Source organism: Balearica regulorum, chromosome 8 (genome assembly GCF_011004875.1).
Source record: "Balearica regulorum gibbericeps isolate bBalReg1 chromosome 8, bBalReg1.pri, whole genome shotgun sequence".
NCBI lineage: Eukaryota > Metazoa > Chordata > Aves > Gruiformes > Gruidae > Balearica > Balearica regulorum.
Window position 1 is genome coordinate 3,046,425 of NC_046191.1, and position 143,383 is coordinate 3,189,807.

At 42.3% G+C, this 143,383-nt stretch overlaps 5 protein-coding genes across 17 annotated transcripts; 1 reads left to right on the forward strand and 4 right to left on the reverse strand.

Annotated features, from left to right (window-relative positions):
* Positions 1-467: 467 nt before the first annotated feature.
* On the reverse strand, positions 468-27,520 carry PGM1 (phosphoglucomutase 1). 3 transcript variants are annotated; one of them, XM_075759221.1, is made up of 12 exons: positions 27,226-27,515; positions 12,618-12,780; positions 12,189-12,335; positions 10,930-11,055; positions 9,775-9,965; positions 9,202-9,356; positions 8,483-8,598; positions 5,146-5,281; positions 3,539-3,722; positions 2,338-2,472; positions 1,537-1,671; positions 468-916 (listed from the first exon to the last, which is right to left on the reverse strand). In XM_075759221.1, the coding sequence occupies exons 1-11, from the start codon at positions 27,469-27,471 to the stop codon at positions 1,582-1,584; spliced, it is 1,689 nt and encodes a 562-aa protein (XP_075615336.1). In that variant the 5' UTR covers positions 27,472-27,515; the 3' UTR covers positions 468-916; positions 1,537-1,581. The 3 variants fall into 3 exon arrangements, with proteins under 3 accessions (XP_075615336.1, XP_075615337.1, XP_010298673.2); XM_075759222.1 differs by having other exon boundaries at positions 496-720; XM_010300371.2 differs by lacking the exon at positions 468-916 and having other exon boundaries at positions 959-1,671; positions 27,226-27,520.
* Positions 27,521-29,231: 1,711 nt separating this feature from the next.
* Positions 29,232-57,760, reverse strand: EFCAB7 (EF-hand calcium binding domain 7). Of its 3 annotated transcripts, XM_075759223.1 has the most exons (15): positions 57,475-57,760; positions 57,096-57,196; positions 54,585-54,772; positions 50,190-50,401; positions 47,674-47,760; positions 47,117-47,312; positions 45,897-46,021; positions 40,032-40,173; positions 39,345-39,454; positions 38,180-38,337; positions 37,843-37,976; positions 35,897-36,045; positions 33,821-34,030; positions 31,116-31,223; positions 29,232-30,028 (listed from the first exon to the last, which is right to left on the reverse strand). In XM_075759223.1, exons 3-15 carry the CDS (start codon positions 54,769-54,771, stop codon positions 29,954-29,956), a joined length of 1,893 nt encoding a protein of 630 aa, XP_075615338.1. In that variant the 5' UTR covers position 54,772; positions 57,096-57,196; positions 57,475-57,760; the 3' UTR covers positions 29,232-29,953. The 3 variants fall into 3 exon arrangements, with proteins under 3 accessions (XP_075615338.1, XP_010307753.2, XP_075615339.1); XM_010309451.2 differs by lacking the exons at positions 57,096-57,196; positions 57,475-57,760 and adding an exon at positions 55,134-55,211; XM_075759224.1 differs by lacking the exons at positions 47,674-47,760; positions 57,475-57,760 and having other exon boundaries at positions 57,096-57,367.
* ITGB3BP (integrin subunit beta 3 binding protein) lies at positions 57,561-90,758 on the forward strand. 8 transcript variants are annotated; one of them, XM_075759250.1, is made up of 10 exons: positions 57,582-57,690; positions 58,375-58,479; positions 61,692-61,734; positions 67,016-67,154; positions 73,709-73,781; positions 77,186-77,264; positions 78,405-78,498; positions 80,413-80,472; positions 88,713-88,786; positions 89,073-89,612. In XM_075759250.1, the coding sequence occupies exons 4-10, from the start codon at positions 67,091-67,093 to the stop codon at positions 89,142-89,144; spliced, it is 516 nt and encodes a 171-aa protein (XP_075615365.1). In that variant the 5' UTR covers positions 57,582-57,690; positions 58,375-58,479; positions 61,692-61,734; positions 67,016-67,090; the 3' UTR covers positions 89,145-89,612. The 8 variants fall into 8 exon arrangements, with proteins under 8 accessions (XP_075615362.1, XP_075615364.1, XP_075615361.1 ...); XM_075759252.1 differs by having other exon boundaries at positions 57,587-57,690; positions 58,436-58,479; XM_075759251.1 differs by lacking the exon at positions 57,582-57,690 and adding an exon at positions 57,810-57,936.
* A 3,135-nt stretch (positions 90,759-93,893) lies between these two features.
* On the reverse strand, positions 93,894-117,619 carry ALG6 (ALG6 alpha-1,3-glucosyltransferase). 2 transcript variants are annotated; one of them, XM_075759226.1, is made up of 15 exons: positions 117,521-117,619; positions 114,296-114,407; positions 110,636-110,720; positions 107,097-107,186; positions 106,093-106,181; positions 103,717-103,799; positions 102,945-103,009; positions 100,504-100,689; positions 99,874-100,009; positions 97,753-97,838; positions 97,083-97,167; positions 95,943-96,013; positions 94,997-95,065; positions 94,651-94,849; positions 93,894-94,379 (listed from the first exon to the last, which is right to left on the reverse strand). In XM_075759226.1, the coding sequence occupies exons 2-15, from the start codon at positions 114,375-114,377 to the stop codon at positions 94,182-94,184; spliced, it is 1,524 nt and encodes a 507-aa protein (XP_075615341.1). In that variant the 5' UTR covers positions 114,378-114,407; positions 117,521-117,619; the 3' UTR covers positions 93,894-94,181. The 2 variants fall into 2 exon arrangements, with proteins under 2 accessions (XP_075615341.1, XP_075615340.1); XM_075759225.1 differs by lacking the exon at positions 117,521-117,619 and adding an exon at positions 117,357-117,484.
* An 8,185-nt stretch (positions 117,620-125,804) lies between these two features.
* On the reverse strand, positions 125,805-128,150 carry FOXD3 (forkhead box D3). Its single transcript, XM_075760593.1, has one exon. It carries the CDS (start codon positions 127,539-127,541, stop codon positions 126,312-126,314), a length of 1,230 nt encoding a protein of 409 aa, XP_075616708.1. The 5' UTR covers positions 127,542-128,150; the 3' UTR covers positions 125,805-126,311.
* Positions 128,151-143,383: the final 15,233 nt, after the last annotated feature.

A 143,383-nucleotide genomic window follows, 5' to 3' on the forward strand; every position in this document is an offset into this window, starting at 1 on the left:
TCCCCCGTGGGTAGGGCTGGCCAGCGAGGACAGGAGCTCTGCCCCACCGACCCGGCGACATCCCGCAGCAGGGTGCAGGCCCTGAGGTTTTCTGGTTTTTAATACGCTCCACGCCGAAGCAGCTCTGCCAGCAAAACTCTTAGTGTGGATCGAGAGAAGTCTGTCTGCCAGAGGAGACACCTCACCTCTGTGAGGAAGAGGAGATAAAGAACCTTTGTCAGCACATCTGCATCTACCTCAGAAGCGTGGCTGGCAGCATCCTGGTTAGGGCCAGGGTGGAATGTTTCACATTCCTGGAGAACAGAGCTGCTCCCTCAGACCCAGCCCGAACCTCAGCGGCACAGGCAGTACCGCCACGGGCAGGCCCCGCGCCGCCGAGCCCAGCCAGGGCAGACGGCGAGACCAGGCACGAGTGCGCGGGGATTTGGGGAAGCGAACCAGAAGGGGGAAAAAGTCACCTAAACTCATTCCCACTAACGCAATTACTTTTATTAACGCAGCTCAAGCCGTAACACTCTGGAGATGGAGGGAATAAACCAACACAACCTTGTGGATTTACCCAGGGCTATTTTCCAGGGTCCCTCCCGTTGCTGGAGGGCGTCACCTCCACGGACGAGGGGCATTAAGTCAGTGGCACGAGTGTGTCTAGTCCTCTCCAGGGCAAAGGCAGGCGATCGGGCCGGGAGCAGGAACGCGGCTCAGCTCCGAGGGGATGGCTTCCTGCAAAAGGGTAGGAAGGTGCAACCGCAGGGCGTTAGCATCGGAAAGCTACTGCCACTTTCAAAGTGACCCTCTCTGTGCCCTTGGATAAGATTTTGCATATTAATGCCCGTAAATCTGATTATTCCAAGGATCTTCCATCCACCTTCAACCAACCGAGCTCATCAGAACAATCTTTTATTCTTCCAAGGGGAGCCTATCAGGGTGTAAGAAAATAAAAGAGCAGCGACCAGTAATCGTAGCTCACATCACTTTAATATCCTGCAATGTTTGTTATTGCTCATTCTGTGTGGAGGGTTTGTTGTGGGTTTTTTCTTATACAGATGGCAAATGGCGATCAATTTACATAATTCGTTTTTGAGAGGGAAAAATCCACATAAGTGAAAATTACTCAGCCTTAATACACAGCCATTGCTTATTCAGAGACATCACAGTTAAAAGACTATGTATTAACAAGGATAAAGTATTTGTGCTGCTTTTTCCAGGAAGGTTTCCAAGATAGAAAAAACCCTCTGTGTTATTGAATAATTTTTTCTCTTAGTTATTTCTAGAGCCTTTTGTTGGGGGGGGGGGGGGGAGAGGGGGAGGAAGTACAGACACTAAACCAAAAGGCCGTGCTAACGAGCACCATACACCAATTGCCAGCAGTGCTGTGTGACGCAGAAAAGCGGCACAGCAACGTGCACACACAGTGTTGACAGGGGCTGGGGTTTATTGTCTATCCTTAGCGGTTCAATAGTGTTCTTAAATACAGAGATAAAATTAATATTCCTCTTTTAGAGACAGATTTGACAATAAAAGGGGAGACAGGCCGACTTCCTTCACTCGGTGTGCACTCCAGCACGGCGTCTGATCAAGCTTTTATGTTATGACGGTCGGACCGGTGCGGCCGGTTCTTTCATGAAGCTGTGAAAGTTTCAGTGCAATAGAAATAAGAGGTGCCAACATGACCTGCAGAAAGGAGAGAGATGGCTCAGAACGGCGGAGCAGAGCAGCACGCACAGCTACATACGCTGTGTCCAGGTTTGGAGAGGAAACCCGGGCACAGCTCTGGTGGCGCTGCCGCCACCCTTACTGTGCCGTACTCCAAACGCCATTGCACCACCAGCACAGGACAGTTAAATCGTAAGTACATATCATCTATTAAATTTAGTATAGAACAGGTCAGTGTCATCTTACAGACGACTGCAGCCTTTTACCCCCGTTTATTTGTTTTGAATAAGTATTTCCCAAATTCAGAATGAGCTCATTATATGAATAAGTATTTCCCAAATTCAGTGTAAGAATGAGCTCATTATATCCCCAGTGATGCAACATTTCAACTCAAAGGTCGGTTCAGGACTGAAACAGTGTCCTCCTGCACCTGCATCCAGCCACAGATGTAACAAACAGGAAAACTAACATGCAATTGCAGGAGCAGCTCTGAGGGATTCTGAACAAGTAACCCTTGTTCCACACAGAGCTTTTTTTTTTAAATAAATCTATTTGTACTGCGATTAATGACACCAAAACCCTAGCACCTCCACGTAGCTCCAAACAAAGCAGCGCTGAGCAAAAATTTAAGTTTTTTAAGAAGGTCAGGAGCTAGTGGTGCCATGACTGAGATGCAATACTTACCTGTGGGTCTTCATGTATCTTCTGAGCATCCTTCTCATAGCTGTCAATGTACAGCCGCACAGTTGCTCCAGCACTGCCAGTACCGCTTAGTCTGAAGATAATGCGGGAGCCATCGGAGAAGATGAGCCGCAAGCCCTGGTCAGAGAGAAGGGGAGGAGAAGAGCCCCTCAGCTACGCGCTTCTTGGGTCCCAAGGTATTTTCCACGAGACCCAGGGTGGCCGTGCCTGGCCTGCACAACCCCAGAGCTCCTACCCTTCGGGGAGCCGCAGAAGGCTCCTGTTATCCTCTCCCCACACGCAGAGGAGCTAGCGTCCCTCCTAACCCACCCTGGAGAACTCGCTAGAGCTCCGGTACATGAAGCACATTGCTGCCGTAAGGTCCCTCATCCCAGCGCTTGCTTGGACGCAAGAGGCAGGGACAATTCTCTGCCAGGCACAGCATTACAAACCCATCACTCTTCCACAAAAATAGGATGTAAAGAAAATGCTCCCATCATCCCACAGACAAGGCAACCGTTCCTGCAGGATTTCTCCATTACTCCTTCCCACTTAACTATGTTTCCACATTCTGCTGTCAAACCAATCCATGGACAGGACATTTGTATTTCAATAATCTCTGGTGACAGGTTACTCATCTCACATGTACCCCCGTGACTTCTGGAGCCAGGAACTCAATCCCCCATTACAGCTGCTCCGTGCTGCTGCCTGCCCTCTTGGGGACGAGCGCACGAGGAGTGCCATCAGCCCAGGGACAAATAAATTCATCCAGGGAAGATTTGCTTGCAGCAACCTGGCGGTCTGGTGCTAGAGACAAGACAATGCCTGAACGGGAGGGTTTGTGCCTCGTGCTGCAGGGGATTTTCAGCCCTTCGTTCAGCACAATCCATTTCTCAGCTCGCCCAAAGGATCCCCCTCAACTCAGCTCCTTCACTCCTGGGTGGCTGTAGGGAAGCTCCGCTACCGCTCTGGGCCCTGCTGGGGCTGGAGCAGCCTCTGGACCCTTCCCCCTCCAAGGCAGCAGTTTCCCTCGCGCAGGGCAGGATCCCACCAGCAAACACAGAGCAGAAAAAAATTTCCCAAGGGACAAATGCAATGTTTGGCTTCAAAGCAGGTGCAAATGCAATGGACTAAGATTAAGCCCAAAATACACAGCGCAGCATCCTTCTGAGGTCACGTTCAGCCTGGGCGAGGCGATGCCCACCTGGTTTCTGGAGACGCTTCCATCCACGGGATCGTTGTACTCAAAATTATCAGCTTTCTCAACTGTGTAGACTTTGTCACCACATGATAACTGCTTCCCCACAAAGGAGCGGTCAAACATCACAGTCTCCAAATCCTTCATCATTTTGTTAGCTGCATCTGCATCCACCTCTTCATAGTCATATCTACAACCAGTCACCACAAAACAAAGATTAGGAAGGGGAGGCTGTAGTGAGTAGCAGTGTTTTGGGATGCCCTTGTTTAAACACTGCGGCCTGCCCTGTACATGTCATCTGCTCCCTTGCTGGAGGAGAGGACAGGAAGAAAAGAGAGAAGGATCTGTGCAGCAACGTAGCTACGATCCAATACAAATCCGTGGGATGAATTGCAACACATCATGGGCACAAATTGTGCTGTCTTGCGCTAGGCATATCGAAGGCAGAGGGCTAGAATCCAGCAATGCTGACTGCAAAGAATTTATTCTAATTCTGCCGATAGGATCTCAGCAGGTTCCTCACGATAACAATTTTGCCTTAACACCCTCATGCATGTCCCCACAGCAAAATGCAGGTGTGATCGCAGCACAGGATAACATACCAGTGCCAGCTTTCATCTCATTAACCAGGGTAAGAAAGGCAGCAGAGGGCGGCTGAAGCACACGTCGGGATCCGAGACTTTGTACTCTGATTGCCAGTGTGATTTGTGCCGCTTTTACTTGCCCGGCTGGCTAGATGGAGCACGCACGGGCTTGCTAACCTGCCTACCGCTGCACTTAGCTTGCTGTGCAGACATACCTCTGGTGCTACAAGACTGCCTTTTTATTCTAGGTTTTTGGCATTTTTTCCACAGGTTTAAATGCCTCGGATGTATGCTGGCTTTGTGGGGTAGGGAGGGGAGAAAAAAAGAAGGGGGGGGACACACGTCAAGATCTTTCATTTGGCAATTTGAGACAGAATTTTCATGTAGATCTTCCAAGCTGAAAGATTTCTGCCTAATGCTTTCACTCCAGGTGGTATTCCCACCTCTGCTTATGTGCAGGTTGGTTCTCACTCCTTCCCTTTTCATCTTCCATGTCTACTGCAGTTTAAATTAGAGTATCTTGGGGCTCAACAGAAACTCAACCAGGTAAATAACGGCCTAGGAGCTGGGCATCCATTCAATAAGACATTGCCATCACTGAAGACATCATTACAAATTAATTTGTGATTTGCGGTCTCAAGAAACATGTTGTTCCAATGGCAAAAGACTCTTGCAAGAAAAAAAAAACCTCCATTAAAAGAAAAAAGATACCGTGCATATATAAAATGTACAGCCTTTGCAGACTTTGATACTTACAAGCTTTATGTTTAGAGTAACAAATCCTAAACTGGACATCGTGAAAGGTTAAGGTGAGTCCCCACTGTTTTATTTAACCCAGATACATCGCATACTGCAGCAAACTGCTCAGGCAGTTTTAAATTACTGCAACAGGACAGAACAGCACGCGTAGCGAGGCAGGAACAGCACTGCGGTAGCACATGCTGGTGCCATCAGTGCTCGGGGCTCTGACCTCAGAGGGTCGAACACAGGACAGAGGTAAGCGTGAGGCGTCAGGAGCGCCTTCCCCACCTGGTGAAGAAGTTCCTGCCGTATTTCTGCCAGTGATCCTTCATGATGTCCTCCACGCTCTGCTTGCGGGTGGCTAGGATGGACAGCCAAGCCAGGACAGCCCACAGCCCGTCCTTCTCACGGATGTGGTCGGAGCCTGCAGAGAGCCACAGCAGAAACACGTTTCCCACCTCCTTTCATGTGAGAGTCTGTGCTATGGCCCTACCTTGTCTTCTCTCCTCCATGCAACTGGCAGCCATACAAACTCACAAATGGAAGGCATTTCATGAGCTCGATCCCTGCTGTATTGTTAAAACGGTTCAAGATATCATCTGCTTTTAGCTATAGCCCAAATAAAACATTCGGCCCCTTTTAACACACACACACTCTCATTGTTCGCAGATCCTTAATTCTGTTCCCAAGGAAGTAATGAGGAATGCACAGTAAAAAGGTCATCAAAAAAAAAGAAAAAAAGAAAAAAAAAAAAAGGCAAATGCAAAGGAACAGCTCAGGAAGGACTAACTTCAACCTCTTCAAAGCAGCTGTCACACACCGTCTGCCAAATCAGCATACTCTGATCAGCACATATTCTGGCTGAGCACCAAGAAAAATGTCAGCCCTCGCTGAGGAAGCCAAACCCTAATGACTCCAAAATTACGCTGCAACGGAGAGAAAGAAGAGCAGCTTGTTGGACGGCAAACAGCAGTGCGAGGAGGGACTTCATCCACGTGCAGAAACCAGCAGAGCACCTCGTGCCTGCTCTCCCTCCCACACGCCAGGCGCCGAAGGCTGTGAAAGACCCCGCTTTGGCTAGGAGAGGATTCCTCCAAAGCATGCATTGCACAGAGACTAGGAGGCTGGAGGCCAGCCCAGCCTTGCCCTGCGAGCACACCAGACAGGGGCTGCCAGCGGCGCGGCACGGACTGCACAGCACCCAGGTCCTTGGGAAACCCAAGAGGGTGTTGCAATTTAGACAGCACCCTGAGCACCGAAATTAAAACGACGGATCAGATGGCAGCCCAGAATACATCCAACCCAGCCTCCGTGCTTCTCGCTTGTGAGCTCGGTGCTGCGCCCCAGATGCACAACTTCTGAGTTTTTTCCTTTGAGCTCTGGAAAACCTCCAAACAGGTATTAATGAAATCCCAAAGAGGCAGGGTAAGCCTGCTAATGCAGAGAGCACTCCAGAGCTGCCATTTTACCCTCTCAAGAATTGCCAGAGTGGGCAATCGTCTGGGGAAAAAGGCTGGAGGTTGGGGCACGGGTTATGTGGCGCTTTACACAAATCCCACTATTGTGGACGCAGCGATAAATTATCCTCGTGGTCCTTTACAGCAGAGAGAGCTGTACAGAGGTGATGGAGAGGAATGCTAAATAAACAGAAGTCCCATGTGATGTATCAACTTATTGCTGGAATAAAATACCCAAGAAAGCAAGCAGGAATTCTGTCATGTCACATTACTCTAATTGCTCCTGGACTCCAGTCCCACCGGGTCACAGTTTGTTTCAATTTTTACTGGGTCTATTTGGCTGCTCTTTCACCTCTCTCCCCTTCAGCACTCACATTCTGTCCGGCTCCAAACAATTCCTCATTAACTTACTATCAAGCAACCTTCCTCACCCACGTTTTATTCGTTGAAGTGCATTTGCCAGATGGACAAACCCCTTTTGCATTGTGGGGGGGCATCCAACGCTCCTGGGCCCTTTCTTAATCCGTCCTCCCCAAAACTGCCTCAGTTCCTGGCCACCGGGACGTGACGCCGCATGGCCAAAATCTCGAAACTCTCTCTCAGCCCCTGCTGCAAAAGGAATCAGTCACTTTTATTTGTAACGTAGAGTCATTTACCTGTTGGGGGATGGAGACAAACTATGAGCTCATTGCTCATACAATAAAAGATGGAAACAATTTTAGAGCGCTGCTCATTAGAGACCATCTCCTATCAGCAGCTCCATGAATCATTTGCTGCTTTTTGTTTTTATTTATTTACTGCAATGCCAGTGCCCTCTCATCAGCCAAAGTCCAGAACATAAACTTTACACATGCTGAAATCATTCAGGGCAAAACTCCAAAATCTTTCTTTACTCAGGATTTACTTCAAGATTTCTTTACAGAGATACCACATTTTCTGAAACTCCCCTTTCCTTCCCCACCTGAGGCCAAATCCTGTGTATCGAAATAGCATTTGATTGCTAAAATATTGCCACTGAAGACTGCTCCAGCCCCCAAGCAAACTGCTTTCAACCAGTCTGATGCCGTTCCCTCAGCTACAGAAACACTGGAGTAATCCTTTCACGTCAAGCTGTGCACCCCAGTTCCACAAAGCATTTAATTTCAGGCATTTGGGGATTTAAGGCCATCCCTGCTCAGTGAGACACCCAAGTGCAGGCTAAAATGTTTTTCTGAAATATGGGGTGGTGGAATGAAAACACACACGGTTGGAGCCTGAAATCATCCAACCTAACTTCCCCCAAGACTTTGTGCCTCGTGTATACTACCAACTGCCCTCAGTCTTCAGAGGTCTTTAAAAAAATAGGAAAAACAAGATCTCAGAGAGAATTCAAGACCAGATAAAACTCAGCCTGTGTGCACGAAATAGGTGCTGATCTCCTGCATGCAGGCAAGGTCCCATTTCCGCAGTCAGGATGTTAAAACCACGTTGTAGGTGCCACAGGAGAACTCAGAAACTGCCGAGGCCTCCTGGGAACACTGCGCGTTTTGAGCACGCTGCTCTGACATGGAGCGAAATCGGCTCGCTTTAACTTCCCTGCACAAATAATAGTTTTGTGTCACGTGCACGCCCCTAGTAAATTCCTTAAGATGTTCACTTTGTTTCTCAGTAACCTAATAACTTGCTTAGACTGTTCAAAGGCAAGTGTTAATTTAAACTTTATAAATCATACCTTGTTTTTAGAAGAGGAAAATGAGGGCCCTATTAAGCTCAGAGATTTAATAGTGACCTGAAACCTTCCCTAATAAAACTGCATGCTCCAAACCATATTTCTTTCCAGAAATGAAAACATTTAGAAGGTTTTCCTGGCCACCAAGAGTTGAAAAATACATTTAACACTGCACTTAATCCCCATAGACTCAATGACCGGGCTAGTAAAGAGGCCCTTAAACTTCCTGCGTATCTACTTATGCCTTCCTAAATAACTGAAAGGAGAACTAGCTCTTGCCTGACAAAACTTTTAGCATTGTGTTTGTTTCCACCAGTGATTCCTGCAAGCTTTTTTAAATTTTATTATTTTCAAGCATTAACAATTACACATGAAGGATAAATCCCAAACTATCCAGCACAATAAAGAACTAAGAGGAGGAGTAACACCATCATCGGTGAAATCAGGAATGCTGACTTACCAGTACCAAAACTTTCCTCTCCACACAGAGACAGTTTGTTTGCATCCATCAAGTTTCCAAAGAACTTCCAGCCAGTTGGAGTCTCATACAAAGCAATCTTTGTAGCATGGGCCACCCTTCAAAAGGTAAGAAGGCTGAGTCACATCACAGCTGGACTCTTAGTGCTCCCATGTGAAATACTGCAGCAGGAGCTTCAGTTGCTACCAAGCATCTCTTTTGGGGTAACACTGAAGGCAGGTCATGCCGTTGTTTTGGGTTTTCACAATGAACAATTTTTTGTACAGCAATCCTCTATTTTATCCCGGTGTAAAGTTTGGGAAATGGGTGTGATGTGCAACTAAAGAGTAAACATAAACACGTAGTTCTTCTAAAGCAATTTTAAGTTGTAGATCTCAAAGCTTTTAACAAAGAAAGTACCACTATCAAATTAAAAAAAAAAAAAAAAAAGGGTGGAGAGATTCATTTGTTCGGGCTTATCTGTAGAGAAGAGCCAAGGCTGGAGCCCAGCTCAGCCATGTCCCAAACAGGATTTAATTCATTAAACTTCACTGCCTCCCCTGGCAGCCAGCCCGCAGCAGCCCTGGCACTGCTTCACCCTTCAGGCGGACCATGCACTCACTCCCCTCTACAGACACGTGTTAAATCACAAGAAAAGGACAGTCCCTCTCCTCGGCAGGGCTCCCCTCCCCTCCGCAACCGTGCACGGAGGTAGATGCTACCTGTCAAGAGCCCCACTGGTGGGCATGCTCCGGGCAAAGCCACGGACTCCGGTCTGCTGGAAATAAGGGATACTGAAAATATTGGCAGCGATGACGGCAACGGAGTCGGAGGGGTTCACAAAGAAGCCGTGTTTCCCAAGAATCATGTTGCGATCCTGGCGAAGACAAGAGAGAAACAGCTCTCATCCCCGCTTAGCACAAAAAGGCTGCAGTGGCAAAAGTTGTTCTACTTGGCAGGCGCAGCCTATAAACCCCACAACTCACAGAGATTTTTTGACTGCACTGAAACAAATACAGAGTTTTGAAAGTTAAAGAGCAACACCTGTATAGTATTTCACCTTCCTGCTGATTTTTCACAGCCTTTAAAGCTATTTAAATACAGTTTGGACTTCATTATTAACACAGTAGCCAACTATTGCTGTGGTCGCAAACTGCAGCAAGTGGTTCACTTCCATTCACAACTACAGAAGGGAGAAGGGGAGAAAAAAAGCTCTTTGCTTAAAAGCAGATGAGCAGTCAGTCCCCCACAGCTGACCAGAGGGCAAAAAGGTGAATATAGAACAGCCCATTTACCCCGTCTCCATCAAAGGCAGCTCCAAAGTCGTATTCTCCCGTCTTCATGGTCTGGACCAGGTCAGCAGCGTAGGTTAAGTTGGGGTCAGGATGGTGGCCACCGAAGTCCTCTAACGGGGTGCAGTTCACAGCTGAATTTGCTGGGGCTCCAAGCTCCTCACACAAGATCTTTTTTACGTAAGGGCCCACAACTGTCATGGCAAAACACGGAGAGGAAACAAGTCAGCTTCTGCCCTCAGGCAGCTCTGCACCAGCCCCGTAACCACCCAGGCCCCTGGTCTGCTCAGTCTGGGTCGGTGTATATGATTGATGGTACTAAAGCACAGACGTCCACATCAAACACCCCAAGCAGCACATAGGTGTGCTTAAGCCTGATCCATCCAGGCACACAAGCTCTTGCCAAAGCAAGTTTTTTCAGCTGAGGGGTTGGCTCACTAAATAAGTGAGACCACTTGTGGGTTTAGAAGTGAGGATGAACCTATGCCAGGGGCTCAGCGCATGAGCCAGGACCCCACTGTGAAGGGTTTGTGCACCGAGGTATTCATACGGCAGCCCCAAATGCACATGTGATTCACAGATAGCCAGCAGTACAAAAGGATTTACTGCTCTCAAACGCTAATAAAAAAATAAATGAGCATAGGAATGGGAATGGTCTGGAAACAAGAGAAACAAGATCCTAAGAAAGTTAGGGTGCTCCCGAAAATGTCTATTGAAAGAGACTCACAAGCTTGGCTTATTTATATAAAACAGTCTAATCGTCCCATTTTTGTACTCAAGTATCTAGGGGCAGATCTTTGCTTAACTGCTGCGACGTCCATGTGACACTGCCTGATGTAAAGGCTACCAGGGCATCAGCGCTGACCTCCTCTGTCTCTCAAGTGTGGATTGATGTGTGAGCCACAGAGCATCCCCCTGAACCCCACCGATATCTCTGCCCTAGGGCAATTCCTGAGTCCAAACATTTGACAAAAGAAAATAATGTAAAGCCATAAAAAGTTTGCCTGCAAAAGGAAAAATGCAATATGTTACAAAACAAAAAACAAATTTACAAGTGATGGATATAAATTCCAGAAAAAAAACTTTCTCTGAAGTAGGTGGCAGAACCCTGGGGACACCCGGCCCCCCACAATACCCCAAAACCAAGTCCACCCATACCTCCGTGCATAGCATCTATGCGAATCTTGAGGTGGTTCTTCCCCGAAAGCAGATCCTTTAACGCACTGAAGTCAAAGATGTTCCTCAGCATATTCGCATAAGCTTCTACCGAGTCCACAATTTCCACTGGAAATAAAAGTAGATACAGACCAACTCTCACAGTCTGAAATCTTCACAGAAAAGTAACTTTGCTACACGTGGCACTGTGCTGAGAGTTCTTAGTGCAAAGGGCCAGGGCTCAGCATAAAGCCTTTAAACATCCCACAGAATTATTTCATAAAGACAGTAATAATGGTCCTATATTAAGAATTTAATTACAGGCTGTCACTGCTAATTGGGTTACAGACCAAACGGACCAACAAAATCCCTAAGACAAACACTTCCACTTCCGTTCCCAGCTACGGCTCCCTGGACTTGCTTCAAGAGGGCTCAGTCCCACTCCACTTACCTGGAGAGTGGGATTAAAGGAAAAGGGAAAAAAAATATATATATAAAAACAGATCTCCAATTTCCACCAACTGGAACTGTGCACCTAATAGTTTGAAAAAGTTGCACCTTTGCAACTAACAGGCAATATAAAAACAGAGTCATGAAAACTCCATTAACATAAAAATCCCACTATACAGAAATGGGGACTGAGAGAAATACAAATTTTTATACTCTTTTAACTTTTTTTTTTAAAAATTACAAGCACAGGTCACCAGGAGATGGTAAAAAAATACTTGCAGTAAGTGTTTTTCAAAAGTTTTTTTAATGCATTTTCTTATTTCACTGCTGACAAAAGTCACGTATGAAATGTAATGGCTTTCCCACTCAGAGAGACAGCTTTTATACATGAAACCATAGAAAAAAAAAATCAGTTACAAAGATTAAACACTAACACTATAATTTTTAATCAGGAAAATGCACTATTGTCTGTACCGCATGTTAATGGTAGCCTTACAGACAAAACAGTTTCTGATTTAGTGAAGTTGATGGATCAGATTTACCTACTGAAGTACAACCTTTTGTAGGACAGATAGGATATAATTAAAGGACCTACACAAGGTAAGATGCAGGCCAAAATACAAAAGAAAAAATAAATAAATGCTGGGATGACCAGGAGCCATGTCCCTTGCTTGGCTTATCCAACAGATAAGGAGAGGTCACAACGGCCACATCTGTCCTTCAGAAACCCCAAATGTCCTTGCTCGTTCACAGCAGGTCCACGCTAACTCCATCTGAAAGGAAACTTTCTGAGAGGAAGAACAGTTGTTTACCTGTAAATGGTTTGAATTTGTTCTCCAAGTCAAACTGTTGCTTCCCAATGGTGCTCAGGTCCACCTGGAGATCTGGGCAGATTGCATACTCTTCAATTTTCTTGCTGATTTGGAAAATTTTATCCGTGATACCTTCAGGAGCAGGACCTGCAAGATAAAATGGGCAAGGGGGGATGTTAAAGAATCAGACTGCAAGAGGAGCGTGCTTCGGAATTTCAGCAACAGACCTGGGGCCAGGAATACCTCCCTAGGAGAGGAATATCAGAGTATGAGGCGAGCAGATCAATTACTTGCTCTCTTTAGGGAACCCCACTGCTCAGGGCACTGAATCTCTGTGATATTAGGACACTTAAATTAGGTTCCTTGGGGTCAACACAAGAAACAGCCAAACAGAAACAAAGCAAAGCAAAATGAACCAAGTGACCTCACCTCCATTGGCAATATTGAATTTAATGCCAAAATCTCCATTGGGCCCACCAGGGTTGTGGCTGGCTGTCAGAATGATGCCACCGATGGCTTTGATTTTCCTGATGATGCAGGACACCGCTGGGGTGGAGAGAATGCCGTTCTGCCCGATGACCAAGCGGCCGATCTGCAAATTAGAGAGCAAAACAAACTACTGTGAGTCCCAAATCCTACAACGAGCAAAACCATCAAACCCCCAAACACCGGTGACAGGTAAACCAGAGCCTCCAGGAGAGGTGCTGCTTCTCTGCCAGCAAACAGCTCATTCCTGGGGGGCTGCCGAAGCTCTCTGCTGCGTGCAGTAAAGGTCAGCATCTGACCCCAGTCTGTTGTGCCTTTTTAGCATTTTCCTTTATTGCACTGAAGACCTGAGCTTTCCAGAAGCATCTAAACAACAAGCAAAAAAACCCCAAAACACCCAACCCCAAAACCACAACCTCTTTGGCTATGGTCTTGAACTTTGCTTTCAAAAGACACAATGGGACTGAGAGAAGCCAAAACAAACAAACAAACAAAATCGATCATCACTACTCCCATGGAACCAGCTGTAGATTCTTACTCGCAAGTAACACAACTCCTTCCCATAAATATAGTAATATCACCGAGATTAAATCCAGACCAATGCGCTAAGCAATACAAGGTAATCAGGATCCGGTTGCTGGAGTTCACGTAATAAAACAGAAGATGAATATTTTTCTGGAAGAACATGCTCCTTACCCTAGCCCCCAAATGAGGTGACAGAGATTTAAAAAAATACCAGACCACTCTCCATCAACCGAGATTAGACCCCGTATACGACTGAGAAAAGAGAAGGAATTTCATTCAAACACGAGATAAACCAGAAAACAAAAGGCAGCGTTCCCAGACTGAAGGTCCACGTTTGGTGCTAAGCCGAGGGCACTGGATGACTGCGATTCCTCTCCCGCAGCACTGCCTGGTGCTAAGCTCCGGCTTCGCTGCCGATCGGTTATTGCATGCTACAGCTGTCACAGACTGGCTGGGCGAGCGAGGCGCCGCTGGAAGAACTGCACCTCTAGCAAACAACGAGCACAAATGTGAAATAGCAGTTTATAAACCCAAAGTGAATGCCCTTCTTTCAGCTAGTCATAGTAGCTAATATTACAGCCCTCCCAGCGCCTGTCTACCAGGCCGATCACACTAGTTTATTACACACCATATATTTAATTTCAAGTAACCCAGTCTACACGGGTTTTGCTTTTTTCCTCATTCTCAGTCCAAGCCAGCACACCTTGTCTCATGTTTTTATTCCAGCCTCCAAGTCTTGCTCCTTCATTTCACCAAGAATTAATGCAGTCTCCAGGAAGCTCCTCTCTAAAACTTCATCTTTTGTTTCTCAGCTTCCGTTTGAGGGTCACATCCAGCCGCAACGCCCCGCTGCATCGGTGCTCTGCCAGGCCTCACGTGCAGCTCAAGGGATGCTGCGGAGGACTGGCAGAACACGGGATTTTCTCTCCCAAACGATGCAGCAGCTGCAGGAGAGGTGGGTGAACACATCAAATCCGTTGTCCTTAGCCAGCTCATCCTCCCTGCACACCTGAGTGGCGGCTTTTGCTGCTCCCGCAGCAAGGAAGGAAAAGCAGCAAAAACTTGTCTCCACACAAACTGCTCTCTGATTTGGGGTCCTCCTTGGCTTTCAGCTGTCGTTCCCCACCCAGCCCATGCTAAATCCTTTGTGGTAACCACTGGAAAAGGTTGCTCAGTGTAGCAGCGTGCTGAGCAATTTACATTTAATCTTTTTTCATTTTCTGGAATGTCTTACAGGAAAAAATCTAAGGATGTAACGATGCAGAAATACCTTTCACAGAATGCTCCAGACAGACCTGCAGACCCACTTTGTGCAGCGATTTTGGGTTACAGCACTTCAAAGTAATCCAGGTAGCACTTCCACTACTGAAAGCCCCACTAAGATACACACAGGCAATAAAGGAGACCTCCTGCAGTCCCCCTCCTTCCCCCAGTAACGCAGGCTGATGCTTTCGCACTGAAAACATGTCTTCCAGGCCAAGGAAGCTGGCGTCTACAGCTCCATCGCGTCATCAGCACGCCCTTCCAGTCCTCTTTCTGTACAAGGGATGTCTCACAAGATGCACCAATCCTATATCCTGTGCCACAGTTACAGGCTCTGAACAGAGACACTTCTATTTACGCAAGTCAGGTTCAGTGGACAAACTATCTTGGTCATTTCCTTTAACCAAAAAATCATCATTTAAAACATACAATGTGATGCTACCGACATAGCAAGTGCGCTTGGCGCAATTTAGAAATCCTGCTGGTGCCACATTCGTAGAGGTAACGGTACCTGTCTCTGCCACACCCCGACAAAGAGATTTCGCACGCTCCAAACAGAATATGCATGTCCTCCTCCTGGTTTTTTACAGTTGAAAACATCCTTGGACTGATCCCTTCTATAAAGCACGATGAGCACAATGCTGATAGTCACAGATAGCCAGACTATATAAAAACAATCAATGAAAACTACCAAAACCAGCAGTGAAACGAGATTTTAGCCAGACAAGGGCCACGCTGCTGGAACGATGTGCATGAGGAAAGCCTCAGCTGGTGAAGATCAGTCTGATCTCATCAGTACCAGCAGAAGATCTGTCCTAGTGTCAAGCAGTCCAAGCAGCAGGCCTGGCTCTTTGTGCACAATTTCCAGCTCTTCTGCTCAGCCCATACACTGACTTGAGGAATACATTAATTTGCGTTGCCAAAGGATTTTTTTTTTTTTCCCAAAACAGAAAATATGTAGATTTAAATAAATAAATAAATCTCACCTCCTATGTGCCTGTTCATTACAAATTACCCTGTTGTAATCAGATGTTTTTCTGTCAAACAAATTCCTAAGGGGCAGGTCTCTTAGTGTAAAGTTTTGCTTTGCACTAAGAGATCCAGCACAGAAAGCAGAGTCTTTTCTTCTTAAAAAGCAAAAGGAAACCCCAAAGCCCAGAGTCTTTTACTGCATGAACCATGCTCTGCTGCAAGCAGACAAGCCTTCAGTTCTGCTTCCAAAATGCAGATTTCCAGCACAGAGATCACTGTAAAAGTTGCCGTTCACTTGTTAACTCTCATCTTATTTCAATTTTCAAAGGCTCCCAGAGTACTTATCACATAGCCACAACTTGTACTTGTTGAGAACAAAAAAACACCCACCCTGTGTTTTGCCTTGCTGAGCAGCTCAGAGCAAAGCTGAAAGCTTCTGCTGAGCTGCCATGGAACAGCAAGCCATGGCTCTTCCAGTTACTTCACTTCTGAACAATATCAGGGTTTTATGATCTGATGGAGCGACTATGAAATCCACAGGTGCCAATAACTTGTGGCACGTCAAAACACAAAACAAGAACACACAAAAACCAAGCAGTATTTATTTTCTTTGCTGCATGTGTATTCCCACAAACTTCTATCCAACTGCACCACTTAAAAGTGAAAAAACAGCAATTTCTGTACTACCAAACTGATTTTCCATTAAAAAGTTAACTATTAGCAGTTGAATAAAGTCTTTGGGGAAATTAAATCTCGTAGTGACTAATTTATTATGGTTTTCTGCATTTATCAGCTACACAACTACAGGAATCTAGTCATTTAACATTTACCAACCCCATTGGCAGCTGCCATTTGGACTATCAGTTCCACTGCAGACTTATTAAGGTATCTCCCATCACCTCCAACTACCATAGAAGATCCTTGTCGATCTCTTAAGTCTATGGAAAAAAATATACTCTGGATAAAATTCTGCAAATAGTTCATCTTGGATTCAAAATAAAAGGTCTTCTTCCGTAATCCACTGGTTCCTGGTTTCTGGTCGTTGTAAGGAGCTGTTGGCATGGTCAAGAGAGGCAGAGGAGCGTCTTCCATGTTCTTTTTTCATACAAATGCATTTAAAAAGTAAATTATACCAAAATACAAAAAATCAATCTTGATACCAGCAATGGCCCACCTATTAGACAGAAGTTCAGTGAAGTTGTTGAGCACCCAAAAATAGGTCCTTGAACCTCGAGCTGAATGTGGTTTCTGTAACTGAAGACGTTTCCTTGCACTTGCTGTGGAGGATCAATGTCACAGAGAATCCACAATTCCACACTGCCGTCCCTCACTGAAACAGCTGGGAAAAGGGGATTTTTGCTGTCTTTATCATCTTCTGTTCTCCACAGGCACAGCTCTTTGCCATTCTGTGCTATCACCCACCGGAGCCCAACACCATCAATCGATCCGGTTCCCCCGTAGGGCAGGGGCAACTGGGGAGGCGGTGAGCAGCTGCTCGGACGCACCGACGCACTGCCCCGGCACGGAGCCCAGCGTTTGCACCAGCCAAGCAGATCTGCACGGCAGCACCAGGCCGCTGGCGGCCATCACGCCGCTCCCCGGGGCGGCGGGTCCCTGGGAGGTAAGGCTCCAGCGGTCACGGCAGCGCTCCGCTGGAGTTATTTTGCAAAGTCTGGTGAGTTAAAGGTCACTCTTAAAATGGAAGGCAGCAGATCTGTTACCTACAGTTTGCTCATAGGACTTCTGCTCTGAAAACCTGACTACTCCACGGGCTCCCTCTCAAACACAGGGACATCATCCACGATGAACAGTGGGTCAACCTTTGCTTGACTGAGAGAAATCCAGAGTAGCTAAAAAGCCACAAGAACAATGGTTTCAACTGAATACCCACACAAGTCTCACCAAGGGCAGCGTATGCACCCAGAGTTATTAGAAACACAAAAAAATACCAAATATTTTAGAAAACTGCATCTGATAAAGCTCTTCATTTTGTAGCACCTTAAAACACACACAGAGGAGATTCGGATACCAAGAAACTTTTATGAACCATCATCTTCCTGAACGTGGGGAAGGTAATTTTGAATGCTAGATTGAAATCAGAGTTTCCTCCCAACCTCTTCAAAAACACTCGGAGTCCTCCGTCCAAGCTGCTGGAAACAATTTATAGATACTACTGGAGCAATTAAAGAATATACACTTTGTAATGACTCAGTTTGTCCCATTATTAAAAAGGGGTGGGGGGGGGAGATGTGTTCACAGCTGAATTGTGACAATTTATGACAGCACTCATGGGACTGTTTCCTGACGTGGTGATTCTCTTGTTGCTCCAAAAACTGACAGATTTTCTTGCAAGGGGTAAAGAGATACTGTTATATTCATTAGCACATTAAAATCAAGGTGGATAATTTGTATGAGACTAAGGGGAAACCTCATGACTGAAGGTAGAAAAACACCTTTGGAGAGAAAGTCTCTACCTGACCTTCTGCAAAGGCATCAGGCAGGTCCCCCGAAGGAGCCAAGGAGCCAGGCAAACTCTCATCTCTACTCCCTAGGGAGGGAATTTAATTCCCAAGGAAGAGGAATTTAATTCAGGTTTGCTCTCAGAAATAAAAACTATTTCAGCCTTCTGTGGGAAACCCAAAGGCTGCTACCCCCCACAGCTGCCTAGCCAGGCTGGCCCAAGGGGCAAGCACTGGCTTAGGCAAGAGCCAGGATGTTGCAGGGCGCTGGCTTGAACACCACCGCACATGAACTGAGCTGCCTGATCCACCCAGAGCCCTCCTGTCTCAGCGCCCCAGAAGCATTTTATTTTGCATGGACTCAGAATTTGATTCCTTAATTCCTCTTTTCTCCCCACCAAACCACACTGCGGCATGTGTACTGCAGAACTAGGACAACACATATTTTACACTAACAGCAAGATTTCCTGGGATAAGCAGCTAGAAACAACTCCCCAGGGACATGGTGGGGTACCCATCACTGGAGGTTTTCAAGATGTGATTGGACAGGCTGCTAGGTAATCTCATCTAGGCTTCCTTTCCCACAAAAGGTTGGACCAGATGATCTTCTGAGGTCCCTTCCAACCTGGGTTGTTCTATGATTCTATGTTACTTCAGCATCCTGCAGCTGAGACACATTTTCATGCAAAGGCACAGGTTTCCCTCTAGTGGCACAGAAAACAAAAGCCACCTCCCAAAATGAGCTACCAGGAGCCTCACACTGGACAGTCCCTTGGCAGGAAAAGGCCTAAGCAAGCTCTTTCTCTTCTTATTCCAGGCAAGATAAACTTACTGCCCTGCAAAATGCCGTGGCATTAAGTGACAGGAGGAGGGCACAGGCCACCTACCAGCTCCGGCAGCTGCACGGAAGAGATGCATGTGGACTTACCGGCAGGGAAAAGGCCTATAGAGGGTTAGGAATTTGTGCGTGTAATTAAGTGCACGTGTACCAGACAGAGGAATCAGACTAAATTAAGCTGGGGAGGAAGGTGTTGGTCATTAGCGCCATGCTTATGTACATAAAATGAGACACACACTATCAAACAAAATATAAAATTCAGTGATGAGCTAGTGCATGTAAAGCATAGGGACAAGAACAGCATATCCATCAACCCCACCTTTGGGGCACCCACCTCGTCCCAGGGCTTTCCTGCAACATGTGCATCGCTATTTGGGATAAACTAAATCACCAGTAATTGCCCAACCAGGATTGGAATAGAGGTCAGTGATCGCATGGCTGCCAGAAGATTGAGAGGTGAAAAAAAGCTCACCAAAGATAGATCCTGTCCACCTCAAGGACTGGAGCAGAGACTGGGGAACAAGCATTTGATCTGTGATCTGGGAGCCTTTGCTTGAATGGCTGTGATCATTACAGATCACTTGCAGGCTGGAAAGGAATTCAGCAAGTCATCTGCTCCCTCCCCAGAACTGGTACAGGATCAAATACAGGGCATCCTCCAGTAACTTGTTCTTGAAACCTTTCTCTCCAGGTAAGCCGTGCCAGTGCACAATTAGCCTTGCAGTTAGAAGCGTTTTCCTACATCTTCTTTGCTGTAGTTTACGTCCTCCTGAGCTGACACAGAAAACAAATTGATCATAATCCTCTTCCTGACAACTCTGTACACATTAAAAAAATCCTTCAGCATACAGACTCTGAGTGCCCTCTCTTTGCTGCAGTAAACAACCCCACTGTCCTTAACCTTCCTTGTGGTCATATTTCCTACATCTCTTATTCCTCGTGGCAGTCAGAGGCTGGTGAGGGTGTTTCACCCTCCAAACAGCGGATCTGCCGCACGCAGGGTCATTTGCTAGCTGAGGCCCTCTTTTACTGTCATGCATTTCAGTCATGCACGAACAGTTAAAACTATGAACTAACTGTTGACTTTGGTTAATGATAAAAAGACAAGACTATTTTGAGGGGACTGAAACTTCAGCAAAGCATTGCAGAGCACACATGCAGTTCCTCCCTTGGCTCGATACCATCGGACCCTGCCCTGTCCCCTCTCTCCCTGTGAGGGCTCTGCCACCGTTCCTCATGCCACCCACCCGGGGCTGCGGCTGTCTGAAGCCTTCCCCAGGCCTGGAACCAGGCAGCCGGGCTCTCCCAATCTCCCACTCTCACACTAATCCCTTCTCAGCACAGCCCTCTTCCTAGCTACAGTCTCATATTTTGACATTCAGGCAAGCAAAATAGTTGGGGAATGGAAAACCCACCGTGCAAAGGCCAGACTGAACAGTAATTCTCTTTTCTCAATCCCCTGCAAACACCCTTGGGTCAGGTTTCTCCAAGGTACAGGATGCCCTCTCCTGCATGAGCAGCCTCTCTCCTCTCCTTTCAGCTTCTTCCCATTCCTCCATCTCGCACTTCTCTCTCCTCATTCAGTGGGTATTACCCTTATGCTCTTTTTCTGCGATTAGCCAAAAAGTTACACTGCATGAAACCCCAGGGAACAGAGTCAAATCACTTATTCTGTGACTTTCCTTTAAGACAGAAATTACATTTCCCCTAACTCTTGCCCACAGAAAAGTTCTAGTCCCTGCACTGCTGCCTGCACACTCACCGTAAGAGGGTGCCAAGAGCCCTGAACAACCCCGCTGTTCAGCTGCCAAAACCATGCACTTTCTGCCTGACTATAACTCTGGTCCAGGCAGCCACTGCTGTGTGTGACATTTGGCAATGCCAAGACAAATGGAGCCAAAGTAAAATAAATAGACTAACTGCAAGCCTATTAGCCACACAAGGAGTGCTGCTCCAAGTGCAAAACTCTTCGTTACTGTAAGAATTAATTAAAAATCTAGATTTTGAAGCTGCTGTAGAATTCCAGAGAGGCAAAATATCTGGCACCGCCTCGATAGCACAAGTGCGCATAGATGCAACCACGTACATATGAGTCGCTCCAGAATTAAGACACGTCATTCTGTACTTACATTGCACCCCGGTTAAAATTAAGAGATGAACTAGATGGGTGGCAGAGAAAGGACTCTGCTGGGCTGGGGATGAAACCACCATCTGCACAGCTGCTACAGATACCGTGATGGGCTCCAGGTTTGTCACACCAGTAGGGGCTGATCCTCCCTTTGCCAGGAGAGAAGTATGCACTAACGACCAAGATTGAGAAACTTTCTGTTCAAAGGTCAGCTCTTCAAAGCACACCCAAAGATTACCTTGAACTGCCCCGGTGTTTGCTGTCCTGCCCCGGTGTTTGCTGTCCTGCCCCTGCACTGGGGGATGGGAGAGGGATTCCAGCTGGTTTACCTCCCAGCAGACCCAGGAATGCTCCAGGATTTCTGGCCCCAGCCCGCTGAGAGATAGCCCCTGTCCCCAGATCCTCTTAGAAACCAGCACCTGAACCCAAAAAATCCAGAATTACAAAATGCAGACAACGCTGTGGAGCAAAGGGAGGGCACTGGCTGGCTCTCCTAGTGTGAGGAGCAGAGACCCATCTGGTTAAACCTTGCAGGATCAGGGGCAGAAGCTCTGGTCTGAGGTGTACAGAGGCAAACTGTACAAGCAAGCCAGTAACCCACAGTACGTATACGTGATGGCGAGGTGGCAATACATAGCAGGGAATAGCACAGATAGAAGGAGAGAGGGGCAGACATACACGGGCGTTTTCTCACAGACTTGCTAGGATGTGCTAGAGAAGCTTCATCTGCGGGCCCAGGGGTAAAAACCTGCTGAAGAACAGCAGCAGCAAATAGGGCCGAAGGGCCGTGGAGAAGTCACCTACCTTACCAAAACCATTCTCATTAGAGGTTTTCCCAGGCAGAGATTCAATGACCTTCGCAGGCAATGCACTCCCTTCATTAGCCTTAAGCTTCCAAAATGCTTTCTAACATCTAACCTAAACCTCCACTGTTGCAATTTTAATTCTTGCCCTATTCCCAGCAGGCCAGAGAACAATTTGTTACCGTCCTCCTGCAGCATCGTTGCAGACACTTGCAGACAGCCAGCACACTTACCCATCTCTAGGCCAAGTTCATTCCTTCCTCACCAGCTCTGTCTGCCCAACCTCAGGTCATTCCTTGGGGGGAGTCTCCCCCAAGCAGACTGCATCCCCTCTGAGCGGGTGGTTCCCCCAGGCCAGGACTTACCTTCCTGGTGTGACTTTATTTCCTGGGTTTCACTTACAACAACCACCTTATCTAAAAATCTAGAAACGACGTTTGGTTTTCTGGATAACTGGATGATACTGCCAACAGTCTTTGTGGTCTCCTCATCAGATCTGCTGCTTAGCATGTTACTCTGCAACTTGTACTATGATTATAATGTACATATTACATTCATATTTTATTACTTCTGCCTACACATCCTTCTTTGCACTTCTTACTGATATCCTATGTTATTTCTGTTTATTTCTAAGATATGTTCCAGTTCATCATTTGAAACTTTAATCAATGTATTGGCTAGCTCAGAGAGAACCACGACAGGATGGCAAGGCCCCACCACAGTGCATTTCTTGATCCTGATGCAGCTCAGTCTTGGCACAAGACATATGGGCAGCAGCTCTTCAGTCCAGCTCAACTATCGCAAGCTTTGCGTTGACAAAGAGAAGGCATTAGACTCCGTTCCGCGTCCCTACCAGCACAGCCAGAGCTAAGGTTCCTGGTTATACAGAGTCATTGTTCCAGGAGATTACAGTTAAACCCCTGTTAGTATGAATTTCAACTCTGTCTGCTGGATTTACAGAGATTAACTGCAAAGCACCTTAGCTCTTCCTTTGACCTGGAGTTTCGTTATTGTAGAGTTTAAAATTCCAAAAAGGCACTGAAACTGGACCACCCGACCAGTGCCTTAATAACCTTCAACTGTAAACTGATATAAGCCAATTAACTTTACAGGCAAAGAGAAGCTAAGCTTCCTGCACGGGAATGCTCATGGCCCAACTGGAATCTATTTCCTTATTTCAGATATCACATCTCAATTTCCTCTTCTGCTTCTGAGAAAAACAGTAATGTAAGAAAAAACAGAAATTGAGGTTTTTCTTAATGGCCTGTAGAATCTAGCATCTGATTTTGGTACACGCGGATTTCTTTTTGGAAGAACTTTCTTTATGATCCCTTCAGTTTGATATTTTTAATACCAGGAGCTTTTACTTAAAGTGAAGATCTGACCCTGAGGACTGAGGGAATCTGTTCTTCAGGATAACAATGCCAATTGCCGAATGGATGAAGGTCTGTAAACCAACAAGGCTAAGGCTGATTGCACAGTGTTGTGCAGAGACAGGAACAAGCAGAAGAGACCTCAGTAACAGGTTTCTAAAACACTAGGCAAGAAAAACAAGTGAGGCTGAGATAGGGGTGAGCAATAACTAACGCTTCCCATCAACAGAGCCAAAGCAGATCACAGACATGCCAGTCCCACTATGCCCCTTCCACAGCTGGGATGCTGGGGCTGGGAATGTGGGCACACTCTAGCCAGGGCCAGAACGTGGCTCTCCAAGCCTGCACCGCACTGTATTGCTTATTCTGGGCTCAGCCGCACCGTCAGAAAGGGAACCAGTCTGGAGGCTATGACAGAACAGCACAAAGAAAAAGGGAGCAGAGCTAAAAAAGTAGAGCAGTGGCAGATAAAGAGCTGCTGAGCAGCGCAACAGAGTTTAAACACTTGGTTTTCCTGGGATAACTGAGTGGGGAAAAAAGTTAATAGCAGCCAGGAAACCAAACTTTCTAGGGTAGAGAGCAGTATTTCTAATAAAAGCACTGTTTGTCCTGCAGCAGTAAAACAAAACCAGGCTAGCATTTAACATGCAAAGCACTGCCTGGCATTCAAAACACCTTCAAGCAATTTACTTTTTACTATAGCTACTTTGCAGCACTTTGAAATTTGTTTATTTAAGAAGGAACCAGGAGTACAGTAAATTTGTTGAATAGCGGTTGACAATGTTAGTGAACCAAGCTGGTGCTAGCTATGTGATCAGATCTAGATTTATAGCTTCAATTCTGAAATTTTTGCATGCCTTTGACATAAAGTTATTGTACAGCCACAATTCTACTCTGACAGGTGATGCTGTGACAGGAGCTTTTAAGCTTTTATCCATGTAATTAAAGAGCCAGACTCACTAACTATGTGGGAATAACATCAAGGAAACCTGGCACGACAGACCAAAACAAACCAGGTAGGCTACACTGGATGCTGACTGAGACTGGCAAAACCAACAATCTCTATTTTAGTTTACTTTTATAAATACAAAGTTATAAATAGAATAAACACTCCTTAATCGCACAACTACAAATTGAGTTCTTACTAGTCAAATATGAGTACTTAATTATATACTAATCATTCCAGATGAAGACAAAACTAAAACTCACTTTAGCATCCTTTCCTTTTACGTTGTAAAACTAACAATCATAATCTGTGGCCCTCAGGTTTCTCCTGCGGCTCGAGAGGACCGCTCAACCAGACCTTAACATCACATGATTTTAAATTACTCATCCAAACACCTCTTACTCCGTAGGACCAGATATACAGTTTTCCAGCACTTGCTTTGGGATAGGTGGCAGGCCGGCTGACTTCAGACGAGTGAATAAACCTGGTATAACATACCTTGGCAATCAAGCAATCAGAAAAGCTAAAACTTTTTGCTTTTCACCACATTCTTACTATACCTATGCACCAGTCCCCCTTACATACATTGTAATAAGCATTTTTCTACAGACAAAAAAGCACTGTCAGTTCAGGTGTGCAGAGAGGGCAGTGCAGCCACCTCTGGAGTTTTCTCTATATTACTCAGTATTTCTCAGCATGAGATGACCAAATCTTTCTCTGCGACCTGGCTGCTGGAATCAGGAAACCTCCACAAAGAACCTCAGCACTCAAACAAAATCACAGTCTCCAGGAACAAGTTACCATGTGGTCCCTGTTCTGCAGTACACTTTCCTACCAGCTAACAGAAGTAATTCACTCTTCTCTTTGAAGGGTAGGCGACTTCCAGTTACTTCACATTTATTATGAAGAAACAAGATTTTCATAGGCTCTTACTCAACTACACCGTGGTAACCATCAGGGAACTAATACTTGCAATTACAGAGAAAAGCCATGAAGCAAGCATCCCCTAACCGTTTCAAAATAGGAAAGCAAATACACAAAAATCTATTAAAAACTAGCATTTCGCATTTGCTAAACTTTCTATTTTTAGTTCACCTCATTTCTTGGGACCAGATGGTTTTGCCATTCTTGAGTTTGGCAACGCAGTATTTGTACTGTCTTACTTAGGCCAGTGCCACTCACACTTAGCTAGCAATTGTGTATCAAGCTTCCAATGGCTCTGTATTCTGTACCTCCTTCTGGTTACTTATTCAGGCTTTTACCTGCTGTTCATTTATTAAAGAATTTGGGGGATATTTTGCTCTTCTCTTCAATGCTCCCTTATGAAGTCTTTTTCCTCCTCTTTTTTAAATGGGATATTTAGATCTATGATTTTGCAGTGCTTTTGACCTGCCAGTCCTCTTTGAATCTCTGGGGGGGAAATGGGGTAATTTCATGACACTCTACAGCACTAGCAAGCCTATACCACTACCTCTGTTCTGCTACAACAAAGGTAGAGAAAGCCTGGGTCAGCAGATGACTGACAATGCTGTTATATTACCAAATTTTGGCTTGAAATAAATAGTCTAACATTTTGTCTCAGGCCACAGCTGTTATCATGTTTCATAAATTAATGATTCAGAATGAAAAGCTTTTAAAGTAAAAAGTCTGACTTCATATACTAGCATCTTGGCTCTTAACCCATATACTTTTCCACCTGTTTTCATCCTCTACCTCCTGTTTCCTTTCTTGCCTTTCCAAAACATTTTTCTGACTTTAAAACCAATTCTATCTTAGCACTTTGAATTCACACGGACAAAATACTACGAAACAAATGTCCATTAGCAAGCGCACCCCTTGGGACCTGCTTCTGCAACTCTAGCAGAAAGCTCAGCACTGTAATGCCGCATGTACACGAGTGTCTGCACGATCAGGGTGGAGGATTCGAGCAGCGACTGGCCCTCAATCCCCTCCTAAGATGACACCTAATCAGGTCCTAGCATGGTTTTACCTTCAGGCCCTTGATTACTTCTGGGATCGAGCTGAGGTGCAGATGATGGAGAACTCCTCGGTGCCTGGAAGGCTGCCACATCCCACCAGGCCCTGGGTACAGATCCAAGAACCTGCACAAACGAAGGCTTTATCCCAAGGAACAAGTCTCCCAGTCTGCTTATTCATAGGGATCCAAGGTGCTGTCTATGCGTGCAATCAAGCATGAACACTGTACATTTCAACTCCAACCCCTTCTTAGAACAAATAAATAAACCAGTGTCTGCTCCTTTTCCCATCAGGGAAGGCCGCGCTATCCATCACTTCCACAGGTGCACACAGCAAGGCCGGTGCTGTGAAGGGATGCTGGGACATGGACTAAAAATTGAACAGCTACCACAAACCACGAAAGACAAATTTCTATGTGGCTTAAAAAGAAAGTTATTTGCTTCTTTGCCTAAGAAGGCAGTGATCTCAAATTAATTTTATTTTTTTCTTAAGAAGCCAGACATTTAAAGCACTGAGGCACCTGATTGGCACTGGGAAGCCAAAAGTCTAAGGTTTTACCCTAATGTGTGACCCTAACCACCAAGCATCCTCAGCTCACTCTCCATGTTGGTCCACGAGGCAGAAAGTTTGCTGCTGACGAAGAGTCAGGTGTCCCAGGAGAAGGGGATAGCTTTCATTTCAAAAAGACCACATGCAGGGAAAAGCCTCCCTTTGCAAATTCAGCTTCAACGCAGCTGTCTCTACATCACATTCCTTGCTGAGCTTCTCTTGGGTTGACCAAGTGACCAAGACGAATCAACGGGGATGAAGTCTCCAGCAGCGAGACACCATCCAGCATGGAACAAAACGTTGCTCGCCACCCAGCGCACCTCACCACCAGTACCTTGTGCCAACGGTTTGTGCTGCTAGCTGCCAAAACCAACTATCGCCCAAAGCAAGAAAAAGCAGTAACAGGAAAGCTATGCTTACTTCCCCACCTCCCCAAAGCAGATGTCCAATTGCTCCTACACGTATCAACGAGAGGTAAAACCACCAGGAAATTTTGACTGCTGTCCCCACGCTGAGCCTCCCCAGCTCATGTGTCATTCACCGATTTACTTCCACGCCACGGACACGCAAAGCACCAGCGATTTCCTGCAGCCCTGTCAGCTGGCCTCTCCCGCCGGCCCGGCCCGGCCCGCCCCACTCCCCCCAAAACGGGACCAGCCTCGGTCCCCGCCCGGGGCGATACGTCTTCCCCACCGAGAGGTGAAGGTAAATGTCCTACCCCGTTGGCGGCGGCGATGCGGACGATGAGCTGGATGGCGTCCCTCATGTAGAAGCGGCCGTCCCCTCCCACCACCAGCGTGGCCTCTTGCCGCTCGGCCGGCGGCACGGTGGCCAGGATGCTCTGGATGAAGTTCTCGGTGTAGTGGGCATTGCTCTGGAAGACCGTCACCCGCTTGCGCAGCCCGCTGGTACCGGGTTTCTGGTCGCCGTACGGCTTGGTCTTCACCGTCACGATCTGCACCATGGCCGGTCGCCCCTGCGAGTTCCGGGCGGCCGCGGCAGGGGCGGGGGGAGCCACAGGCAGAGCCGGCCCCGCCGCCCGCCCCTTAAAGGCACCGCCGGGCGCAGGAGGCGGGGGATCCCTCCCGCCCTCCCTTCCCTGCCTCGTACCGGCGGTAAGGTGGATGCGACACGACGACAGCCTTCCCGTCGAGCTGCGGATCACCGCACCGTGAGCTGCCGGAGGATGCGGATGCTGCGCTGCCGGGCGCTGCGTGGGGAGAGGGGGAGTGAGGTGCTCGGTCCTGGCGTGGTCTGCACAGCACCCAGCACCTCCGCAGCCTGGCGCTTTGCAGGGGCTGGGCCCCGTGTCCCTGTGGCCAGCAGCAGGATGTCACCACGGGCCCTCATGGGCCTTGAGTGACTGCCCGACACAAGCAGGAGACCCAGCCGATGCCCCCAGAAGGGTGGTTTGGGCAGGCCAGTGTTGGCAAAGCCACAAAGAAGATGCATTTTGTTATTATAGCTCTAGTTCTCAAAAGAAAAATAACATTCCAGAAATTTGGATTACAGCTGTTATAGACCCTTTTTCTCCCAAGTGTCTCCCACTGAAGAAAACAGGCTAGTAGCTGACACCTGTGTTCAGCCTTAAAAAGAGAAGCTGGAATGTTTTTCTACCTTGGTGGTACATGGACTTAGAGCAAACTGGAAAAGACTCTGCAGATACAAGTGAGATGTCTGTTCTCATTTCCTCCTGGGCAGGAAAGGTACAACCTACCATGGAGAGCTAGCCTCTGTTCCCACCTAAAAAACTGGCTAATCAAACTCTTCTAGCAGCAAGAGGATCAGCAAAGAAAAAAAAGTTCCACTGTCTTTTTGTGTCATGTTTAACTAGACCCTACCTGCAGCAAAAGCAAGTCTTGTCACGTGCAATGATTTCTCAGCTAAATACTTCTTTCAGTTTAAACCATTCCTTTCCTAAAAAGCAGAAAGAGTACCATGTGGATTCCCGCCACATCTTACAAGACTGAGTTTCTAAACAAAAGAAATGCAAATAATGGAGTGCTTGCTTTGTACTGTCTCCTGTACACATAGAGCATCTCCTTATTTCCCAGCTCCTCCTTAGAGATGTAGCTAGCAACTTCTCATGGACCCACACATTGCCTGAGGCAGCATTTACAGAGCTCAGTCTTGTTTGCTAGAAACTACCAATATTTGTGGGGCCTCTTAATACAACTTCTACTAGTTTTAGACAATTCTGAAAATGAAAATAGTATCTGCTGTACTTGCTAAGACCAAAAAAAAAAAACCCAAACCTAAAAGATCACCAGTAAACCTGCCTGAGCACCAATTGCTGAAGCGTGTAAATCCCAGCCAGCCTCTAGCAGAGCTCTCATTTTGTAACTGACATTTACTTGCCCAGTGTATGGTTACAGCAGAGTAACAGCAGAGCACAAGAGTTGCTGGTAGATAAATATAGCTTTTCAAGACTACTTGCTGCCCTTGCAGATGAGGTCACATACATTTAATGTCTATTTTAAACTCAGACACTTTTCAAGCATCCAGTGGCCAGGGTCATCATTTTTTTTCCACATTAACAGATATTTAGAGGAACCAGAAAAATGTAATAGGCTGAATATTTTTAGTACCTCAAAGGTGGTTTTCATTGCTATTGCAGCCTAAGCTTGGTGGACTTCAGTCTCTGTATTTCAGCTACCCTAGAAATAATTAATTGCTGTTAACAGTCAAGAGCCCAAGACAAACTTTCATTTTCCTCAAATAATGTTATTTCTTTATCACATATAAAAAGGCAGACTTTATTTTATATAAAAGAGTACAAAACCAGTCAGTAATTACTCAGAACTGTGTGAGATGAGTATTATCATCAAATAACAAAAAAAAAAAAATTTAAAAAGGGAAAGAACCAAATCCTTTATCAGGTGGCAAAGTAAAATCATGAACCCCACCCCTTTATACTTCTCACATCAAAACCACAGGAATGTTGAATTAGGAATCCATCAGATCCATTTAACAAAGTACATTTCTCTTCAGTGAAGCAGTCCCAGCATGTGATGGCACTACGTTACATGTTACAGGAAACAAGAGCAGATTTCTGGAAACTAGCCTTTATAAAACACAATTACATTATGACTGTCTGCTATATTACTGAACAGCACTAATTATTATAGTGTCTCAATGTTTTTGTGCCGATGTATTTCATTAGACTGTATGTGATGAATACTCTGCCAGTGGATTTTATATACTTACAGTTACTCCGTCCCTAAGCTATCACTATACATGTTTCTTAAAAGCCCTTAACAGAAGCATGATACCAGAAATAAGTAAGTACTTAGGTGATTCACTGGCTTTAACAAATCAAACTCAGCAAAGTATAAATGTATGCCAGCTTTTTGAGGAGGACAAGACTATAAATTCTCTAGAAGTTGCCAAAAAAATTCCTGGTTTAATCTGAATGCTACCAAGAAGCAGCTCTCTAACTAGAATGTTTAACGTAAGAGGGAATGCACACAATTATAAAGCCATTCTTCCTGCTCGTTCAGCGGCATCACATGCTGAGAAACCTGTATACAAGAGAGAAAACAGAAGTGAAAACAGTTGTTTATTGAAGAACCACATGTATGTTACCTAAAGTGCTGTGTAAGCAAAATGAACTGTTTCAGTACTTGTATCACTAACGTTAAATGACAAACATTCAGCATCTATGACGAGAGCTGGTATTCAGAACTTACTATTAAATTTAATTGCATGACAGCAAAATAACCAGAAGGGGCACTGAGCCTACAGTTTGTAGTGAATAAAGCTGAAATTAAAATTAATAAAACACCTTACAGGATCAGGCTATAGATAGCTAAAGTGTCAGCAGCAATATCAGAATAGGCCCCAACCCTGCCCATGTCATGGGACTGTGTCTGCTTACAATGGGTTTGAATGCATCCACACCAGAAAGCTGTGAGATATAAAATAGTTTGGATGCCTCTTCTTTTAAAGAAAGGGACCATACTTTTAGAATAATAAAACCTGGATTTTCTTCATAAATGAAGAAAAATATCGTCTGCATTTGTAATGCATTTTCAGTCTCATTCTATCCCTTAGAACCCTCATTAGAATTTTCACTAAAGACCACTAAAGCAGTGGAATAGGGATCAGCAGATGAAATTGCCTTGTGGCTAAACATGATCCATAAGCCAAGTTTAGCAAAAATTAGCCACCTGCAAATCACACTGTGCATAAAGAGTGCAAGACATGTATTTTTGTTTCTGACTAGCACATGCTTGGTCTGTTTCTCACAGGCGTCTATATATCTGATTAAAATTTGCTAAGTAAAAAAAAGAAAATACAGCCTTAGAAAAGAATATTAAAATATTAGTAAATGGTACATGTATTGAATGGACAACAAACAGGCACACGTGAAAAGCTGAACAGCTATGGACTTTTACAGCATTCTGCACAGGGAAAGGTGGATACATCAAGTACATGCTCAGCTTTGAATTATCAAGAACTATAGCTGATCTGCACTGGTGATGAAGATGCCATTATCCACATGCTCATTACCACGACAGAAGACCTGCTAAAGGAAACTGTAAAGATGCCACATGATTTTTTTCATTTTGCTTAGATTTTAAGTTGGTTAAAGAATAAAAATCTTACCATCATGGATTTTGGTGCCACTTCCACAGCAAAAATAGGAAGTCCCCTATTGCTGAGGCAGTTCTTACTCTGCTCATTGTTGACATGAATAATCACTTTGTTTTCAGACTGCAAGTGAAAAAAACATGAAGGAACCCATTAGTCTTCATGGTTAAGTGGCTGCTCTTTATTGTAACAACTACACATTCCTTACTTCCTCTGACTTTGCTGTTTTATAGGATAGAAACTTTTTAAGGATGCTGATGTCTATTCTCTTTGAAGAGTAACAATTTCAAATGTACCTTGGCATCATCAGAGCCCAGATCCATTGTCAAAAGTCATTTAAGACTCCTTGAAATAACTGAAGCACTTATGAAGATGCAACTTGGGAACACCGTGTAGTGAGACAACTATTTGCCACAGAACATTAAAGATTCTAACAGCTTACATACTTTCAAAAGGTGACTGGACAAATTCATATTAGATTTTAAGTACAAAGAAAATATTTCTGTCTCAACTAGTACTTGAACTGCAAATCACTAGAGGTGAGGACAGTGATCTGGAGAAGCGTCACAGGATGCTTGCCCAATTTTTGTATTTGCAACATCCCCTACAGGCCATTTCTGAAGGCTTCATTAATAGGAATTTAAAAAAAATATTTGACAAAATCAATATGAGTATAATCACTTAGAGAACAGATGTTCTTGCTAAAGCTATTCAAGAAGGATTCAATATACAAAACTGAAAGTTTGGGTAACATAAAATTCTTTAACCACCAGTTTATCCCAGGCAATATTCAGACACAAGACCTAAGGACATACTGTCATACCCAGCTATTCACTTGTCTCTAGATAAATCTCAATTTGAGAGAGATGCTGGGAAATGTTTGGTTCTTAGACAGTGCTATCCAACAATCTCTCTGTATTGAGAAATGGAATAGAAACACAGTGACTTTACACTAGCAGCCTTACGCAGCAAAGAAGATACTAATAGACTGGTAAAAAAAACCCTATATCTGATGCTCACAGTACAAAGGGTTTGTGGACAGAGTGTAAATATGGTAATTCTTGAAATATGGTTTTGTTGCAGAAGTGTAAACACAATCTAGTGTTAAGCTGCTTATTACTTTGATCTAGCTGCTCTGGCATCCCTTTGGTGAAGTACTCATTTCTACATGGCAGTGAGATAAAGGCAAACAAAAGAATTCTCTATACAGGGAGATGCTTATGGCAACAGGAACAAGGTCACAGACATTTACCTATCACAGAGGATACGTTATAGTAAGTTTGTGCTTTGGATGACAGGAAGTGCCTCATTAACTATTTATTTTGGCACATAAACAAGCAGACAATAGCCTTGGTACTTAGTCCCTAAGAAATTTGAGGCTTGTATGCAAGGTCTTTTCATCTCCCCAGCTCACACCCTGACTAGGGAAGGTTAGAAGACTGACACCTTTCTCTACCCAGTGATTAAATACATATGCAAGACTAAAATGGCATCCCTCAGGAACTATCATTCCCTTAATTTAATTACAGAAATAACAAAGAAACAGTTATTTTCATTGAAATAATCAGTACAATAACAGAAGATATAATCAGACTGCTTGCACTGTGGGAAGCTTAGAAGACAGATGAATAAAACTGCATTTTTATTATTTCTTTCCAGGCATTCACAATACAAAAAAGCCTTCAGTCTACAAATTCTAATGAGATTTTCAGGGAAGTGCAACAACTTGCTTTAAGGCAGAACTGAGGTATTTATGGAACCAAATGGTATAAATGGCAGTGGTCAGTGATTTTAATCAGACAGCATCCAGTTGCCTCAGTACAGACCTCATCTCCTTCTCTGACATATCCCCAAACATATAAATAACTCCAGTATATCTACCCTAAAGGGCGAAGTGCAGATCTAAACCTGTAGTTCCAAGGAGCCTCAGCATTCAGTCCTAATATTAGTCCACCAACCCACCCCCTTTTGCATGTTTGTCCATTTAAAAATAAACTTCTTGCTGTGATCTTTAAAGATTTAAAGCATCTTAAGTTTAGCATTTTACTGCACTGTATTTATTTACTCAGAGTTCCTGGTATAAATTAAACTGAGAATGAACAGCACATTCATTAGGATCTACGCAAAAAGGTTTAAAATCTCTGCTTCTCACCAATCACTTTTTGCTTGGATTTACAATTTTAGCCTGGATTAGTAATAAAGCAGACCTGTAAAACTAGCCAGTTAACAATTCATCCATAATAAACTTCTAAAACCACAATCAATGCAAATCACTGCTCTTTTACTTTCCTATACACACTGAAAAGATTAAATAATGCTGTAGTCATTGCTCTTTCTGTAATTTTTATTTCCTGTTCTTAGTATTTGTTTTCTGGTATTACAAACATAATATGTCTCCAATAATTATCAAAATATTGAAAAATTGGAATGTGAACACAAACAAATATTTGGATTGTATGTGATATTAAAAACTGCTGGCCTCATTATAATAAGCTGTCCCTTCTAAGAGCACTGATCCAGACTTTTTTGAAGTCTGAGTCATATGTCAAAAAGAGATTTACATCAGGCACTTTTTTTTATTATTATATTAAATGAACTAGATTAGATACAGAAACGATATCAGAAAGAACATGTAATTCTCAAAAATGATGCAAGGAGGGAAGAACAACAATAATAATAGAAATTAACACAAAGTACCTTACAGAAGTCTCATGCCATACCTTATTTTCAATAACAGAAGTGATTCTCCTGCCTGCTTTGTAGGTATAGATGATTATGTTTTCACAGCCATCCATTACTTTGGCCTCTCCTTTATTAACAACAGACTTGCAAATAGCCCTGTTGAGTTGCCAGCTGCCTGCCTCTAGATATATGGCTTTAATTCTCGGTTTGCATTTTTCTGCATAGATGTCAATGACAAAGGGGCATGCCTGCAATGGAGAAAAGGAATTTTATCATCACTTTATCTGTAGTTTTTCCGCTCCAATTTTTATCTACAGCTCCTAAGTATTTTCATATATGCTCTGAAGTTGAATTATCCAAATACAGGTATGTCACTGAATACTAAATATCCAAAACCTGAGAGCTGTGGCAATCTTTTAAACCATATGAAAGCTCAGTACAAATGAATGTTTTCATGCCATTCACAGTACACTTGGATATGCAGTTTGGCACATTTGGGTCCAACATAGCAAACCCTTCCTTGGATAGCAAAACATACAGGAATTAAGATGAAGCCTGAATGTATTTCAGTGTCTGAAATAAACCTCTCTCCTTTACCTGTCACACTCTTGCTGTTTGTGCCACTTCATACAGATTTAAAATATCTGCAATGTTGCATTAAGCACTCTGCTCTTAACAGCATCTTGGCTAAGATCAGTACATGTAACAACCAGGAGTTTGCATTTTCTTAGACTCAGTAATAGCACCTCAGTTTCTTTCAAATGGCTATTGGAATCCACTAGGATTTCTCAGTTCTGCCTTTAATTTGTTAGAGGCTCAATGCTCCTGAAATATCAATCCCTGAAATCGCCTGACATTGAGGAATTAAAGGGTTAAGTTACAGACACAAGTTAAATAGATATACATTTTTAGAAGAACAACTAAAGCATTTGGAGAGCTATGTTGTCCTTTGGAAAGGAAAGACTACAGCCATAAACCACAGCCAGGAGAAGGCACAAAATACCTATAAGAAATTTCCAATTTGATAAAAACCTCCCCAAAATTCTTCTTTCCTAGAGGATAGCTCCCTCTTGCGTCTGAAACGCAGAAAGACAGTTTTGTAGTTGCTCTGCTAACTGTACTCGCAGGAAAAGGAGAAAGTGCTACTCATTAAGAAATCATTCACCATGATCTCAATATTTTCACTGAGAGACAACTGAAGTCTGTCTACCATAATAAGTATTTTTGGTTCTGTATATTTGTTTCACACACATGTATTTTTATACGGCGATTAAACTGGTCCAATTTAGTTTAACCAAAGTTAAAGAAATAATATAATCAGATTAAGACCCCCTCAAAAAAATAATCGGCTTTCCCTGGAAAAGTTCAATTATGAAGTTATCTGCATATTTAATGTTTGCTTTAATTTTTCATAATTTCTTTTCTATTCATTAAAGATATTATCTTTCTTTAGTGAGAACTGTTAACACCAGCACCAATACTGTTTCTGGAAAAAAAAAAAGTAAAAAAAAAAATCTATAAGCACACAGAAACATCAGAGAAATAATCCTTGGTCCTGTCAAGTACCCAGTGTGCAACCAGAAGCCCTTTCATTAAAATTTTATGTTGAACGCTTTCAGACACTGTTGTGAAAGTCGACAGAAATAGCTGTCTGAAAAATTATGAATTCTGAATCATGTTATCTTCTCCTTATCCACTTCTGTTGTGTTCTTGGGCCAGGAAAGTGACTTTTTTAAGCAGAGCAAGTCCTGCATTTTGTAGGTTTGCTGACAGGTCACAGTTTACCACCACTGTCTTCTTATCACTTCCCACCAGCAAGGTGCGTGAATTCTTTCAATGGGTATAACCCAAGATTCCTTCCTCTACAACCCTACAAAATACTGGCTTTCTCTAAAGCAAAAGGCAAATTTCCTCCTTCAACAATGTCAGCATTATCCTAAGAAACAGGATACCATGATGACTGAAAGTCATAGTGTAAACCTTGTATTAACAGTGTTTGGACTGCATCACTGACCTGCTGAAATCAATTTATGACAGACAGAAACAGTACTGCAATTAAACATGTGCAGCAAGTTGTATGTGAAGCAGTTATTCTTCCTATACGGCTATCATACCTCTGTCATTTCTAATGCTTTATTGTAGCCCAGAGACAATAAAGTGACCCAAAGGTCACTAGGATCCCCTTCACGGTCATTGGCTTCCATGAGATTCAAATCCATAAATCCTTGTCTTGTTAGTTCATTCTTCTTCATATCAAAATTCTCTGTTTAAAAAGAAATTTAAGGTAGCACTTAAACATCTGTTCTCTCTACAAACACCCCTTATCCTTCCAAAGTCAAACTCCCAGTTATGTTAACAAGGTTTAAAAGATGGAGCCATCTTGCAGCCTCAGGCTCTCCAAATATTATTTGGGAAAGAATGGTCTTGACCAGGTATGTGCTCTTTGCAGAGCTTCCCTGTGGATTTGAGATAATGACTGGAAACAGCTGGCCCTTTGTATAACCCAAAAGAGGGTGAGATTTCAAAACAGAAAGAGTCCATATTGATTCGTCTTTTTTCTTTTTGCTAGCAGTATTTGTTGCCGTTGAGATTTGCACTATGGGATATATTAAGAATGGGAAATGAAAGTCTGCTGGGGCCAGCACCCTTAGTGCTTGAGGTCCTTGATATAGAAGTGATTTACTTAGTTCCTAAAAAGCAATAAAATGCCACTAATCCTAACACCCCTCTCTTGATAGAATATCACAGATCGACCATTCTAATGTCAGCAAACACATAATTGAAATGTCCTTGTGTCAGAGATTTTTAAAAATGGTTTTCTCATCTTCATAACAATGCTAAATCTTTACTATATATTATTAAAAAGGGATTACCAATTTAATAAATCTATCTAAGGGTACAGATGCTATAATAAATGGTTTGAACTTTGGTGTCAAGATTTATGATATTCGTCTGAACCCTTCAACTGATTAATGACCTGGTAAAACATTCACCATATTCTCTTCTTTCCTCTTACACACTTCACACACACATACACCGCTCCTACTCATGCTAATACAAGCGCACAGAGGCATAACACCGACAAAGTCATAAAGTGCGGAACTGCATGCACAGGCAGGAGAGGGACAAGAAACTCATATATAGGAAAGTATTTTTGTCCAATATCTTAGAGTGTTTTGGGGAAAATTAATTAGCAGGACTTGCCAGATCTAAAGTATTTTGGCCCAAATTAAGCAATGTGTCATTGCCTACAAAGGAATTATATGAAACATGACATGGGCTAGCATACAATGATAAGCCATATTGGCATGTCAGACATGAGTGCAGAAAAAAACATATTTCTTATAGAAACTTCTAGTTTTCATACAATGGCTTCTAAATTTCCAGTTTGTTCACTCACTGCAGCTGAACTGCTGATGCTTTGCAACCACTGCTTTCATGCGCTGTATTATTAGAGCAGCCTACAGTCACTGGCGGTTGTGTTCTCCTAGCCCCGTTATGAGGTAAATATGTGCATTCTCAAGGCCTTTGCAAGCTTAAAGCAATGCCACAGAATTCCTTTTTTTTTTTTTTTAATTGACATTTGTGGCCCAACACTGCTCCTGCAAGCTGGCAAGATGTCCCCTAACATTGAGGAGATGTATCAGCAGACAGAAACCAAAGCACAGCTGAAAGAGTCTGAACTATCTGTCAGCTTCCTCCTCTCACTGACAGAAGTCTCAGAATCTCACAGCTGTCATATAGCACAATATGGACAAACTGATACACCATACGTGAACCTTCAAAAGACAGATTTTTAATGAAAAACTGCTTACATCTGAAAAAAATATATAGTTACAGTAGGCGTTTTCTAAACAATCATCATAAGCTCTAGATGCCATTTTTAAAGCATTGTATACACACTAATTAAATGTCTCTCTCAACACTTCACGTGTTCTTGGTATAGCCTACAAAATATTCAGTTCTTCTATACTATATACATAGTAGGATGCTATAAACAACAGCTTGCAAGTAGATTGATAGCCCTAATTAGTTGTATCAAGCACAGTAATAAACTTACCCTTACATACAGCCCATGCTTCCTCATCGCATTTCTCACCACTAGTTCTCAGTTCAAAGAAATTGTATTCCTCCAAACTCAGAAGGCCATTTCCATCCAAATCAATTGTTTCAAATATATCCAATAAAGCAGCTCTAAAAGAGGAAAAAGGCAAAACTATTTCCTAATGCTTCTGGTTCCTTTACTGTCTCATAATATTGTCGATAACTATTCAGTCTATTTGAGAATATTCTATGCAAACAGTATTTTAGTAACATACAGCTTTTAAGAATCTAGATGTTATTTGGAGCATACACTTTTGCAATAGTTACCATGCCTATTTGGGAATATGACTCACCGGAACTCTTTGGTCAGAGCCAGTTCTCCATCTTCACCTCTATACACCAGTTTTGCTTCTGCAGTAATTTGTGGTTTTACTTTCTTCAACCTACAGCCTGTTGTGAATGGGAGTAGCCAGTAAACTCCCGATCCAAGCTCCCCTTTCCATCCAAACATCTACTCTTAAAGGAAGACAGACAAGCCTGTAAGTTACTTCTCAAATGACACCTTTCTTTATTACTAGTAATATTCATACAAAAGTGATTCATTACTTGAAAACACTGGTAAAGCTAGGTTCTTTCCTTAAAGAAAACATGTCTACAGTGAGATGCTGTGTGATGCCATTTTAAAGACACAAAAACTAGTGAATCTCTTAGTTATGATAAAAGTTAGAAAAACATACAGAATAAGAGATGCGGGGAGAATAGTCATTACTGGAAATGTCTAATAGCAGTCCTACCATTTTTCAGATTTGTAACATGCTTTAATTGTTGAACGTTAAAACAAAAGCAGACAGAAGCAGGCTGACAAAACCTACCAAGTTTTTCATTTCCTCCCTGATTTATCAGCTTTGTTCAAACTAGCAACAAAAACTTCCTATGTAAAAAGTCGCAAGTGAATTAGGGTTTAAGAAGCAAGCCAAGTTCCCTGTGGCTTGGAAGGGAAAGTAACTTAATGCTGCCGTTTCTCCTCCCTTACTTCTGCCACAGGATAAGCACATTCTGTGCGCTGTGAAGTTCAAAATCCTATATATGGCAAGCAGAAAGAAAATTAAAGGAAATTTTAACAAATATTAACTTTGAATTTTTGGTTTTGAAGATGCAGAAATACAAGTGAGTTTCCACAGAGCAGATACAGATTACCAGCAGGTCAGCAATACTCAGCAACACTTGCCAACACACCGCATGATAGTATGGTCCTCCCAGGAATTTCGTTAAATTTCCGTATGAGTAGCTTGCAATTTGACCCATCCAAAGGGCATAACTAAGAGAGCATTAACTTAACTCACACAAGTTCTGTCAATTTTGAAAGAGAACATGCACAGAACAAGTGGTGTTCTCTCCTCTAGTCTGATTAGGTGCAGTTTGAATTCCTTTCAAACACATGGGAACTCACCCATGCAGCATTAACACATACACTAAAGATTTAACAATTAAAACAGGAATACAACAGAAATATCTAACCTCTTTGTTTTGTTGTTCAGTAAAGCTCACAAGCTGTAGATTTTCTTGGGTTTCATTTTCCTTCAGAATATACAAAGCTGTATCCACTGACAAGCAATGACAAGATTTTCCTAAAAAGAAAAACATTCCCAACACAAATGCTTAATAATGGGAGAAAATTGTGCTTTTTTGAACCCCAAAGTAAGTATTTCCATGGTATTTATAATACTGATCCCTGTTAACGTAAGATGGAAAAAAAGAATCCATTATATGCAATCAGGACTTCCTTCCTATATAGGCCGATCAGATAAATTGTTCCAAGTCTTGTGATTGTCTTACAGATGATGATTGCTATTACTAGTTCTAATATTAAAACCTTTTAGCACTGCAAATAGTGCTAAGATTGGAATTTTGAAACAAGAAACTTCACAAATCTATGGCCAAAAATAATCTAAGGAGTTGGCTGACTAAAGAGAAAGATAATGGACTTAAGCTGATTTTCATTGCCCAGGCAGTGAGCACAAAATGACTAAGCAGAAAATATGGTGTGACAAGTTAAGTTATATTTTTAATAGGAGTCTGTCAACAGAGAAAAGTATTGCTATATTGCAAAGTATTGCAAGTGAGAAAGGGACAGATGTATCAGCAGGAGAAGAGAAAATATTTTTAATAGAGGAAAATTCTCCAAAGAAATACAAATACACTTACCTTCTACCTGACGAACGTTTAAAGGCTTAATGGTAATGCATACTGTAGACCTTTGAGGTAAGTGCAACTTGTACTTGTGACTAATGATTTCACCATCTTCTTCTAAGTAGAAGCATCCTTTGGATTGTGCACATTGCCATTCCTGGAAATCAAGCAAATATTGGAAGTTGCCTTAATTTTTGATCAAGATAAAAGCACCTTCTCTGAAATATATTAATTTGATGATTTAATAAATTCTGCATAAAATACACCACAAGATACAGCACTGATCATCTACCTTTTTTTAAAATTAATTTTCTCAAATAGTTCTTTTTGTAGTCAATTTTTGCAGAGCAGTTAGTAACATTGCTTCACTTGTGAAAATACTTGAAAAACATACAGATTATCGCAATGCTCAAGTGGCTGAAATGAAATTTGAATTGCCATGAAGAATCAAACTGAATTCATTAAATTGTCTGAACCGTGTGATTTACCACTGAAACATTGAAATTTTTCTACATAGGTTCCATCAGGCCAATCAAGAAAAGAACCTAATTGATTAGCTGAACAATGAGGAGTTATTTGCTGACACAAATCACAAACACAAGTACTGATCAAATTCAGTGATTCTTCTTGACTTCTGTCAAAGGTAATGGAAAGACATAAACTGAGAACTGCTGTGTTTGTGAATAATATGGTTTCTAGAGAAGCCATGATTTTGCTGAGATGCTAAAAGCTACGTGTTGGTGTTTTTTTAAACAGCAGGTCTCAATTTTCAATTTCAAGTATCATGTGAAAGATATTTCTTTAGCAAAAGAAAAATAAAGTCCTTCTAGACATATTGTATGCCTTGAGGAACAGAAGACATTCTTGATTTGAGTGCCACATTTCATTTCTCCTCTTAAAGAACCAGTGCATTCGCACTCAGCTGATGGTACCTTACAGTCAATGACCTAAAGGTGTCAGGCAAGAACTGGACTTTGCTGGTGCACGTAGACCGAGAAGGCCAAGTATCACACTTAATACGCACAGCTCTGATCCTGAATTTAGATTTCTCTATTCAGAGCTCTACATTTCTTAAGAATATAATTTACTTGAGGACTCATGGATTTAAAAGCCTTCAGTCCTGTGCCATAGTTTTGCCACTGATTTCTGTGGGATCAGGATCAACTCCTCTATGCTTAACATTTCTCATTCAAACATTACCAAATTCATCTTCATTATGCTCCTTTGTGCTTTAAGAACGTTTACAGATTAATCAAAACAAAGACAGATGTAGTGTGAGCAAACCCACCAGCTGCATTGGCATAGAAAGACTGCAGAATCTAGTACTATCTCTCTGCCTCCGAATCACTCTTATTTTATCAGTTTCACCCAAATAGCATAAACTCAGCTATGAAAAGAATCTTCACACTAAAGGAATAAAAATATATCATCCTCAAAACATTAATGTGTATAAATACTGAGGATTCCAAATTTTACATACCTGGAAACTATCTTAATCTCAAATTACTTCTTATTATGGTAAGACTACCCTGTCCTATCCAAGATGTTCATCTAAAAGCAACAACTATTTCATCCTGAGTACCCCAATAGTTCTGGTAGCATAATGCATCATACCAATTTTAGATGTCAAATTCTGCTGATTATATTTGCATACAGCTGACAATATGGAGTACTTTTAAGTACAAATACTATATTCTTTGCAACTCACTTTGTGCTGTTCTTTGGAGGTTTGGGATTTTTAAAGAAAATTCAGACTTTGCTAAAGAACTTCTAAGAGACTTAAAAGTAAACACACTTCTTCAGAGCACAAGCTATCAAAACCACAAAGATCAATTAAGCTATATAAAAGAAAGTGGGACATCCAATCTCTGATGAAAACTAATATCCAAGTCCCTCCCCTCCCATAACTTTTCCAGTTAAGGTAACATACTGGATCTGGGACCTTTGTGGAAACCCATCTTCTCTGCCATCAGAGACGCAGAGGAAACAGCATGCTGTTAGAGGAACAACAATCTCATCTCACCAGGTACATCTACACCATGAAATAAAGGATGGCAAGAAGCAAGGTGAAGCATTCAACACCCCATCATCCATACTGCTTAGCTGTTAGCTCATTCCATGGCTCTGTTTCAGATGACAACAACTAGCGCTCTTCAAGAAAATGCGTTCAAAGTATTTTTCACTTCAGGCACCACTTTCAAAAAGGAATATTGATGTAACTACACTGGATGTGGCTTTCTGTGACCTACACAGTCAACATCATCCCATCAGGTTTTACAACCTTGCACACTCCATGCCGTGACCTACCCCATGGCTTGTAACATGCACTCTTGGTTGGGATGAAGAGACATAAGGTTATGAATGGCATCGGAAAATATAATTTCTAAAACCCACACCACTGCCATGTGGGTTCTAGGAAAAAAAAGCAAGCCAAGTGCCATTTAAAGTGGACACAATCTGCCTGAGAGGGTGCTAGGCCTAAGTCTTGTGGACATGAAGCTGCCTGTGATACCTGGTCCACAGAGTCAGAGATTAGTCCCTGGCTACCTTTTACATAGTGGTACAGACCTAATTAACAAGGTCATCTAAAAATTTTATACTGATTTTATCAAAGAGACTATAGATTTCTAGTGACAGGATAAGCAAAAGAGGTCCAATCACAAAGAATAATTAGCAAAGAAGTCAGAGACAAAAGTTACTGGGGCTTAATGGTGAGAGTTAAATGTTAAGCAAGAGATAGGGTTCTCTCAGTCAAACAAGTGGATAATGGGAGTTGATATTAACATTAGAGTCAACATAAACCAGTGCTAGAATTCAAATATGTAGGGTTTTTTCTGTTAAATCATTCTAGTACTATTCCATTCTCTGTTTATTGCAATACTTGTATGACTCCTAACTTCATTTTAAGTCCGTATGTAGTAGGTTGAGATTTTTCCTTAAAACTTGACACAGCTGAGGTAACTGGTTGTTAGCTCACTTAGTCTCTAAGCCTAATACCTTACAAAACTGTTTGAAAAATTAATGACATTTCAAAAAGATCAAAGTCAAAAAGTCTGCTAATGAAGCAACGTATCTGTTCTGAGACATAAAACATAATTTAAACAGCAGTCCAGCTGTGCTATAACTATTCAAAAAGGTCTGGTGACAACTTTCATGTACAAAAATTACTCTAACAACTACATCCTACTCTCCCTTTCTCACTATGGCAGTGGTCTTCATACCATCATCTCACAGATGGAGAGTAGCATTGTCCTGTTTGTTCACCTTCCATTTTTCTGGCTGTTATTTCAGATGAAAGACTACCTTTTTTTGCAGTTTTGCATTCAGACAGACATTGTTACAACAGGGACATCAAACAATCCAAGAACACAGGGAAAATATCTCAAGAAACCATGTCTAGGTTAAGATGTGAGCAACAGTAAGCAAAAGTTTGACCATGCTTTGGGAATCAAATACTAAACTGTTATTCTTGCAGAGAGCGTAAGGTGGTGCTATATTCTCTAAATTATCCATGTCAAATTACAAACAGGTAGGTAAATGTGGGAAGCTAAAAGATTGTTTTCTGTTTTGATTTTAGTATGTCACTTCAGAGCATAACAAAAGCTGTCAAATAATAGCTGACATAGTGGGAAATATTTGTATTAGAAATGTTAATCATGAAGAAGTGTTAGGGACTACCTGCTGCTGCCAGTGCTGGTCACTGCCCAAATCACACATTCCACTGCTATTGCAATTTAGTTACTATTGAAATTTTCCACACACTCGTGCATAATTCCAAATAAAAAGCAATGTTTGTGAGAGGAATTGTTCCTACAATTAAAGCAAAGAGCTTCAGTTCAGTACTTTGTCTTGTACAAACCTGTTCCATATGCACAGAAAAAAGCTTGTAGTTCAACTGCATGAGGCTACTTCATGGACACAAGTGGGACCATGTAACTGTTTCTTTGGGGAAAAAAGACTTGTCTCAGGTATATCTTTTGCTACCCACTGTGTGTACAGGTCTTCCACTGACATCAGTAGAGCAGAATGCAAAGGAGAGAATCCTTCGCAGGGATAATTTAGCTACCCATTGCAGAGAGAAGATTTTAGAACATGATATATTGCTTTCTTTTTTTGTTCATGTCCTTCAATCTTGACTAAGACCAACAAGAAGGGTATTTTGCAGAAATTTAAGATCTCCATTAGCCATGTTTTAATTAATTGTGATTCAACTTCAGTTGAAGCCCAACAGGTCACCATGTTGGTTATGCACATCTGTAGCACTTCTGTAACTGACCATTTTTTTTCTCCCCGAAGTTATTTACATGGCTTTGAACATGTCACAAAATTCCACAGACAAAAAAAAACACATGGAAGAATGTACTATGAACACGTTCCATGTTTTCTAAGGGTTTTTAAATTTAGCTATTCACCATGTTTTGACTTCCACGGTTTTCTTCTGTCAGAAATTTAAAGTTGGCATTGGTCCAACTTCATGATGGCAATATTTTCTTACTGTCCCAAAAAGACAGGTGAACTGCAGAAAAAAAAATTTAAAATTCCAAAGAGAAGATAAATAAGAAAAATCATGGGGTGCTAGATTCTGATCTGCAGCCCAAATGAATCACTGTGTATGTATTCATTATTTTTGACAGAGTTTGCATTGTGCCCTTAATAGTTAGGCTTAAAAAAAATTAGTAGTTCTACTTGCACCTTCTCATGTTTATTGACTGATTTCAGTTTTTATGTGATGCTAATCAATAGTAATCGATATCTGCAGCTGGTTTTTTTCAATCAGTTCTTACTGGCTTGTACAAAGAAAGAAGAATCCAATATCAGGAAACTGTGCAATGGTTTTATATACTACATATCATGTTTGAACAAGGTGAAATTGCAGGTTAAATTGCATGGAGGTCCAGATACCTAAACAGACTGCAAAAAATTCCTTTGAGATTATGTTTTTAAATTTTAATATAGAACAAATGTCACTGTATAGCAATGTCGAAGATATAAAGGACTTCAGAGTTCAATAACAAATACAGAGTTGTTATTTGAAACAAAAATGTAACTCATGAGAACAATCAGTTCAGTTTTCTAGCAGCAGTTACACTATGTGGTCATAACCATTTTTTCCCTTTTATACAGGAGTCTCAAGGTGCACATTTTTAATGTATCCTAGCAGTTTCCAGTTAATGTTTTATATTTCTACAGCTATTATTTTCTGTTGAAAGAAAACTAGTAAAGGTTCAGTCAAGAAAGGGAAAACAAAGGAAAAAGATCAATATTAACACTCTACAAACATTGACTTAGCAAAGTGACTTTGTTGTCTTTCTCCCACAGGAATTTATATTGAATGAGTGATTTATTTAAAAGAAAATACTGATAGAACATATTAGTCTAACAAAAAAAAAAAATCAATATTTTCAGGCTATAGCATGTATTTACAAATTAATGCCCAACAAACTGGATATGCTCACAGATCTGTTATTTATTTCCAATTACCTTTCATATAAAGGTTTATGATACACAATCTTTCAGACTACTTAAGCATTTAAAGTTCTCACCAACCTAATAAATTATTAAATTTTAAATTTCTCAAAAAGTCATTAAACATTTTATCCAACAGTGGTTTCATTTATAAAAAACACACTTTGTTCTATTAAACCTTCACACCTGAAAAATTATTTTCAATAACTAGATGTCAGCAAAACCAACAGTATATAAAAATGTTAATAATAACATGTATGAAGAAACCTCTCAGTAGTTTATAGCTGCCCTTGACAAACTATTAATAAAACATAAGCTAAAAATCAGAGAAAAACGGTTTCTTATTTAAAATGCAATAACATATGTGCCTAGCGGAAAACAGAATAATTTCGATAGGACTAGCTTACAGGATACCTTCATCGTGTCTGGCTCAATTAGCTTTGTGTTTCTGTTGCTACTGGCACCCATGCTGACAGTAGTAGAAAGGGATGCTTTGCAACTTTGAGACGATGAAGGTCTTGAAGGAGTTCTGCTATCACCTATAAACATAGATATTTAGTTACAATTACATTATTTCAACCCACTCCTAGTGCTATTTATCATAAAGCCTCACATTTTTAGGCACACAGAGAAAAACTGGATGATGAAAACTTCAATCAGATAAGCTGACTTCCCTTATACTTATTTAAAATGTAATAATTCACTAGCCAAACATCTTTATTTCCCTGACTGTACATCCCAGGTGAACAGGCATACGAATGGCAGAACCTTGGAACCAAATCTGCTTGAAGGACAAGAAATTGTTGCTACATGATTCCATTTACCTTGAAATCAAGGTAAATCTGTCCTAAGTGGATAGGTTTAACCTGCTTCTAATTTAAAGTTCTTTCTTTTCAGGACAATGTAGTTTCCTTGCCAGATAGCACATCACTTATGCACAGCTGCCCAATGCAATCACTTCCAAGCCTTTAATTTTGGGTTCCTTATGTTGGGGCAACTTTGCTGGTACAATAGTTGATTTAGCTACATAAACTCAGTCTGTCACTGTTCTGTCATTTTTGCACCTCTTCAGTATTGCCTAGAAGCGAAGCAACTCGAAGCAAAGAGTGCACACTACACGCAAATATTTCATACATGGTACCTCTGCAGTCTGTTAGCCTGTGATCTTTTTCCAGTTTGGGAAGGTTCCTAAGTATCTTTGTAACTTCAGGAAGAACATTAAACTCTCATATTGATTGTGCTTGAAAAGTGGCCTCAATAATTGAAACAAACAGACTGCTTATTGATAAATGCTTAAGGTTTCATCTCTGATCGGGGAACAAAATAAATAACTTGCCTATGTTGCAACATCTGAACATTCATTTTCTCTCTTTCCTTTGGACTGCATCACATGAGAGTCAACGAAATTCACCCATAAGAATTTGACAGCTTCAGATCATAGATGCAGCCAAAATCCATTTGAATATAGGGATCAGATACTCTACCGAGACATTTATGTGATTGCCACAGTGGAAATTAGTATTAGTCAATACCATCCTCACTAATCTGAGAAAAATTAAACAAATACTCAACTATTCATTGACCCAGAGCATGATCTCCAACAGAATGAAAACTCCTAGTCGGAAAAGTCCTACCTTTTGTTGGTGCTAGTTTGTGATCAGTTTTCCTCAAGATTCTTGGTGATGGTTTCAACACTGGCAGTGTGATCCCTTCAGAGGAAGTTTCGGCTTGACTTCCAAACTGCTGTTGCCTCAATCGACTATCAACTTCCAGTTTCTCCCGTGCAGTCTTGCAGCACTGCTCATTGGTTGTTATGTATAAGTCACAAAACTTTAGACAAAGAAAAGTAATCCACTAAGTGAAACATTCTTTCTCACAGCTTTAAGGATTAAAATGTAACATTAGTAAGGAAAGGACAGGTCAGTAGATGCAATGCATTTTCTCCTAAAGCACAACATTAAGTTCACTTGCAGGAAGTGACCTTTTCAAGGATAGTAGCCAGATAAAGTGAATGAAACAGAAATATACTCCAGCCCACGTTCCGGTACACAGGCAGTTGGGGAGGGCTGGGGCAAGGTCATCAACGGACCAACACATGGAGATGGTACGTATTCCATTTGATGATGCTAATACTGTTGATAACGCCAAGTCAATAATACAAGAGCAAAGAGTACCATTCTGTTTGCCATACCTTGTTGTAGTCAAGTTTGCCACTGCAGTTAAAATCAGCTTGTTTAATAATGGCACTCACTTCATCCCGAGTCATTTTTTCACCTCTCTGCAATAAAAAGTTTGGGTTCCTAATCAAGAATGCTGTTCAGCACACATTTAATAAAAACACAAAGAAAGATTCTTCTAATACCCTTTCATGGAATCTTACATTGCAATACATTTAAATGGATTTTGATTTGAATCATCAAAGTAGAGGTCAACACTGTAAAAAATAATGTCCCTACAATGATACTAAATACCGAACAGACGAATTGCATCAGTTTATGCAATTTTGTGGTGTCTTCTGGAAACCTACTGTAAGTGACACTTATATCGATTTCAGAAAATCTTCCATAAACTGGGGAATCTCAGCTCTCAGTCATTCTTACTTACACTGTAGCATGCTAACAACCAAGAGCTAACTTCGTAATAGTTAGTTTCACTTATTTACTTGAGCTATCCTATTATACTTACTACAGGCCAGTCTACATCTGCAATTTAGTTCACCAGAAGGGTTATTCTAGGCATGGAATCATCTCTACTTGGAATCATTAGTGTGAAGCCAAAGCAATTTCTGTCCTTTTGGAACCAAGTCTGAAGTTGCATGTCAGAATACCATCTCGAGTGCCCCACTTGCAAAGTGAACGCAAGGTGCATCTCTCAAAGAAAGTATGTCTTCCACAAGGTCCTCCAGCAATCTTCTCTACACAATTTCACAGGGCTGGTTGCAATCACACAGCAGTATGCAATTGCTGTACAGAAATCTACTTCACATCACTTTTCAACTATAGATGATCTTCATTGTTGGTAAAGATGTGATGTGGACACATGATCCCGGAGCCATAGTGGATTGCAACAAATCAAATTCTGTTCCTCCCCTCTTTGAACAGCACCCGTTGCTACTGCAGGCACATCTAGTAAGTTCTTCAGTCTGGGTCTACATAAAGCAGTGCCCTGACTTTATGTAACAATACAGAGTTTATAGCTCTTCATGGCATAACTGCAGTAGCACGCAACATCTGCTACTTCTATCTTCCATTACATAAATAATATTTGCTTACTGTTGCAACTGTATATTTTTGTTCATACAGACTGAGGACTGAAGGTTCTGCCACAATGTTTGAAGTAAACAAACAGTTTTTATTGAGTCAACCACAACAAATACACTATGTAAATTGTTTGTTCCTTCTGTCCCAGTTCACTCTCCCCTATATTTCCTTAAAATTGTTTTATTCTCAGTTTTGGAGCACTCCACTAGAATTCTACCACTAGTCCATTTTTAGTTGTTACTGCTCCCTAGTGTTTGTGTTGTACAAGATGATTGGATTTTACGATGAAGGAGGATTTTTTGGCTGTACATAGCAAAAAACTTGACAGAACAGAGAAAGAAAATCATTGTAATTATCTGTGATGTACATCTATGTAGTTTAAAGTCAGAGTCTCAGCTCTGCACTAACTTGGAAGACTGCTCTGTTTTAGAGGCTTTGTTTGCTTGCTTTGCAGATCCTCTGAGGACCTGCATTTTAATCTTGTCAACACTTGTCATTCTAACATACTCTTGCTAATGTTTTCTTTAAAGTTCTATCTCCTACAATTTCATATTATCATAAAAATCTCAGCTGCTATTTTTAAAAGGTTCTTCTCTGTCCTTTCAGATTATACAATGAAACCTAAAAATACGGTGGCAGCTCAGCAGCTAAATCAGAAGTTCCAAATATTGTTTTAATGTCATTATTTTAAGCCATATTAATGACATGTACAGGTAAGCCTTATGATATTTGTGTGCTTTGGGTTGATAATGCATAATCTCTAACCAAAGTATAGACCTACCCTAGCACAGTTTACTTTAAGACCCCAGTGAACTAACTATAAGATCCAGTGAAGTCACTGGTGTGACAGAACATCATAGCTGTGATAAAACTAAAGCACTGACCTTAATATTTTATGTATAACATAAAAATATTATTTTTTAACTTTGTATCTGGACATATATAGACAACAACTTGTGAGAGGAGAACAACAAAGATATGTTATTATAATTCTCTTTGTAAAAGTTCATAACCCCAAAGGTCTGCAGAGCAGCTCTGTAGAGAACAGGGGGATTTGCACTAACTGAACCAAGGGAGAGACATGTGCTTCTCTTTCTGTTGCTACATTGCAGTATAGATGGGGTTCCAACAAAGTATTCTGTGAAAGTATGAAAAATATTTTTTCTGCCAACTTCCACCTTCCAGGCACAATTGCTGAAAGGGACAGACAGGTTATCAACTGCAAGACTTTAAGAGGAAAAAATGGAAGAAAGATCAGCTAACCACAGAAAATGGGACAAAATGAGGGGGACCACAACCAACAAAACCCGAAAACAATCCCCCATGAATCAGTTATTGATTCTTTTGATCAGGAATATGTGTTTTCATATTCAGAATAGTTTTACCATCTAATTTCCAAAATTCTCTACTAATGGTTAAAGATGGATAATTTTCTACTGATACTTACTGTTGTAAGAATTTTATAAAGTTCATCATGTAAAATATATCCAGTGTTATCTGTGTCTATTTTTCCAAATGCTTCGAGCAGTTCAGGTTTTGTAGCTGGTTTTTCTTTTTTTAAAATAGTACAAAAATCATCAAAATTCAATGTGGTCGTTTGTGAAGTCCAATATTTATTAACTGTCTTCTGAGATGGATTTCTTCCAGCCTGTTGAAGTACTGAAAAATAAAACACAATATTAACGATATATTCCAGCTGTCAGTAAAGGAGTTTTCAAAACATCTTTTAATCACTTTCCATGTTCAGAATTCTTTTTTTAAGCCCAATCAATCCAAAGGAAAAGCGGGTCTGAAGGACAGTTTTGCTTATAGTCTCAATCCAGTACTCTGCTGATACAGACTGACTGTGGCCTTCCCTGGCCTTGAATTCCGTGGTTTGTACCAGAGAGGTTCAAGCAGCCTGAGGTGCAGATGAGCTCACTCGCATATTCTTTTGAAAGGAGTCAACAAACAGGCAGTACCTGGCATCCTAGATCATCCCTCGCTAATTATGATCTAGCACAGGTGACATATGCCACACTGCTGAGAATCACACCCAGTTTCTTCTACAGAAAAAGGAAGAAACCAGAGAGCAGTCTGTGACTTTTTATAAGACAACAATACCACAGGAATTATTTTGCTTAAAGGCTCTGATCTGCGGCTTCCACTTACTCATGTGCACTGTTCTACTAAACTCAATGGGATGCCTTCCTTAAAGTTAGTTAATGGGTTCAAACCATTAATTAAGCAAAATATCCATTAATTCAAAGACTGTCTCCTCGAGTGACAAGTGTAAATTTCAGCCCAGAGACTATATCCGTTGTCTTAATATCAAGAACCTATTATTTGTAAGCTTGTACATTATTAGATCCTATTTCTACTGAGATCCATGTCTTTCCACTGAGATCTCATGTAGAATTTATCTTAAACAATATTTTATGTCACATCTACACATTCAAACTTATCAATTCACATTATGCATCCTGAATTTCGAATGTAAAGGAAAAATTATACCAACAGACATACATTGTTAAGGCCAACAGCCAATACCATACATGCAACCAGTCCCACTGCTCCTACACCTGGCATTCTTCAAAATAAATTTGCTGTATCTAGTTCCCCTCTTAAAAGTCTTTACTAAAAACATCTTTTCATCAGTTTCCAGTCTGAACAAGGTATTATCTTCAATTGAAATTAAATGATAATGCACAGTCTGTCTGAAACTGGAGGGATGCTTTTATATCTTCCCATATAATCAAGGTTTTTAGGGAAACACAAAAGATCTTTCATCTCTACCTAGGCTGACAGTTTGATTTTTAGCCAGCTGACCAATGACCAAGTCTATACTGGCTGAGAGCAGTTCAGAAGCATCTGTGAAATGAGGTGGTGGCATCATTACAATTCTCAGCAGGCAACTGTGTCACCATAAAAACAAACAAACAAAACCAGACACCTTTGCTGCTAATCTCAGATTGAATGCCAAGGACTAAATAAAGATTTCTGCCCTGTCACCTCTACAAGTGGAACCAGGAGAATACAGCAAAGCTTACATCTTTATCCACGCAACGCTTGAGCACATAGCAATTGTTTAAGGATTTCAATGTCAAGGTCAGCCAAGGAAGGGCAGTTACTCTGTGTGTTTGTTTACATGGATAGCCAAGTTCCCTGGAATGTCAATATAGCACAGTATTCACTTACATTTAACAGAGTATCCTTCAAATATATGACAATTCTGTATTTTTATATATCCTGAGAGATCAGCACTTGCCATACCTTACATGCATCCCAAGTTTCTATTTTTGAAAGTTCAATTACACTGCGCCTTTTATTTATACTTCTTTACACACTGATTCTGCTAAATACCTTAAGTAATATTACACCATAGGAAATTAATTTACTATCCATGAATATGTAAAACTCCTATGAATAAAACTTTCCAGGGCCAATCTCTAAGTGAATATTTCACAGTTTAGAATATTAGCCAAACATCACATAGCAAAAGATGCTTAAACACTGGCACCGCTCCTTTTATAAGTGCTAAAATTTACTTAAGATACAACGTAAGTCTATAATTACTCTCAATGCTTACAAATTTTCAAATAAGTTCTTACATATCTCTGAAAAGACTAGGACCCTGAGCCACTAATTGCCCTTTCTGAGTTGACCTTGAAACCAAAATGCCCAAACACTTGCTATGTAGCAAAGTGCCATATGGACAGAGATGAAAGCCAAAGCATATATAAAAGACATGACATTTGTTCACACCACTCCTATCTTAAAATCCAGATTATCCCATAATAACCAGGTAGTTATCCTGGTATAACTACCATCAGGATGTTATAACGGCATTTTTATTACAGCTGAGAAAGCCTGGATAACACTAAGTCACATGCTGAAAGAATGTGCTTGCTAATGGGTAGAATTTCATGTAGAATTTCCCTTTCATAGGGAAAGAAGCTACAAGCAATCAGTGCAACAGAGAAATACACTCAGCTTTTATGGTGGTGGATTCCACATGGAGATCTCATGTATTTTAGGCACAGGCAATGCAGCCATTAGTGATAAATTTATTTCCTCACATATGCAGAAAAAAATAAGGTCACTAGAATTATAGCTAAATTATTTGCTAGCATAGCATGGTTTTGCCTTTAGCTGTTGTTTGGGTTTTTTATTACCAACAACTGCAATGCCATAATACACATACCTTTTTACTGGCATCATAATCTATGAGGAGGACTTGAGAAAGCCACCTGTACTACCACCAATCCCAAGTGCAGTCTGAGCTGTACCCCAAACCCCATAAAATAAAAAGCATTTTTTTAAAAATACATTTTGGTTCTCTTTATCTAACTGAAGGTTTATGTTCTCGTGCTGTCTTTGTCAACCACGTGAGCTGGAAACATTTTTTCCAATAGAGTAAGCTAAGATTTTCACATCATGGAACTCCAGGTTTAAAATAGGACTGAAAGACACTTTCATGAGTTTCCTAACACAATCCCATGCTATTACATACAACCACAAATAAACCTTTTCACAAAAGGACAAAAATGCTCTAAGAAAGAAAAAAAACAAACCACCAAAAAGTCCTCAAATCATGGTAAGACATAGTACGCAATCCTACAACTCCAAGAGATAGCAAAGCTGGTATTATATTTGCTTTAAAAATTTTATCTGGGATAGCAAAACCTATTTTACAACTGAAACAGGTTATTACTCAGTCTTATCTTACTCCTTCCTTATCTACTCAGTCACTAAGATATATCATAAAGAAATCAATAATCTATACACAGCCCTAACTACGATTTTTCAGGTAAACTTTTGTAACTTTCCTAATAATTCCATGCAAGAAACTTTGAAATTCCATAGGTTTTCAAATCAAATGTTGTTAAACTCCACAGCTTTCACTATCTACCAACGTCTTTAGTATAGCTGAAGCATTCAGGGATATTTTTTCCTGTTGTGCTGCTGACAGCAATACCACTTATATACAAATCTAATATGGATAAAAAAATGAAAACTTTTGATTTTAGTCTATGAAAACATTGGAATTAAGTAGGAGTTTAAATAAGAGTAAGAACTCTTATGAAACACCAGTGTCCAAAACAGTCCATTTGATCACAGAAAGTTGGTAGAGGAAAGGCAATATTTTCACATATTACTCAGACAAAGTAGCTTAGAACTGATCTGTGAGACTATCTTTAGGAGTAAATTACTATATCTATGCCTCCAGTAACAACCTCTCCTATGAATGTGCAAACCTCTGTGCCAATTAATGCCAGTTATCATGGCAATTTTCTGTGCCAGGGCAATTGTCCACTATAAACTGAACTTAATCATTTGTCAGGGATAGAAAAAAGTTTATTGCAGAAATGTCACAATCAAAAAGCAGTACCCGGGCCCACTTCCAGTAAGAACAATGCTACCATCAACTTTGGTGGTGTTAAACAACTCACTTAGGTCCCCTGTAAGCTGTCAGCTAATATTGACTTTTCCCATTCATACCGGTGATTTACAGATGAAAAGCTCTGTATACTATTCCCACTTCCACAAGTCATCCAACACCTAGCAACAAAGATTAAGGATTTGAGGAAAATGAAAAACTTTGAGGAATGGTAGTTTCTAGAAATTTTGAAATATCACTATGTGACATTTTATAACAGGTAAGTGATGAAAATGTCTTCAAAGATACAGCCACCAACATTTGAAATCTGAACTCTATCTAAAACTACTGTAAATTCCTTAAAACAATTACTGAGTTTATGCATTGGGATATTCTTACTACTGAATTGCTGACTGCTGTTTGTAAACTACCCACTGTAACCATCACACACAATAGTTATGGGGAAAAATATCTAATAATTACCTAAACTGAGTTGTTCTTTTGATTTAATATTTTCTAAACTGCTTTTTAAAACAGTAAGATAAGCTGCTCGGCAGTTCATGTAAAAGATTGCTTCTTCTGCATGCTGGGACTTCTTCGCTTGGGAACTTTCTGAGCGTGTGACTTTCTGAACGGAGAGGGATGTGTTATTCTCAGGACTGCTGGCCATTCTGTGAAGAATACAATTACAGTTAGAATTTGTTACTGTCTTGCCTGCTTAATAATGCCTCTGCTTTGTCCTCTGAAATGCAGACTAGCACAAATTATGCTAACATCCAGATCATATGTTTTCCATTGTCTAAATCCAGGATGGGAATACTTATCAATGCTTGTAGGTAAGCATGATGAGATCCACAAACAAAAATAGCTTGAACTCTACTTATTATTCACAATTTATTCTTTATTGGCAGTAAAAAGTTTCATTTCATTGTATTTTATTTTAATTTTAGACATTTGATAGCACAATGATTACATAGTCATAGTATTTGAAATCACAAAAAATAAATTTTCAAGTTATCTGTGATACATAACCATTGCTATCCATGTTTAGAAATAAACCACTAGGACTTGTCCTTACTACACACTTCCACTAGAATTTCTACTCTTGCCACATTAGATAAATTCTCCTAATGACAGAAACAATGGGAGAATTTGTACAGAAGCGCACTTGTTGGCTCTGATGACTTTACTACCACTGCCTATGCCTAGCATGATTTGTCCCAATGGTAAATTAATGAACATACCATACCTACCACTGTTTTGCTCCCAGTGCCACTCTCAGTTAATCAGCAGTAGCATAGGTAAAGCGTTTTTAGAGGAAAAAAAAGAGCCATTTAAGCATGGCCACAGGTATGAGAGGCATAGAATTATTTAAAAGATTTTTTTCACCAAACAACAATTACAAACTAAATATTATCAAGAATGGATGCAGCACTTATCTCATTGGAGAGAGCTCTGTGGCTGCATGATCACAACCAACTCATGCCATGTTGGATTCTCCATTATATTTCTTGCTGATAACAGCAGAGTAAAAGCCCCCTTTGTCCTCCAGTTAAAACTACATGTGAGCATGTTTATGTTGAACTGCGTATTTGTCAGGATTTCCTCCCTCACTCAAAAGTTGACTTTCATTTTTCCAAAACTGATTTAGCTGCAAAACTGAGTAGCTTTACACACCTTCAGCAGAGACTCTGTGTAATGTCATAAACACCATATAATATTTGGTGCTATAAAAGCAATATACTAGTTATTAAATTGATTAAATGCTTTTTTTCTGGTGCCAGTCCATACCAGAATGGGTTTTTGTTTTCTGTTTTTACAGTTATAACTCAATAAAACATATGGCTAATAGTAAAATTGGTCAAAACTGTAACACTTGATCCTTAAGTATGTGAAGTTAAGCACACAATTCTACTTTTAAGACTTATCTAAATATAGTTAATAGAAATAAATAAGTCTGAAGCTAAGAATGTGCATAAAACTTTGTGCAACTTAAGCCTTTTAAGTACAAGAACACTATCCATATAATTGTAAAGGAAAAAATATGAAATGCTTTTTTTTTCTAAATTATTAAAATGATTCAAAGCAGTAACTAATACTATTTGCTCACAAATGGCCAGTAAACTTGAACAGCAGCTTTCTGTTTTACCAAGGGTGATTAAGGATTTTAGAAGGCCATCACAGAGGGACACTAAATCGTGTTGTACTGTTGGTCTAACAGCCTCTCGTATTATTTTTCCCAATGTTGACTTCAGAAAATATATTCCAGTATAATAAATTGAATATCTCAAGTTCAGCAACAAGACAACGACATCATAGGGTCCCCTTCAGGACTCATTGGATTTTTACTCAGGAGGCCTAAATCACTCGCACCTTGTTGAGTTATATAGGTCTTTTACACTTGGGAAAGAAAGATAATAATCGCTTATCATGGATGAAGTACCCTATTTATAATACACAGACCGCCTGCCTGACACTTTAATATTACACTGGCATTAGAAGGACCCCATAGGGACACTGTGATACAGTCTGGTTACCGCAAACGGGTGTCACTATAATTAAGCACCAGTGTTACACACACAAAATGGAAGTGGGTTAAAGTCAAGGAGGAAAAGAAGAATAAATGTTAATTTTCCAGTAACTAGTTTATAAAATGTGAACTCTCGTTTATACTCCTTAGACTTCCCCTTACTGAGATATTTCTTACATGGGCCACAGTTCTGCCAAGAAGTGCTGCCAAGACATTGCTCAGAAATCCAGTGAGCAATAGCTTAGTGACAGCACTGCCAGCAGCCCCATGGCTTAGGTTGTTACATTTTGACTGGACAAATGACACTTTAGACAAAACAGACGGAGGGGAGCAATCTGGCCTTGGCTGAAGCAGGAGGATGACACCGCCTAACTACTATTTTCAATTTGAGTTGTTATGATTCTAACAAATAAAAACCATCTTCCAACCAGGAATTAAGTCATTCCCTTGTTGGCAATACTGACCTTTCCAGCCACAGGTCCGAGGCCGAGGTTCACCTCCATCCACAGCGAACACACACTGGCGGGAAGCTTCACACCGCTGCAAGCCCTCAGGCCTCGCTCACCTGGAATGAGGAAACTCTTTTACCACAGGAAACTCTTTTACATTACATCCCTCTCGGGTGGGCGCAGGGCTTTTCTTGGGTAAAATTTACCATCCACCCTCGCACAAAAGACATGATAATCCCCTTCCCTCAGCCCGTCACAGGGGAACCGACTCTCCCTCCCCGCCCGGCGTCCCCAGCAGCTCTGAGGGGCCGGGCTGGCCACACTCACCCTCCACCCAAGCTGGCCTGGCACAAACCTTCCCCAGCGGGAAAACCGCCACTGGCCCGGCTCCTACCGTTGCACAGCACCGAGGGCGGGGGCAGCGGGGCTCGACGAGCCGGCGCCCGCCCCGCAGGCCTGAGGGGCGCGGGCTCCACCGCCTCCAGCCCGCCCCGCCGAGGCCGCGTCCCGCCCTCTCAGCGCAGTTTCCAGCCGGCGGCGTTTGGCCGGTGCACGGCAGCGGCGGGAGATCTGCAACGGCGGCGGGAGCGGCTTCAGGCGTCGCAATGTCGTAGGTATCGGGGCACAGGCGGGCGAACTCGGCTCTAGGCGCCGCTCTCCACCTCTTTCCCGCTGGCCGCAGCGCCGGGAGCCGTTGGAGCGGGGCAGGTGGCCACTGGAGCGAGGGCCCGTGTGGGACGCTGTGAGGAGAAGCGCTTCTTCCTGGCGGCCTGCGGGCTTCCTATACGGCGGCGAGCTTATTCCCTGAGGAGAAGTGTGCTGCCTAGGTTATCCCGCAGAGGGGAGGAGCACGGCGGTGCGTGGGAAAGGGCGGGTTTTGTTTCGAGCTCTGTCTTGTAGTTGTTGGATGGGATCGGGAAATATTTAAGATGGTGGCTCCTTGGGGGCAGAGCCTTTATCCGGGCGGATGCCCACTGGTATGGGCAATAGTTTCTGTATGTTATATATCTGTTTCCGGCTTCCCCAGCCGAGGGGGAGTTTGTTTATCTCTGTAGCCCCCATGGATAAAGCCTGTGAGGCTGTGTGGTAGGGGGTGGAAGAGTGACAGGAGCCATGTCATGGGTGGGTTGTGCTGAGTTTGACACCTGGGTGTTGTTGAAAGGTATTGCAGGCCTGTGGTGGTAAGGGCATGACATGTTCCATGTCTGTCTTCCATCAGGCTGTATGTCCTCATATTATCTCCAATAGGAATAAATCCTGTTCATATCTCTCCTATTCTTTGCAATTTATCAAGGAATAGTCGTGTAAATCTGATGCTATTCTTGTGTATCTCTGCTAATTGTGGGCTTCTGAAGAACAATAAAGAAAATATGTAGGATGTAACTTCAACAGCAGTAAGGTGAGGCCATTAAACTTATGCTGTCTATATATAGGCTTGGGATATTGTCCCATTTTACAGCTCCTGATGTGATTTCAAAGGTAACTTATGTTAGAGCTAACATAGCTTCCAAGTCCAGCCAGTCTTTCTCTTGACCACTGGAAGTTGAAGTAATCATGTCACAGTAGTAATTCAAAGGAAATACCAATACACAAACTTTGATTTTTTTTGGTGATAGGTCTGTTTCTCACTGGTTGCATACTGAGTTTAACTACTATGTAAGCTGAACATAGAAAATGTTCATGTATTCTTTATGCTTTTCCAATTAACGAGACAGGTTTGTTGGCAGGTTTTGAAGATGAAGCAACATGTAAATAGCATAGAGATGTGAGGTTTTTTCCCCAGGGAAAGCAGAAATTTAAGAGGACGCTAACTGAAATGGCCTCAAAATGCACTGCAATACTCTCTAGCATATTTTTAATTAAATAATATAATCAAGTCCCTGGTTCTGTATCTTCTTTTTTTGTGCATTAAATCTGCATGTGATTGTTACCATTGCATTCATTCATGAATGAATTGTGAAGGAAAGTTATGTGTACGTGGCATTAAAAACAGTATAAAAAATCTATTTCTTTACTGAAAGTTAAATTGCATACCCAGACTCTCACTGCTAAGCAGTTTCTGTTAGGGAGGCAAGTGGTTTCATCAAAGCACTATTCAAATGAGTAAAGGTCTCCCAGTATTAGCAAGGAACTGACAATATGACCTGGAATCATAGATGAACAATGTGCTGTAGAAGTAATATGTAGTTCTTTAATCTGATAAATATTATGGGCAAAATAATCATTGCAAGTTGTACATGTGCCATCATACTCTGCATAGTTAAGAAAATAAAATAAGCCCTGTCAGGGAATTTTGAATCAATTCCAGGGTAGGAAATTCAGGTAAATAAGTTGTTGTGTACTGCCATCACATTGCGTCATCTTTCTATCTCCTTTTCTTGTTCACATTCTGATGATACTCCATAGCCATAGCAAGGTTTTTCCAGCCATATTAAAAAGATAAACCAAACTAAAGCTGATGCTGTTCCTTTAAAATACTTTAGGAATTTTGTTTGCACCTAGATGCACCTATTGGTTTTTTTCCATGTTCATATTTTGAAAGATGTGTGAGAAGACACTTTGGCCAACTGAGTCTTCATGTTAGGTGTCTGGATGAATTTTGTTTCAGTGGTCCTAGCCAGGGACTGCGTGTAGACTTAAGAGCACAAATTTTACCTTATTTTGAGTAAAGGTCTCCCTTTACAGTTGCCAGAGATTTACCTTCTCATATTATGGCATCAGAAAGACAATGACTAAAAAGCCCACAAGCAAACTAGGCTGCTGGGTAGGATGGATTGGGAAAAGCGAGGCAATGTTAACCTCCTGAAGCCAAAATTGTATCCATGCAGCTCATTCCAACGTTGAAGCACTCACCTGGAATGAGGTTGCCTCTTTGCCGCCACAGCTCAGGGTGTTTGCAGGGGTTTTGCAGGCCAGCAGAGAGAAATTTGGGCTGTCTGCAACTCTATTCCTGTGCACAGTTCTTAACAGACTTTAAAGAACATAGTCTTGACCAGTCTACAACTTTCTCCCTAAGAAATTTTCTAAATGTTTATAACTTAGTGGGATTTTCATGTAGTTTCTCATTTATCTTCATCCTACAGCTATGTTGAGTCCAGATTCTGCTTTGCTTTGGCTTCCAGCTTCTTTTGAAGTCCATCATAAAAACTTCCATCATAACATGCCTTAGTATAACATGCAAATGCATTGCCCCCTAGAGCATCCTTTCAAAGTAGATGTATTAATAAATATAATGTTTCTCTGCTGCCACTGGGGTGGAAGATGTAATGGAGTCTGCATTCCTTAAGCGATATGGGTTTCTATTTAAAAAGGAAATACATTGTAAAGAATTCCATCAAACTGTTACAGCTTTGACTGCCCTTTGGCAAGAAGTTCACAGGCTTTTTTAATTTAAATGTTACCTGTTTACTTGGCTTTTTTAAGATAGAATACTTCTCTTCCCCTTTTTGTAATAGAGATAGTTGTAAAACAGTATTCATATAAGACTGTTGCCTGAGTTATATTTCAAAGATGTGTTTTCATTCTATTTTTCCAATACTTTAATTTACAGTTTTGGAATAGTAATATAAATTTTAAAAGGATATGTTTGGGATGAGGTCATCTTAATTCCTTAGAAGTCAAAACATTCTTTTCCAAGATGAAAATTGTGAACGAAGTTATTGAAATATGATGTATTTTCTAAATCTTGTTTAATTTGATATAATGTATATGTTTCTTGGGGACTGTTCTTATAAAGATTTTAAGTTTTTTTCCTCGTTTTATATAATGCTTTAAACTATTGTTAAGATTTAGGAATGTGCTTAAAAAGTTTCAGTTGTCTCTGGGAAAAATAGTCTTAATTTATGTTGACCTTTCTTTCCTTTGAGCATTTAGTCTGCATTCAATAAAATTTTGATGACTGCTCTTTAGAAGACAGCTGTACGATATAAAGTATTATAAATATTCAGCTTTCCTCTTCTAGCGTTGCCATTAACAGCTGGGCATCCAGTTCAGCAGAGCAGATTTTGCAGAGAGAGCTTGGCATGTTCCTGAATCAGTATAGTGAAGAAGACTAGAAAATAGTTTCTTATGGTTTGGGGACCTGTAAAGGCATAGAGCATCTGTTCCCCAGTTAAGTCATAGTCTGGTAGCACTAAATCATGTTAAGAGCTAAAATGATGGGAAGAACTACTTTTTTCACCTTGGCTGTACCTGTGTTTTAAATGCCTAATACATTATTTCTACTAATGGCAAAATAATTTCAACCCTTGCTCAGAAGGTATGTAAATGAGAATGCTTTTGCATTTTTTCATTGTTTATAGTCTTTGAGAAAGAGACAAATATACAGTGCAATTTCACTTCAGTGTCTTGATTTTTATCTCTCATATAAAATGGAGAATTGGATTTTCTTATGCAAACACTTTATCCTTCTAAACAAGCAACGTTTTTGTTACACGGTATTTTAATCAGTTAATGTATTTGCTTTGGATGAGATTAGTTTTCTTGTGTAGTATAAAAGGAAAGTGAAACATGAGGAAAGACTATATCTTTAAAATTGCATATTATAGACCTTAATACCAGATATCTTTGTTTCTAGATGACCATAAACTTGTCCATATTTTTCTCTTGCAGAGTTAAGAGAGCATTAAAGTTGGACACTGTTAAAAAAGATAATGTAAGTATTTTTTGGTGTATGGAATCATCTGGGCTCTCTATATATGTATGCCTGTATATATATTTGTATGCACACACATATGTGTGTAGCAACATGATATTTCATTAGAGTTGCATTTATATTGTTACAGATCGGATGTTGTCTAGAAAAATCTTAACAAGGCACAAAATTACTGCTGAACAATATTACTATAAATTTATTGTGTTCCATTTGTCATAGAACTGCCTGGCTTTAGGTAATGTGCATTTTCATGAATCACTTGAAAATAATGGAGAAATATACATATTTTTATTGCTGTCACTATTTACCCAAGAGCTGAATGAGTTAAGATCCTTGGTGAAATCATGTATTAGAAATTAGCTCCATTATCCTGGAAGCAAATGTTCTGCCATGTAATTGTACATGTAACAATATGGAATTATGATAATGCTGTAATCTGCATATTATAAACTGCAAAATTGAAATGAAAACATTAAAGGCATTTTCATGTCAAGGATATAATTACCTCCCTCAGCTAATCTGGCATAATGAAACAATAAAGTACTAACATTGCAATAAATTTCACCACAGTTATCACAATAAAAATAAAATTGTACTGTTGCTATTATTTTTTGTAAATGTAGCTATAGTATACTCCCAGTACCAGTATGTCATGACATATGTCAGTTTATTATCTACCCCTACCAACAGTGGGTGTTGCTGCAGACATCAATACTTGTGCTTGTGAGGATGGCAGTGTTTAAAGGAAGGAAAATTTTGGAAAAGTATATAAAGAGAAATAGCTGGTCAGCAAATGAGCTCCCAATAAATCTCCACGTCTGTGTAATTTGAAGAGATTTGTTTATATGCAGCACATATTTGGAGATCTCACTGATATTTAGCAAAATAGAAATAATAGAAATTTGCAATTTAAAAAATTTTCTAGATACTTTTTTTTTTTTCATTTAAACAAAGGTGGCAAAATACCGCAGTGGCACTAAAAAAAATCATTAGCAATTTAATTAGCAGCTTAGTGTACCATTACCCAACTTGTTCTGCTCTGAATGCAGCTGTGACTGTAATTTTGCATCTGTTTCTTGGGCTGTGGTAACGTTTTTGTAGATGAGTGGTCCAGCTGAAATTACACACAATTGTTTTTCTGCCTTAAAGCTATTCCTTCCCTGCCCCCTCCCCATAACATAAAAAGAAAGTTACCTGATGGTTACCTGTATTTAGGTTCTTGTGCAGCAAAAAACTTACAAAAGCCCACCTGAATGATAAAAACTTTTACTGGAATCTCAATAATGTATATTTACACTATGATTTTTAGTTCGTACGATGCCTCTAACAGATACATGTCAAAGGCTTCAAGTGTACCGTAATTAAATAAGGTTGTAGAAGGTAGGAAGGAATGTAAGGTAATAGACACACACAGTTTGCGTGAAGTATCTGGTGGAGCTCTGCCACATCCGTTGTTGTTTTTACAATTTCTTTCCTGTTACTCAGGAGGACCTCATACCTGCTGGTCAGACTACCCATAGCGTGCCTGAACTCACCAGATCAGAAAGGAGTCGGTTTAGATTTTGTAATATTAAGCAAATTAAATCTTTTGAAATACGGAGTAAGTCATATTACTGATGACCAATACTAACACTGTTGGATTCTAAATTAAGGGTAATCATTCAAGGCAGAGTATGAGAAGAAAAACATCAAAACTGCAGCTCTGTGCAAAAGTGCAGTAAGATATATCAGAAATAGAATAGCACAGAGCACTCCAAGTATAATGCCATTACATACATCAGTATTTTGTCTACACTGGAATTGAATGTACTGTCACTCTGTTTTAAAGTATAATTACAGAAATTATACTTTGAACCTATATCATTCTGTGAAAGAAAATGAGTGTGAACATAGGCTGTGGTACAAGAGTCACAAGAAATGTCTTCAAATGAAGGAGATTAAAAGATCGAGATGTTTTCATAGGAGTTCAGTACTGAAGGAAAGGAGTATAAGAATATGCTGTATTCTTTTTCGAGAGAATATTGGACATTCTTTATACTTTTATTTAATCAAGAGGAATTCAATAATATTGGTATGTGGAAAACTGAAAGCCAATAATGGAGACATATATTTTATACAACACGTTAACTTCTAGAACTCATCCTGAAATTTTGGTGAAGTCAAGAATGTAGTAGAAGCTGTAATAAAAACACACATTCATACAGACAACAAGAGTATGCATATCTATGTAGGTGTGAAAAATAGGAGTATTGTGCTTCAGGACATTTAAATCAACTGCTAACTGTCTGGAATTGAGAAGAAAACTTCTGAGGGTTACATAATTGTCCATTGTACAACTCATATTCCTAGTTTTATATTTATTGCTTCTGTAGATGTATACTTTTTAGAAACAGTTTCCTTCTAAAAATGCAACAGTTTAAGATTACTTATCAAAATGTTAATGTTTTCTATCATTAATTTACGGGGTAATGAAATGTAGCCTTTTCCCAGGTCCTGGGTTCCTGCTGGATTGTAGAGGTTTTAAGTGACCTTTGTATACGTAGCTTTGTGATCTGATCTGACTTACATCCTGATAGGACTTGTGGCTTTTACGCATGTTACCTGGTGAACCTGATTATTGGTGCAGCTTAAAAGTACGGCTTTTGCCACCCATACACCTCTTTTGAGATCTAAAATTGCTGTAGTTTTCCAGGGGGTATTTGTGAGACCTTAAACTTATAGTTTAAAAAGGAGTAGGATGAGGGTCTTATTCCAGCAAAACAGGACAACAAATGATTAAGTATGAAAAGGGAATGAATGAGTTATTGATTTGAAATTGCAGTGGAAATGTCAGTTACCAAAGTGCAAATATCAGGTTGTCTGCTTTTTTACTATTATTTTTTTTCCTAACTTGGCTTAAGCATTGTGTATTCTTTAATGAATATAAACCCCAGATCCTCACCTTGTATTTCATTCATAGTACTGAAACAGTGTAATATGCTTACCTATTATACTTTTTCTAACACTAATAAATGGAATAATAAATGGAACTTAAAGAGATTACAGAATAATCATGTACAATAAAGCTTCCAATGAAGAAATACTGTATGAAATTGAGTGACTGTTATGAGTGACATAAAGACAAATGATAGATATTCCGTTTTATGTCTAGAATGAGGCTCAAGTTGTAGAAAAGGCCAGTTGTTTGGGAAGCCGATGAGTCATTCTTTTGCTTGCTACAGTTGCAAAAAGAGAGAGAAATAAATTTGCTCCTCAAACTCAAAGACCCAGGATTGTAACAAATTAAAAGTTTTTTCTGTGGGATTTGCTTTGATGATACTATGTTTCCAAGAAGGGAAAAAAAAAACTATCACTGAACTGTAGAAAAAAGTGTCTGTTTGACTGCGTTTAGACAGCTCTTCTTTAAGCCCGTGAGAAAATTTTGAAAGGGACTGGAAAAAGTGATTTTGCCCAAAATGTCCCTTTATTCTTTGCATGGCAGATGTTAATACAGTGAAATCAGTTGTGCACTATGAGCACTTTCCTCTTTAGAGGTGGCTAGTCTTGTCTGGGAGCAGGAGTTTACATGCCTGCTGACTATCTCCTTGAAACGAAAGGTAGGCAAGAATGGGAAAGCTGTCATTGGAAAGCTGTGTTTTCCAGCTTGCCATGTGTTGTACCTTCCAGTCTTTTGTTTAATTATTGGATCTGCTGGTTACATAACGGTGAAGTACTGTAGGTCTGGTAGCATGCGTATTGCTTAATACTTCCATTACCTGGAAAATCCTGTAGCCATTTGATCAGCGGTTTCCAAGAGTGTAAGGTGACATTAAGATGCTGCTGATGCCTTTAAGTACTGTGTCTGTTTGTGTATTTCTTTGTATGTCTCCTTTTGACAGGCATCAATGATGTTATTTAAAGCTGCTGGAGTTCTTAGAATCAAGTTGCGACTAGAGCTGAAGCTCTTCATGTGCAAACAAAGTGTGGTTTCGGTTGGGGTTTTTTTCAGTTCTGTTTTTTTCCTCTATATAGTAGTAGTGCAGTGAAATCCCAGTTCCTCAGAGTTGCAATTCAGCATCCAATCTACTGAACTGTCTCCCCGATAATCCCGGTTAATATTTGTCCTGGTTTCCAGCTGGAATAGAGTTAATTTTCACAAGAAGCTGGGAGGGGACACAGCCAGGACAGCTGACCCAAACTGGCCAAAGGGTTAATCCATACCATATGGCCTCATGCTCAGTATAGAGGAGGGGGAGCTGGCTGGGGAGGGGTCGCTACTCAGGGATGGGATGGGCATCCGATTAGGGGCAGGGAGCAAATTGCATTGTGTATCACCCACTTTGTATATTCTTTTTATTAGTACCATTGTTGTTGTTTTCCTCTCCCTTTGCTGTCTCAGTAAACTATCCTAATCCCAACCCATGAGTTTTACTTTTTTCTTCCAATTGTCCTCCCCATCCCACCAGGGTGGGGATGAGTGAGCAAGTGGCCACATGGTGCTCAGCTGCCAGCTGGGGCTCAACCACATCAATATTTCAGATTTGCAGACTAGTTCTTCTGAAAACTTCTCTGCACATTGCTTTTAACATCATTAACTACCTCCTTTTATATCATTAGACATACTGAAATCCTAAACCAGAGACAAAATCTTGGATTTAAGGGACTCACATGGGTTTTTTTAATTAACATTTGTTTAGAAAATCATTAGAAATCAGTATCTTTTGACAGAATTAAAATTTTAAAATACTTGCTTATAATTCATGTGTCTCATTCTCAATATTGTAGGAAAAATAATACTTGTTTTTGACTGCTTTTGAAAAGAAAAACAAAATGTTCATGCCAGAATACCTAAATGTTTGGAAACCACATACTTTAGTATGTGTAGCATGCTAGTAGGTTTGTTGGGTTTTGGGGGTGGTTTTGGTTTTGTTTTGGTTGGTGTTTCTTTTATTTGAGTAAAACTAATGTTAATGGGGAGGGGGAGTGATAGAGAGGCTTGGTGAGCACCTGGCAGCCAGCAAGGGTCAACCCACCACAACATATAACACGGGCTTTCCATGAACAGGAGAACATAAAGTTAGGAATTACTTAGAAAAATCTATTACCAGATAGTAAAAGTTCAGAGAGGCTTTGTCTGGTTTGAGGTGCAATATGTAGCTCTACTGATAGGAAAGGCAGAGGCCATAAAGTAATTAGTTTGCAGAAGGGAAGTTTACAACTGTTGTAGGCTTGTATGGACATAGGTACTACTTTATCTTTAGCCAATATTCACCTAGATTCTTTGTCTTTTGCTACATTTTAGCCATCTGATGCAACACCTTTGAAGACCAAAAAGAAGAATCTAAACTCTTACTCACCGACAACAGGAACATGCCAAATGAGTCCATTTTCATCTCCCCTGAGTCATAATGCACAAAATCTCAGAAATCACCCATCAAATGGTTAGTTGAACATTCTGTCTTTCTTCAACATTTTTCTGGTTATTGGCTTGATTTAGTAACTTACGCCTCATGTGGTATGTTTGATTTCTTTTCCTCTTAAAGAATTTTAATCTCTTTTGGAAAAGTTGATGTTGATTTTTAAAGCTTGAATCTTTTCAGTGCAAGTCTTGGGGGTGTTTATGAAACAGGTTTTGCTGTTGATCAATATTGAAAATGTTTGACTTTGGCTCAGAAAAAAAACCCCTGCACTGGCGTTTTTGTCAATAATTCCATTAATTCTACTGATTAGGCATGTTTATGCTACCAATGTCCTTTGTTTGCTTTCTTTCTAAGTCTAACTCTTTCTAAGAATTAGTTTAACTCTCCTGCTTTGTATTCTTTTAGGCAATTTTTTACTCTTTTTTTTCATAGTAAGGCACTTCAAGGCAATTTTTAATTAATCTAACATAACACTGAATGTCATTTGCTCACAGAAAATATGCCATTTTATAATTATATTATTTCCAGTTCACTTTAGGATATATGTCCACTTAGTTACACAGTTACAGGTTTTAATGCAGACAAACTGTGACTGCTCAAGAAGTATATTTTCAATAGACTAATCTGCTTTTGTGGCTATATAGGTTGTGGTCTTTTTAATTGTTAAGGAACCATTAGGTCACCTGGTGTGACTTTTTATATTTACAAAAAAAAAATACAAAGAGACTTTCTTGTCATCTTTCCCATATAGAGCCCAAGAGCTTTTATCTCCTTGCAGTACAACTCCTAGAAAGATGGTTAAGTCTTGATTTGAAGACTTCAAATTATTTTAAAAATAATAATAAAAATTTAAAAAATGCATCGCTTCCCTTGATAGCAAGTTCTTTGTTCAATTACCTTTGCTATTAAAAAAAAAAAAAATCTCCTGTCTGATTTTGAATTTGTCTGGCTCTAATTTTCAGCCATCTATTCTTGTTATGCCTTTTTGTTGGGTTAAAGAGCTTTTTATGCCCCATATATTTTGGAATTTATGTGCAGTAATTGAGGCCTCACTAACATTCATGAATTATGATGAGTAGAAATATTCTGAGCAGGATAGAATAACCACTGATTGAAATTTATCTAGATGTCTGCGGATTTTTGCACTAGCTATTGCACCATATGCTGTCATTATGGATCTGCAAAAGTGGATTTTCCCTCCAGGAAAAAAGGGAAATTTTTTGCTTTAAAGGAATGTGATCATGAAATTTTGGAATTCTGTCAAAATTGGCTGAACTAAAAATGAAAATTACTGAAAGCCTTCAAGCTGAAAATACTAAAATCTGTGAGCATTACATCCCTTTTCTTAATAAAAATAGCAGAGTACTTGAGGAAGCATGGAAGTATCAGGTGTTTAGGTGGCAGTATAGCTCTGCATAGTTACAGACCTCTGTGCAAGGGTTTGGTTTTGTTTTGTTTTCTAATTAGTAGTCATGCTAGGAAACTAAACAGAAGCAGCTATATCCTCATTCTTTATTGTGCTGCCAGTCTTCATTATGACCTGGTTTTGTGTCCTCATTACCTATTTATCAAGCAATTTTAACATAGTGGAGTTTTTCATGAGCACTCACTGCCAGTTCACAACTTTCCTACCAAGTTCTCTGCTGATTCCAGTTCTCACCAGAATAGCTGCTCTTCTCCATCAGCGCTGTGCTTTCGAATTGGGCATTTGCCCCTGGAACTAGTACAAAAATGATTGTTTCAACTATTGACATTCCAAGAAGCCTTTGGAGGAAGAATTCATTTCTCCCCATTCTTTTAGTGAGTGATAGCATGTCGCAACTAGTTATGCAAATCTGGTATCTTGAAAGGACCTGTATTTTAGAACACCCTCACCTTCACAAAATTTGAGATAGGTACAGCTGATGTGTGTTTAATTTTGAGAACTATGTTGAGATTTGCAATGAAAGGCCAGGTTTATGTACATCCTGGTTTGGGACAGAGGGAGTAAACCTCTGTCTACCAGAAAGTAAGGATCTTTGCCGCAGTGCCTACCCTGTCTTGTGGACAGTTCCTCCTCTCAAAACTAACGGCTTCTTCTTGACTCCTAAAAAGATGATTATTTGGCACGGTGAGTATCTCCACATTCCTGCTTACTTCACATCCAGAAATCTTAAATGACATTTAATCAGCCATTTAAAGTGTTGATCCCTGCATTCTTAAAAGACTATAAACAATTTCTCTTTGGGATTATTTTCCTCTTCAACAAAGTTCCTTAAAGTACTGTCTTAAATATTGCCACAGATATCCCTGGCTATGTGTTGAATTTTCTCCTCGGAGTTTTAACCAAGTTAAACAGCAATCTAACCCTACTTTTCTCCAACTTTCTTCTTAGTGTGAGAACTAACTCTTCCAGTGAACAGCATTCTGACTTTGTTAGGGAACTTATGTCTTTGATATGTAAATTTATCTACTCTCTTTTTCTACAGAGGGAAAGGTATTTTCAAAGTATTCCCAGGTCAGATTTCTATGGCAATCTCTGCCTTCATCAGTAAGAAGAAAATTTTGTGTTTGCATGTATTAACTCCTATACCAATCTCAGGATTTGATGGTGCTTCCTGGATGAAATGAAGAGCCTATGTGTCGTTTCTTTATTTTCCTCGTGGTAAATATGAATCTTTTCATCCTGTACAAAGAAACCTTTCAATGAGAAGAGTTGCCAATAGGTGTTCTCCGTCAGATCAGAGATATGGCTGTTGTTAGTGCAATCGGTTGGCATGCCTGTACTGGCATCTGTCATGTCATGGAAAGGTCAGCTCATATCCTACTACAATCAATTGTTTTGTCATCATGTGGCATCCTACATTCTCACCCAGAATGGAGCAATAAGTATTCAGATTCAGGTAAAGTGACTGCATGTTATACCTAGCTGCTGCTGATAGCTGAATTAGGATTGCCTGTATCCTGAGGGAAGAATCGAATTAGAACAATCTGTGTCCCCAGTGACTACAGTCTGAGGCACTGGGAGCAGTAAGCTTTCTCTTAGTGTTGCCACATCACAAAAGCAGTTCTGAAAAATAAAATTCTACTTTTTTTTATATATAAATGCAGATTTTAATTTTGTGGCTGTCTGTAGAATATGAAACTATACCTCAGCCTGTCTGGATATCCACCTGCACTTTAACACTTACCTTTGCAAAAAACTTTTAAAATTGTATATAATGATAGCAGTCACACACGAAATTAAAAATACTATGGCTCTTTAGATATGTTCTCTTGAATATCTCTACATGTTTGTAATTACCTGCTTTAATGACCTCTTTAGTTTTAGTTGATGTATTTTTGGTGACACAACACGTGATAATACACAAACGCTTAAATCTGCTACAAGTTTTAAAACTTTTTCAGCATTTCTGCATGTGCATTACATGCCTTAGCTCTTAGGTGAAAGAAAAAAGGGGGCAAAATGTCTTGTATTAAAATGCCTGTATATTAGGATGTCAATGGGAAAGGTGAACATGTACTGTATTTCCATACTGATATTAAGTATGGACATAGGGGAACATTCTTTTTTGCCTATAAAAAGACTGATCACATGATGATAGCTGACATTTAGATGGATAATTATTCAGTAATGTAGTACTAGCCATCTTTTTTTTTTTCCCTGTGTTCATATAGCTACAAGATGGTGGTATATAAGACTTCCTCTTATATCACAGGTTTCAGGTTGTCCTTTTAAACCACAATTTCTTTTCTCCTTCTGAAAAGACACCTTTATTTTAAGCATTGTAGTGTTTTAATAGATTACGCATATCACCTGTGAGGTTTTAGAGTACATTCTATTTTTCTGTGACCAATATGTAAGAAAACAACAGAATGAAAATTATTACAAAATTAATGCCATTAGCTATGAAAAGTTACTTTGCATTGTGCAAAGTACACAAAGTAGCATGTATCTATCTCACTGAGAAGCCAGATGGAGATTACTTGTCTTACGAACATGACTTTCATTCAGGTAAGTGTGGAGGAGTGCCTCAAAAAAGACTAAATACCTACAGAATGCTACGATTGTTCAAAGGTAACATTTATTTTAGGAGAAGGCATGAACCAACCCAATTATAAGATAGTGTGTCTTTATGATGTCATCCTTTGTATGTCCTATTGGGCTGCCTGATAATACATATATTGCCTAATTACCCAAAAGCTCACAACACGTTAATGACATAAATTTCTGGAATAACAGAATACTAAATCTTCACTAGTTTCTCATCATTGTTGGCTACTGTATTTTTAAGTTTTATTTATTTATTAATCCAGGCTTCTACCATTCCATAGTACTGGCCTAAAAGTAGTATCTGTTTGATAATTGATGACTGATTTAAATGCAAGTTCTACTAGTAGTTAGATTTAAAATGAAATCTTTTGGTGTCTTAATGTTAAGCTACTGTAGTGGAACAGCTTAAACTTTTATAGCATCTTGTCATTCTGAAGTATTTCTAAGTGTTTTACAAAATATTAAAATTAAAAGTTAATCTATCCTTGAGTGCTGATACTTGTGTGTAGTAATTTAGATCTAGCAAGAAGAAATCAAAGTGTTTAATGCTTAGCATAGCCTCTCTTTTTTTAGTCTGATGTCAGAAAGAAGATGTATTGCAGGAAAACACCTCATTCCAGAGGGTCTGTTCTAGAATCAATGCTTTTGTTAAGGCCACGGTAAAGACCTGTTGTAGTTTCCTCCAAATCTTTCACTTAAAGGTGAATTTCACCTTACAGTAACAGCTGTTCAATATGAAGTGTTTGTAAGAATGTGTGTGCATCTGTTGGAGGGACAGTAGACAAGAACTAATCTAAAACACCTTGACTTCTATGGTACCAGAAAAAAAAAGATCTTTCTTGAGTTTTGGATAGATGAGTATAGTCTGATTGGCTGCAAGTACAGTGAACTCTAAAGCTGAATTACTCATGTGCAATTCAGTCATTAATTGTCGAATGCACTAGTAATCTCATTGTTTAAGGGGAAAACTGTTATCAGAAAAAAAGAATGAATGCATGATTATGCCTCTCCCCCTTCATATGTATGCATACACCTCCATCATTTTGTCTTTAATGAGTATCAGACCCAAATTCTTAAGGTGGGAGTTACAAAACCTCCATATTATATGATGTCTTCAACTTCAGCCACAACTAAACAGAAATCATTTCTGCTATTCAGATGTGACCTCTTTATCGCTGGAACCTAGACAGATATAACACTTAAAGTGTTGAAAGGTGACCATGTAGATTGTGCGGAGCACAATACCGTGAACAGTTACGGCCACACTAGTTTCAGTAGATTCACCAAAGACTATTGTACTGTGGGATCCTATCAAATGTGACAATATATACTATTTTTTAAGTATTAGTTAGGAGGGATGCAGTACTTTTTTCTACTAGTACCTCACCCTCCTCATATGCTAATTGGAGGGCAAGCAGAATTGACAAGCTAATGTATTGACTTTAAAAACAATAGTAATTGATACACGAGATAGAATTTTAATGTTTTTGTTCTAATATGATTTCTGTCTGAATTGTAAAGGTTGTGATAAGTTGTCTAAATAGATGTAAATTCAGAAAGTATTTTGTGATCAGAGGTGTATTGTTATACATAACAATATACATAATGAAGCCTTTGTAAGTGGCTGTTGAACAATCTCAAGTAGGCAGCAGCCAGTGAGCCAAAGACATTATTTTAGTGCAGCACTAACTTTCTTAATCCAATCAGTGTCACTCAAAACATCCATCCCCCTGTCCACCTGCTTTGGGAGAGTAGTCTGTGTTAGATGCTTATCTTGGAATCTGGTCATTTAAAAATGCCCAACCTACAGTGATGAAAGGGAGTTCACCTGTTTGCCAACACCACGTGTGAGCCTAGGTTTTATTAACAAATCCATAGAAATGGACTTTTGTGGTAATATCCTATTCCTGTTTCCTCACAGAACCATGCAACCGCTCAAAATATCAGTGCACTGAAAGGTAGAAATATGACTCGCCATGCAGAATAATGGCAACTGGCGTACGATTTATCATGCCCCATCATATGATGAGCTAGAATATTATATTGTCAACATAGCATGTCAGAGCCTTTGGAAGTAATTTGCAGTGTCTCTTTGTAGTTGTTTACAAGATGGAGTTGGGGGCCAGGCACTTTTTATTAAAGGAAAATGGAGGTTTCATTGCTCAGTCGTTACAGTATTTTCATGGTAATGCTCTGTGCTAATATGCTGTATTTCGGCACTTAATAAGATAAAAAGCTTCTGAGTAGAACATGGTAACTATGTGTCAGAATTATGCTAACTTCCAGTTATTAATACTATAATCTCAAGGTTTCCACAAATATAAATGTAATGTGACTTGATGAGAGGTTAAATTATAGTGAACTTAGTGGGTTTCATTACAAGGGAATCTGTCCTGCTGCATAAGTGAGTTTTCGTGGGGAGTTTTTCCTAAAAGATCATTGAGCAGTCAGGGTTCTTACTGACACCTTTTTCATGTGCTTCAAATACTCAATATCTTATTTTCATCTTTATTGTTTCTTTTCTTTCTTGTGAACCTCCTAGGCAATGGAACTGAGCAGAACGATTCAGAAAGCAGATTATCCAGAAGAGGGCAGCCTCGAACAGAGGAGGATGCGTAAGTGTATTAAGTTCATTGTGGGTGCAGTGCTGTGATTTTTACTTATGAAAGGTTAATATTTCATACAGAAATAAATTAATAGTGATTAATTTTAATACTTGTAATTCCACAGGATTGGACATTCAAAGGCGCTGAATGGCAAGCTTACAGTTATAGGTACAAATTAGCACAGGGTTTGCAATACAATTGTGCATCCAGTTCTGACTTTCACTGGTAGTGTGGGGCGTATGACAGTGCCAATTACAGAAGTCATACTCACAGTACTACACAATGAGGTATTGTAATTAAACTACCAAAAGGAAGGTATGTTTTGCCTTTCCAGACTCTTCTGAAAGTGTACATTCTTTACCTTATATTGGAATCATTAACTGCCAAAGATATAGGGCCGGTAATGCAGAGACACTTTTTGCTTAAAAACTATCTACAGATGGTCGTAGTGAAACTTCATGATTGCTTTGCAATATCTTCTAAAATTCTTGTCTTTTCTGCCACAATCTTATTTTAAGCTATAAGCTTCCTGACGTTAATGGATTTTGGGCAGATCACAGTTAGTAAAGTACTTAAATGTTGCAGGTGAAGTATCTGATAAACTGCTTTCCTAAACTTGATAGATGTGAGGAAGGAGAAGTGATAAAATGTGTTACAAGTCAGGCTCCTAGTGCCTCATGTTGTTAGTATTGCTTGATCTTTTCTGTTATGAAAAACACATTTAATTGCTTATAACATTCCCAAATCTCAGCTGAAAAGTGAATTGAAATTTTCTGTGCCAACAGTGAGGTATCAAGCTAAATGTGTGATGTATTTCAGCCAAAACAAGCACATCCATCCCTAAGAGTTAGACAAAGGAAATAGTTGTTTCATCTGTGATAGAAGTTGGTGAAAAAGTGGAAAGCTGTGAATGTCTGTAAGCTGGATTGTGTCAGGGATGCCTTTCATCTTAATGGGAATTTACCCAAATCAGAAATCCTGGCAGTTCTGAGGTTTTTTTAATATGGACGTTGAATATGCTTAGTAAAACTACTTTGAGTTTAAGCTTTAGTCCAGCTAAAAATCTGAAAGTTTCCTTCCTCGATGAGCATGTTCATACTTCTTGCTGCTAATACAATATTATCCTAGATAGCCCCCCCATCCATTTGCATCCTTTTTACTCAACTGAAATTGTATTCACCAGAGACTCTTGTGATCTCTTATTAGCAAAATTTAAAAAAAAAATTTCTTTATTTTCATTCTTCAACACTGTCTACATTTTTGTTCTTGAAATCTTATTATCCTGTTTTGTTGTTCTGCCTTTTTAGTTGATGCTTCAACTTGTCCTCTGGTGGAATCGTGACATAAATCTTTGACATCTGTCTGAGAAAGTCTAATTCACAGCTCAGCATCAACATGGCTATACCACATCTCTTCTTCTCTCCTCTGCAACATTTTTTTTTTCATTCTGTGTAATGTCGCTGTCTTGTATTTCATTCAGTCCCAGTGCCTGTGCATCCAATTCAAATTGTTATGCAAATTCTCCTGTCTGTAGGTCTGAGGCACTTTATCCCCAAAATCTGAGGTGCATTTCGTATTACCCCAGTTTGTCACTAAGCGCTCACCTCTCCATGTAATGCAAACCTCCACTGCCCACCTATTCCTTTGTTAGCCGGCTTCTTTGTACTCTCCGTGTGTTTCTGCTTCTGACAACCGGTCATACTGGAAGACCTGTTGGTATTGAAGGCAGAGCGCACCTGCTGTGCTGCAGCTTGTGTTGCTGGAAGAAGTATCACCATGCCAGTGCAGTATTCATGCAGGCTAGTTAACCAACATTAAAGAGTTGGGGTTTTGTACTTGAGTGGGTTTCTTTCATCATATGCTTAAGTATACTTTGCTTCTGTATTCTTTTGTATGTATTAAATATTTGTATCACAGTTGTTCCTAGTGTCCCAGATGAAAATTCCCTTGGGACTAGATATTTTATGCATTCATTTCTTTTTTACAAATAGTATCTGTGACATTTATTCAACTAAATATTATGTTTCTTATGTTTGAAGTTGTAGCTCTTCCTTTTGATTATTGCACTTGAACTCTCAATGTGTTTGTTGAGGTTTTTTTCTTGTATTGGATGCTTTCCCTCACCATTAGCTTGAAATTTCTTCAGAGTAGGACAGTAAGTATCTTCTAAGTGATGGAGGAATTGTTTGGATGACATGTTAGACAGTAAAAAGTACAATCTTACAGTTATACCAGAGGGAAGCTGTAAACTGATTAATTGTTTTTTTTTGTTGTTCAGTAAATCCTTGGTCAACACATATAGACTTGTTTCTTAGTGATAGTAACCTTGGAACACAGAACAATTTGAGTAATCATAGTCTTCATTGACATGTAAATGTTTGCATTCAATAATTCAGTATATTTTTTAAAAGTGTAAGATTTGCAGAAGACTAGCAGTTAGTGACATGCCAGTAAACACATTTATAAACTAACACCTACACAATAATATTTATGTGAACTTCCATACACTTCATTTTTGCGGGTGGAAAATATATTGTACAATACACTGACATTAGCATTTTCTTTTCTGCATAGCCTTCTGTTCCCATGTTGAAATACAACAGTGATAAGTTTTTCTCATACTGTAGTTCTGTTTCTAAATTTGGGGTTCTTATAAGGGTGATTCTCCCTTCTGTGGGAGGAAGCAGTAAAAGAATTATTTCTCTGTTATCTCCGTTTGATTTGCATGTTTAAATGGTTCAAAGAGAAAATAGCCTAACCATACATTGCAGGAATTTTTCCAAGACACATTCAGTGCAAATCCTTAATCATGCATTAAAGTCTGCCATTTAGATCTACTCTGATTGTATATTATTTTAATTTTTATTGCTAAACCCATTAAACTCTGAAAGCTGACCGTCTTTACACTGGTAGTAAAATATATTTGTGGCTTAAAAGGGGAGGTAGTACAACAAAGCTGAAGAAATAACATCATGTGATGTTGTCCCTGTTGGGCTCAGTTTTAACTTCTCATGTTTCCTATGGCTACAAGAAGTATTGTACGATCTTGCAGTCAGTGGGTTTGGGGAGGTCATCCTCTTGATTAAACTCCTGTTCTTAGGAACAGATAAGTTAAATTATTAGTTTTACTATTGTCTCCCCTAAGAAAATTCTGTAATATTGCTGAACCTGCGTTCCTGTCCTTAGAATTAGGATATATATTTTTTTGCCAGTTCCCTTACAAATCCTAACCAAAGGCAAGTTATATTTGGTGTTATATGACACAATCAGGTTGCACAGCCCATCTGTTCACAGCTTATCTAGATCCATATTGATCACAATGCAAAGAAACTCTGGGAAATATTGTAAACAGTGATTTTCAGCAAATGGCGATGTGACTAATTGAAATTGTTTTATTTTAACTTTTTATGCAGGTTCATGGAATTGCAGTCCAAAGTGAAAAGTTCATTGGTTAGAATTCTGAAAATAAGAGCAAATCTGACAAGCCTACAGGTTTGGTTTACACTGATTTATTTTTTAAATCTACTTTTAATATAGGATTTGAAATAAAAATTAAAATCTTATATGCAACACTTGAGTTTTAAGAAATAGGGAAGGAAATAAAATTCTTGAAACTATAGGCAGGTTTGACTTGGAAATCCAGAAAATGAAAAAAACCCACAAAACTAAAAAAAAAACCGCCCCAGAACTTAGTACAGTTTTTTTTAAACTAGAGGAGTTGCTTTTCCAAGTACACCATTTTTAATTTGCATCACTCCTCATTTTGTACATGAATAAAAGCATATGAAGTAGTTATCAACTATTACTCATAACTTGAAGTATGAAGTATTACCACATAGATTTTTATGTCCTTGAAGATTAAATATCCCTTTGTGTTGAAGTGATTGTACTATTTAATTTACCACTAATGTATCATCATTTAATAGTCTGTTTAATACATGCTAAAATGCAAATCACTTTTCTGTTTTATTCACATTTTGTTTCCTGAATAAATTTAACACAAGGTTCCTTGCTGTATATCAATACCTGAGAAATAATTCAGTGTACTCAAAATATTGTATTGATTTCTTTTACTTGTGTATGTGGTCTGACAATGTTTTATTTACCAAAAAAAGACTGATACTAATTTAAAATATTTTAATTAAAATGTTTATTTAGAAAACCCTATTGAAAGATCCTTTATATTTCTCCTGAGATTGATAGTGTATGGTTTTAGGTCTACCATGAAATGCTGAGGAGTATGGTCAATAGAATCTTAAATGCTTCTAGATTTCCATTTTACTAACATATTCTAGCAAGCTTGTACATGCGCCAAGATTGCTTTTCTGGAGATCAAGTGTTAATCTGTTTAAACAGCTGAAGACTTACCAATGAAGCGTAAACAACAGGAGAATTTTAAGCAACACTTTAAAAGGCACCTGAATGCTGTTTTCAAAGTAGCATATGTTCTTCCACCCTTAAACTTTTTACTCCCATTGACTTTCTGTGAGGTACAGTCTCATGCATCGTTTGTAGCTTATGAAAAATTTCCAAAAGTTCTTTCTTTCAGATGTTTTTAATAAGTTACAGACGTCTAAGTAGGTGGTTTGGGAGTGAGATTTAACAGTGTCTTGAATTCTGGTTTTTTTCCAGGCTTTAGAGGGCAGTAGAGAGCTTGAAAATATTGTTGGTGTCTCAGACTTGTCTTGCATCTTGAGTGCTGAAGTGCAGAAAACCCAAGTGCTAAGTAAGGAGGATTTTCAATAATACTCATCCCCGTTCTAACAATTTAACAATCATCAGTCCAAACGTTTCCTAGAGTCATACCCCCACCCTGTGTTATAACGGACTGTTATACCCCAGGCCTCCGACCTGTGAGTTCTTCTGGTCAGGACAAATGCACCTTAAATGTCCTTGTGCAGCCCACCAGGTACACAAAAGAATGGCAACCCCAACGGCCCACTCTGCTAACTCACAGCCACAGATGGGGAGGAAAAACTTGCAAAAGCAACACCTTTTCGTATGTAAATAGTTAGATACTTAGTGGGTAGTTAGCTAGTGATTAGGATAAACGTAGGTACTTTGATTGCATTGCCTTTCTTATCGTTTAGCAAGGAAGTTGTTTTGTTTGTTTGCCTGTTAGGAGGATTAGGCTGAATATAGGTTTCCAGGCTTTAAAAAACGCTATTCATGTCTCTTTAAATGATGGACATACCAGATGCTTATTGTGTTGGGATAAGGGCACTTTACAGATGGCACATCTGTGATACTTTTCCAAAGGAATCCAGAAAGCCAAAGATTTTCATTTTTATGTGTCCATTTGTAGGAAACTTTTTATCCTTGCTCCAAGTCGGAGGTTCTTGGGACATGTGAATCCTAAGCAGCGAAAAGTGCATTCATGCTTCTCTTCACAAATGCCTCTGCAACTAGAAGGGGAGTATGTGATGGGAAAATATTCTAAGGCAAAAAAAAATTCATTATGGATAATTACAGAAAAAAGCTGAAGGCACCCAAGAGGCCCCAATTTTTATGCCTCAGAACAGGTCATTTGTTTTCGCAATAGCAACACCTTTTATCTGTACCCACATGACATGTTTGTGGTACAGGGGTGTGTTTAAGACTGCATTTACCTATCACTGCTTGCATATATAACATTGCTCTTGTAGACTTCTCATACCAACCTCTGATAATCTAGTTTCTGGCTGACCAGGGAATATGAATAATATATACATATACATAGTCCCTGTGTCCAGTCTTTGGACAAGCATGCAAAGATAAAACAGTTTCTTAACCTGCAGTAAATGTGATATTTTGCCAGTATACATTATTCTGCAACCTGTATGGTTGCTCTGTTTTCTGCAGTGTGAAAACACTGGAACTAGCTACAGGAGAGCAAAACCGAGGGTGACTGGGACTGCTACTTTGTTTGCAGTTGGAAACAGGCAGACAGTAAAGCTGCAGATGCTAGAGAATTTTTCTTACCAAAGAGCGCTATAACTCTTCCACTGCATTAGGTGCACGCACCCAGCAGTGGAATTTATGCACCACACACTTCCAGCAGCTACTGTTGTTTAAATTACCATTTCTTTCCTGACTTGTATTCCGACGCTCATTCAGTTTTCTTTTTTGCATGTGTATATGCTGTACTAGTTCCCACTGTAATGCGTATAACCAGATGCTTTCTTGTACAAAATGAAGTTTTCTGAAAATAGTCTGTGTTTACATTACTACCCTACACTGTGGATAGGGCAGTAAGACTGCCATATCCAGAAGGTTGCAACTGAGATGTCAGACCTATTGTTGACGTTTTCTGTTATGTCCACTCTTTCTGTTAGCTTCTTGTCGCTTTCAAAATAGGAAAGAATCATCTTTTTGCCCCATCTCTGAATTGGGAACAAAACACCTGTTAGCACTACAAGACAAAAATGGGAACAAAATGTGGTATGAGGCTTGAAAGCACAACTTCCCCAAATTTGGTTCACTTTGAAAATGTTTTGTTTTTTTTTTTTCTAAGCACAATACATAGATAAGGGGGGTTTTTTTTGTAATCACTTGAAGAAAAATACAAGTCCTTTGAAAGTGAAAGAGGCAGCATTGGTATTATTTTCTGTGAAATCTCTGGGTCAACATTTATTGATTTCAAATGTATTTATTTGACTAGTGAGTCAAGCAGAAGAACTGCAGCTGTTGAAAAGAAACCATGGAAAACTTCCTGCCCGAGGTAAGAAACTTTTTATAACTGCTGTGTAACAGATGTTTCGATGATTCCTTTTAGTTGATTCCTTCTCAGTTCTTTCCACTTGAAAGAAGTTGAGTAACCTTTAGTATGTGAAAATGGTGATAATCAAATGTGCTTCTTCTGAAAACTTTTGCACTACTCACATGTGAAAGGAGAAAAAAGTCATTAATGGTCTTGCACTTGAGGCATGGTCTAGAAATAAGTGCAATCAGGTCCTAAAGAGTTTACATACCTTTTAGATATACCGGTTATCCTTGTTCTTCCTCACTCTCCTCCCTCCCCCTGTGTTTTCAGTGTATAAGCCAAGTAGCATACAGTCTTTGCAGCAAAACCTTTTTCACCTTATGTGTATTGTGAGGTATTTAGCACACTCCAGGGGACTGTGAAATCCTAACTATTAGGTTTCTTCATAACTAGTGCTGCGAAAATATTTGAAGTTGGTGGCATTTAATATAGTGTGGCCCACATAGCTGCTTTAGTGCCTTGTCTAGCTGGGAATGTGGCAGGGGAATACACACAAGATTTTTATTTTTTTTCTCTCGCACCCAATAAAATCAACAAACATTCCCCACTGATATTTTTATATTTCTGTTATCTTCACGCATTCTATCTTAAAATAGAGCAAAATCGGTGATGGCATCTCTACTGCTTTGTCTGCCAGCTGTCCCAACCAGCAGGACTCCTTCATATCACAAGCAGCCCCTTTGATTTTGATTGTATCTGCTCTTCCACATGCCTAAATTCTTTCTGCTATGGGGAATTCTCTTAAAGGAAAGAAAGTTGATCAAACTTAAGTTTCCTTGGCTCCAGCAGATTACCACAAAATGAAAATGAGTGACATCACTTTTTAAGGAACCTGACTCATTTGTGCAATCTGCTTTTTCTGATTTACAGCTCCCTATGTCCTTCTGTTCAAATGATCACAGCCCTTGTCTGGCACTGATGATGGTGAACACCGTGGGCCACTGAAGATTTAAACAGTCATTGCTTCCTTTGTGCCCTGCTTTTTAATCATAGAATCCCAAACTGGTTTGGGTTGGAAGGGATCTTAAAGATCACCCCTAGTTCCACCACCTTGCCATGGGCAGGGACACCCTCCACTAGCCCAGGTTGCCCAAAGCCCCATCCAACCTGCCCTTCAACACTTCCAGGGAGCCAGGGGCAGCCACAGCTTCTCTGGGCAACCTGCTTTTGTGCCTCACCACCCTCAGTGGGGTCACCTTAATGGTTACCAGGATATACATTTATAGTTCCATCTTTGCTCTAGAAACTAGCTGCTCACACTAGACATATATCCAGTCTTGTTAGATGAGAAATGAGCTATTTTGTAAAAGCAGGATGGAAACTAGAATTACGAGTTTAGGATGACCAATTTTGATGAAGTTTCAATGTCAATTTTGCTTTAATAAAGAATAAATGCAATTTTGCTGTCTTGAAAATACAGTAGTAGGAGAAGCAAAGAAGTAGGTGATAAAAGCATTTGGAGATGTTTTACTCTGCCTTTTAGTTTTGGATGTGGTTTTTCATAATTATTTTTAATTAGTTATGCTCAAGACTTAAAACTTATGACTGTTCTGTGGCTTGATACAGATGGAATGTCACATTATCATCACATGGTGAGGCATGAAATTTATTTACTTTACATAAACAACCTCTACTTAAAACAACTTAATACAAAACATTCCTTGCTCAATGGGCAGCATTATTCAGAACTCAGTATATCATTTTGTGTGACCAGCATAAAAAATGGCATCATTGTTTGCCCATGACTAGCATTTACAGTAAATAAAATGTTTTTTAATAGAATGTAAGCAAACTGTAAAGCAGCTGCCAAGAGATGAAATCTCATCGGTATGTTGCAGTCCAAAACATGCTTTATGTGTGTTGAGGATAGATGTGTAGGTTGCGATATGCATATTTTAAAGGAAAATTTAATAGGTTCAGAGTTTCAAGGGCTGAAGATAACATTCTAAACAGAAAAGCTACTTAAGCTGGTTGTTACAAATTATGCTAATACTTTGCTTCTCAAAAAGAAAAACACTGACATAAATCATGTCCGTGACTCCGTCTGCTGTCCAAGTAAGAAACAACAAGAGAATGTTATAGAAGATCAAACACTTGTAGTGTTAAGGAAAATTATTTTCAGACTGTATCTTGTAATGAAATAAAAAATACTTTCTTTTCTGCGGTGGTGTTCATCCTGCCAAGCCCATGGGCAAATGTGATCATCCCTATTAAGTTTACTTCTAAACATTCCTAACTTTCATTTTGTTTTTAGTACAAGTGACTGAAGTTTGCACTCTTTGCATCAGTAGTGGTGGCTTTGCAAGAGACTAGATCAGCGCTGACTAGGTGGATTTTCATTTAATGCCACTTGAAATTAGTAATGAAAGCAAAGCTGGAGAGATTGAGGACCAGGTAATACTGAGCTCCCACTCGCCAATCCAATTTTTTGAAGACTGTGTACATATGGCAAAACATAAAATCCCATTTCAGAAACACTGCAAAATATAGACACATCCTTAATAAGCAGAGTTTCTTCTCAAAACAGGTAAAATGGTAAGAATGCAATATTCCAGTTTATCCCAATTCATGTCAATTTGAGTTTGGACTTTGTATTGGGTCTTTGTGTAAGAGCAACTAAATAGCTTGGGTCTGGACTGCGGGTTGGCTGCTGTGAGTGAGAGTAAATCAAGTTTACAACACATTACCACCTCATTCTGAAATAAAGTAGAATACATTTGTTGCCCTTTAGACATACTTTGGTGTCTGTCCCCATCTATCCTTCCTCTTTCTCCTCCTTTGGGATCTTCTGTGGAAAAAGGGAATGCATCAGACTTCAGATGTATGTTTTCAGGAGCCTATCTGTGGATTTTTCTGACTGTAAAAACCCTAACCTAAAAAACATAGGGTTTTTTTCTCAGCCCAACTTTGTATTCACTTGCAGGAAAAGTAAGTCTCATGAAATGGCTAAGCAGAAATTTGTTAAATGAACTGAATGAATTCAGAAATTTATTCAGAAACTGAGTTTCTTTCCAGTGTTTCCATTCCTTGAGAGCAAATGGAACAAATACATGATTGCCTTTGCTTACAGTGAACGCTCACTTTTCAGGGAAGCAATGAGATGGTTGCAGGGGTTAGACCTAGGTATTGGGAAAGGCTTTTTTATCTAACAGATCTGCAGGCCTCTTTCTTAAGAGTGGGTACGTGAGCTGACTGTGAGGATGAACCACAAGCCTGGTACCCAAGCCCTGCTTCTAGGCATTTGTGAGAGAGGCTTTTCTGAAGTTCAGTTCTTCCACATTTTTAATCTGTTTGGAAAAAGCCGCTAATGCTGACAGAAACAGCATTTTCGTAGTTCTGCCAAGGTCCTTTCAGTTAAATCCTAGGCTTCTTTCCGGCAAGAGTTTGACAAGGTCTGTCCAGCAGCCCTTTTGTGGTGTACATCATCTCTAAAAGCAACAAAGATGATGTGGAAGGACTTTTCTTTTTTTCAAATAGATTATTATTAAATGGAGATTTAGAGCTTGTATTTGCAAATGATATACTTACTTCAGTTCTGAACACTAGAGTCCAGGTTTGGTGTTTTGCCACGCGTCAGAAATGTCTGCTCTGACTTAATGTCCCTACATAGCGTATGGGAGAGATGATGGTCATCCGTACTCTTTCACTTAAGTCCTGCATCCAGCCAAGATATGAGTTGCCCTCTTGGCCTACTCAGGAAGGCTGTGAAACTAAGATAGAAATTGAATTCAGAATTAACATTTTCTGAAAGTCTGAAAATACACTCTAAAGCCTGGTATTCAATTGCTTTCTAGTTCAGTCAGGCTAGTTCCAGAAAGCTGGTATGGCCAAGGCAGCCTAGGCCAGAGCTGATGCTTAGACAGAGTAGGTCTGTAATGCAACTGCAGTATGGATTCCATACCTGCCTTTACCACAGGACAGAGAACCCTTGGGCCAAGAGTCTTCTCGTGGCCAAAAGTGGAACCAAGGGGCCGCAGTCGGGCAGCACTTTGTAGGATGTCCTCTAGAAGAGCAGTCACTGTGACTGGCACAGCTCTAGCCCTGACATGCAGGTGAATGGCAGATTAAAGAGAGAGATTGTGCAGGTGGGCTGCACACATTCCCAACTGGTAGATGATTCCTTGGAGCTGAAACCAGCCAATGGACATGAGTGTACCCTTTGAGTGTTAGGTTCCATGTCATTGTTAAGACAGCTTCAAGAAACCACAACTTTGTTTATGTTGTGTGGAAGGAAGCCTGGCCTTGTTCATCTGCTCTTCCATATGGAAGATCTGTCTGTACTTCTGCTCACAAGGCTTTTCGACAAGTAGACATGGGGAAAAGTCAATCCCAGTTCTGGTTTTAAGTTACACCTCAGCATGAACACTTGTAAATGGGACTGCACTAAGCTAAACAGAATTAGGCCTGCATCAGTGGTGAACATATGAGTGTGCATTTGCACACAAGGACGTAGTGCAACTCACCTGCTTTATTTACTCCTAAGTTATTTTGAATGTCCCCATGCAGACCCAGAGAAATTGTTCTGCCCTCCTGCATTTACAGTCACAACTAATTGTGAGATTGCCCCAAAGTGCACCTTGAGGAGGAGCATGTTGTATTCTAATTTGTGTTGTGTGGATTAAAAGCTGAATAAACTCCACAATTTAGATGTACAGGCTAAATTTGACTGTACATCTCCTCTCGTTCTGTACAAGCAGGTCTTTTTCTTAGTTTGTAACTGTGCAAAGTCCTTTACAGTCTAGAAGAGATAACAAAACCCACTGAGCCTGGTACCCAAAATCTGCAATGCTAGTGATTTTCCTGGGACAAGTGAGTAATCTTGTCTACTGCAAGAATGCTACTGAAAGGTGAAGGTTTCTGTGTGACCCCCAAGTGCCGTGCTCTTCCCCAGCAGGTTTTGGGTCTGTTGGATTGTACCTGCACCTTAAGAGCGCACGTTTTAAAATACAACCTGAGATTTGAGAAGTGTCTGGGTCTGAGGTCACTGACATGATAAGCTTTTTGGATGGAAGGAAGGGGGCAAATTACAAACCTCTCCAATGATTTAACATCCTCTGCTATGTAGATGAAATATTAAGCTATTAACTTTTGTGGCAGATACAGAAATGCACATGAGACATATGACTATAGGCCTCAGACGTATATACATATAGAACTGTCGACCTGCATTTTATATTTAGGTGTCAGCCACATTTATTCATGAATTTCACACTTGTGTTTAAACTCTATTTTCCTATGTACCTTTTTACAGATGCAATTGCTATTAATTTTTAATTCTAGTGGATCTAGACTTTAGAGTATTAAGCTTAATGAAAAATTAAAAAGAATTGTAGTTCTTTCAACAGCTACATGTAGCGACTCCTCCATGAGAATAAATACTGCTCTCTCCCGTGAATATAATTATTTTAAATAAAAAAGAAAAGAAACATTAGTTTGGACTCACTTAGTAGCAATTATATGTTTAAGAGGTGTAAATAACTTGCTATCCAGACATTACAAATATCCAGGTGCTCTGTATGTGCTGATGACAACAAAATTGAAAAGAAAGACTGTAATAATTCTGACTGGTTTTCTCTGCAGAAGATATTGATTATTTGTGTGTGGTGAGAGATTTGGAAAATTCAATTAAAGGAGTTGTGCAAAGCTTTCATAAATTTTCCTTGTACAGCGTGTACACAGACATTGTTGCGTATTAAATCAATGCAGCACTTCACAATATATTTTCTTTGAAACATAAAAATAAATAACATTTAAACAGTTCTGCTTACTACAGAAACAAATTTTATTTTCTGTGAAGCATTTAGTCATGTGCTATCACTGACTCATACACATTTGCCAGCTGTAACAAATTTTATAGACGTTTTCTCCAGAGACATAGCTCATATACTATGAATTTTTAAATGAGCAAATGGTGAAGAAGGGATGTCAGCAATATAAAAATTGATCAGTTAAAAGATAAAAGCATAAGTAAAGAGATTTGTATGGTAGTCTTAATAGGTTTTATTAAATAAAAATACTATAAAAAGACAGTAATGAATAGACTGAAGGTTTTAACTGTGGTTGAGGTGGAGAAAAATTATTCTGGCACATTTAGTAGAAGATTGGTTTTATATCACCTGACAGGTGAACATTTTTTTTCTCTCTGCTTTTTAGATCTGTAAATGTTTTAGAGCAGTCAAACTTGGGAAAGAATGGTGGTGCAAGTAGGACGGGAAAAGAAACTTGGGAAGATTCTGCCCTTTTCATGCTTTTGCGGGACGGGGACAGGAGACGCCAACGGCAAAGGGCTGCAAACCTTCCACCAACCCACCCACACGGGGCTGAGGCTTCTGGTGACTCTCTGGCTGCTGCCCTCCCCTGCGCAACCCGAAATCACTGAGCTGACGAGAAGAGAGCAAGGGCAGCCTGGTCCCGCACCCGGCTCCTGCTTGTGCCGCAGTCGGCTGCAGCCTGAGCGTCTTTCTGGTTGCCTCCACAGACCCCTTCCTTTCCTAGCTCCTCTGGCCACAACAGATTTTCATCCAGAAGTTTTGCTGATTTTCTCTTTGCTTTTATGTAGTTTAACAAGGAGTTCTGTCTATAAAAATGTCAAGAGATAGAAGCGTTGTTAGGGCTTTGCTGGATTTTTTTAAGAGCAACTCATGATCTTCATTAGCTCACACACAAAAAAAACCCCACAAAAACTAAAATAAAACAAAAATCTTGAAGTGCTACAACAAGCATTGTAAGTTTTTGGAACACACAAATAGTAAATTATATTTGATTATTTTACTATCTTAATGCCATCTGTGTCAATATAAATAGGACACTCTTGTCAAAATCTGCTGTCATGGCATATATTTGGAAAGAAAGCAGAGTTAATTATGTTTTATATGAATCTGGGCAGCTTACATTTTTAAGACGGCTTCTCAGAGTGAAATGCAGATCTTGGCATGGTTGCTTTGGCATCTATGGGTTCTTTAAGTACCGCATAGTCAGAATGCCACAATCAGTGATTAAAGGGTTCATAGAGAACGAATTAGGAAGTTGCATTTAGTACAAAGAATAGCAACTTGTAATTAAATCCAGTCTTTTTTCTGTTACTTGGAATACAAAGCTGGATAGTTTCTTATTTGAAGCAATAGTTAGTGGTATTTTTTTGATGATAATTTGTGTAAACAAATGGTGGTTATTAGATATAAGGCTGAAAAGTTGTACCAGAGGCAAACTTAAACCGGATGCCTTGTTTATGGAGTAATCTTATGAGACCTCGCTTAAGACAGGATTTCTGGCTTGGGCTGGGTCAGCTCCGGGTAGCGTTACTGGCACCTCGTGTCAGACCCAGAGGCAAGTCTCCTGCATCACGCCATGTCCAGGAAGCATGTGACACCTAAGAAATCACAGCATGCCACGTGAGGAGAACAGGAGAGTCTTCCCCACCACCCCCCAGGTCTTCAGTGCCTCTCTCCATCCAGGTTTATGTGCAGCCCCTTTCCTCACAGTACAAGTCTTTTTTGCTATAAGAAAGCAAAAATCTCTGTTTGTTGTTCTCAGTATGTTTAATACAAAGTGAATAATTCTGAATTCTCTCTTCACCCTCCTGTGGTGGTGGACTCAAAATGACCCATCAGCAGACACTAAGATTACTGAGACCTGAGTTGATCATCTGCTGCAGAAAGCCATCCGGCAACCTGAGCGCTCAGATGCACCTCCTTCTAGACCCTTTCCCTGCACGGTCTCATTCCTGGAGCTCCTCTCTGCCCTTGCACACTTCTCCTCTATTTCCTCCAGCCATCTGCACCCCGGCCCTGCCTTCCTTGAGTAAGGGTCTCAGGTGTGGCTGCTCCCTTTTTGCCATCCCTTCAGAGCATTCAGGGGACGGTGGTTCCTCTCATGTAGTGCTTGGTTAGATTCCGCAGAATTCGCTGATACAGTCCTTAGGGATTTTTGTTCATTCTTTTATTATTAATAGCAAAAAAGAATGACCACCTTCTAATGCTCGTAACACGTTCTGTTCTGCTTTGTCATCATTGGTAATGATGTAGCATATGTGCATACACTCACAAGTAATTAAGCCATTCTCCTAAATTACTGTTGAGGCACAGTACCTGTATCAAGTAAAAGAGGTTCTGTTAACCACTGCAGTAGGTATTTAACTTGGGGAGGGGGGGCGGATTTTCACAAATTCTGTAGTAACACCACTGTTCTGTTTATCAAAGCTGATTTTTCTCCTCCACAGAGTATGTTCAGACTGCCAGTAGCTCTGCATTCCTCAGGTCGCTCCTTGACTCAGGTAAGTAACCCCTTGGTCTGCTCTGTAGCTTCTCCGCTCCTGTGTACAGGTAGTATCATCATCACGACTGAGGTGCTTGAATTTAAAACATTTGCAGAGTGATCTAGTACGTAGGCCTGCAGTCAAGACAGTAATAGCTTGATGGGAAAGCAGTTGTATGTGGTGGTTCTTGTTACTGGTTTGTTAAGCAAAATGACGTATCGGATCCGTAGAAAATCTGTCCCACTAAAACATCCCACAGCATTTCTCTTCATCCGACCTGTCTCTAACTGGGTGTTTTTTTCAGGAACAGCAATTCAGCTGTAACACACATAAAGAAAGCAAGAAAATTTGTGTGCTCCGGGTTATACCTTCATAAACGCCCCAAAGGCCGATGCCCTGCGGCTCTCCAGGGAGGCTGCCTGCTGCAGCCCCGCGGTGTTACTGACAGCAGGGCCCTTCGCCGCCCGGGCGCCGGCCTGGCTTTCCTGCAAAGCTGCTGCCTGCACCCTTCTTCACTGCGCTACTCTTTGTTCCAGCGTCGTAAGGAAAAGCCGTTAGCCACTGACCTTGTCTATCACCATATGTTACTGTGCATGAGAAAACTGGTTGCTCATATGTTTCATAAAGTCTCTGAAGATGAGCCTATCTGCAGATTATATCAATTCCCTGTATAGTGTGAGAACATCTCTCCTGTGGAAAGTTAACGTAGTCTAATTCTTGTAATTGAGGAAGATCGAAAAGTAGATCTACAGGTTTTACAAACTGTGTAACTGAGTGCAGGGGTGAGCTCAGACATATGCATTTTGCTTCTCAGTGAAGGTTAAATTTTATTTTGTAATCACAAGTAACCTAGTAGCACAAAAAAAAAAAAAAAAGCATTAAAGCCCAACTTGTTTGCAAGCTGATGTTACCCTAATACTTATTAGCTGTTTATGCCTGAGATTCTTTCTGCTCCTTACTCCTTCCAAACCAACTACTGCACCAAAGGCAGAGTAATCGAGGGATGGAAAGCAGTGTGGGAGAGCAGAGCCCCATCATGTTCAGCAGCTCCCTTTCTCCACTCGGTGTAATTTCTGGGTCCTACAGAATGCAGAGTGACCTTTCGATAGTGCAATAATCAAAGTCTTACACTGGCTTGTTAGCTTGACCTAAACTCATGCTGACAACTGCAAGGCTTCAATTTGGAATTAGCTCGGAGAGTTTACGTCCTGCTACTATTAGTTTACGTCCATGTGTATTATTGTCTAATCAGTGAATGCTGGGTTGCACCTTCTGTCCAAAAAGAGACACATTTATTTTTCTGGTTCTCACTATCCCTTCCCAAGTGTAAGCAATTCTGCAAAGCCCTTTGCTTACTTATTGTTTAAAAAAAACTATAGTTGTCACAGCTAAATAATCTTTTAGCAATTATTTCTCAATTTTTTCTACAGATAAAACCTATAGCATCTCCTTAAAACATCCTAAAATGTTACTGCAGCTCAAGGGAGACCCCTCTGCTGCTCTGCATTGCCTTAGGACATATGGGGGTGTATTTTTTATGCAGTGAGGCTAGTACTGGCCCTAGGCCAGACATGTAATGCTGAACAGATCACATGAATGATGATGTTGTTGTCTAATTGCTATTTATTTTAGTCATTCCTTATCTCCGCACAGGCATTATGTGAAAAATGCATTCCGCATTAACCCAAAGTTCTACATCTGCTTGACTGTACTTAAAAGGAGAGAAGAAATGACTGTAAACCTATCTCCCCAGCAAATACCAGTTTGGGAGTGCACGTTGCGCTAGGCAGGTGCACATCTAGATAAAATTTCTGGCATCTATTTAAACTTAACAATGTGCACAACCAGATCATCTCAATGTAAATAATACATCATGGTTGGTTTATGCAAGCGTGCGTACAAAGTGCCGATTTAGGTTTGCTGCTGCATGGAAGACAAACTATGTATTCTCTGGATGTTCTTACTGCAACTATACAATTATGCTGCCTTGGTTTGTTGTGGATTTTTTTTAAAAAAAAAAAAAACCAAACCCACAACAACAAAGGCAATATACCACCTCCCTCCAAGAAGCGGGTGAGAGACCCTATGTTACAAGATGACAGTTGGCTGCCAGGCCTCCAGTGGGAACTGGTTCCTCCTGCCGGGGTGGGGTGTGGGTTGCGCCCACTCAGTTCATCACTTCCTCCCCCCCCCCAAAAGCGAATGCATCATCTCATTTTGCCACAGCTGGCCTTAAAAATCATTACTTTTTCTAATGCTGATTGAGCTCAAAGCTAGAGGAAGCTGTATGGGGAAGGAATTATTCTGAGTGCTGAACGTGTTGGTTACAGCCGAGCCCTTCCCTGCGTGCGGCTGTATTGGGGCGTATTTGTCATCTACGCCACTGGTCCCTCTAATGCCAACCCACGACACACCGTATCAAGGCACTGGCTTCAAGCCCACGGTGTTAAAACTCTTGGCTCTAGTAACATTTGCTTTTTAGGTCAATGTTTTAGCTTAGCTTTGGTATTTAACAATGTATGGGGAGACCTGTTATAAAACAGTTTCTTCTCGTTTTCCTTAACCTCAAAACCACCTCTCCAGCCTAGTGAATAGTCTCAAATCACTGAGTAGGGCAGCTGCTCTCACATCAGAAGAGTGCAGTAGAATGGTTTATTATTTTTTTCAGAAAGTTCAACATAACTGCGCACAACTGACTGCCCTTTCTGCTCCTGCAAAGTTCTGTTACTCAGACAAACTGATTTGTACCAAAACCCTGAGAACCAAAATGATAAATGCATCCCCGGTTGTGGTTAAAACATGCACGTGCTCATGCTTTGGGAAGTTTTAAATTGATCAAAATGGTTTTGCACTTTAATACCTGTGCAGTTGGACTGAAAAAGATGTCGGTAATTGTTTGCAGAGAAGTGTGTAGGTTACAGTTTATCTTCTGCTCCATCCTCAGTTAAGCTTTCTGTGCTGTTGGTTTGTTATTGTATGTATGTACGACATTCAGCGGCTGAGTGCTTTGTACAAGGGAAGGTGAGCCTGAACCAGCAATAGTTTATATAACCTGATTGTAACCTCTGCAGCAGGAAATTAAATAGTTATTGATCTGAAAAGTCTGTAAATTAACTGTATGCTGGTCTAAATCAAACTGTTCTGCATAGTCTTAAAAGCACAAAATAAAAGTTGTATGAAAATGACAGTAAAGGTGATGCTGGATGACAGCGAGTTACAGCAGGAACTTACACCATGGTGTTTATTACATACCATGAAATTTGGTATTTAAATCAGTTTTTAGGGCAATACAAAGGTATATACCAAGACTCCTCATGCACGCCTTGGCCACTGAAGCAGTTACTGTTTCTTTTACCTCCTGCTGTACCAGGCTTTTGCCTTTCAGGAACAGCTGGGTCTGTGAAGACCCATCTCCAGTGCCACACCAGGTGGATGCTGCGACTCTCACTTTATCACCCCTGGAGACCAGCTCAGGGACAAAGACAAGAGAGACACTCGGAACTGGTGTTTTTGTACAGGGGAAGGTTGCCCCCTCATCTCCTGATTAATACAAGAACAGGCTAGTTAGAACCTGAAGCCGTTCAGCTTCCTTCCCTCTGAATGTGCTGTTTCAGATGTTAGTTCAGTGGAAGCGGACGTTCTTCAAGCTGCCGGGACGTTTGGTGGTGTTCCACCCCACCGTGCCTGGGGGGAATGCTGGGGAGGTTTTGCTTTCGCAGCCTCTGGAGACAAAGATTCCTGTTCATGCGTCCTGATACGCATCAATGCCACTCAGCCTACACTTCTGAAAAGAAAGGCCATGCCGTGGGCAGAGCTCTTGCATGCACACCCTCAGAAAAATTCTACATACTTGTGAAAATATTTAAGTTTTGTTGCTCTATAGTGAACTGTGACAGTGTTGGTAAACCACTAAACTATTCTCACCCCCGCTACCGTTACAATTCCTATTCAAGCACACCTTTTTTATTTTGGCTCAGCTGCCCTGGGTATACAGTTGGCTGTGGTTACTTTTTCCACACCAAATAAAGCTGGAAAAATGAATAAACGCACTCAGCTCGTAGCCACTTCATTTACAGTATTCATAACTCACACAGTTGGAGGTTCCCAGAACAGCTGATTCACACACTCACAACCGACGCAGCAGAGTCGCCCCAGCACGCGCTGATGTCAATGCGTTTGGTATGTGACAGAGCGCACCAAGGGCAGGGGAGGAGCCTTTAAGCAAGGGTGGGTTTGCTTTTCATTACATATATATATACACACACATATATAATGTCAGAACAGAATGAAGAGAAAGGACAGACTGACTCCTAATTAAACTACACTACCAGGAATTGCTTTATGATTTATTTTCTTACTACAAGCTTTGTTATGTATATAATTATTCCATCAATTTGTATTCTCTGAACTATTGGCAGTGGAGGCCGTACCGTGCTGAGGGAGAAATCACAGAGTTTAGCGCAGTTTATGTCTGCCAATTGCTGTGCAATAAGGGCTGCGTTACCCTTTATCTTTCCTGAAGAGCCCAGTACCTGCTTTCAAACTGCACTGCAGTACCTTAACTATTCTTTCAGAACCACCAATAGGTTTTGGCTTTTCAGTCCTGTTCGAAACAGTTGTGAGTCATAAGACTACACTAGTGTTAAAATATATCATAGCGAAAGAAGAAATGTATTCCAGCCCACTGCACATGCGGAAACCTTCCCACACGTCACAGCCTCTACTTCTAACTTCGGTGTGTTCTTCTGCGTTCTGAAAGCAGGGGTAGCGTGGAAAAGAACACATCATACAAACACACGACACTGCCGGAAGGTTGAGTTTTCTTCCCTACACCATCAGCTGAAGAACCAAGTGCTCTGCTTAGATCGTGGAATCCACGGAGCACCTTGCACCGACACACAGCCCCTTGCAACGGCCCAGATGGACTGCGGCGCCTTGTACGGAACAACGATGGAGAAGAGCGACTGACTACACGCAACAGTTTGTGTCATAAAACAATTCGGCAAGACAAGAGCTAGCAGTTAGGAGTTTCCACTTAACCTGCACTACTTCGCTTTTATGCTGGGAAATGTGTAAACGTAATACCAACACAACAGTTTGCTGTTTTGCTAATATAGCCAGGGTATTTTAGCACAAATTCAAAATTTGGTCCTTTATTAGGTAATTTAAGTTTACAAATGGTAACAAAAGTATTACACTTCTGAAGAAAACACACCAAATCACATTTCCAGGTACGCTTCAACATACTTCTCCTTTAAAACAGTCTTTAATTATTTATGTGGTTAAATATGCATAACGCGTTTCCCGATTTTCATTAGGTTACAGGAATTGTGTTACATCACAGACAGGTTTACCTGCAACGCCAGAGACCATTCACTGAAAATACTCCGTCCTTTCACAGTTTAGTCTTTGATTAACTGATTTTCTTCTGACTTCTACTATTCTTTGAGTCCCAGAGTATAACAACATTAAAATACACCAAAAATAATAAAAAGTGTAAGCAAGAAATAATGGACACAGATACAGGGAATAAATCCGGTAACCTCTGGGGAGGATGCACTGCAGCGCTCATCAGAGACAGGACACCCATCAGGCTTATGGAAAGAAGAAACTGCAAGATAAGGAATGATGTATTAGCTCATGGTGATTTAACGCCTTAAACGAGTAAGCTGTTGGTTTCATTACTTGGGTGCTCTGTGGTCTTCAATCTATACATAGGTGACATTGCAGAAAAAAAATTATAGCACGCCTCTACGCTGCGATAGTGTGGCTTTCCCTGTTTGGGGCTTTATGCACAGTTGTGGACATAAAACTGGTTTATGCAAGTGCTTCAGTACCACGATGAGCTGCAAGTAAGAGTTATAGGAATTAAAATTGCTTACCAGACTCCTGACAATCTTTGGAAATGACTTAAACCAAGAAACATATCCCTTCAGGGAAAGGGAGAACGGTTTCAGCTGCAGGTCCTCTGCTGAAGTCTTCTCAAATATGGAAAAGGAAGCCACACAGGCCAACAGGAATGCCAGCATTGTCACAGCGTAGGCCAGCAGCAGGCCGTCTTTCAGTAGAAGAGGCAACATACTGTTAAAACAGAATTGCCCGCAGAAGCGAATGCACGTTCCGAGTTATATTTCAAAGAATGTGAAAAGAGGAAAAAGAATACATTTATACATCCTAGAATTGGGGAAGAACGCAGTTTTAAAATAACATTAATAGCGTCCAACTCACCTGAACGTTGATACAAGTAAAAACCACGTAGCCATAAAAGGGATTTCATTTATGATCAAACAGACTGGTCTAGAATGAAAAGAGGAAAAACAGACATGCCAACACTGAGGTGACAGCAGTTCTTCCTTCCAACTTCTCACACTCCCGCTCTGCTGGGAGCCAGGGCAGACTCTCCTCCCCACTGGCACGGGCTCAGAAAATCCAGGAACAGGATCTGTTCGTTCCTCTGCTGGGGTGCCCCGCTCCCCCCTAACCCCACAGAACCCCAACAGGCAAACGCTCTGGCCTGCGCGGGGTCTGCAGCAGGAGAGCCACTCAGCAGAGCGCTTACAGTGCGTACCGCGGCACGCACAGCCAGCCGGGTTAGTGCCCGCTCTGTGCGAGGCTTCCGGCTAGCTTCTGAGGAGCACCGCGACTTCCAGACAGCTGCCTACAGGGAGAACAGGAGTTCTCTAACCACCCGGTTAGCCTTCCTGTCAGGCATGAACGAGAAGCACTAAGAGGGCTGCCTTGCCAAACCTTCCTTTATCAAATGCTACGTTCAGGTACAAATGGGACATCCAGGCAAAGAGCAAAGCTGCCGACTGTCCCTGCTGCCCTCGTCTCCTCTGGGGCAGGGATGGGAGAGCAGGGCCCTTTACCGTTGCTGTTAGTGAGGTATCCATCACCCAGCTTAACTTGCGAGCGTGCTCCCACCTCGCTGGGTGGCCACAGGCACGTCCCTGCTGCCCATGGCAGCATCGCCTCAACCAACCCCACAGCCATGCCCTCTGCCGCGGCGTGCTCTGGGAAACACAGTCTGGACACCTTCAGTTACAAGTTATTCAGCAAAGCAAAGGCGTAGAGTTTTTAAAGTCAGATATATTCATAAGTGAGAAAGCAGCATGCAATAACAAGATGAGGAAAAGAAGATCAAAATATATCCACAGAAAAATAATTTACTTACACTGACACTAGAAGAATAGATTTTTCATGTACTTGAAAGGAGAACAGGAAAAATGACAATGCACAACTAACCTTAGAAAAGGAAATGGAAGATATATTAGTATACATGACTGCAATCCAAAGCACTGTTTTAGTTTCTCAGCTGGCATAGACTTTACCTGAATGATACTAAATGATCTGCCTTTTCTAATTAACTGCTACATTTACTCCAGTGCAATATACAAGTACACAGAGCTGCTTCTGTAACCACCTCCACATACTAAAAAATACATTCTTTCAAAGTTTACCCAGAATCATTCAGAAAAGCTTCACGTAAAGAGCCCTCACTCTTGCTTAGCTTTACTGACAAGAGTATCCCCACCAAGTACACACAATATTCACATACATAAGCACTGGTGAAGTTCAGTCATGGTGAGAACTACGCACCTTCTCAACATAATATTTTGCTCATCGTCATGAACTACCACTACAAAGTGAATAAACTCTCTTTTTTCCCCACCAAATAAAAACACAGTTAAACCAATTTTAGAAAGGATAAACATTAGGTTTAGGCAATGTTGCAATAAACAAACAGTACTTACATGAAATTAAAAATAAAAATTATCTTGTAACCCTTGAAACCTTAGGACCAGCTCCATATAATTTTGATTTCAGGGAAATTTTTGCACGTAAGTCATGTTAATGTGCTTAAATTCAGTGATATGACTAAGGCAGGCAAACATTTGGGAAAACAGGTTGCTGCTGTTTTGGTTTTTTTCCAAACCGCTAATGAGCTTGCAATGTCCATGTCGGGACTTTTTATTGAATTTTGCAGCCAATGCAGTCAGAAAAGCCAGCACTTTGAAAGATAAACAAAACAGGAGAAATTCCAACTCTACATGATGCTTTAATGTGTACAGACTCTTCAGAGGAAGATAATAAAAATACAGCATTAAAGAAAATTGAGGCTAAGGAAGAAAAGTCTGGATTTAAAAGAGCGGTCAGACCCCCTGGGCACGTGATAGCAATGCACTTTTTAACCAATCTCTTCAGCAGAACGCCATTTAACAGTGAACACGCTTCTGCACACTGCAGTAAGTGGAACTGTTGGTCACACCAGTGCTGGATATAAAACGAGGGGCAATTAAAAACATGCACTTACCAAGGCAAATTTAAATCCTCGGAGAGAAGGCTGGACAGTTAGTTTTATGCAAGTAGGAAGCAGGCTCAGGAATGTTACTGCAAAACTAAGGAATTTTTGTAGGAAAAACAGTCTTAGTACATGAGCGACTAAGGGCTGTGATATCATATAATCACTTTTGAAAACTATGTGAGTTAGGACTTCAATTGTAATATTCTGAAGTACAAAATCACTCAAGGAGACTCAATCACAAGAGGAGAGCACTGAACGGTTCCTCACTGACATAAGTGCTTTTGAAAAAGGAATAAAGCATTTCCATTAATATTTTGGACCATCTAGACCTAGACTTGACTGTTCACTTATTCAAAGAACAGATCTGTGAACTCTGACTTATAAGAGCACTAAAAGAAGTAATTCTTTGAAGAGGAAAGCATGCAATTTTTAACTCTGTTTTAACCAACCAAGTAGCTTAAATCACTATATAAACAAGCAGGGAATTTTTCAGTCATAAATACTCCTAACAGTACTTGGGGAAACCCTTATCACTTGGAGAAAAGTACAGTAGAGGAAGAAAACACTTTTTTCCAATATTTTAAATACCACTTCTCATCATTCTTCAATGAAAATTACTGGTTTTGCAAAAAAATAATGCAAATAAAAAGCTACCTAAAGCACTTCAGTTATGTCTTACCTGAGTTTTAGTTGAATTTGAGGTGATATTATATTCTTTATCTTTATAAGGACACTTAGACTGCACCAAATATTGGCTACTTTATCCTGGAAGGGGAAAAAAAGGTAATTAATGATAACTACATTAATTTAAACTTATGTTTGTGACAACAATGAGGCTTGGGAAGTGGAGGATTGTTGGGGTTTTACCATGATACTGCAAAAAGACACCTGCAGATATACATCATATTTAGATGCACTTCAAATTATTCTGATCTTCAAAAATGGAAAGTTTCAAGAGACTCAATTAACACATGTTCTAAAATAACTGAGAAATAGTTCTTCAGCACGAGTGCCTACTACTTAACTCCTGAGATCACACATTTTGTGAAAATAAGGCTGTCAAACGATCTGTCCCTGATTAAACAGTGGCATATATGAATCTTTTTTCAAATGTAAAGACATTCTGTATACTGTCACATTTCATTACATACCTGAAAGTATTTAGCCGTGCTTACTGCTTGCTAGCAATGACAGAGTTAACCTCTAATAAATCAAGAAGTCTAAAGACATTAGCAGTTGTGCTAGGATCACTTTCAAAATTAAATTTGTAACTACAGCTATCATGCTCGTGAAACTCATCCCTAAACAGCTGCTTGAATCACAGCTGTGTAGACATAACAGCAAGAGAGCTACTAGCACCAACAACTGAGCCATCTTCCTCAGATGCTCACTAGCAATACAGAATATGCACTGCAAATCTGCTGAGGATTACAAGGGAACAGAGGGTTTGGCAGCACCAGCAAACACACAGGACGCCTACTTAATAGCCAATACGATTTTACAACCATCAGCATTTGTTACTGCTTCTGTAAATGGGAACCAATTCAAAGAACCTGTTACACGCACCCCAGTATAAATTTACTGCGCATTGCTTACGCGGACAATTTCTCATTTTATCTAGATTAGCATCCAGCAAGTCACTCCCCTGATCAACTCAGAAAATACTTGGGCTAATATTAGACTAAAATCCTTAAGCTCTTTCAGACTCACTGCTTATTGTCATTTACAGATTTCCTTTTTAAACTTTGTACTGGATAAAAAGTGGGGTGACCACAACTATTTATCTATTTATTTATAAATTCCAGATAATTCCCAAGGAATAGGATCATTGTTTGGGTTTTTCGGGGTCTTTTAGGGGGGAGTGTTTGTTTCTGGTTTTGTTGTGTTTTTTAAATAAACTAGCAGAGAATACACTGAGAACACTTCTGTACTGCTGCCTTTGGTACATCAGCATTAACTTTTGAAGACAAGTGCCAGTTGTGATATTATTTATATCTAAAGAAGATTAAAAGATGAATCAAACCATGTAAGCATTTGCTTAAATCCCTGTGACATCAACAACTGAAAATTCAAAGCTTCACTGTACTGGTTAAACTTGAAGTTGAGAATCTGCTTTTAAAAGTCTAATAAGACTCCTGCCCTAATTAAGCAAAGCACAAGAAGTCACTGTTACTTGGGAAATGAGTTCCCTTTCTTTTATCAGCAAGACTCCTGTGGCATTAACATTAGGTAAATGAGTAATTGCTTTACTGGATCAAGGCTGTGGTACTCAGCACCTTGCAGCACGCAAATGCCGATAGCCTGAGGGAAAGTAAAAAAACAGAACTGGCCCAAAACTTTGGGGAAAATGCAAGGTGGGTCAAAAAGAAAGTTCTAGGCTGCACCCAAACCACTATTTTTTAATTTTTTTTTTTTTTTTTAATAACAAATACTGCTGAAAAGAGCTGAGTAGAACCAAAGACAGAGACTGAAGCTGTTAACTTTTAAGGTTACATCTTCTGACACTGTCAATTACTATGGAATCTATTTCAATGGAAAAATGTATGGATTGAAGTATGGGTTTGATGATGGGATAAGTGTTGTCTACTCATATAATATCCTGGAAGATGCCAGCTGAGCTGGGGTTAAATACTGGATTAAATAACTGGCAAGAAATGACTGCTGAAGAAGCCATCTCAAATTACTAGTTCTGTGGTGTGTCTCCCACACGAAATCCCTAAAGGTCACGATGAAGGTTTCTCCAGGGATCTAAGAATACAGAACACTGACAGTGGGGTGGGGGAGAAGAAAACATGCATGCCTCAAACAAGCCTCGGTCAATGGGAAAGAGTCTTCTGAGTACTTGCATGATTTGTTCCATGTCGGTACAGAACGGGAGCCAGCAGACAGCAAAGGAAACCACCACTGTCCCGGCTATTTTAGTTAACAATACTAATCTGCAATCAAAAGAAAAGCTTATATCAGAAAAGATAAACCCAGCTACTGGTAACAAAAGTCAGTTCTTAAGTTTATAGCATAAACCTTTTTTTAAAAGGGGTACAGACCTGAAGGTAACAACTCTACACAAAAAGAGCTACCAGTACCACAGAAAAAGTTCAACATCCCCAGATTAGTGACAATTCCGTGAGAACCACAGATTGACCCCTGTCAATCTAATCAGGTTGCCCGCTGCAGCCCGTATTTAATTCAGCTTACATAATGAAGAGTGCTAAGAAAGGACACCTTGCTTTTCCTTCAGTGGAAATACTCAATGTAGATCTCAACAGGAAATATTTGTTTTGCAGGAGAGGAATTCATTACAACAAGGTAAGTATCTTCCACTAGAAATTAATTCAGAAATGCCCACATGCAAATAAGGAGCATCACATTCCCAATGCTAGGCTGCCTGGGTGTGTTCTTAAGAAAGATAAAATGGTCCAAACTCACTTACCCCTTTCCTTTCAGTCCCTTCTTGAAGCACTTTCCAAGTAAATAGCAAAAAAATGGCAGAGAATGGTAGAGTTCCATCTGCTTATAATTTAAGGCCAAGCAAAATGCCACTGACCCCAAAAGGTCCCAGTCGTAAGACAAATAAAGTACACCCCACAAGGCAAAGCCAAGGCTCACTGAGTTGTATATGTTTTTTTATGTCAAGGACAAAATACACATCATAGTACTGGAAGATCAGTAATGAAGGCCCTGAGGGACAAGCGTAACAGGAAGGCCCTGGACAGACTGCGCAGCAGCTCAGGATGCCACCTCGGATCCTTTCTCTGCCTCTGATCCCTCCTAAACCCACACGAGTGAAAAATTAAGTAATATTATTACTTAATAGATGTAACGTACATTCAGTCAACCAAGCTTTTGGTGACAGTGACAGTACTCTGTAGGGTGCATCAGGGTAAACATTTTTTTCATGGTATTTAAATGATTAAGGATAATCATTTAAATGATTAAGGATAAAGCCTTCAGGAGTTTCTCCTCCCAGCTTCCAAAAGATACATGCAGAATATCCAAACACAACAGTATTTAAATTACATATTATTTAGCTCAAGGACTCCCAGGATTTTTGTGGTTATATTATACCTGCAATACACCCTCATCCATGACCACTCCCCTTAGCTGCTAATCCAGTACAAACAATGAGTAACAGTTACTAAAAGCAACATTACTTCCTTACGATTTTGAGAACAGGTTCCCAAGCTCAGTAGAATTTGAAGAGACTAAGCTATACTTACTATTGAATTGCAACAAAAGATTAGCTTTGTCGTTTACTGTTATTTTTACACAATGAGAGAAACCAAAGGAGAAATACTTGTCAGAAATTTCACAGTATGTTGTTTTCTCGTCAATAGCTGTGACAACACATACAGATTGTCTACCTTGTTTTCAGCCCACTCAAATTTCCCACTCAAAATCACGATGTATATTTGAGATCGCATCAATTTCACATCAACACATTGTTGTATCAAAAGGCTGTGATCTTGCAAAGATGTGCAGCAGCAGTTAAGGTTAAGTAAATCTATTGACATCTTGGGAGCTGGTCACAGATAGCCAAGTCATTCAGGTAAAAGCCACGGGGCTGGAAGAGACCAGGAGATTATGCAGTACATCGGTCTGCTTCACAGTGTCTGCTACACCCTTGACAGCAGGTTTGCTAAACCTTTTCAGGTCTTGATGCTGCGGATTCCACAACATCCACAGACAATCCATTCCAGCATTTCACTGTAATGAGGTTCAAAAGATTTTTCCATGTATTTAAAAAAAACAAATATTCCCTATGGTACATTTGGGCCGTTACTTCTTGCCCTGTCTAACCTAAGACACACAGATTATTGCCTTCCTCTTTGTACATCTTTTACACGTTAGAAAACTGTAACCCTGCGCCGCCTTCTGACCACCAGCTTCTCTCACCTAAGATGAAGTGTGTTCATTCCCATCCCCATTCTTGTAAGTGAGGTCTCCAGATGATCTACATCTTTAAAGAGTCAGGCCAAAAAAAGAATGTCAGAATTCCTGAACTGTAATTCAAATATTCAATAGCATTATAATTTTTTCCTTCAAAATCTGCTAAGATATATTATCTCCCAAGTTCACCATGCACTCTTGGAAGAAAACCACAAATTAGCAAACTATTTGATTGTCAAAACTTGATTTAGTAGTAGATGCTGAGATTCAGTATCTCCTTGGAATATTTAAAGATCTACATTTATCACAACTCCAGGATTGCGTCCCTCTGGCTCGACAGCACTGAGCAGTACAGCCTGGAGTAGCCAACTAACAGTATTTGCTTGTTGATGTGCAAAACAAGTGTAAAACCAGAAATCTTATTTAAAAAGACCCACCTGTGAAGGTGTCTGACACCTATATTGACTAGTTAGCTCTGACAGCCTAACTCATATTAGATGCCTAGCTTTTAAATGGTTAGGCATAAAATGAATGCAATCGCAAGTAATTGTAAAGGCAAGACAGAATGGCACACATTATACAACTGAACATTTTACACAACTGCACTTGACACACTGCTCTGCCATCTCAAGAAGATCTAAGGTGATTCTCTTTCCAAACACAAACCATGGGAGCACAAGCCATCATTCTTTTCACTGTCACAGTACCACTGACATTTTCTGCAGTAAAGTGACTGACAGAAATATGAGCTTGAGGCACAGAAAGAATGCTATCCATGTTTGGAATGATTTGTCCCAATATCAACTATTTATCTCCAATATATTTCAGACTTACACCTTTCCTTAATATCTCTGCTTTGGGGTAGGCAGACACCTCTCAGATGACTTTGTATACAAAAGAAATCACCTGCCCAGTTAAAGACAAGTACTAAAGAACGGTGTTACTTCGTAAATGGAAACTCATTTCATTGCAGATCAAGGATACTGGAAGTGTCCGTGGTCAATAAGAATGAGGCCTGGATAAAGCAGTATGCAGAGAGCACTGGAAACCTGGAAAGAAGGATCAAAAAAAGAGAGGGGAAAAATAATGATTTCTAAGTTAGACATTAGACAGAAGAACTTATACTACTTTTCCAGAACAAAAATTTGCCCCTCCGTGGTGCATCGTCTATGTAGGAACCTTATTCTCTACAAGTAATCTTCTGTAGGTAATATTTTGAAGAATAAAAAAAAAGGATAAAGATTTTCCATAAATAAGAAAATATTGAATGGAGACCAGCTTACCCTTTGCCACCCAGCTCAGAGATCACCCACACCCATCTTAAACCTTGGAACCGCTCCAAAAATCAGAAGACTTTTATTCCAAAAAGTATTGGTTCTACCATAAAGAGCGTGCAAGACAAAGCAGTTCCTAGATTCCCCCATGTCACAGCACAAATCTTGTTTTTACTACCCAAGTAGTAAATATTTCAGAAAGAAATATAAACCAGGAGTTCACAACTACTAAACTTCAGAGCATCTTGTTATTGTTACTGAAAGCATTAAAATAATTGCTGTAAGATAAGTTAATGGCTTTTTTTAATCTTTTTAACTGAAAAGCCTTTAATACGAGATATACTGATTGTCAATAGTTTTATGTCAGTTGAAGCCATCATGGTGTTGTATATGTTAATTAACTCTCATACTGTTCCATTTCTACCCTGTTTTAACAGTATATTTTCTTTGGTTTTTAATTTACACGCACACCAGATACTTGCCTTCTTCTTAGTAGATGTTTCTTTCAAGGAAAAACAATATAAAATAACTGCAGGAATATAAATCAGCAAATCAGCAACAAACACTGAAAAATAAAGATTAACTTTACGTTAGAATCCTCCCACATACCTCATCTTAATGCTATTCAGGTTGTGCGTTTTCATGTGGATTGTGAATCACTGACTCTGCTTACAGTTTTAACTTCTTAATGCTCCGCATGTTGGTTGTATGTGGTGTGAAAAACCTCAGGTGATAGCAGTGTTGGAGCAAGATTACTTGCTTGCCTTTTGAACGTGGGGTCTGCACCTGTATCTTTACTGAAAACTTCACTTTACTCATTCAATTCAACTGAAGTTCAAAAGTCATGTGACAATAGAAAAGCATATTCAGCTGAAACGATGGTCTTACAGTGCATTACAGAATGTTCCACTGTTTTAAAGATAGCTCTGGTTTGGCAGCTATACCACGGCTTTTTTTTTTCCCCCCAATTGTTTTGGGGAAGACAAGGAAAAAATACAGGCAAATTAAACATTAAAATATCAGAAAGTTTTTCATTAGAATAAACTGGGTAGTTCCACTTCAAAGGATAAGAAGAAATCGGTCTACAGAATTTGATCTTGTTAATGTTTCCAATGCTATCATTTCTGATGTCCAAAAGCTGCTGCTTCCATGTGTTCAGCTGTTTTGGCTTCTGGCACAGCCTCAGTCAATAACGGAGCACACTCTAGTTCCTCACATGCCAAAATGAGAGAAGGCATTCTTAATTCTCAAAAGAAATCAACCACGACTAGATCCAGTCGAGTTGTTTGATGGAACAGATAGTCTGAAGACACAAATAATTAAGAAGCTCTAGATTGTTACAATCTCCAATGTATCTGTGTGAATTACTAGTGATGTGGATAAATAGACTAAAACTAGTATCATCCACCTACAGCAAATATATGTAAGAGTCGACAAGAAAACAGAACCAGCAGGTTCACCTGCCTAGAATTATGTCAACTCCTGCTCATGCTTAAACCACCAGGTGAATTCTACTTGAGCGCTGTCTTAAGAGCCAAAGAAAAATCTCAGATTATTTCTATAAACCAGTTTCAGAAAATGAAACTTCCCTTCCAAGAGGGAAGTATACTTCACCTCTTTTTAGTCACGGGCTTTGGAAGAAAATGTTTACAAATATCAGTTATTCCGTGATGAATCATTTTACAGGCTTAAGCCACAATTAAACAAATATACCCACAGCATTAGCAAAACAAATACACTGACACTTAAAATAAAGGTGTAATACCAACAGCTGACATTGACCATTCTGAATTATTTTAATGCATTCTTCTAATAGCTATTGTTAAAAAAGGGTTATCACTTTTCCTAGATCCATCAGTGGGTTGTCAAGTGAGTTGATTTCAAAATTAATAAAGACCATTTCAAGGACAATTAAGTTCTAGTGATTTTTATTTTTTTTCAATTCAATCAATTACTAGAGACCAGACCGAGAGGTTTGTGAAGTACAGAAAAGCTATTGATGAACAACAAATTCTGCTGTTGCAATCAGAAAGCATTTTGTGGAACTCTACTGTTACGCAAAGCAAAAGGCAGATTTTAAATGAAATAAAATAGTAACTGGATAATATCGTGTATGCCGTTGCTTAGAGAACAAGAGCTCATTGGCCACGTTGTTTGCTGTCCTACTGATACAGGTACTGAATTAAGTTATCTATAATTTTGTTTCTGCACTTGTTTTATCGTTTTCTTTGTAAAGCCATATCAAAATAATCAAATGGTCAGAAGAGTGACTGCAGGAAAATGAAATTTAGGCTAAAAGTGATAAAGTACATTGTTACTTTTTTGCTAACAGAGGTTTACTCTAGAAAGTGGTGACCATTTGAAAGAAAAGTGACATCTTTAAAAATACCAAATATCACTCCCTTTCAGATAAAGTATAACAGCTAGTAATAAAGATCTGAGACCTCAAGAGGCTTTTAAGTCAGTGAATGCCAGTATATATGCAAAACAATTTTACAATAAAAAGTAAGCTAAGCTGAAAATGAAAAACGTATTTATCAGAACAGAAGGAAAAACAATACTATTTTGAAAATTAAAAAATGGCTCTATGCTGCAAAAAAGTGGCTTAGTTTTAGAGTTTTTACTGAACCAATTTGGTTGAAAACTTGTTTGTATATTTTATATTTATCAGCTTCACAAACGATGGCAGAAGAGAAAATAACACAGGAGTTTGGTTCGTAAATTGACCTGCAAAGCCCCCAAGTCAAAGAACTGAGAATAACCTGGCGAAGACAGAGAAGCTGCGTGATATTAAACATGCTAAATTAGTAAGCAAGACAAATCTGTATGATCATCCTAAGGAAATAAAATTTTCCTACCTGTTGTACGCATAAATAACTTATGTGGCTGACTCTCATACCCCCGAGATGTGTGCAGAGCAATCCAATCAGGATTTATTAACTTTGCACTGTAAAACAAAGTACAGACACATCAAAACGTAGACAGTTCTCATTTCCCATTACACTCCTTTCAGCAATAAAGATGACATGCACAGGAGCATAGTCCAAGAATTAAGATGAATGAGAAGAAATATTTCAAAGAGCAATAGTGATCAATGAAAGATTTTCCTCACCACTAGATAAGTCTACACTCTAGACCTTAGCTGCTATTTCACAATTAAAAAAAGTATCTTTGAAAACAGTAAAAACGGAATACAATATTTATTAGGACAAGACAACCACCTTGAGTCTAGTTCCACTGACTTTTAAAAAAACAATTGTAAATACCTTTCATACTTAAGTATTAAATATAAACCATTTACAGTTCACATAGATGCCCCACATAACTGTGCCTGTGCACTTTAACCTACATTCTTATTCCATAAGTCTCATTCCAACAGCAGTAAAGCCCTTGTGGAAAAAGTATTCCAATAACAGAATTCTATTTACATGATATCCAGTCATCAAATGTCACTTGGGCTCTCAATACAAGAGAGGTTTCCCATGTGAGGCACCCAATTCCTAACAGCACGTTTCTCTGTGCATCACTGATCCAACAGCAGCTTATATGAAAAGCTAAAAATCTCAGTCACATCTAAATCTGCCACAATTTAAGGACCTGGCAAAAAGAAGAATGTAACCCTTCAGCTCCCCTTCTAATAATTACAAGACAGAAAAATAGCAATATTAGTTTTATGCAGTACGGATACATAAAAAATCTATTTCCCTAGCTTTAAAGTAGCAAATAATACTGTTTCATCAGCTGCCCAGACTGGTAGTTTTTAGCTACTAGTTTCTCTTCTCAGGAGAGAAAGGGGGGGGGGGGGGTAAATTTGGTATTTTGTATTCTCCACAGAAGTAACTATTTAAAATAATGAACTTACATGTAAGCACACAGAAAACTGTGATAGGCAGTAAGAGGTGGATAATCAAGGCCCCAGTACTGCAGGTTGTTATCACTTGTATTGAAGTACCTAAAAAAAAAAAATTAAAGAAGGATCTACATTTCCAGCTTTGTTTTAGCCTGAGGAAAAGGCTGAACATTAAAGCAAATATTTTTATCAACGTATTCAAAGTCCAAAAGGAAGTTAGCAACTTCTATATCCACTTTATTTTACTTTATACAAAAAAATCTCAAGCATCAAAACAAAAGCAAAAGTGATTCAGAGTACACTCACTTGTGTTTGCAAAACAGGAGATTTAAAAAGAGCTAGAGCTTACTTACCTGGAGAGGGAAAAATCTCTAATGTGAATAGAGTTTGACACAAATCCAGAGACTAAGACAAAGCCTGCACAAAACTAGTTGTACACATCTACTGTAGCTGTAGATTTGTTTGCATGATAGGCTTTGCAGGTCCTCACCTCCATCTACAAACCCAACCTACATTTTTCATGCGTGTTAATTACTCCAGAAGACAGCAGTTAATTTGCCAAAAAGGAAATTAAACCAATGTAGTTAAAAGGAAATTTCAAAAGAAATTATTTTCCTTATATCAATCCTAGATTCTTTTTTTCTGGACTTGGACAGCACATTTAATATGTGACAATGACTTCTAAATAGTTAAACTTTATCTGCTACTCTTTTAGACTGTAACGCAGCAAAGTTGTGAACTGCTGCTACTCAACAGATCTTAATACGAAAATTCTGAAAAAACATCAGTTGAAGTTATACTGATGGAAAGCAGCTAAACAGAAGTGGAAAGGGTGACATAAAGACATGACTCAGAGAAGTAGCGTAGGTCCAGAAGAAAACTATGCCACAGCAGGTGCACCTAGGCAATTCTGTCAGCATGAACGTAGGAGTCAGGGGGCTAAAGAGTTCCTTAGAAGGCAACATTGAGTTACCAGAGTAACATGTCCTGAAACAGCCAACACAAGGTCATGAACCTCAATCAGATATGTCAGCCACAACCACTTTACCTAGTTCCACCTCCAAACTCAGGTGGATCACGTGAGAGAAAAGAAAAGGATTTTCCCATTTATAATTACATTGTGTCAGTATTTCTATGGAAGGCTGGCAGCAGTCAATTAAGTCACCTCTTCCAGAGGAGAAACAGAAGGTTTTATCCAAGGAAAAACAGAAGTTACAAAAAATAAGGCATCAGCCCCTATATATCTTACAGTGAAACAGACTGACTAGTCTACTCTAACACCCAAGGGGCAAGGCTCTTGGCTTTTCCAGTTTCTCTCTTCAAATGCAGCCAATTTTTGACATTTATTACAGTAAATGATATTTCTTGAATTCCTTATGAGCTGCCTGAAGTATCTTATGAACAGATGATAAATCACATTTCTTTGAGTTGCATCTCTGCTTCTTATCCTACGATTCAAGATCACTCATGCCAAGGCAGTGGAGATTCTTCATGCAGATTGTAATAGTCTGCATCTTAGTAGTAAACTTCCCAGTTTGGGGTTTTTTTGTTTTGTTTTTTAATTTTACCTTCCATAAGTCCATAGTTTCAACAGAAAAAAATAATCCCTATACCCAGTAATATTTAGCAAAAAAGCCTTCACAGTTTTTAATTAGCAATATAATAAGAAAGGATGTTCTTTAATAAATAATGTCAAGGCTCTAAAGAATAATATAAAAAAAAGAAACATTTAAATTCTGGCCTCTGGCTCAGAGAAATCTCACACAAGGAAACCAAGTATAAACCATACTGTAGTTTATTGCAGCATTCTTTTAAAAATAAACCTTTGTTTTGGATCAAAGAAAATAAGCATGGAACATGCAGCTGCATAACCTATACATGTCTGTTTAACAGTAAACGTGACAAGTCTGTGAAAAGATCAAGAGATCTTATAGGACTACATCCTCATGAGAGAGCTACCCTCTATATTTACCTAGACAAATTTACAGAACATGTGCATGCTGCACAGACAGTTTTTCTAAATACTAAACAAATAACTGCACTAGAAGCTATTAGAATCTCAACTTCAAATTTGAACGCTATTTTTACATACCAAAGTATAACATCTTTTCACATTGCACGCTTCTATAATACAGGAAAGACAGTTTAGTATTCCAGAATGTAATCCCCTGCATGTCAGCCGAAACGTTCTTTTCTAAACGCCCAAGACTGAATATGACTTCACTGTACTAGAGATTCAATTCTCAGAGCTGACCCAATCAAAAAAACTTCTGTTACAAATGAAATGAAGAGCAAACACAACAAGACTGAGATGCCCAGTCACCAGCCCACAGGCTAAACCCAACGTACAATACAGTTTCATCTGGCCCGCAGGAATGCCTAGAAATAACAACTGCTGTAACTCTTAAATTTAAGTACATATAGTGCCACATAGCAGAGTGGATCAAAGCTTCCAACTCGTATTATCCTATATCTCCACTATCTCGGATAAAGAGGGGTTTGGATATCCCAGAAAAAGTAAAAGAGAAACAATAATACATTTACAACAGGTTGATCTGAAATGACAATACAGAGTCATCTGCAGAGTTCCAGAGTGCCATACTTTTGGAATTGGCCCCACATATATTTATAGAAATACAATTGAATTAATGTTCTATTCTGTCGTATCGGTCTGTTCCCCAACAGATAGCTGAGGAAAAAATTACTCCAGACAAACACAATGCAACTATTCCTGTTGGAAGATGACCCAGAGTTTCAACTTATTCCAATTTGTGTTGTAGCATATACATGGACTAAATCATTTTTACTGTTCCATGCAAGCTCTAAGGAATATTAGAAATAATGTAAAAATAAATAAAATATTTGGAATAATTTTCCTACAGTTTTAAGTGATCTGTATAAATTAAGTTCATTATCCTTAGATCTAGATTCCAGACACCCACATTTTAAAATCTGTATTAAGAACATGGGTGTGAAAAATGAACACGCAGGTTTGAAAAACAGCCTATGCCTCCAGCCCAAGAATTCTAGTCTCTACATTTACCGGTACACCCCTGCCTCTCAGCTTAGGGAGATGAGCAGAGTGCCTTTTGGTTTTGTCAATGCTGATAATCAGGAGACGCTCTGCGCATTAGAGAACTAGAACTCAAGAAGCTGAACTGATTTTTTTTTTTTTTCTAAATGAGGTGAACAAGCTTCTCTACGATCTCTCACGTAAGCCTACTACAAATTTTTGTCTTGACCTTTCCAGTTAATTCAAAACAAAGCCAGAACTTCACAGAGAGACCCACCAGTCAGAATATTTTGTTATACAAGTTCACAGCCAGCAAGTCCAAATTTTAGCTTTTTTTTCTTTTTTGTGAAGAAAACCATACCTCAGTCTAAGAACAGGGTGATATTCTATTACTACAAAAGGATTTTAGAATAGTTCAGAGAACAGTAGAAGATATTGCAAAGATCTTAAAGGTATATTAAAGTAAGATTAAGTATTAAGAAATGAAGTCTCACTACATTTACCCCTTTGTAACCTGAGCTACAATAGCAATACATACCACTGCCTGATGGGTAAATTGTAAGTAACTTCTTGCCAGTGTCTCTGAGCTTCATAATCTCCATACATAGGTGGTTTTCCCGCACCTAAAAAGAGATGACAGAGTATTCGTGAATTTATTCTGTTTAAGCAGATTGCTTTTCCTCCAGATATGTATTTGCATATTAATATATTACTAATTTTATTCTCCATTCCTCTCTAATATTTGAGAGCCAAATAGAGATCTCATCTTCTATGCAGTCTAACAGGCAGGGGAAAAAAGAAAAAAAAAAAGTTATGCGTTCTTTTGGCTTTCTGGATATTTCTGCAATAAGCATTTATCAAGATATTCCACTATGAAGAATTGCTTCCTCATCTGACAAAAAAAATCATTTCCAAGTGTAGATGAAAAATGTGGCACCCTCTCTGAAATAAGAAAATGTACATAACAGACATCTTACACTGATGTTGTATGAATTACTTCACTTTTTAGTATATAATAATTGACAATGTTCTCACTCGTGTTTCAGCCGTGTCATGGTACCTTGCTATTAAAAGTAACAACTAGCCTTATTTCTACTTACAACGAGGACCTGCTGCAAGTCACCCCAGTTCCTACCCCTTTCTTCTGCTGCCTGCTTTGCAATGCTAGCAAGAACACTGCACCTGCCCCTTTCCCCATGATTCTTAACAAAGAGTTAAGATGAACTGTTTACTCAATCAGGTCATTCAGTACACAGAATAGGTTCAGAAGAATTTTTTCCTATAATCTCCAAAGCTTCCTAAATAATAACTGCTCCATTTTGTTTTAAAGAAATTCTCTCATACACATTTTTCAACTGAGTGATTGTTATGTAGCAATTCTGCAAAGTGAATTATGTTAAAGGACACTTTTCACGCATGCATACATAAGTCTCTCGGGAAACTAAAATCTTTTTTCCCACAGAAAAAAAAGCTTTATCAATGCAAATACTTCAGATGCCTACTCATAAACAATTCCCTCAACGTAAGCCTAACTCTGATAATGGCACTATGTTAAGCAACTTTATCACAGAGTTTATTTACTTCTATTAACCTGTGCTTATTGAGAACAGAAACTGGACTGATAGTACTTCCAGTAAAATATTGACACCAGCCAGACAGAGATTTAAGAGTTTCTTTAAAATATAGGAAAGCCATCTATATTTTTTTCACATGATCTATGTTTGTGGGAGTCACACAAGCTCAGATATGTACTATTTATTCCAGGGTAGTGAACAGACTACTTTAACTAATTTATTCCTGGGTAGTAGAGAGAGTAGATTATCTCCACTACATGACACATTCAACTAAAAGTTTCCCAAATAAGTGTGGTCACTGGAGAATAGGAGTTTTATCAGCGTCCATTTTGTAGCTATAAATCTAGTGGAACAAAGAACCTGTCATAGGATTACTGAAATACAAAAAATAGGCATTATTCAAATTTTAGAATGTGCGTATATGTGTGTGTATATATACACAAACATATATAAACACATACGTTTTATTTGTTATAATAATAATTTCTTATAGCTTCTCTCTCCTTAAAAAAAAAAATTGACTTCAGAATTATCAAAAAAGAGATCTTAATCCAAAAGTTCAATTACTAAAAGCCAAATACAGAGACTGATCACACATCAGTCAGTTTGAGACTGCAGATTTAGCTTCTGCCTACAGCAAACATCAAGTATACAGCCAAACAGCATTCAAAATTAACAGAAATTGAGTATTTTCTTTTTAAAGGGTCACAAATACTTTAAATTTAGAATGGTTTTATTCAGTTTTATTGTTACCTGGAAATAGACATTTTTAAGGGTCTGAAGCTGCCTTTCAAGACAAGTATTTAGCTCCTACTCATTTAGCAGTTTAGCAATGCATCAAAAAAAATTATGCATTAACCTACAAAGCCAAATTTGTCCTCAATAATTCTCCAAGACCAACTAACCTAAGGTCATCAAAACTAGGTATTAGTTACCTGCTTTCTCACCATTGTGACCCTAATTCCAGAGGCAGATCCAAAAGCATGCTAGATGGCAAGCAACAGCAGAATGGAATCGATACAGTGATCCAAGACCATACAGTAAGGGAGAATTAACCTCCTTACTTCTGGCCATCCATGCCACACGTGGTTTCAAAGTATGCCGAATCAGCATTTCTACCAGAATCTTCTTCAGAGAACGATGACTACTTCTAATCCTTGGCTCAAGTCTACTGCACTGAGCAGCAGTGAAAGCAAAACATCAGGAATATGTCAGTTTAAACATTACCCTGCCCTTTTTTTTTTCCTTGCTCCTGTCATTGAAGGTTTATTACATTTGAAGGAAGTAAAAATGAAATAAAAAAATTCCAGTGTCTTTCTAACATTCAGGTTTGTCTTTTTTCAGCCATCCAATGCTCAAAGTTAAGCACATGGTTTAATAATCTGCCAGATTGGATCAGACTCAGCTTTACCTATTCCAAAAGAAGTTATACAATCATTGTGTAGGAAACAAGATTTAAAAAATGTTATTTTAGTTCAGGCATTATTTTAAGATTCTCTTTCAGAATCTTGATTGGTTTAAAATTAAACCAACTTAAAAAAAATCTAGTTTGCAATGTAATTGTAAACACTTGCAGTGCAACAGAAATTTAGTATTGTGTGGCAAAAGACAGGGTGTTTGTTTTTCTGCCTATAGGTGGGGGAAAAAAAAAAGCGCGCCTTGGTTACCTACAGAACAGATCTTTTATTATGGCATTTTCAGAAAACAAATTCAAAATAAAACAATTGTGTAAAAGAAATATGCATGCAACTTATCTCCAAGCAAATGAAACCCAGGAGTTACCAGCTTAAAAATCACTAGAATACTACTGAACAGTTCCGAGGACTGAGGGGATGAGGTTCCCAATTGCCTTAACAGAAAACCAGAGTTGAATTTGACATAGCTTGTCATTTTTTTAGCTGATGCGGATTGAAAGTAATGGTCTGTTTTCAAAAAAAAAGAAAAAAATTGCAGAGACCAAGCTTTGTGCAAGCTTATGCTAAGCATAGGAATGGCATTGAGAGGTTTGGAAAAAAACCTGCTAGTTCTTTGCAAGCATTATGAGACTGGGAAGAGAAAAACTCATCTATTAAAAGAGTATAGCTCTAGTTCATGCTGTAAACAATCTTAAGGAAGTATAGCTACAAGGCAGAGTGTAATCGCTCAATTGACATCTCCTTTACACCGTCTTCATTATCACTAGTACAGTTTTATCTAAATATAAATTAAGGCTATACCTGTTATAGAACTTAAAGGACAAGATTAAACAAATGTACAATTTGATTCCAATAATATTGTACAGCTACTGAAACAACAAAGGCATAGGTGCGAACAGCGAGCTGTTCTTTGGCTCCTCCTAAAACATTACTTACCGTCACCCTCCCACCTCCCAAAAAAAAGTTGTGGGGTTCTTTTTCAGTGTTTTCTTCTAAGTGGCTGTGATGTTAACCATTGCACAAGTCAGAAAAATAAGAACAAGCTATTATACAAACCTTCAGGAAATAGAGAGGCACTAAAAGCTGACAATACTTGAAATAACACATTGCTTCCTATTTATGATTTTACATGCAAGATTATTTTAATTTATCACAAGCTCCATAATTCACCTTCACGTGGTTATTTTACAGACTGTGAATATGTATTACCTGAATAAGAACCAAGTGATACAGTCCAGCGTACAGTAAGTCCTAGTAAAACAGTAATTGTCATTAAGCTCCACTTCTCCATAGCTGGTCTTTGTAACAAGCCAAAAGGTACCTGAAAAAAACCACCATAAACATTGCTACAATACTGTCCATGGTTTTGCTCCTTAGGCGTTTAGTGGCACTACTGATAGTCCCAGTTTTCTCCCCACCCAGAAGCATTCTGTGACTGTCTTGTGTCTGGAAGCACGCTGCAATCAGGAGGGGTTTTCAGTACAAGAGAATTTCTAACCATGAAGCCAAACGCTGCCCCAAAGCAATTTCTCCCACTTCAGAGCTAGAAGCTGAAAGACATCTGACAGAATGCATAAAACCAGCAACAAGAAGGGTAAAAGATTTCAAACCACTTGAGAGCTCAAATATCAGATCAACACTACACTGTACATACACGTACATACTTAAGCATCACCTTAATAAGCTCCACATAATTTGTTATGCAAACATGTAGCATGTTTTACCTGTAAGTGACAGGAGAAGATTCTCCAAGAGACCAATAGAAAAAATTGTATTGGTGGTCAAAATAGTCACACCAACCAGGTATGTTAAGTAGCTCACAAACTAATACTTGCCACTGAAGAAGAAAAACCTCTTCAAAGAAGTCTATAAAAACTCCTAGATTAAAAACTCACTAGGAAAAAAATGGATTGTTAACAAGCACACAATTTTAAAAAGTTAGTAAATGTGTTAAGTTAATGTCACTTATTTTATTGATTAAGAACACCATAGCCAAATTATGCAAAGTGCAGATCTGGAATAGGTTTCTCTGTTGGTTTAAACATATTCAACAATGATTTAAAAGTTAGCTGTGTGCTGGCAGGTCTTGCGCTGGACCAGGCATTGTCTGTTCTCCTGCAGCCATTATAAAAGCACAGAGTCCATCATAAACTCTGCATGACGTGTTCTAACTAATTCCACAGAAATACACACAGTCATGAGCTAGTACCTAATAAAAAAATGAAATGCATACTGCCAACCTAGGAATGGAAAGATCTGGCATTAATGATCAAAAATCCCTGATCTGAATCTTACTTCAGTCTCCTCGATATTCAAAAAGGGGCTTGAGATTGTACTTCTCCCTTCCCAAGCATAAGCACGCTATCTCCCTCTCCCTCGAGGATACACTAGATGAAGCCTACCAGGCTCAAGAGATCTTCTGCATCCTTCTACCCAAAAAGATAGAAGGATTGATCTCCCACCAAGCTTGCTTGACCATAGTAAGGAACCAGTAACAATAAGAAACATTGCTAGACCTGTCAAATTAAAAGCCACATGCATCCAACTCAAAAAAAAAAAATTTTAAAAAAAAATCAAAAAACAGGAAAGTAACAACATTGCCCTGTGCAAAAAAACACTAACTATAGAATATGCAAAGTTTGACCCAGAGAATCAAAAATATTTTAGTCTGAGTTAGAAAAAAATTGAAGAAACGACTCCAGTCTTGACAGTGAGAAACAGCAGTAAATCCAAAGGCTATACTGCCAAATCAGCAGCAGTAGCACCATTCCCTCCACAGTCAGCAACAGATACATTACAGAAGAGTAGATGAGCCTGGGCACAACTGCCAAAGAATTTCCTTGCAGAAGCAGCATCATTCGATTTAAGTGAGTTTAATACACTTGCCACTGCCAAAAAAAAAAAAAAAAACACAAAAAAAATACCACACAGCAGTAGTACTGAACTGGTGTTTTAGTAACAGACAAGTAACATCCAAGACATATTTAGGTTATTCTGCTCAAATTAAATCCATATTTATTCACTACTGACAGAAAGGTATGACTCAATGCCACCACCAAGGAAAAGAAAAGTTACTTTAACAATATAAATCTATGACAGAAGTAGATCACCATCTATAGGTAGAAACATGAACACCTGATACTTGCATGCTTTCAATGCTACACCTGTGCCTAAACTACAGGACAGGCACATTTATCTAAATAAAAGATACTGAGGTTGATTTTGTAGATAATTTTACCCTAAGTGAACTCTTGTGCTTCCTAAACTTGGGTCCAATACGACCAGAGTACTATATGACTCCCAAAAGTCAAATGTCACAAGCCTGGCCTTTCCCATCTATAAAATACTTACATCCTTTCTTACTTACTCCTTTCTACCTCCAGTTAGAACAATTACTAATTAATTACACCTCCTACGCAATGCCAGTCTCACCTGCAGACTGACTGCCCCATCTCTGCTGCTCTCATTTACTTCTGCCATTCCCTACATTTCGAGTAACTGGCATTTTCTGGGGTACTAAATTTATTCTTTCTCTCCCCTCAAAAGCAGTTCTTAAAATATTCCTGCCTACTTCCTTTTCATCTTTAATAGTTATTCCAAACCTCCTAAAACAAAAGCCATGCTTTTGTGAGATTCTAAATCTAATTGTTGCTGTCTCATGGGTAACAGTGTGAAACAAATAAGACAAAAAAGATTATAAAGCTGGTTTGGTCAGTCTCAAACTTTTTCTCTTCTGACTCTGGACGAGCAACACTAGAGGGTCTCAAGTGAGATGGCGCCGATAAGTATGGCTCAAAAACCCACCACCCTTCCACGCTGCCTACTGTGAAGATTCAGACACATGGTACAGGTGCGATCCAGCCAGTCCCTGCCAAAGGGAGCTTAGAGAACTCAGTCATAGACGTACAACCCTTACTATAACTCTTTGTTTTAAAAGGGATGTCAGCACCCGTTCGTTCCTCAGAAATGCAAACGCTAAGTTAAGAATTTCGTTTGCTAAAGTAATCGCCGTCTATAAGCCTACTGCTTCCTTACTCCTTGTCAGAAGACGTGGTTATGTCTCAGCTTTCCTCACTCCCCCCCGGTCCATTCCAGCCGGTTCAGACACCCGAGGGTGAGCTGCTGCACTCGGGCCTCCCTGCTAACCCCGCGGGGACAACGGACCCGAGCCGCCCTCACCCGCCAGCGGGCACCGCAACTCCCCTCAGCCGGCTCCCGCCCCGCTCCGGGCGATGCCCTACCCTCAGCCCCCCAACCGCCGCTCAGACACCGGGGAAGCGACGGAGGGGAGGCGCTGTACACCCGCCCCGGCCCTCCCAGGGCACGATAGCAGGAGCGAAGCGGCCCGCCGAGCCCTGAGGGAGCGGAGGACGAGCCACCCCTCCCGCCACCGGCCCTTCCCGCCGCTCATGGCGCGAGCCCGTAGCTCCTTACTGGACACAACCGGCGCTCACGCGCTTCCGCGTTCGAAGCAGCTTCCGGCCTCCGCCGGCTGGCGCGCGCGCGCGCGCTCCCGTTAAGGCGGCTGTGGCGGCGCAGCGCGCATGCGTGCTGACGGTCTGCGCCTGCGCAGTTCCGCCCGCGGCGGAGCGATTCGGCGGCTGCCGCCTTCGGGTGGCGGCGGGTAGCGGGGCTGTGGTGCTGCCCGGGGACCGGCACCGGCACCGGCACCGGCACCGGCACCGGCACCGGCACCGGCACCGGCACCGGCACCGGCTGGGGGGGGGGCGGAGAGGAGCCACCTGGGAGGTGGCAGGATGCAGGCATCGGGGGGTTTGGGAATGACGGCTGGACAAGCAGCTTTACCTCAGGAGACACGGCAGCGCTGCTGCGTGCTGGGCCGCTGTGGGAACGGTGCCGGCCCCGCGCACGGGCCTACTCTGCGCTGGCCGGCCTGCCCCGGGCCCCGTTGTACCGCGGCTGGGGCTGTCAGGAGTGGGTGCTGGGTCATTTATTTTTTTTTTTACCCCGCTCACATGCACTGGTAGTGCTCACGTCTCTATTGCAGCAGCTAAGGGAAGTGGGGAAATGTAATGGTGGGTGTTATTGGGGAAAAGTGTAGTCTTGGCACACGGAAAGACTGGCTTTTTAATACGGCAACGAATCTGAGTGTGTGTTTGTTTGTTCTTGCTCCCTTGCAGCTGGAAGGCTCGTTCTTCAACCGCGCCAGAGCATCTCCTCAGAAGCATCTCCTCAGCTTTTGTCCGGGAGGCGATAGCTAGGAACCAACTTGGGGAAGAAAGATGTTGGGCACCACAGGCCTCTCTTTTACAACTTTCAGCTTTACCCTCTGTCATCCTCTTTAAGGTCTTGACAAAGCACGTAGCATAATATAAATGGTCCTAGATCATCTTTAGACAACCCTTACCGATACTTAGAAGTACAGTCTCTATTTTTCTTTAGATGGCTGTGTTTTTCTTCTAGTTGTGTGCCTAACTGTAGTTGGGATATGGAATTTAGTAAAAAACTGATTATTTTTAAAACTAACACCACATACTGTAGTTTTCATGGCCAGACTTACCAGATGAACTGTCTGCACTGTTCTCCTTGGACTGGAATCCCAGGACTGAAAGTTGTAAAGGATTTAAACCCAACTGCTACAAAATGGAAGTATGGTCAAGAAATATCTGATCACTTGTGATAAAACCTTGAAGCAACCAGAGATTATAGGAAAACAAAACTCTTCATAGATTTATGGTTTTAGATGTGCAGGTTCTTTTCAAAATATATAAACATTAGGCAACATGTAGTATTGCATACTACCAGAGATGGCTTTTCTTCCTTGTAGTTCTTCCAGTGCAATATCAAACAGAATACTAATCTCCACTATCCCAACCATTTGTCAGCTGAGTACAAATTACTTGGACATCCCGGTCCCTCTCACGCCTGCCATAATTTCAGCATTCTCACTTGTGAGCGTTACTTCAGGCGGGACAGTAGGAGGAGACTAGAAGTTTGTGGTCTTATACAGGTAAACGTAAAAATCACACTAGTCTGGTGGCCTGTCAAGGTGTTTAGAGCTGTGATCCTATTGAAAATGGCAGATTATGATCATCAAATTTTACATATTTTACCTAAATCTATTATACTCAATCACTCATATTGCTGCTAAAGAAAATGCTTCCATTTTAGGATATTAGTAAGATCCTAAGGGATATCTGGAGATGACAGATCTGTAAAATAAATGTAGTTCTAAACATCTGCCAACTACAAAGTAAATGAGAAGATAGGAAGAGTTACGTCTCCTGAACCCCACCGCAACTTTGGCGTGGTAAATGACACTGAAAATGCACAATGCAAAGTGAATTCTCAGCACGGCAAGTCCCTATTCTATTTTCTTCTCTCCCAGTCCCTGTCTCCTTCCCTTCTACTCTTCCCTCCAGGATTTTTCACGCCCAGAATTCCCTAAAGCCGGCTCCCAAACCAGGAGGCCAGGGAACCCAGCACAGCAGTATTACGCCACCCCCAAGGCTGTGAACGTTGCCTGTAGGCTCCTACTGGGGACAAAAAAAAAAAAAAAAAAAAAGGAAAAAAAGGAGTTTTTAGGTTTTACCTTGCAGGTTATTGATAATTTGGTCCTGGAGCCGGTATGGGCGAGCAGGAGCGCACGGCTGCACATTCAAGTGCATTATTTCAATTAGCTGAGCGCTCTTTGTTGCAAGGTGAAATCATTCACTCCCCGGGAAAGCTTTTTTATTGAATGCTTTCTAAATACTTGCATTGGTCACGTCGCCTGGAATTGAGTCTCTGTCACTAGTATTTCTGCGGTGACTTTGACCAGATCAATGACTGGAAAAGGCATTAAGGACACATTGATACCGCGGGGTAGTAGACGAGCGGGGCTTGGTTTTGGTGCTCGGTAGTAAAGAGAAACCGATAATGAGCAGATAAACGGCTTTTCTTAACCCTTGGCGTTCTCGGGAGGCTTCAGCAGGTCTGCGGGCTCTGCTCCTCCACCCCGGCTCGGAGGGTTGATGTAAAGCCGAGCGGCGGTAAGGCAAATATCTCCCGGGTATTCCATAAATCTGGAGTGAAATGCGGCCAGGGTAACGAGAAAGTCTTTCCTAGGGCAGGCGGGAGGAAGGGACTGACTCCTGGAAGAGGCTCCGGCTATAAAAAGTTGCTTCCCAACTCATCTAGGGTTTCGTTTCTGAGCTGAGCCGTGATGCAGGAGCGAGCGGGGAAACAAACTCTAGAGACGTTTTCAATTGCAGATTCACAACCTGACCTTTTCCCGGGTTCCCGGCACTGTAAAATCGCCCGTAATTTAGCGAGCACGTTTGTCAGGCTGGGGGAGGCGAGTGCGGACAGACAGCCGGGCTGTGAAAGCCCTTCACTGACAGATCGTTGTAGCCACGACTCTTTCGCATCTTCATTTCTCCAGCAAGAGAAGTAAACGCCATTGAAACCACTACTGTAACCTGCAGGGAGATTCACACACACACACACCTTCCCCCCCCCCCCCCCCCCTCAAATACTAGCACTTAATAAAGTAATTAGAAAAGCTTGAGGTTTGGGGTTGTTTTCTTTTTGCTTTCTTTTCTTCTGGGGGACCGCGGAGCTTCCCCCGCCCGCCCCGGGGACGCCCTGCCGGGGAGGCTCCTGCTTCCGCGCCCGGAAGATGCTCCGAGCCCTCCGTAAACCAGGACGAGACGTTTCATCCCTCAATGGTGAGGAGAGGCTGAGCGGTTTTCCCGTGTCCTGGCTATTTCCATTTTGCTGAAGCTCAAAGAAACAGGGATTTTATTGAACCTGGAGTTCAAGGACGCTCCCTCTCCCATTTCGCCGTCTTAATAAAGTTGCGAAGGTGCCTACTTTCTCAGCTTGCTTACCAAATCCTGAATTAATAAAGTTTACTTAGTTATTTAAATAGATTAAATGTCACATTTTAAATGGAAGGGGAAGGTTCTACCTTACTGACCTATTTTTCATTTCTGATTTAGAAAAAGGCAAGATTAGCATGGATATTGCATTTTCAAGGACCTCGCCACTATTAAATAGACTGTTAAGTGCATTTTATGGCTGAAGAGTCTGTTCCCAGTTCAGTCTGGAAGACGTGCTAAGTTCATCTCTACCTGCTACATTGAACATTCACTGACTAAAATACTTTCTGTGGATGTAATACCTATGCTCTGTATCTTTTAAGTACATAACGCTTAATGTTTTAGGACTAGTAAAACGTAATTCAATAAAAGTCTCTGGGATAGAAGTAGTGCCTCTCCAGAAAACTGAATCGCCAGTGTTCGGCCAATTGCACGAATTCCCGGCTCGGTGGAGAGGTGAGCTGCGGGGATGACACAGATGCGCAGGGCTCCGGGAGGAGTTTCCCGTGGAGACTTTAGCTCCGCGGAGATTTAAGCGGGCGCGTATCAAACGCAGCCCCGGGGGATGCGCGAAACCACAGCGCCGTGCCCGAGCCGAGCCTTCTCCGCAGCCGCGGAGCCGCGGGGCTGAGCGGCGTAACTTCTGCGCGGTACTCGCTGCGTTTCCTCTGCCGCTGCCTTTTAAAATCGCTCGGAAGTACACCCCCAAAATGGCGAGGCTTGGTTTTCCGCCTTCCCGGGCCGTGCCGGCCTCCCAGGAGCAGGCGAGAGCGGGCCCCGAAGCACGCCTCAGACACGAGGGAGCTTCTGCAAAACTGCCCCGGGAGCCAAAATCGCTTTGAATTCCCCGCTCCCCCGGGAACTGCCCCCCTGCCCCGGACCTGCGGGGGGGGGGGGGGGGGAGGCAGGAAAAAACCCCCACCTCCCTAAAGCAAGTCTCTGTGGCATTTTTCCCGGAGTGAGAGACCCCCAGGGCCCCACGAAGGACGAGCGATGGCGCTTCCCAAACCGAAATGCTCGCCCTCCTTCCTTTGTTTCTCGCCCAGGACACGGAGGCCCGGCCGATGGGGTAGGGACCGGGGCGAGCCGCATCCCCAGTGCCGGGGCGGGAGCGCTCGGACCCCCCCGCCCTCCGCTCGGAACGGCCCGTCCCCGGAGACCCCGCTCGGGCAGCGCTGGGGATTTGCAGGGTGGTGCGCGGTTACCCGAGCAAAATCCCCCCGGTACCACCGGCGTGGACCCAAGCCCGTAACCCGCCGCGGAAGCGGGGAGCCTCAGACGTCCTCGGGGCGAGAGCGGTCCTCAAACGCTGCCCGTGTCCCGAAGGTTTCTGGTGTCACCCGTGGATGCTTTCCTCCGGCCACCTCTCCGCGGGACAGACCGTGCCGGAGCACCGGGAGGGAAAGGTCTCTGACGGCCATCTCCCCTCCGACGCCCCCGGGACGCTGCCGGCGGTGCCCCCCTCCGCGGGCACCGGCAAACTCTCAGCTCTGCCCTCCCGCAGCTCCGGAGCGGGGTCTCCGAGCGCTCCCCCCCCCCCCAGCCCGCGGAGGCCAGCGGCCGGGCCCGGCTGCGCCCCCGCTGCCCCGGGGCTCCACGCCGCCTCCCCCCACCCCGGGGACACGGCCGCCGGCCCCGGTGCTGCCTCCGGGTCTCGGCCGCGCTGGCCGTACTGCCCGCGGTGCTGCCAGCCGGGAGGCTGGAGCGGGGATAGCCCGAACGCGGGGACTCCTTCCTGAGAAACAACGTCCACGCGCAAGAAATATACATTTTTAAATAACCGCAAAAGATCTTTTCCTGCCTTTTCAAATGCTCGCCGCAGCCTTTCAACACCCATTAGCCTGTAACTTTCAGCCCCGCTCTGTGCCCGGGGAGATCAATGGCGCTATAAAGAGGCGGCGTTGAGAGCAGTTAGCGCGGGTGCGGGGCGGGGGGCGCAGAGGGCAGCGCAACTCCCGCGGCCGCGGAGCGCCCGTCCCCGGCGGCAGCGAAGGCGAGAGGATTCCCCGGGAGACCCACATCAGCCGAGGAAATGGCCCTGATGAGCCCATCTCGTCTCTTTTTCAAGCAACGCGGTGGTTTAGAGGATTAGGGCCAGATCCTGTCTCCAGCCTATTGTACATTCTCCGGCTCCTTCCCCGGGCGGAGAGAGCGGCGGGTCCGCAATTATAATAAATCATGGAGGGGGGGGGGGGGGGTCGGGGGGGAGATGACTCTGGGTAAACTCTCCGGGCTGCGAGGATGGTCATTTGCGCGGTGCTTAGGATCTAGTTACTTCCAATACACCCCAGGGACCGACATGACACGTCTTGTACTAATGGGCATCTGTCACCGGCCGTGTCAAGTTTTGCCATACGCGTCGGACAAGTTTGTAGAAGGAAAAAGAAGAGAAAGAACAAGAAAAAGACTTTCTGGTGTCCGGCTGAAGCGAGTGGCTGCGGAAACTTCGCCGGGAGATGGTGGCCCCGGCCGGCCGCCGCTCCTGGCCCGGCTCGGCCCGGTTCCGCTGGGCAGCACCGTGCGCCGAATGCCGCTCGCCGGCCCGGCTGCAAACCCTCTCCTCCCGTTTCGGGACCGACTTCTCGTACCCCCGAGGCCCCCGAACCCCGCCGGTAGCTTTGCTCGACCCATCGGGACGCCCCGTCGTCTCGCCCGCTGCAAAAGCGCGTCCAGCCCGTCCCGTCCCGGGCGACTCCGGGCACCGGGTGCTCCCGGCCCCGGGGGGGCGCGCCCGTTCCTCGCGGGTGCAGCGGGAGCCGCGGCGCCCCCTGCAGGTCCCGGTGCGCCACTGCAGCCCCGCCGCCGCCACCGGGAGCCCTCACCTGCCAGCGGGGCCCCCCGCTGCCGCTCCCCGCCCGGCCCCGCGGCTGCGGGCAGCCAGCGGCTCCCGCGGGGAAGGTTCGCCGCCGCGGCCCTTCCCGAGCCCTTCGCGCCCTCCCGGTGCTGGCCCGGTCCCGGGAGCCGCCGCCACCGCCCCTTCCCCGGGAAAGGCTTCTCCGGCGCCGCAGGGTCCCGCCGGCCGCTTTCCTCGGCGATCGGGGGCGGGGGGGGGGGAACCGGGGGAGAGAAAGGGAGGACGGAGGTAACCGAGGGGGAAGCGGCTCCCGGGGCCGCGTCTGAGGGAGGCGGCGGGGAGGAAAGTTCCCGGTTCCGCCGCCGCCGGCGCGCAGATGCCGAGCCCGAGGTATTGCTGCTATGTGGGGAAATATGAGCGAGTAATTTTATAAGTAACAAAGGCTGGGGAATGGAATGAGCCCCTGTTATCCGGTGTCCTCTGGAAGCCCTGGATCAGCAGCTTCTTGAGCCTAAAAGTGAATTCAAGAAGCGGCTCCTTTCTCTTTTCCCAGGGGTATCCGCTAAATATAGAAATAACCTCCGCGCGTGTTGCACAAATCACCTACCATTTGCTGTTTGTGTAAAACCGATTAGCCAGACACAACTGTGAACCAACTTGTTACTTTTATAGCCGCCACGCACAAACAAATTTAGACCCGTTGGGTTTCTCCGGGGAGAGGAGCCCCGCGGGTGCCCATGTAGGGCCCTGCCTGACACCGAATCCCCGCTCGCTTCAGGTGCCCGTTCTCCCTTTTCGTGTCAGATGATTAGCGAGTCCTTATTTATAAAGTTCAAACTATCTCATCACTAAGCTGCTTGTTTTATTTTAGTCTATGTATGCGGAGGTATAAATATTTACTTAGGAAGAAATAATATTTACTGCTTACCAGGAAAGCAAGGACACTTTTTTTTTTTTTTTTTTTTTTTTTAAATTCCGCCGTTCCCAAAGGGTGTTAGAGGTGAAATAAGCTCCTCGTCCAGCTCCTCCCGCAGCGAAACCCGGCGCCCGCTGCATCCCGCCTGCTTTTTACGCTGCCGGTTTTCCTAACAAAGACAGCGCATTATTTGGGCGGAAAAGCAAAATCCACGAAGGTTTCCAAAAGCGATGAAAATTCAACGTTTTGCGAGGGAAAGAATAAAGTACCAAACACTGACAGTGCACGGGAGAGACAGGGTGCCCGAGATCTCGCCAGACTAAAACCCCTCAAAGCGCTGTTTTAAATATTGTAATGCTCTACATAATTTTTTTTTTTTTAATGTTCTCTTTTCCTCTTGGCAATCTCTTTATTTTAGCCCCGAAAATGCGCACAAATGTACATTTTTTTTTTTTCCGCAGCTGCCCTTAAAACTTAGTTACTAGAAATTAGCTGGGAAAGGCCGTTCCCTTTCCGTGGGAACGCAGAGCCGATTAACACCAATTATTTTCCCGATCTAAACGAAAGATCCCCGCTTTCACACCCCACGGACACGTCTATAATTTCCTTTCCCCCTCCGGCAAAATAAATAGTAACCATTGCTTTAGATAGCCCCAGCACGTTTTATTTAAAACAATTTCTTTTATAATTAGCTACGAAAGCCAACGCAAAGCGTACCTATTCCGGCCGGGAAGGGGCAGGATCCCGCAGCGCCGGGATGCAGAGCCGAAGTCAGGGTGAGAAAAATTAATATATTTAGGGGGAAAAAAAAAAACCCACACAAACCAAAAAACCGGCAGGTTGAGGGACTCTCGGATCTGCCGGGGAAGGTTTAATTTTGAAGGAATCGGTGTGATGCTGGACCCGCCGTGGCGGCCGGTCCGGCAACGAGCGGGGCCGGTGGCTGTCGTTGCGCGGCAGCGGCCGGCGCATCCCGAAGCGGCGGAAGGTACCCGCGGGGCCGTGGAAAACCCGTCCGGCATCGCACCGAGACCCACGAAACCCAAATCTCCGCGGAAAAGAAGAGGGATGGAGCTCCGGCACCGAGGGAGCTCCGCTCGCCCGTTGGATTTTCCAGCCTCCGCGGTCCCCGCAGCTCGTCCTTCGGGTGGGTGCGCAAAGATACGCCTCTCACACAAACACGGGCAGAGCGTTTTAAAAATTTATTTACAAAGTTGTGTACAACACGAAGGGATAACATTTAGAATACATATATTCATTCATATATAAACAGACTTCTATAATAGAATGACAGCGTTTTCCTCCTTTGTTTTTTTTTTTTCCTCCAAAATTCTTTTTTTGTCGTTCGTTCGTTCCATATTTAAAATTTCCCCCGCTTAATTTTTTTTATACATTTTTTGTTTTTTCTCGTTTGTTCGTTTATTTCAGATAAAACCGCTCGGAGCGCCGGAACCTTCAAAAAAAGTGAAAGTTCGCGGCTCCTAATCGCGACCGTCATTTCGCCTCTTTAGAAAAATAAAAACCCCGAAAGCAACGTCAGTGATTTTTGATACAAATATGTACAAGCGGCGGTGGCCGGGCGGCCGATACCCCGCTGCTCGGAGCCCGGGCGGGGCGGCCGCGGAGCCCCCGAGGGGGCGGCCGGCGGCGACGGGGCTGCAGGAACTCACAGCCCGGGGCTACCGCCCGGGGCTACTGCGCCGGCCATTTGGCCTGCACGGCGGCGGCGGGGGCTGCGGGCTGCAGGAACTGCCCCGCGATGATGTTGGTAGGCACGCTGAGGATGGGGGCGATGGCGGCGGTGGTCCTGGCCAGCGCCAGCGGCTGGTGGGCCATCAGGGCCGACTGCACGGTGACGGGCGGCCGCAGGAAAGTCTGGGCGCTGGCGGCCGAGCTGGCGGCCGGGACGCCGATGATGTTCTCGATGCTGAAGGAGGGGCGGCTGCTGGGCTCCGACTTGACGATGGAGCCGGCGGCCCCCAGGCTGTTGAGCTGCAGCTGGAGGCTGGGGCTGAGCTGGGAGTTGAAGGCTTTGCGGCTGAGCTCGCTGGACGGCAGGAGCGGCACGGCCGGCGGCAGCATGGGCCCCACGGGGGGGATGTAGGGGTACTGCAGCGCGGCGGCGGCGGCCGCGGGGTGCGTGTAGGCGCCGGGGTGCAGCCCGTAGGGGCGGCCGTAGGGGCCGGCGAGGCCGTAGGCGCCGAAGCCCTGCATCATCAGCGCCGTCTGGTCCCGCAGGTGCTCCTGCTGGTGCCGCTTGAAGCGCTTCCTGCGGCGGAGGAAGCTGCCGTTGTCGAACATGTCCTCGGACTGCGGGTCCAGCGTCCAGTAGTTGCCCTTGCCCGGGTTGCCGGGCTCCCGGGGGATCTTGACGAAGCAGTCGTTGAGGGAGAGGTTGTGGCGGATGCTGTTCTGCCAGGCGGGGAACTTCTCCCGGTAGTAGGGGAAGCGGTTGCTGATGAACTCGCAGATGCCGCTGAGCGTCAGCTTCTTCTGCGGGCTCTGCAGGATGGCCATGGTGATCAGGGCGATGTACGAGTAGGGCGGCTTCACCAGGCTGCTCTTGGGCTTGCTCTGCCCCGCCGCCGCCCCGCCGCCGCCGCCGCCGCCGCCGCCGCTCGCCCCCTCCTCGCCGCCCCCCTTGCCGCCCTCGGCCGCGCCGCCACCGGGGGCCACCTCGGCCGGGCTGCCGCTGCCGCTGCTGCCGCTCTCCGCGCCCGCGCCCGCCTCCGCGGGCAGCGCCAGCTCCGCCGCCTCGTCCAGCGGCAGGCGCGGCAGGGCGGCGGGGCTGCCGGCCTCGCCGTCGCTGTCCTTGCCCAGCCCGTCGTCGCCCTCGCCCACCACGTCGATATCCACATCCTCGGCCGCCGGGACGGTAGGGCCGGACATGTCGCTGGCGCTGCCGCCGCCCGACAGGGTCATCCCCGCTCGGCGGACGGGGCGCGGCGGCGGGGCCTCCCGCCCGCACCCGGCGGCGCGGCGGGCTCCCCCCGCGCCCCCCTCCCGCCGCTCCTCCGACCGGCCCCTGGGGCTAGACCCGAGCGGCCCGGCTGCCCCCCGCGGCGCCGTCCCCGCGGGGCATGGGGCGGCCGCTCCCGCTCCTCTCCCGTCCGCGGCGTCCCGCGGCGCGGGGCTGCCCTGGCCGCCCGGTCACCTCCGGATGCGCGCCCCGCTCCCGCCGCCGGGCATCGGGGATCAGGCGGCGACGCTGGCTCCCGCCCGCCGCGATGGACGCCCGCGGGCGCCGGGCATGGGGCCGCCGCCGCGGCTCCGCGGGCACCCGCCGCTCCACCGCTCTGCTCCGCGGTCGCGGCCCCGCCGCGCACCGCTCCGCCGCCCTCGGCTTGCTTTCTTTTTTTTTTTTTTTTTTTTTTTTTTTCCTCCTCTTTCCTTCTCTTTCCTGGGTTGGTTTTTTTTTCCCCCCCTTGGCGGAGGGAGGGGACGGAGCTCCCGGCGGCCGGGCGGGGCGGGGGCAGGAGGCCGGGGCGTCGCGGGGCCTCGCTCGCCACTTTGGAAGCGCGGCGGTCCGGACTGCCTGATAGATTACTTTCCCGTTAAAGATATACTCGGAGGCGGCGCCACGTGACCGCGTGACGTCAGGCGCCCCGCTGTGAAGTCATGCAAAACTCGAGTTGTTTCATGGACTGTCAACAAAGAGCGGCGGCGGCTCCGCTCGGCCCGCCCGCCCCGTCGGGCCGCCCGCCCCACCGGGACCCCGCCGGGACCCCGCCGCCCGCAGCCCGCTGAGACCCGCGGGGACCGGGACCCGCCGGCCCCGGCAGCCGCCCCCCCGCGGCCCAGCGCGGAAAAGTTGCCGCGCCGGGGCTCCTCGCCGCCGCCGCCGCCGCCGCTCTCGGTGCGGCGGGCCCGGAGGCCGCCGTGGTGCGCTCGGCAGCGGCCGCCCCGGCCGAGCGCGGGCTCAGCGGATGCGCGGCCGTAATAGCGCTTAAACCCACCAAGTATGGGCTCTGAAATCACTTTTCCGCGGTTTTCTTTTTTTTCTTGTTTTTTTTCTTTTCTTTTCTTTTTTTTTTTTCCAACAGCAGCACCAGCTGGGAACGGAAGATCAGAGAATGGCTATTGATTAATCTATTAGGTTAGTTGCAGGGAGAAATAAAAAAGACGTAAAATAACAAAGGGAAACTATAAATAAAGAAGCTTTTAGCCGGCTCTTTTTTTTTTTTCCCCCTCTTTTTTCTTTTTCTTTTTTTTTTTTTTTTTTTTTTTCCAGAGGTGTTAACGACTTAATCATTGCGGGCGTTAGCATATGAAAAAGTAGGAAATGAGGGAGTGTGTGTGAATGTGAGGACCGTATTGACGCGGCCCCAGGTAAGCCCCGGCCCGGGGAGAGGCGCCCGGCGGGGCGGGAGGGGGTCCGGCCGCCCACCCCTGCCCCGTTGCTCCCAGGAGAAGGCACCCCCCCCACCCGGGACCTCGGCCGTGGGTGGCTCACGGGACTTTGCTTTTTAATTCCTACCGCCTTCTTGTTGTACGTGTTGTCGGATTTCGGTAAATACAATTAAATTAGGGAAATGTCCCAGAAGCGAACGATTTCCCACGAGACGTTCTGGTTTAGGAAAAGCAAATAGCTTCCCCCCCCCCTCCCCTAAAGTCCTTTGGAGCCTCAGAAATGTCGGTGCCCCGGCCTCCCCGAGCCCCTCTGCCCGGCCCCGACGGGCCGCTCCGACCGCGGAGCCTTCGGGCGAGACGGGCCCGGCACCCCGCGGGGTTGTTCCTCCTCCCCCCGCCCCGCTCCGTTTTTACGCGTTTCCCAGCGGATGTCCGCGCCCCGCGGACCGTGACCCCGGCCTCCGCACCGGCTCACGCATATACTCACACTCACGTACCTACATGCACACTCACACACGCACACGCGGGCTGCCACCCCGTTGCATCTCAAAGGCTCTCCCAGGGAAAAGGGAGGAAAAAAAGACCAACTCCGCAGCCCCCTCTTTCATTTGTTGCTCTTTTCTTCGACACAATAAAAGTCAAATTAATTGATTCATGCCATTAATTACGGTGCTTAGCGTGAAAAGAAACGTTTCCCCTCGATTAGGGCTCTATTGTGCTAATCCCGTGTTCAATCACGGCTGCCGGCTGAGCGGCCCGGCCCGGCGGGGCGGCCCCGCTCCGCACCGCTCCGCGCCACTCCGCACCCCTCCGCGGGTCGGGGGCGCTGCTGCGGCTCCCAGGGCTTCAGGTGCCCAAGTTTAGGAAAGTATTTAGGAGCTCACCCCCCCGTCCCCCCCCCGTCCCCCCCCATGGAAAGTATTTAGCAGCCACCCGGGCGGAGTGGGGAGGGAGGAAAGCTTCTCTAGAAATCAGGAAACTTTCCCCGAAATATCCCGGGACTCCCCGAACCCACCGAAGTTCAAGGGCTGAACGTGAGCAGGAGTAGGGGCTGCGCCCTGCAAAGCAGTAAAATAATTAAAGCAGCCTATGCGGAGGTGGAAACCCACAATAATGACACCGCCAGAAATAGAAAGTGGGCGCCCATATAGACAGATAGATTTAGCAACAGGAGAAAAACAAACTGTATCGTCCGGATCGATACGGAGTCAAATAGAGACACGGCAAGCACCGGGGAAAGGGAGGATGGAATAAGTTATGATAGAGAGGGAGAAATTAATTACAACTCAATTTGATTCTAATATGGCAAAGCAAGATCCTGTCTGCGAAGCGAGTTAAAAATAAATCCAGAGGCTGAGCCTCGGGGGTGGGGGGGATTGAGGAGGAAAGGCAGGGCTGGGGCAATTTCTGCTTCTGTAATCGTTTTAAAGGAAGGAGAAACCAAAGGTGTCCCCTTTCATCTCCTTAAACCTATTACTTTCACTAATGAGTTATATAAATCGTTGACCTGACCTGGATTAAACCAGCATTGTGGTTCGTTATAAACGTGCCGGGGGTAAAGGGGCTGGCAGGAGAGGGGCTGCGGGTGAGAAAGCCCTGTAAAATAAACACATCCAAGGGACCCCCCCCCCCCCCCCCAAACATCCCCCGGCCCTGGCCGGAGCGGGGCGAGCGGCGGGGCCGGAGCTGCGGGGCGGTCGGGGCGGGCCGGGCACACCGCCGGCCCCGGGGCCTGGACCCCCCTCCCCGACCGGGCTTTTCGCTAAAAAAAATAGATTTTTAAATATATCTGCTTTTTTTTTTTTTTTTTTTAAGGCCTCTATTTGCACTTTTTTTTTTTTGTTTTTAAATTGTAATAAATCGCCTGTAAAACCGACAGACCTCAGTGTGAAACGAAATTGGTCATGTTTCCAAAACGGTTTCGGATTTATTTGTATTGGAAATGTATAAACATCCATTCTGTAAAAGGCAACACGTTTAATTAACGATGAGAGAGCAGTTAGGGGCAGAAAGCTAGTAAAATTGTGTGATAAATTTATGGCATTGTTAGCGTGCTTTTAATTATGGCTATTATGTTAATTATTTCACATTAGCATGGAGTTATCAGCAGCATGTCAGATTTAATCAAAACGAGCCTTTCTCTCGAAAATTGGGCTTTTCATTCGCCGCGAGGAGAACGGGGGGTCCCGAGCCGAAGCCGCTCCCCCCCCCCCCCGCTTCTTTATTTATTTAAAAATAAATAAATGAAGGCTTTTTAAAAGAGGACTTCCCATTGAAAAGAGTGGCTGGAGGTGATCCGGGCTGGTGCAGGCGGCGGATCCCTTTAGGCTACTGCGAGCAGCGCAGGGAGGCAGAGGAGAGAAGCGACGCTCTTGTTTTTTAGGAATTCACCATTTTCACCCCCTCCGGAGAAGGCACTTTATCATTTTGGATCATTCTGTCAAACAATATGATGTTGCTCATTTTTATCTGTCCCGTTTTACAAAGCCCCCGTTCACACTGCTGGCCAGGACAACACGCCTCAGTACAAAAGAATAAAAGAGACAAGCCGGGAGAATATAGGATCGCTGCATGGATCAAAAAAAGGAGAAAAGAGGAGGAGGTGTGTGTGAGCGTGTGAGTGTGAGTGTGTGTGTGCGCGGTGGGGGCTCGCAGCGGGCCGGGGCCGGCTCCCTGCCCAGCGCTGCCCCGCAGGAGCTCGGCGGTGGCTCCCGCACACGCTCCGCAGCCCCCGGCGCGCCGATCCCCGCTCCCCCGCCAGGCTGGTGATGCCGGGGAGGCGACCCGCCGGCTCCCGAAACGCTTTCGGCGCTTCCGAGCAAAAAAAAAAAAAAAAAAAAAAAAAAAAAAAAAAAAAAAATTTAAAAAATATAAATTAAAAAAAAAATAAAATGCCGGTTTGGGAACACCCGGCAGCGGGGCAGGGGATGAAGTTTTGGGGGGCTCCGTCCGCGCCGAGGTGCGGAGCAGCCCCCGCCCCGCGAGTAGCCCCGCTCCCCGCCCCCGCGCCCGCGGAGGAGCGCGGCAAACGCTCCGCCAGCCGCCGCGCAGCCCTCGTAAATCAGGGCTGCCCTCCCGGCGCTGCACCCCGGCCTGCTCCGTCTCCCGCGGCTTGGCCGCTCCGCGCAGCCCCGCGGAGCCCGCCCTGCTCTGCCCGCGGCGTGGCGAGCCCCCTCCTCCGGCCGGCCCCGCTCCCCCTTCCCCACGGGAGCAGGGGGGCTGCGACCACGGCAGCTGCTGGCTTATTTTTAGAGCATTTCCATTCCTCCGGTTAATTTTAGATCGATTCATTATTTAGCCCCAGTTCGCCTTTAGGGAAATCCAAGCTGGGGGAGGCCGGCGCTCCGCGGCCGCGGGACTTTCCCCCGTGAGAGTTGCGCGGCCGCGCAGGACAAGACAACTTCGGGACCCACCCCCCCCCCTCACCTCCCCGGGGCCGCTACAGAGGCGAGCAGCCGGCCGCGCCCCGCGGAACCTGCGCGCTTCCCGGCGGGGGACCGCGCAGGAGCAGAGCGGGCCGGGCCGCGGCACTCCGCGCTGTTTGCGCGCTTTAGGCGCTGCGTTTCCCTCTGAGCCTTGTGCGGGTGTCGGCGGCCGGTTGGGTTTCACCCAGGCGCGGATTTTCCACGTTTCTGCAGCCTTTTCCCCTGGGGAGACAACCCCAAACCTCCCCGGGACCTGCTCCGCGGTCCCGGCCCCGCTCCCCGCCCGGCCCGGCCACGCCACGGGGGACCGCGGGCGGGCGGAGTCACGGACCGCTCACACACACACACACACCCCCCCACACCTCCGTATACACGCACGGAGGGATGTGGTTTGTATATGGATGTATATATCTGCATGCAGATGCTCCCCTGCCAGCGGGGCCAGAGGAGCGGCGCAGCCCCGTACCGCGTCCATTCTCCCACCGCCCCCACGGGTGAACGCGGGTTTCACACCGCCCCTCTCTCTGCTCCCTCCTCACTGTTGCTGATGGGATCTAAACACCAGTCAAAGACGACGTTTATGCAAAAACACGCATTCGATGTTGGGTTTCCTTTAGGTGCGCGTTTGCGTTGGTCATTGGCCTCCTCTCTGCCTTCCTGTCCCCCCCCGGGGAGCTGAACTGTGCACTGGGTGGATGCTGGTGGAGGGGGACACCCCTGCACTGGACACAGGCAGGAACACCCCGGGGACCTGGCAAAGGCAGGCAGCAGCGCTCAGGCGTCCCCGTAAAGCAACCTCTTGGGACTCAGAGAATAAACCCAAAATCCTAGGAAGAGTGGAACCCAGTAGAGCTTAGAGATTTGGGTGCTTTACAAAGCAGGGAGAGAGCAAAATTAATCAAATAAGCTAAAATACAGAATTATTATTGGGCAAATTGGGCTGTGTGAGGAGAGGAACTCTGCTGGCTTTTGTGCAAGACGGCTGCAAAGTTAGCTGAGATCTGATTAAAAAAACCCACCAAACCCAGTTGGCAGTTGTTCAATCAAAATTTGTTTATTCTTCAGATTTTCATTTTGCAAGTCCCCACTCTAAACAAACAGTACGTGTCCCCAATTTGTGCCTGCAAGCACCCGGCGCCTGCTCTGCAGTCCCGCACAGCCCGGGGGGGCCACAGTGGCAGTCCCTGGAAGGGCCCTGCTCACGTCCCCGTCCATCTCCGACAAAATGGCTAAAACTCATCCTCTAAACACCCTGTCAAATCCCTGTCCCTGGAGGAGGCTCCTGTACTGTGAGGCATGATAAATACAGGAGTTAAAAAAAAAAGCAGACTCAAAAAATCCTTTAAATTTGCTTTATTTGACTTTATCCAGGGAAGGGATGGGTGGGAAGGGGTGACCCTGGCCCAGCTCCTGGGGTGGTGCGGGGGGAGGCACGTGGCAGCCTCTGGCCAGGCTCCGCGTGCAGCAGCGATGCCGGGGTGCAACATCACCCCCCCGGCTCCGGGGAATGGCTGGTCAGTGAAGGGATGTGCTCGGTGCTCGGGCCATCGTTGCTCCTTCGAAACCCGGGGATTTCTCCATGCGTGGAGGGAAAGGGGAGGCTCCATGGGCTCAGGCGGGAGGATACATTTTACGTGGAGATGCTTTTATTTGTCTGAGGAAGGGGAGTAAATCAACGTGACATGGTATTTTTCCCTTCGTCTATGTGTGGCCCAAAGGGATGATGCAAACGGCGCCAGTTTGGTAGCAAACATGGGGACGTGCCTCAAAAAGAAGGAGCACAACTCAAACTGGGCGTCCGCAGAGAGGCAGCGGTGGAAGGTCATTGCAAACCGCTGCCCGTGTGTGTTTTCACACTGACTTTGCAGGTAAGGGGAAGGTGTAAGGACGGCGCAGCAGTTTTTTTTCTCAGTTGTTCCCCTTGCCAGTGAGATGCAAATGGCTGAGAAGAAGCTAAGAGGATTTCCAGGGATGTGAGGAAATCCTTTTGCTGAAAGCAGCATTGCTGGGAGCCCTCCGCGGGCTGGCCCGCTCCTCTTCCCAGCGTGAAGCTAACGTGTACTTAACTCAGAGATGCTCCTGTGAGACTTTGCACATCGTGAGTGTGCCCAAGGAACACCATGAGCTGATTCAGGATTTATTTTTATTAATCAGCACAACCACGACGTCGGCGGGAGCCAGCTCCCCCTCCACGTGCTCTCATGCTTCCCAGAGCTTCGTTTGTTTGTTTTTTTTCCAGGATAGTTTTGTAAGCCGTTCCTCCGGCTCGTGTAGAACACCCTCGATTCCCTTTATTAAGCACGGTAAGACAAGCGGTGAATTATCGCTGTTGTTAATAAAATTACTCTGCTAATATTTTTCCCCAACACATTGAATATTATTGATAGATAACGGATGAAACCCCTCCTGACGCAGGCGGCCGGCACAGGGCCTATGCATCACCGAAGCTCCACGTACACCATCCAAATGGTGCCTTGGTGGGGCGTAAGTGGTGCACAGGCCTTTTATGGGCCTTCTGCAGAACAGTGAATTTTACCCAAAATGCAGGTTAAAACCCATGCTAGGTATTAATGTAATCAGGTCCATAATCTCTCTATCAAAAACTCCCCAAGCACCTCTTCACCTGCTAAACCAGGTAGCTCCTTATCTGGAGAGTGCTGTAACGGATTTTAGGGGACTCTTTGCCTTTTTTTTTTTTTCTCCTGTAAAGAAAATATGCATCGCTAAACCTCTGCAAGTCCTGGCTTAGTGGCAGAGCAAGGGGAGTCACTAAAGGGCCGTCCTGACTTGCCACAGGTCTGCGCCGGTCCAACATTTTCCTCCTCCACCTTCTAAATACAGAATTGAGTTATCACAATTTTTCTATGAAAAGTGGGTGCCCTCCACAAACTTCTTGGAACTAGAACTGGTAGCGTCAGAAAGAAAAAAGTCTGCTTTTTTTTTTTGCTTCAAAATCCATTTTTTGGGCCAAAATACTGTTTTTTCTTATTTTTTTGAGGTAACACTGACCATTTCCAGCAGAGCTGCTTCCTACCGTTCCCCACAAAGCTTCTTTGTCACTTCGACCATTAGGGAACTTCCGTGAATTCAATTTAGATCCTTCACCTTATTAAAGGAATCTTTATTAAACATGTTATGAAAGTCTTTTAATGCCTTCCAAGGCGTACTGTAAAACTCCACCGATTTCAGAAGCTTCTCTCAGGGATCACAGGCGGCGCAGAACCCGGATGAGCATTTCCAACACTTGTGTGATGAGAGCACACGTTGGCAACTTAGCTCATGTCTAGGTCAGGATGGATAAAACCAGAGAGGGTTTTAATTTTGACAAAAATCATTAAAAGGTGGTATTTCCAATTGAAAGGGGAGGATGTGAAGAATCGGTGTTTATTCCTTAAACCACATCAACATTATTTTTTTGTTGTTGTCAGATTTCCAGCTTTTGCCCAGGGAAAAAACGGTTTCCAAGAGGAATTTCAGCTAAGGAGGTGATGAAACAGTGTACTGAGCTCATCAGGCAGTATTTACAGTCTGTAAATAAAGCTTATTTAGGGGCCCTTGTTAAAATATTACATGATAGAGGAATTCAACAGGCACGTTTAAATGGATTCTATGCAACTGGGCAGAGAGAAAATATGTCTGTGGGACCATGAAACATTTATCTGTCCAGAAGGAGAGGGGAAAAAAAGCCAGGAATGATCTATCATAAGGGAGGAAATCTGCACCTCAGCATTTGCCAAAATGTCTTAATTGCTTTGTAAACTCATCTAAATAAATAAAACGTGGAGGGCTGTCGCAGTTCTCTGCTACGAACGAGCGTGGTCTATGTGGCAGCGGATAAAAGATCTAATCCTGCCCAGGGCTGGGCTCCTTCCTGGCTCGGGGCTGCTGCGGGGTTTAGCGCAGCTGTGGCTGCTGGTGCGAGAGGGTAGGAAGGTTTCACAGCTCTGGGCTTGGAGGGGTCACGGGGGTGCGCAGGGGCTGCTCCCCCTTCGACTGAGCAGCTAATGTGGGGAGTCATCCCCTGTGCCAGCCCTTGGGTGCCACTCGGGTGGCTTTTGTCTCCGCTGGAAACTCACAGCCATCGTGGCTCCTCTTTACGCAGTTTTTTTACTGCTGCTTGTAAGTTTTAGTGGTGAAAATGGCTCTGCGTGATACTTGTAGATCATTTACTTTGAGGACTCACACAGCACAGGTGTAAGAGGGCTCCTTCTGTTTCCTTGGGTTTATTTAAAACTTTCCAATTTGTGCGCTTTTTTCCCCTACTTCCCTAGGGAAAACATTCCACTGCCTATGAGACACTTCTCCTTGTAGTTGGTCTACATGAGCCATTTATTAATTTTACCTCATTACTGCTTGTTACACCTCTTAGCACCAATGCAGAGTTAACGTTCATTCATAATAAGAAGACATTTGTGCTGACATAAAGCTTTCAAGCCAGTGATCTCAAAACACTGAAGAGAAATGAATGAATTTAGCTAGTGCAACTCATTTAACTACGGGAAAGCGTAATTGTTCCCCAGTGCTGCAAGGGGAGATACTGGGGTTCGCAGGGAGCAACCCCGGTTAGTGCCCAACACTCAGGTCTGTCCTCATGGGATTGCACCCTCACCCTTCTGCAGGCTCTGCCAAGTCCTCCTTATTCCGCGCTTTTACTCTCTGCCCCGCTCCAAATAAGCGGGAAGATGGCTTTCCTCCCCAAAATCCAGAAGAGATCATTTTGCAGGGCATGAGGACGTGCTACCTTTCACCCTAAGAGCATCGGGCCCCCAGAGCGCAGGTAACTGCGCTGCAGCGATGAAAAAGGACTTTCTGGATTCGGTTCCAGTAAGCTCTTAGTCCGTCGTGGCTCTGGGTCGGGAGGTTACTGCCTGCTGCCTGAGCGCAGGCTTTGCACTCGCCAGCCTTTCGCTGAGCTGCCCAGAAATAGGAAACGGCTGCAGTTTTTTGAAGGTGAGTACGGTCACTGGGTCCTTACGCCCGTTGAGACCCAGCTCTGTGTACGCGTATCTGTAGCCTGGGAATGTAAATTTAAACACTCGCACCTTTTTTTTGGGATGGGGTTAGGACTCAGAGGACATCAGGTCAGATCCTGGTGCTGTTTCAGGATGGGGTAAAGCTTGCGCAGGGTCGACAGGTGAGGAGGTGGTTTCTCTCATGCATTTGGCTTGTTTCTGGAGTATAACTGACTTCCATCTACCCCTACAGCCAGCAGATACAGGTCCGGCTCTATTAGATCTGTCAGGGTCTTCCTCCAAGCAAAGGGATGAACTTCCTGACTATTCTTTCAGCCCTATAGCCCGCATTTCCAGAATTACTCAGCATAGCATTTAAACCATGTAAATCAATGGGACTTAAATATATGCTAACTGTACTTAACAAGATAAGTCTTGTTAAAATTTGTAAGGTAAATTTTCATCTTCATGTATATGATAGTCCTTCCTTCCTTCCTTCCTTCCTTCCTTCCTTCCTTCCTTCCTTCCTTCCTTCCTTCCCTCCTCCCGACAGATTTTACCATTTTATTTTCATTTCTTAGTGAACCTCAACCTGGAGCAATGGTCATTCCTGTATTGAAGCCGCAGCAAATGCAGCTCCTGAGGAACTTCAGTGGCGGCTGGAAGGATCTTGCAGGGCTGGTTTGTGTTAACGCGTGCTGCTCACGGAGAAATGATGACCGGAGGAGGCACATGGCTAAGATTTTGTCACAGTATCCTGCCAGTTTGGCTTCTATTAACTATTAAATAATGGCGCAGTCCTGCATCCTTTATGTGGACAAAAAAGGACATTTGATCAGAAAGCTCCTGTGGTTGTTTCTGTTACAGTAATTACTTGCATGAGTAGAGGGTCCTCGAGTTGGTAAGGACTTTTTGGGCTGTCGTTCCGGGAAGGACATATGTCTAGCATAGCTTTAGCTAACATGTCCTGCATGGTTTACATGTTTCTTACGTGTGTGAAATGTAATATACTTATATATTTTGGAGCCATGTATTTAGATATGATCTCATATAAGTTTGGCAGATAAATATGTTCATATCATATAGCACCGACATACTTACTTTCACTTAGGACTGCGTGTATTCAAGGACTTCTTTCTGTGCTTGGTAAAGTCCGTAGGAGCCTTCTTGTTAGCTTAGCTGGAACAAAGTTAGGTCCAAATTTTCCCTTCAAATTGCAGCCATCCATCTGAAAGAAAAACACGCTGTGCAATGTAATCATTATGTTTAAGTCCACCATAAATGTTAGATATGGATCCATCCTGTCAATGGCAAAAAGATTTATGCCCATCTAGATAATCCCTTGCAACAGGAGCGATGTTTTAGTTTCTATCTGCCCATGACACTTCAGTGACTGGTCTCAGGGGTCTTATTCCTTCACGGAACGATGTGAAAGGGGCTGAGGGGAGTCCTTGCCCAGGTGAATGGCACTTCCCTTTGCAAACGACTCGGTGCAACTTGCTGGCAGAATTACCCGGACAGAAATCTCTCCTTAAATTTACTTTTCTCCCACATGACTAGCCTGAACTCATGAGGCTAAGGAGGAGGAAGAAGAGGAACATCTGGATTCTGAAGAAGCTGCAAATCGGGCGAAGTTCTGAAAATGGAGAGGTTGAAAAAAATTCAAGAGGAGAAATTAAATAAAGAAGCGCTAGGTATAGGAGTCAAATACCCGCTGCCCGACGGGAGAGCAGCGCTTTAACGGCATAATTAGTGAACAATCCTGCTGAAAGGTCTCTGTGCTCACTGCCCCTTGCTACCTTTCCGTCTGCTTCTATGGTGCAATATGTGTTCCTGGTTTCTTCTGGTAAAGTTTATAGACACAACTTTAAAAAAAGAGGGAGTATTTTCTGTAATTACTCGTTAACCGATCTACTGCAGTAAATTATGCCCCAGCCTGGTGCCTTTCTGTTTAACATGAATCAGGTGAGAGCTTCGTATTTAGTTTAATAAACCGTAATTTCTGACAAAGGTAACTGTCACCTTTTGTTTCATTCTGCGCGTTTATTTTTCAAGCACCAGAGCTGACCTCCGAACTCAATCTGCACTTGCCTATTGATGCATAAATATCTGTAATATCACAGTAAATTAAATTCAGTTTTAAAGGGTTTCTATTTAACAATCTGTCAGAACTTTCACAGCATTTGATTTCTAGTTTCCTCTGTCCACTGACAGGTTTATCTCAATATGGCTTGATTAATGAAACCTTTTATTTGGAGTAAGCATACCTATTATTACCATAATCTCTTAATGCTTGCTTAGGCAACATTGTACTCCGACAGCAGGGCTCCAAAAACTTCCAGCCCCTTCACTACTTGGTGGAGCGGGCAGGGAGATTTGGAGGCTGGGAAGGGACAGCACTGTCCTGCCCTGCTCTCTCGGGGGTATTTGCGAAATCAAGCAGTTTCCCAGTTTAGCAGGTTTGGAAATGTTATTTTCATGGAAGCTTGTGTTAAAGATGCCTTATTACAAAGTATTTTTACTTAAGATTAGCAAAGGTACATTTAATTTGTGATTAGTCTTATCCTAGGGATGCAGTGGATGTTCTAAAGATCAGTTCTTAAGGACAATTTGTTGAATTTAGGGAAAAAAATACTATAGCATCACCTAGAGAGGTTTGTATAGATTTGGACATCAGAGTCATTGACTGCTAATGCTTGGGTTTCCCATCGTACGGCCCTGGGTAAATCACTTCATCTCTCTGTGCTGTAACTCCGTCTCACTGATGGTGTAACAGAGTAAATAGAGTTACACCATGTGAGTGGCAGAGTAAAACTGCTCCAGATGACAGAAGAGTTGGGGCAAAACATTTCCGTTTTTCTCTGTTGAGCGGGAATAATGACACTTACTTACTGCACAGGAGGGTTTGGAAGTTGAATTACTGATTCCACTGCGCTTTCAGCTGGCAGTGCTGCTGTTGCCACTACCGCCTGCTCTGCGACAGTGACTTGGATGAAAGACGAGGGGCTTTGATACCCTTAACAAGACAGAAGCAAGGAAGTAACCAGTTGCATCCCTGGATTAGGAAAAGATAAGGACTGTGCTTTTCATCCCTGAGAGATCTTTTCATTCAGCCACGCTAATGAGAGCTGCACCTTTCCCTGGGCTCCCCGAGGGTTACGCTACTTCCCAGCTCGTACAGGCAGCGGGGGAACTTGCAGCCCCGCAGAGAGCAGCGGGAGCTCTGACGCTGACTTCAGCAGGGCCAAGGTTCACCGCCAGTTGGATCCCATTCTTGTTCTTGTTTGCAGCTGGGTTTTGGGCTTTTCCCAAACTGCTCCTCCCTGGGGCTTCGTTATTTAAGAGCTGATTGTCAGACTCTGTCAGGTTCTGCTGAGTCCAGTGCTTCTGAAAATGAAGACCCCCACCTCCCGGCTTGACCACCTAAAGAGAGATTGAATAATCTAGGTGGGCTGGGTTATCTCCAGCTTTCCAGGGACACCCTTTGCTTTTAGCTCTCCAACATGTCCAAGAGACTCTCTAATTGAAGTCCACGTCCCTCTGGAGTCAGGGACAAAGTTTCCTGCAGTGTCAGTAAAGATTTGATTGCTGTGCATGCCAACGTAAGGATCACATGTGTAAAATGTCACACGTGATATGTCACTCCAAAGAGTCACAAACCCCTTTTGTGCAGAATGTAAAGAACTGCCACGTCAGCATTATGTAACTATTAAAGATGACAATAATTTTGAAGGTGATTTGTGTACTTGTTTCTGCAGAACAAAAGTATTTCAATAGCGTTATTTCATTAAGACATTAATCAGCATCAGGAAATACATCCTCGGTTCTGCATTAAGACCCAGAGAGGCACTGTCATTCCTATATAAATAACTCACATATGAGGGTTATATTTATCTATCAGCGTACACATACAAAGAGCACATACAAAAGCACACCCAGTACTTTGTACATATATACTCGATCACGGAATGTTTTCATGGTATAAAAAGTTGGAGAAACTCATTAGAAGGAAATTGTGTATTTTCAGTCGATGAATGCAATATGGTTCGATGGCACTGCATACAATGTGTGCTTCTGCAGTACCAGGAGCGATACTTTCAATAGACGAATGCTTTCGACTGTCATAAAAAATGTTTATTTGCTAGAAAGTACAGGCTTCTGCTCACGCAATCCTCCTTGCAGAATTATTATAATTCTCCAACACGTTTCAGACTTTTTGGGTTGTTGCGCACTCTGCTTTTTAACCTTCAACAACAAATATTGTTGTATCATGAAGACAGCAAATCCAAACAATTACATATGTAGTCCAAAGGCATACACAAGAAAATCAATATTTGACATCTTTGCAACTCCCTCTTTGGAGCAGCGCTCAATAGCTCTTATTCATTATACACTTATATCTCTTTCAGATTCGCCTTTGTCACCAGAAACCCTTTTTTTTTTCTCCTTTGACTTCCACATAACTTCTTTGCCCTGTACTTTTACAGATGCCTTCTGGCTATAAATACTAATGAAATCTCTTTGCTTAATTCAATTTTGCTGGTACACTTACAGTTATGACCTAACTTTCCCACGAGAGAGACTGATTGAACATTCCAATACCTTATGGATGGGAGCAAACACTCCACAGAACTGGACTGACAATTTCCATAATTATAGAATTCACAGCCTAATGACCTTAAAAAACAATAAAAAGATCTCTTGTTAATTCCATTTCTGTTACTGACATTCAAGATATTTCATTTTTCACAGGACAACAAATTTACTTTTTATTTTCAAAAGAGCAGTCTATCCTTTTACCCTAGATTAAATTTTCTGAATATTGAAGGATTTCATTGAATATTTAGCATTTCTTTGTCTTTTAAAAGTTAGAATATTTATGATCCTTAGAATGCTTCTGACTGATTTATAGCAATCAATTATAAGAGTGCGTTTTCAAATAGCCCTTTTAAAAATGAAGAATAGAATAATTAAAAAGATCAGAAGTCCTCCCTTGCATATAATTATTTCATTATTTCATTACAGTGCAGAAATTGTTTTTGCTGACTGTGAACAATTTTAATTGAGCAAAATCTGTATTAATATATGATAGCAAGCAGTTCTTCCTAAGAAATAAGATCACTAATTGCCTAAATTTTTATTCAGCACAGTGAGCCTTAAAAGCCACATTGTAATATAAACCTAATCACTAGGTACAGCGGATACTTTCGCCATAGTGGAGACATTCCCAAAGCATAACCTTGCTGTACAGCTAATTTATTCCTTCAACAGGTTTATTGCCGCATGAAACATTTGTTTGGGTGCTGGTTTGTCGCAGGCTGAGTGCAGAGAGCTTTGCTGCCAGCCTGCCCCCCGACCCTGCTCCAGCAAGGCTGCCCACGCCACATGGCCCCAAAGATGGCTCGTGCCACATACGGCCACCTCGTCCCCATGTTTTAGTGGGCACATTGCCGTGGGTGGCTGTGTGGCTTGCCCGCATCGTTCTTGTTCCTCACTCACCATTGTCTGGCTCCTCTCTCCAACTCCTCTATCTGCCCAATGGAGAGAAATACAAACACCACCAGAGAGAAATTAAAAGCGGGACCCTGACTTTCGTGTCTTGAATCACCACGTGGATGAGGTCTCCTCTCACTGTGAGGATTTGGGGAGCTTCTGCTGTTGCGGAAAGGTCTAAACTGTACATACCCCACCCTGGAGCACCCACTGGGAAGGTAGTGATGTTTGCTGCAGTCCAGGTTTCGGGTGGGCTTCCTTTGACCAGGAGACCAGTTCTCCATCTGCTCACGCTGCTGTTGATCTCTGTGTTGGGTGCTGCCGTCGGGTGGACACCCTCAGGCTGGCGTCTACCTAACAAACCCCAGTCAACTCCAGGCACCGCGAGGAAGCTCCAGGGGAACAGAAGGGAGCTGTGCACTTAAGATGGGATGCTAATACGTGTTTCACTGTCACTGGTGCCTCCTCTCCGCATGGAGGGGTTTCCCTTGCCCTGGGGACTCGCTCTGCCACCTGTCAACAACTGCCCTTGTGCTGGCTGGAC

Coding starts and splice junctions, on each gene's coding strand:
- ITGB3BP (XM_075759246.1), top strand. Junction 67,155..73,708: donor CAGAAATCACCCATCAAATG/GTTAGTTGAACA, acceptor TGAACCTCCTAG/GCAATGGAACTGAGCAGAAC. Junction 73,782..77,185: donor CCTCGAACAGAGGAGGATGC/GTAAGTGTATTA, acceptor CTTTTTATGCAG/GTTCATGGAATTGCAGTCCA.
- FOXD3 (XM_075760593.1), bottom strand. CDS start 127,541: ATGACCCTGTCGGGCGGCGGCAGCGCCAGCGACATGTCCGGCCCTACC.
- EFCAB7 (XM_075759223.1), bottom strand. CDS start 54,771: ATGGCCAGCAGTCCTGAGAATAACACATCCCTCTCCGTTCAGAAAGTC. Junction 31,224..33,820: donor CTTCTGTTATTGAAAATAAG/GTATGGCATGAG, acceptor TTTCACTTGCAG/TCTGAAAACAAAGTGATTAT. Junction 30,029..31,115: donor TGGCACCAAAATCCATGATG/GTAAGATTTTTA, acceptor TCTTGTATACAG/GTTTCTCAGCATGTGATGCC.
- ALG6 (XM_075759226.1), bottom strand. CDS start 114,377: ATGGAGAAGTGGAGCTTAATGACAATTACTGTTTTACTAGGACTTACT. Junction 103,800..106,092: donor GTTATTTATGCGTACAACAG/GTAGGAAAATTT, acceptor TTTATTTTTCAG/TGTTTGTTGCTGATTTGCTG. Junction 100,690..102,944: donor ATTGACCACGGACACTTCCA/GTATCCTTGATC, acceptor ATAAAAAAACAT/ATACAACTCAGTGAGCCTTG.
- PGM1 (XM_075759221.1), bottom strand. CDS start 27,471: ATGGTGCAGATCGTGACGGTGAAGACCAAGCCGTACGGCGACCAGAAA. Junction 12,336..12,617: donor ATTCAATATTGCCAATGGAG/GTGAGGTCACTT, acceptor TTTATCTTGCAG/GTCCTGCTCCTGAAGGTATC. Junction 1,672..2,337: donor AGATACATGAAGACCCACAG/GTAAGTATTGCA, acceptor TCCTTTCTGCAG/GTCATGTTGGCACCTCTTAT.